This window comes from Acipenser ruthenus, chromosome 12 (genome assembly GCF_902713425.1).
Source record: "Acipenser ruthenus chromosome 12, fAciRut3.2 maternal haplotype, whole genome shotgun sequence".
Lineage (NCBI taxonomy): Eukaryota > Metazoa > Chordata > Actinopteri > Acipenseriformes > Acipenseridae > Acipenser > Acipenser ruthenus.
The window spans coordinates 16,215,953-16,326,866 of record NC_081200.1 but is presented as its reverse complement, the minus strand read 5'-3'; the positions used below and the strand labels follow the sequence as shown (position 1 = coordinate 16,326,866).

The 110,914-nt window shown below is 38.7% G+C and overlaps 1 protein-coding gene and 1 pseudogene across 2 annotated transcripts in view; one reads left to right on the top strand and one right to left on the bottom strand.

The window, feature by feature from the left end:
• Positions 1-36,080, top strand: part of LOC117417429 (microtubule-associated protein 6 homolog) — a 39,740-nt gene extending 3,660 nt beyond the window's left edge. Inside the window, exons 2-3 of one of the 2 annotated variants that reach the window (XM_034029577.3) lie at positions 14,005-14,233; positions 34,706-36,080. In XM_034029577.3, the coding sequence (XP_033885468.2) occupies positions 14,005-14,233; positions 34,706-34,783 (307 nt within the window). In that variant the 3' untranslated portion in view covers positions 34,784-36,080. Of the gene's footprint in view, positions 1-14,004; positions 14,234-31,667; positions 32,187-34,705 lie in introns of those variants that run through there. The other variant, XM_034029576.3, reaches the window with a different exon arrangement.
• Positions 36,081-39,750: 3,670 nt separating this feature from the next.
• LOC117416764 (YEATS domain-containing protein 2-like) lies at positions 39,751-104,320 on the bottom strand (annotated as a pseudogene).
• Between the last annotated feature and the right edge of the window lie 6,594 nt (positions 104,321-110,914).

Sequence of the window (110,914 nt, the reverse complement as noted above, 5' to 3'; positions counted from 1 at the left end):
TTTGCACATTTTGTTTGTTCTCCAAGGACTATCGAATACCTTCAAACTGAAAGTAATATTAGCCGATACAGTTAATCTGCACTCTGTGAATTACTCATCGGTGGCGCAGGGCGTTGTGAAATGTTTAAACGCATTTGAAGTTAATTTTAATAATGTGACTGGATTTGTCTCCGATAATGCCAGTCACATGATCAAGGCATACAATGACATTCTTCGAGGTTTACTGCCAAATTCAGTACATTTGACTTGTAATGCCCACATAATAGCCCTTGCCAGCAATATCTGGGCAAATAATTTTCCGAAAGCAGACAAGCTGGTTGCAACCATTAAAAAAAAAATTGTTTAAACATTGCCCAAGCAGAAAACTACGTTTTAAAGACCACCTGACAGAAGCAATCCAACAGGAAGGCTGTACTTTACCCATAAAGTTGCCACCTAAGCCATGCAGAACACGATGGGGCACTTGGTATTCTGCTGCTGAATATCATTCCAAATACATCCCTTGTTACGCAGGCTTCGTGGAAAAGGAAATTAACATTTCACCAAACACTGTAGTGTTAAAGGACCTCCAGAAATTGCTTAAAGATCTCAACTTAAAATCTCAACTCTCCCTAATTGCGACGCATGCCAAGGGACTGGTGGATCTGATTCAGTGGTTTGAAAGCTGTGAAGTGAGAGTCCATCAAACATATAATAAAGTTGCAGAATTAATAAATGCATACCGACCAATGGCACAAGAGGTACACAGCACAAATGCCGTAAATAAACAAACTATGTGTAAAAACCTTCCATGACGTTTCTGAAAAACTGACTAATTACTACAACCCGGATCGATGCAAAAAGAAACCATGTTTTTTTCAACCAGCTCATAACTTTCTGATGGCAGTGAAGATATTCGACCCACAACAAATGTGTAGTTTGGCTCTGGAAGCCCTCCCATTATATTCTATTCCAGGATTTGATGCTGACTGTAAATCAGAAATGGACAAATACCTCCCATATGCAAAAGAAAATGGCAGTAGAATGACTTTGAATGAATTTTGGATTAAAGCTGAAGAATTGTTTCTTAATTTAACACGAAAGGCTAAAATATATTTGTCAGCTGTTACCAATTCTGTAGACACTGAAAGAAGTGTTTCTTATGGCCAAGTTTTTACAGAACAACGTCAATCTATGAAAGAAGGCAGGGTTAACCAACTGACGATGCTTAAGTTTAATAGCAACATTTAATGCATGGGACATTCTTTCATGAAACTGTAAGTGACACTTAATGTGCTGCTTGCGAACATCCTTGCATTATTATTATTATGTTCTATTTGTAATGTATATGTTACAGCATTGATGTTATGATTTCAGTATTTTATATAAATTGTTCTGGGAATCAGTGCTGTTTTTTTAATATTTTCTTGACAAATTATGTGTTCCTACTAGTAAACTGAAACATTAAAATTATTTATTTACACATTCTAAGAAATAATATTCAATAAGACGTATTAGTAACAAAGGGATGTATGACTAAATAAATGTCCGTAGCTGCTGCTGCTGCCGCCTAATCAATGTGCCGATGCGCATTAATAGAATGACTAATTGAGGTGACTAAAGGAATCAGAAGATTATTAATCAATAAGTGGTTTAATTAAGCACACTACATGACCACCTTGCGGTGGGAGGAATGAAATGCAGCCTAAGAAAGCAGGTCGCGTAAAACGCAGGGCCCTAGTTATGGGCTCTCTTTCAAGGTGCCTCATTGACTGACATTTGTACTGCAGCTAGCTGGGCTACGCTGCGTACATTCACTAGGTTCTACCGACTTAATGCTCTCTCTAAGCCTTCATTAGGCACAAGGGTCCTTGAGGTTGTACGCGCACACTAACGCTAGTTGACGGTCCCTTCATATGCTGTCCACTCACGCTCACCCGCAACGGCTCAGGTATACTTTCCCAAATTGGTTGGTGGTCATCGTCGAATTGAAAGGGAACGTTAGGTTACTTACCGTAACCCTGGTTCCCTGAAAGAGAAGACCACCACCAAACCTTGTGAGGTCGCATCACTCGCATTCGTGGGTTCGATGCAAAAGAGGAAGTGAGCTCCGCAGAATGACTACTTATTCCCTTGGAAGGCGGGACCGAGGACATCATAACACGGAGGGGCCTATCGGCAGCTCTGACATAAAGTGCTCAGCGAATACCTACGTAAGGCAGGCATATCCCAGAAGTATTGGTTGGTGGTCATCTTCTCTATAAGGGAACCAGGGTTACAGTAAGTAACCTAACATTTTATGCTCCGTTCAGTTATTTGCGATGAATTTTGTTCTGGGGGCAGATCTGCTCTGCAGGCAGAATAACACTTCTCCAATCTGATTGGTTTACTATGGAAAGGAGGCAGGGTTTTGTTTCAATGACATTTCTCTAATTGATTGGTTTCCATTTGGAGGCGGGGTTATTTTTGACTTTTGACTGTTGAAAGAAGCCACTGATTTGGAGGGAGTTGTTCATTTATATTATATTAACTTAAAATTTTTTCGATTTTTGAAAGCTTTATAATATGTGTTCCTTAAAAAAAAAAAAAAACTCAAGATAAAATGACTTACATCAGACACTTTGGGGTATTCTGTGCTCATTTGCTTAAACTTGTAAAGCTTTACTTGCTATTTTAACAAAATGTGCATGCATACCTTTACAGTATTAATGAAGTATTCTTATTTTTAAGTTTTATTTTTTAACATCTCCATTTTCAGCGCTTTTCCTTTATTTAATAAAGCTTCCCTCATATTAAGCAACATTTTCCAACATGTAGTCCCAATTGTATTAATAAGGAAGATTTTGTTTTAATGTTTTAATGACATTTTAAATTACTCTACCTCTGAACTTCTTGTGAACACACCTATAAGTGAAAAATAATGCACACATACTGAACAATATCTACAAATAGTAAAAGATAATAAATAGAAAATGTATTTCACTCACATCTTCCCTGAAGGCAGATTCTCTCACTGACAATGACGCATCTTCCCCCATGGCAGATTCTCACACTGTTAATGAAGCATCTTCCCTGAAGGCAGATTGTCACACTGACAATAACACATATTCTCCCAAGGCAGAGGACAACCATGACAATTGTACTAGCCTACAGATGCCTTGACCAGACTGCACCCAGCTACCTCCAGACCATCATCTCTCCCTACACCCCCACTCAACCTCTCTGCTCCTCCTGCACTTGAAGACTGGCTCTACCTCCTCCACGCTCCCCTGCCTCCAGAGCCCACTCCAGTGGTGGAATGACCTTCCTACAGATGTCAGGACTGCCCAGTCCCTGACCACCTTCCGGCGCCTCCTCAAGACTCACCTCTTCAGACAGCACCTGTAGAACTCCTCTTTATTTCCCTCTGGACACTTATCACTCTTCCTTAAATGCGCTTTACTTGCTCTTATCTGCCCCCTATTTTACTGCATTTAATCCTGTACTTTAGAGTACTGTAATCTCTCAAGTGTTATTTAATCTGTAGTATTTTGTATTTAATTATATCCTGATGTAACTATCACTGACACTGTTATCTGCTCTGTTATTGAATTGTATGTTGTCATACTTGTACTTGCTAGAACCAAAGTCACTGTATTTATCTTGCTCTTAATTGTATTATTACTTGTACTGTGATTCTTGAAATGTATTTTTGTTTACGATTGTAAGTCGCCCTGGATAAGGGTGTCTGCTAAGAAATAAATAATAATAATAATAATAATAATAATAATAATAATAATAATAATAATAATAAATCTGTAAACATAAATATTAATTATTATTATTTATTTCATAGCAGACGCCCTTATCCAGGGTGATTTACAATTGTTACAAGATATCACATTATTTCACATTATATAGATATCACATTATTTTTACATACAATTACCCATTTATAGAGTTGGGTTTTTACTGGAGCAATGTAGGTAAAGTACCTTGCTCAAGGGTACAACAGCAGTGTCCCCCACTGGGGATTGAACCCACAACCCTCCGGTCAAGAGTCCAGAGCCCTAACCACTACTCCACACTGCTGCCCTATTATTCCATACCTGTACATAATTATATACGTCCTATATAATATTATTGTTAAAATGATTGACTATGAATGACCGCTTCTGTGAACTTCATTTTTGCAAAACATTATGACATTGTGAACATGTTAGGATGACATTTGAAACATAGCTCTCCAAATAATACTCAAAATAAGAATATTCTGTAGAAAAAACCAGCATACTGTATTACTAGCCTAAATTAAGTAAAACAGTTAAATGATACCTTCCTTATTAATAGCTTAGATAAATGCTTTTAAATAAATTATGTTAAAAAATAAAGCTTAAAAATAAGAATACTTAATTAATACTGTAAAAGTATGCCTGTCCTTTTTGTAAAATAGCAAGTAAAACTTTGCAACTTTAAGCAAATTACCACAGAATACCCCTCCTTTTTTTTTAAGGAACACATAAACCTTTCTAAATCGAAAAGTTTCTAAGTTAATATAATGTAAATGAACAACTCCCTCCAAATCAGTGATTTCAATCAACAGTCAAAAGTAAAAAATAACCCCACCTTCAAAATGTAAACCAATCAAATGGTGAAATATCATTGAAACAAAACCCCGCCTCCTTTCCATAGTAAACCAATCAGATTGGAAATGTATTATTCTTCCTGCAGAACAGATCTGCCCCCAGAACAAAATTCATCACAAATAACTGGACTGAGCTTGTTTTATTCACCGCTCTAAAGAAACTGGTGGTGCTGAAGTATCGGTGACTGGCTGTAACAGACTTGCTGTGTCAGAAAGAAAGACATTTTTAGAATGATAGGTGAAAGGTTTGACAGTCTGTTAAACAGATTGGGAGGGACCATTGTTTCAACGCAAAAATACACAGCGATGCAGCGACACCTGCAGAAAGACCTGCAGTCACACTGCACAGAGCAACTGGCAGTTCCCAGCAAAGTGTGTCCAAGAGCTTCTGACTCCACTCTTTACTTGTTTTCTTGCTCTTCACAAATCTCTGTCACGCAGTTTTCTCCATTGGGCTTTACATTCTCTTCAGTCCTTTTCTATTTTTTTTCTGAATAATACACACCAACGCTGTTTCTATTAATTGGGCATCTCTATATTCTTTAACTAAGTGAGGGGTTATATAAAAGTGTATGTTTACAAACTTATTCTATTAAATAGTTTTTTTTTGTGCAGATAGTAACATGCTAAATTAAATTTAATAGTAAATGCATACAAACATTTTGACATGTTTTTTTTTTTTAAATTAATTTCTTATTATGCTAAGCAGTACTTTTTTATGACTTAATTGCTTTGACATGAAACTCCAATTTTAGATAATAAAAATAGTGTCATCTTTACAAACTCCATCAACTTAAAATCAAATGTCTTTGCTTTTGGATTTGACGACTTCAGTGGAAGGGAAAAGTTCATAAATGAATGGGAATCAGTAGGACTACTGTTATTGACCATTTCTTAAACGATTTACCATCAGAGTCGACTAAAATGTTTAAAGTGGTCTCCCCACACTCCATATTGACAGTCTCCATGGTGGCGTCCATGTTGTTTTTGTGAATCTCACCAGCTTACTAGCCCGGTAAGTCTGGTGGTTCATCAGTGAGTTTAACAACAGTTCATTGAGCGTCACCTGTTTTGACTTTAACAACAGTTTGGTGACCACAGAGTGTCACCAGGTGAGCAAACAGTGAATAAAAGAATGCACCCATTCTTGACCATCTACGATGACTTCGCGTGCAATAAGTCCTCCCGGTAAAAAAAGAAAATAGATATTGATACAAATTTCAAGCTTCTTGGACAACAACATATTCTCACATAATCATAAGCAACGTTGAAAAAGGGCATACTTTCAGTAAACTATGCAGGACTGATTTTAACGGTGGGACATGGGAGCAAGAGTGATGTTTGTGGTAAACATGAGAGATCACAAAAAAAAACAAAAGCCAGTGATGCTGAAAATTATTAACATTTTTCATTGCCAAAGGAAAAACAGAGATCAGGAAAGTTACATTGCAGAGACCTTTACATGTTGTGACTAGTTCAGCAAATCTGTATAGACATGTTCCCAGACTCACACACTGTAAAGTATTCTGCAGGAAAGTCTAAAAGTCAGGGATGCATTTCCATTGGTAATGATTCAGCTAACTGTATTGTATTGTTGCTTGCTTAAAGTGCAAAAGAGATCTGGAATGTTTGAAATTAATCATACCTTTTTAAATTGTAGATTCCCTTCCACTGTTCATAAGCTTATGGGATAAATACAATGCAAACACTTATGGATCACTGAAAGACCAGGTTTCAACTAGACCCTTCCAATATTGTTATTAAACTTATCCATGTTTTAAGTTGCACACACACAGAATGGATAATGCCACAGTTCGTTTCAGATGAGCACAGTTTGTTACCAGATTGATAAGGCCTCCAGGCTACACAGTAGCTCTTCACCAGCATGCCAGAGTTACTTATTTGAAAAAAGTACTAGTGTAATATTGTATATTTCCCTTCAGATTTAAGATGGATTATTCAAAGTGAAATCTGTGATATTATTCTAAAGAGGGAAATCAGACTCTTAATAATCCAAACTTGATAATTACCACAGAGCTTCTTGTTACTAGTTTTCAACATGAACTGTGTTTATTCTTAAACACGGTTTGATTTGCACTGTGGATTTTAATGATCCAGCATAACTTGTCCACACCTCTTTAGTGCCTTGTTTTCTGTCCGTAACCAACCAGCAGACTGACTGTTGAGGTGAAAGGACCTAGGAAGTGCAAGTGTAACATGTTTCCTGTAGGGTAGGCAAGCTAGTAACGTTAACTTTACCTAGTGTAGTACCAGATATCCATGTTTTAAAGTGACAATGCATGTTTGTCTTTCGAAACTGCACATTTCAGACCTGTAAAGTGGGTGGAAGTGGTAAGTCTGCACCTTTTTTGCCACCATCCTCCCCTCCACCACCTCTGCAACTGCATCTTTTCTGGGGGTAGGCGAAGCACGCCACCTCTCAGAGGGACCCCCAGCCAAAACTCAAGCCAAACAATTCCACAAGCACAAACCAGTCTGACCCAGCGCAGTCATTGCACCCGGCCAGTGACTGTCTTATTTATTTTGTATTGTGAAGTTATGGTTGGGGATTATGCTGGATTGAAATGTGCATCTGCACAAGACTAGCAGGAGCCGCGACAATGATATTAAAACTAATGAGGCAGGGAAATGATGGGTACAATTTCAGCATGAGCTATTTTCATTGATGGGCGAAGATAATTATTTTTCTTGCGACTGCTTGTATCCCAAATGTTGTGCACTCTGACACAACTTTATTCAAATATATTCTTTAACAGCAGTACCCCAATGGACTTCATTACCCAACTCAGTTATTCACATATGTTCATTAGTTTCTATTTTAATGAAGCTATATACAGTTTTTATTTATTTATTTATTTATTTATTTATTTATTTATTTATTTATTGTTTTTACTTTTTTGGAGAACTTTGACTATTTCAAATGTAATTGCATATACTTATATATAAGTTTTTTTATTAACAAGTAATAAAAAATTTCTCAAAAAGATAGGTGTCAGAATTATTGGCACCCCTAAAGATTATTATAAATAAAATCAAACAAAATTAAATCTGAATTAACATTCTACTTCTTTAAGTTCATCTCAGTCTTAAGGAACTGTATTGTGGCCTTCCATGGCTTCCTGTTTCACTGGGGTATAAAAATGAGGTAACACGCATATGAAATCCATTTGTCATCCATCACCATGGGGAAAGGCAAAGAACTCACAAATGAAACGAGACAAATGGTTGTTGACCTTCATAAATCAGGCAATGGGTACAAAACAATAGCTAAAAAACTAAATATACCACTTACCACTATTAGGACAATAAACAGTGGTAAACTTGCCTGGTAGAGGACGCAAGTGTATCTTGCCCCCACGCACAGTGAGGCAGATGGTTCGGGAGGCAAAGGGAAATCCAAGGGCCACAGTTGGCGAATTACAGAACTTGGTTGCATCTTGGGGTCACCAAGTCTCCAAATCTACAATGAGACGCCACCTCCATGCCAATAGGCCATTTGGAAGGGTTGCCAGAAAAAAAGCCTTTATTGAGAGCAACCAACAAACGTAAGCGCCTGGAGTTTGCTAAACGGCATTGGCAATTCGATTGAAACCGGTTGCTATGGTCAGATGAGACGAAAATAGAGCTCTTTGGCCAAGCACACCAGCGGTGGGTTTTGCGTCGAAAGACGGATGCGTGTGCAGAAAAGAACCTCATACCTACTGCAAAATATGGTGGTGGATCTTTGATGTTATGGGGCTGTTTTGCTTCCACTGGTCCTGGGGCCCTTGTTAAGGTCAACGGCATTATGAACTCTACCCAGTACCACAAAATCAACAATTTGCAATGGCCATCTCAGTCTCCATACTTGAACCCCATTGAAAACCTGTGGTTTCAATTGAAGAAGGCAGTCCATAAGCGCAGACCGAAGGATATCAAGGATCTGGAAAGATTCTGTATGGAGGAATGGTCTAAGATCCCTCCCAATTTGTTCTCCAATCTCATTAAACATTATAGAAAAAGACTCAGTGCCATTATCCTTGCAAGGGGAGGGTGCACAAAGTACTGAAAACAAGGGTGCCAATAATTGTGAGACTTCATTTTTTTTGGAAATAAATTTATAATTTGAGAAATGTGTAATTTTGGTTGATTCCATTGAATCATTAATAAAGTCAAATATATTCCACATGTTGGAAAATTACAATATAGCTCAGTACTGGTATTATTTATTTTATACTTTTTGCTCATCTTTATCAAGGGTGCTAATAATTTTGGAGGTGACTATATATATATATATATACTATATGTATAGTCATAGTTATTTCGTAAAAGTTTAAAATAGTGTGTTTTTCCTCTTGGTGAGGCAGCCTTTTGTTTTGACTTGTTTGGTTTTGCTTCGTTGTTGCGATTTATTAAACCACTGTGTTGTCGGCTGCCTGAGCCGTGACTAGTAGGTGACCCGCGGGGTTAGCTTGAATACCTACGTGGTTCAGTCACGGTGAATATACTGTTTTTGGTTCATAGCTGCAGGAGCGGCGATCTGTTCAACAAAGAGTATTTTTGTTATACCCAGGACTGGTTTAAACACTGCTTTGTTCCTAGCTGCAGGAGCAGCGGCCTGTTCTACCAAGTGTTTTATTTCTGTAACCAGTATTGTTTAAAGCGCTGTTTGGTTACTAGCTGCAGGAGCAGCGATCTGTTCTACACAGTGTTTTATTTCTATAACCAGGACTGTATAAAACGCTATGTGTTCTTGGCTACATGGGCAGCGAACTGTTCAACCAAGTGCAACGTTTCAATGACCAGGACTGTTTAAACACTGTTTGGTTTCTAGCTGCTGGAGCAGCGATCTGCAAGGTAAAGTGGGAAGTGTTTATTAGTCAAGAAAGTGAAGCACAAGACATGGTATTGGAATATTGTTTATTACTGTTGGAAGGTGGCTTCTTAAGCAGTCACCGCAGTAATAGCACAATTGTGACGTCATTCTGCTTCAAGGAATTCAATATTCATCCGTGTTTGTTCAGGAACCCGGTGGTAGTAAGGAGTACTGAATATCTTGGACTTCCCTTGCTTGTGGTCCGGGCCCACTCCACCCAAGGGCGCCATTGTTCTCTCTTTTGCTGCGTTTCAGGAGATAACCAACAGAGGGAGCCCAACCTCTACTCACCTGTGTTCCTGGCTCACTCCACCAGAGGGAGCCCAACCGCAACTTACCTGTGTTCCTGGCTCACTCCACCAGAGGGAGCCCAACCTCGACTTACCTGTGTTCCTGGCTCGCTCCACCAGGGGGAACCTAACGTCGACTTACCGGTGTTCCGGGCTCACTCCACCAGAGGGAGCCCAACCAGAACCTTCCTGTTGTGCAGAATCAGGACATTCTACAGGCAAAGCCTGTTTCAGTCTGGTCATCTCGCAGTAGTATAGAGAGGGGAGAAGTGAGATAGTTAGTAGCCCGTACAGGGCAAATAAACGCTTGGGATTGATTATAATTTTGTGTAAATATTGTAAATAAAAGTATTCACCTGAAATACGTAACAAGTTCTCTCCAGTCTTTGGGAAGAAAATACCAGAGTCCAGCAGCACCACACCACCAATATTTCACAATATATATATATAAGAAGACATTGAAAAAGGCTTCTTGCCAAATGTCTGCCATTGAATTTCAGTTTATTTTAGTATTTCTTAATTCAGCACTCTTGAGTCTCTAATTAGTTATGGATGATGTAATGTATAAAAGCTGCATCCTCTTGTTGAAAACCAGTATCTTTTATGATAGGCAAGACAGCAAATCTGACAGTCTTTGACTGAGGGCTGATTTAGGTCTTTGGCACTTATGGTACAGTCTTATAAGTGATGGACATGCTGGAGAACAGCTTCATCGCAGATTTGAACTTTAAACTTCCCTGAAAAAATCACAATAATCACTGTATTAAAATCTATTGCTTTTATTGGATGGTAATCAATCTAAATAATATCCTCCCAGAGGTTAGGATGTTAGGTTAGGGTTTATGTTGAAGCCAGGCAGAGCTAGAGTCAGATCAGACAGAGCAGGAATGGACCATCCTCTTGGTGTGGTGTGCCACCATTCTGCAATGGAACCAGGCCAGGCTGTTGGTTCCAATGTCCAGTGATTAAAGTGCTTAGATGCTCTGGTGCTGAACCCAGAAAGACTGCTTGTGGCCAGCACTGGAAATGTTACTCTAATTTGCACCTAAAAGGAATTGTCAGACAATAAATAATATTGATACTAAAAAACTATTAATAATATCACAATAATATCACTCTATTCCCCATACTTGATGGTTGTTTGACACAGTGGGCCATATTTACTGCGTTTGCATCACTGTTTGTGTAAAACTAGTAAGAAACAACTTGAACCATTCATTTAACTGCTTCAGCACAACTAAAGTTGTTTCTAACATTTACATGTGTTTTCTCCTTATTAAAAATATTGAACTTTGCTCTGCTGTAAACAGAATAAAAATCGGACCCATTCTGCCATTGAGGTGTATCTTGAGAAGTAATGATCCAGTTTTGATAAAACCTTGCATAGGTGTGTGTTATGGATACAACTATACCTGGTGTCATGATGACCTAAGAAATTGTTTTTATCCCTGGCAAGGACTATGTATGTTACTTATTACATACCTTATACTTTACCTGCAAATACAATAGCACCATTTCCCACAGCACTTGTATTCTTTGGCTGAACACTACTGTAAGTCTCTGAAATGTGAGTTTTTCTTTTTTTCTTCACAGACAGGGATCATCAGACAGTATGAATACAGATCATAAAATCATTGCTAATATTACAATAATAATGACCCTGTATACCCAGTACTTGATGCCTGATGTTGTGTAATGAGTAAATTGTACAAAGGCATCAAAACAATAAATAAATAAATGAAACATTAACAAAGAAAATTTAGCATAAGCTTCCAGAGGACAGTCCACATCATAAAACAACAGACAGAGGGCTTTATGATCTGCAACCTTGCGAAACCAAGACATTAAAATAATACACTCACTTTGGAGCCTTACGCAAGTCTATAGAACTTTGTATGCCTGTCTGACCAAACGGTCTAGATTCTCAAAGCTACAGTATTAACTTCATTGTTTTTTTGTAAGGAAAAAACACCAATTAAACTATGTCTGCTTTGATGACTGCTGTGTGAGTTCTTGCCTTGCTAATGACAATTTGAAGTAAATAGCTTTGGGAATCTAACCTTACGGGTTAGACGAGTTCTGAATTTGCTCTGATTTTTGTAAATATTTTAACGTAAAGTTGTTTCTTGCTAGTTTTATATCATTTTAAAATTGAGGCAAACTTAGCACTACTGCAAACAGAATAAATAAACAGGCCCAGTAAGTAACATACTATAATGTTGATTACAGAAACCTTCACAATAATTGTAGTAAACAAAATAGTTCTATACACTTTCTCCGCCAGGCACATCTATTCATTATATAGGTCTTAAATGTGCAGTTTTGAAATAAACACATTTTAACATTTATGTATTTTCATTTTAAAACATGATATCTGGTTCTACTGTAGGTTAAACAGATCTGTTTGCAACCAGGCTTATAGTCTTGCACTTCCTGGGTAATTTTAGCTAGAGGGTGAAATTATCTTCACCCCTTCACTTGCTTCTTCCCTTTTAATAGCCTTTCAGCTGCTCCCCGTATTGACTGACATGCTTTCAGCCAGTAACATGCTTTGACTCAGAATACTGAGGTGAAATGACCCAGGAAATACAAGTGCAAAAAGATAACCCAAGAATAAGGCATGCAAACTGAGAGCTTCCTTTAACCTAAAGCAGTACCAGATATAATGTTTTTAAATTAAAGTGCAAGTGTGCTGTAACAGGTGTTTCTTTTAAAACAGCACATTTGAGACCTATTTAGTGAATGGAAGTGCAACATGGATTTATGGAATTGTTTAGTTAGCTACAATTACTTTATTTCTGTAACCTGATTTGATATACCATTTTAGTGTATCTTGGGCAACTCTTCCATGGGGGTTGTTATTATTATTGGTTATATCCCTGGCAAGATATTAAATTAGGTACATACAGGTAGTGAACAAAAAAAGGGAAACGCCAATGTAAAGTCACTTAATAGGGCGTTGGGCCACTATGGTATCCCGCTCTGTGGAGTTCTCGGCGGACTGTTTTTGATGAAACTGGCTGCTTGCACCGCAGGTTGAAATTTGCAGTCAATTGATCTGCAGTTGCTCGCATGTTTTGCCTTGCACTTCGAATTAATGCACGGATATCACGATCCTGGAGTATGCACTTCTGCCCACTGTTGCCCTTTGCTGATGATGTCTTTCCCTCGGAGTTCCATGCCGACATCACCTTAGACACTGTTGCTCGTGAAACATCAACAAGTTGAGCTGTCTTGGTCACTGAAGCTCCTGCCAAATGCGCCCCAACGATCATCCCTCTTTCAAAGTCACTGAGGTCTCCTCTTGCAGCCATGCTAGCCATAATTATAGGCAACCAGGCCTGTCCAGCATTTTTATACATGACCCTAAGCATGCTGGGATGTTATTTGCTTAATTAACGCATGAGCTACACCTGTGTGGAAGCCCATGCTTTCAATATACTTGGTGTCCCTCATACTTGGTGTTTCCATTTTTTGTTCACTACCTTTATGTCTCAAATGTGGAGTTATTAAAACATGTGCAGTATGTTTGTTTTTAGAAATGATATCTGGTACTACACCAAATTATTGCTTTCCTTCCTTGAGTCACTCTACCCCAGTAGTGTATTCCGGGTTCAAGTTTGTTACTGCAATGAAAGTATGTCAGTCAACAGGGGAAGCAGCTAATTGGCCATTGATAGGACAGAAGCCAGTGAAGGGGTGGGGACAATTTCATCCTCCAGGTGAAATGACCCAGGAAGTGAAAGACACTCTGAAAACACGACTTGCAAACTGAGATTTCTTTAACCTAATGTAGTTCCAGATATAATGTTTTAAAATAAATACATGTGTGTTAAAATATATGTTTCTTTCAAAACTGCATATTAGAGAACAATGAATGGATGTGCATGGAAATGAAAATATATGGAACTATTTTGTCAGCTTCAATTACTTTAAGCTTAGCAAGCAAAAATACCAACAGCACCATTTCGACACAGCACTTAAGAACATAAGAACATTCAGCCCATCTTGCTCGTTTGGTTGTTAGTAGCTTATTGATCCCAGAATCTCATCAAGCAGCTTCTTGAAAGATCCCAGGGTGTCAGCTTCAATGACATTATGTCAGCTTCAACAACATTGTCAGCTTCAACAACACTTGTATTCTTTGGATATCCAGAGTTTGCAGGTCTTTTCAACTTTTTCTTTTTACATAAACCTAAGTCTGAGATTAAATTTTTCCTTTTTTTGTTTCACAGAGAGGAGTTCCGTCCGTGGATGGGTGCCAAACCATCCAAACCAGTAAGAAAAAAGCCGTCTTACATGCCTCCGAGCCCTGACGCTGCTCCAGAGACCAGCTACAGAGCAGCCTTCAGGGGAGATGTGTTCAAGCAGATGGAGACACTGCAGGTGGATGGCAATATCCAGCAGAGCACCTTAGTGGAAAAATCGAATCCTACAAACATGAGGACCAAGGGGGAGACCTTGGTAAGAGATCATTATACTTACAAAAGACGACAAGCTAGAAATATAAGTTATTATGTTCAGTTACAGTAGAGTTTTATATCACAAGAGACACAGGCTACTTTTACAATGGAAATTGCCATAGCACACTATGATTGCAGCGCTATGATTCCTGAGAATCCCTTTGCCCTGTCCTTTTTTTATCCTGAAAAGAGTTTACAACAAACTACTAAGTGCCGCGTCAGTGGCTGTCATTTTATGGTAATTAGAGGAGGGGCTATGCTCATATTTCAGATATCATGCTATGCTAATATTTCAGCTATCACGCATCATAGGAACGTAACATTAATTATGTGTATTGCATTAAAATTTGTTTACAATGACTTTGAAAGATATTAGAATGATATTACAGAAATGTTCCAATTTTGCTTACCTAATTGTGGCCATCTGGGTTTGCAGGAGATGCAAGTGAAGCGTTCACATGGTCATCTCCTGTTTGTTTTATATCCCCAAGGATGGTTAAATGTAATTATTTGTTAAATGTTTCTATTAAGATTCCCTCAAAGCACAAAAGAGATTTGAGCTGTGCAAACATGCTACCTGTACTATAACTTCAATTAAAGTTTTTTTTTTTTAAACTGTGTTAGTTAATGTTGGAAAACATGGAACAAGTATTGAATAGCAGTTTGCTACGCATGAGGAATGATGGCTGTATTCATGTTATTTTTCTGAAAAGTGATTTAACATTGGATAGAAAAAACTGTTAGTTCCAAAAATGCAAGCACTGCTGTGATAGATGAAGGCTGCAATATGGTAGAGAAGTTAAGATTATTTTGTGTCAAAGCAAATGGCTGGCCAGCAGCACACGGCTGTACAAACAAGTCCTTTGATCTCCAGCCCTGACATGAAAGAAGTTTGCCCTTCGGGAGTCCACTGGGGTATAAAACTAGTTAAACAGGTTTTTTCTTAGAAAATACAGCTGGTTTATGACGGGGTCATAAAGCTAGTTTTCAAGGGGACCGAAGGAGCCAGACTCTAAGACTTCAGAGAGATCCAAAGAGATAGTGCCACTGGGATCAAAGGGTCTTAGGCAAATCGGAGAGATAGGAACAAGGAAGATGACAAAAACCAGATGTATGGACCTTTGTGGCACCAGGGTCTGAAGACTGCACTGAGTTCAGAGATCTTCACACTAGATCATACACACACACACACACACACACACACACACACACACACACACACACACACACACACTTACACTGAATGAAATATATGGTAATAGGATAATGAGTTGTACCTTTTCTATTGGTTAAGTGTCAGAGAAAGAGGAGGAGAGAGACACCTATGCAGAAGGGTATTTAATGTCATGCAACAATTGTAAGAACGAGTATTCTGTGTCCTGTACCTGGGACCAGACTCCCTGCATATTTCAATAAACCTAACAACTGACTGAAGAAAAGGACTCTGTGCAGTTTCTTGAATCTACTTACTCACCATCCTTTTTTAAGTTACATCAGTTAATATGAGCTTTGTTTTTTGATTACTCAGCATTTCGACCATCAGAATCACTACTCTGTAATATGAACTTCGTAAAACATGTGTCTGGTAAAGATGTACCATTCTTAACTTCAAATCAATTCATTTTCAAAGTAGGCTATAACTACTGTAATTATTATAAGAAGTATTTTGTAGTAAAATATTTTTCAACAGCAGGATACGAATGATCTAAACAAAGAGCTCTGCTTTTTATTAAGATTTCAATAATTTATCAGTCGCAGTCTGGAGGCATGTATATCAGCTTGCATATTGCATATATTGTAATTTATATGTTGTGAAGGGTGGTGGGCAATTCACTGACACACACGGGAGACAGAAGTTTTATTTGAAAACACAGCACTGGTGCCCAGTTTTATAATTTTTTTATGTTTTCTTTTAGCCCGCAGAGGGCGCTGTTGTCCGTGGCCTGAGTACCGGCAACAGTACAAAGGACCACACGAATACCAATACTGGTAAAAGAACTGGCGCACTCACAGGTGCTCAAAATAATAATGAAAACAAAAGGCGAGATGAAAAGGGAAAATAAAACAGTAATAAAACTACAAAATAAAGGTGCTGCTTACGCAGTGCCCCCACTGCCGCTAAGCCGGCCAGCTCAGGATCTCCATCCTAGGCTGATATACACTATACACTGGGGTGGCCAAGGTTCCCCTATCACTACACACGTCCCCTCGGGTACGTAACAAGAGATTTAAATGAAATTGTTTATTTATTGCTGGCTGTCTTCCTCAGCCGTGCTTGCCTGTTTTGGTCGCTCGCTCCAACCCCTGGCCTTCTCAGCCAGCGTCTCTGTGTGTTTCCAAACCCGGCCACGCGAATGCACAACCAAGCGCAGTTCTTATGGGCCGAGCAATCTCCCAAGGCCCGCCTCTCAGCCACTCAGAGAGAGGGAAAGCCAGCACACCCTCTTCCCCACCTCTCCGTGTCATCGCCATGACTGACAGGTGGATCTTACGAGACTGATGCCCTATTCCTGCAGTACCATGCATGTGCCAGATAGTCAGCACAGATCTCCCCCCGTTACATATGTATACAGATGTATACACAGATTCACCTATTTTGGGATTATTCAGAGAAGTCTGTTGAAATTCCTAATAATGCCCTTTTGACAATCATGGAGAAGCAGTGATGTTGTGATGTTCCCTATCACTGCTTGGCGTGGTATTTGTTCTGAAGTTGTGCGATAAGACTTGCAATGAATTACAGGAGACAAGGAAGTGTATTTCTGCCTCAGTAATATGGTGATTCTTCACATTGTCTCTTGAATTTGATGCATTTTGACCTATGGAATGATGTCATACCAAATTGGTACTCGCCATGCTTGGAACAAGCATTTAAAAAATCTAGAAGAGTACAGAGTGATGGTGGAATGATGACATAAACATTCTAGAAAAAGAACATTCCATTCTGGGTGCCATCAGTTGCTCTAAATATAGCCACAGTACATAGTCAATGCCTTTGTCTTCAGATCTTTTGTCAGTGTGTTGTCTGCCATGCACAAAAAGAAACTTTAGCAAAATAAGATGTACAAGAATGTTTTGATTGGCTGAGAATGATTTGGGGTTTATAATTTCTATTTAGGAATTACTTCTCAGAAGATTGCAGATGCATATACCTTTGATTTGTCCACAGGAGATAACATCTACACAATAGAATTTCGCTAACCCGAGATGATTTTAAAACTACAGTATGCTATCTCATTAAAATGCATGCCGACAGCATGTGTAGAAATCAATGTTTTATAAGTATAAAAAAAACATTTGCATACATCTCTGTATTTTTTATTCAAAGGGTTAGTTCAGATCTTCTAAATTTTCTAAAAGTATCTAAAACAAACAAGGATTAAATAAACTATTTTTATGATGGTACAGATTGCGATCAGAACTCTGAATAAATACCTAATCTGAACAAGGTCTGGTCCGATTGGTTTGGATTAGGGACAGCATGCTGTACTTATCAGAGTTTTCAGTTTGCTCCATTTTTTTGTAAGCGTTATGTCCTAAAATTGTTTCTTGCTAATTTTATAACATTTAAAAACTGAGGAAAGCTTAGCACTGCTGCAAACAATAAAAAACGGACCCTTTAAGTTATACATACTACAGGTTTCCCAAGATAAAGTGTATCTTGGGAAACTCTTTTCCATTTTCTGAAGCATGGGGTTTTGTTATATTTATTAGGTATATCCCTGGTAAGATATGTATGTGTGGCGGAGTGTCCCGCCCCTATGTATTATTATTTGTATTTTTGTTTGCTGTGTAGTTAAAAGCGCCGCGTCTTTTTTTAGTTATATTTAAAAACCCGTGAGGATGCATGACTGATCAGCTACTGGTTATTTAACTAGCTGACAGTCATGCATCCTTACCAAACGTGTGCAGACTGTGGCCGAGGGGTAATAAGATAATTAACAACTAGTTAACCCCTCGACCAGAGTATAAGAACCTGCAGCTGTCCGGGTTGGGGTGGAGTGTACAGAGGAGAGTACGGGGAGCGGAGAGAGCGAGCGAAAAAATAACGACAGTTAAAAACGACTGCTAAACAATACTTGTTTATTCGTTTGGCCCTTGTGCCTTTTTGTTTTGTGTTTTGTTGTTTTGTTAAAATCATTTGTTTTGTTTATTAAACACGCTGAGTGCCATTGCATTCAGCTTCACCCGCCCATCCACTGTTTTGGTTTCAGTTACTTCCTGGTCTGTGACGTCATCACACCACACCACTGCGAGCCAGCCTGTCACAGTATGTTACTTATTACATACCGTACCTTGTTAATAATTCCATTAGCTACATAGGTCAGCTACTGTAAGTATCAGTGATGTCAGCGGTGTGAACTTGCTGGTGTTTGTGTATGGCTTGACAGTCTGGAACACTTTGGTCTTTATCATTCATCAGGGGTTACACATTGGAAATGTAGGCAAGATGGATGACAATGGTCCAGAGTGGTCTGACAAACATGTGAGCTGTCAAGCACATCAGCTGGGGTGGCTCTGGGCTCTGGGGTTACCGTTGTGTGACACCTGCATAGGGCCCAGCAGATTTCAGAGCATGGCCAGTGTAGATTGATATTTATGTAATCTGAAATTCAGGTCAGGTTAAACAGAGATCTGGTCTCTCTGAGATGACAAATGGGTGAATTGTGTGCTGGTACTAAAATGAACTTCTGTCTGTCAGTGTTTTCTCTGTACTGTGAAATATGTATAGATGTTGTATCTTTATTACTTTCCATTTTTCCTTGCTCCCTCTCATAGGTCTTTGGACATTTTATCGTAGTCACTGAATGGAGTCTTTGAATTCTCCTCCATGCGAATGTTATAACAAACAGTCATACCATTGTTCTTCTGTGGACAGTATGTTGGCAGTACCATAGTTAAAATACTATTTGAATTCATTTGAGTTCATGCCTACACTGGCACATTTCAGCCTTCACCTTTTTCTTCTCTGTCTAGTTTGAATTTCTAATGGACTGGCATTTAGCCCACTGAATTAAAGGGCAAGAAATAGTCTTACTGTTCAATTAAAGAGCTTGCTCCACAGTCAAGTGGTTAAGTGGACTATTATCATCTGCTGGGGGGGACCCATTTCAAGTTGATACAGTCTAGTGCTCTTTTGCTTTTGGGTAAAGGATTTAGTGCTCTAGTCACCTATGTAGGCAGTACCCACAGGGGAAAGGTACACTTGCTCAATTAATTGTCAAAATGCATTATTAAATGCTAGCAAATGAAAAAAGTATATTTATTGATGAGATCTGTTGAGTTTGTTTTGACTTTGGCATTAACGGAAGTGCTACAAATTGCTTTTTTGTTATAGTTTTAGTTGGTTTCCAAATCAGTAAGTATTGCAGCTTGTGTTTATCTATCAGCCAGCATGGAAGCACGATTGTTGCAACCAGTTTTTTTTTTAATGCGGGTTACAGTCTAATGAACACAGACTATAGATCAATTACTGTATGCACCGTTTGAAGACACAGAAGCAGTCTGTCAGCGATCTTTAATGTGAAAAATAATGTATGTTTTAAACAAAATGCTTTACCTTGTTGACACAAATAAAAAACCTAGACAGTCTGGGGTACATGAAGACCAGGGTTGAATTTCACTATATTATATACCATCATTTATATTACTAAAATCAGGCCTCAGTGTTTGCTAAGGATCCTTGTGGCTGTTATGAACTGCTCAAACAAGAAAGGTGCCATAGAAAGGAACAAAAGAGGGTGAAATCTTCCTGACATCCTAATGATGTACCAGAAGCTTCCCGCGGTGATATACTCGCTGGGTTTGTCTGGAAGCTGATTTATGGACAGCACACAATGATTGTATGCTTTAACGTTTCATTAAAATGCTGTCTAGTTTCTAAGAATGCCTTGAGGCAGCAACAATTACATTCCATACAGCCACTATAACAAAGGCTGCGGTTTATCAAGCGGGATTTAATCCAACTGGAGCTGCAGGTCATACAAAACTGGCTGAGCAGACACTGCATAGTGCAACAAAAGCATACAGCATTCTGCTGTATTGTAACATTCAAACCCTGAGCAAGCATTTCAACCTCAACCTTGGCCACTCTGCCTGAAAGTATTAATTCTCTAAGGTTCCACTGTAATATATTATTCAAAAACTCAATCATAAATCCTGAGGTAAACTTGTCATCTGTGTCTTTATCTTGTAAATCATACCGAGGTCAGCAGCTGAAACGTTTGTAACTGACTTCAAAGCCAAAGATGATGGCAAAATTTGACAGAGAAAGTTTTTCGCGTTTTTTTGGGTGCTATGGGGTGCCATGACAAGTGTGTCGTAGCTACTGTTTTGGCCAACGAAGCTCCATCAATTGAGCTGTCCCTTATAAATGGTTTAGCGCTGTAAAATTGTAATTTTGCTTTTCCCTCGACCTGAAAGCCCCTGTAGAAAAGTCTATAGTGGTTAGGTTGAGACCAACAAACTCATTTTACGTTGACCTGAGCCGAACCCAGCCTTCCAAAGGCAAAAGCCTAGTGAACAAACACCAACCTTCCTATAATATTTTCTTTGACATATATTAGTTGCTTAAACAATTTCTGCTCTCATTGGAAAAATGTACTATTTAGTACTGATCTGTACATTCTACTTTGTCTCCAGCATTTGAATAATTCTGAGGACAACGAACATATCAACGTGATGTAAACAATCCAAATGAGGGGCTGCAGTCACGTGACCACAGCAGGCTACATACTGGCAGTATTTTCAACCACAGAGCATCTTACAGTGCCTTGCTTAAGTATTCACCCCCCTTGGACTTTTTGACATTTTGTGGTGTTACAACCTGGAATTAAAATTGATTTAATTGGGATTTTTACCATTTGATTTGCACAACATACTTAACACTGAAGGTGCAAAATATTTTTTTATTGTGACACAAAAGTTAATTAAACAAAAAAAGAAGACATTTGTTGGTTGCATAAGTATTCACCCCCCTGAGTCAATACTTGGTAGAAGCACCTTTGGCAGCAATTACAGCTGTGAGTCTTTTTGGATAAGCCTCTATCAGCTTTGCACATCTGGATCCTGCAATTTTTGCCCATTCTTCTTGGCAAAATTGCTCAAGCTCTGTCAAGTTGGATGGGGACCGTTGGTGAACAGCAATTTTCAAGTCTTGCCACAGATTCTCAATCGGATTGAGGTCTGGGCTTTGACTGGGCCATTCTAAGACATTCAGGTTCTTGTTTTTAAACCACTCCAGTGTAGCTTTTGCTGTGTGTTTAGGGTCATTGTCCTGCTGGAAGGTGAACCTCCGCCCCAGTCCCTGGTCTATTGCAGACTGAAACAGGTTTTCCTCTAGAATTTCCCTGTGTTTGGCTCCATCCATCCTGCCCTCAATCCTGACCAGTTTCCCAGTCCCTGCCGATGAAAAGCATCCCCATAACATGCTGCTGCCACCACCATGCTTCACCGTGGGGATAGTGTTCTCAGGGTGATGAGCAGTGTTGGCTTTGCGCCACACATAGCGTTTTGCACTAAGGCCAAAAAGTTCAATTTTTGTCTCATCAGACCAGAGAACCTTTTTCCACATGTTTGCTGTGTCTCCCACATGCCTTTTGGCAAAATCCTAACAGGATTTGATATGGTTTTTTTTCAGCAATGGCTTTCTTCTCGCCACTCTTCCATAAAGCCCAGCTTTGTGGAGCGTCCGGGTTATAGTTGTCTCATGGACGGTTTCTCCCATCTCAGCTGTGGATCTCTCCAGCTCCTTCAGAGTTACCATTGGCCTCTTGGTTGCTTCTCTGACTAATGCCCTTCTTACCTGGTCACTGAGTTTTGGTGGACAGCCTTCTCTAGGCAGAGTCGCGGTTGTGCCTTATTCTTTCCATTTTTTAATAATGGATTTAACGGTGCTCCGGGGGATGTTCAAAGTTTGGGATATTTTTTATAACCCAACCCTGATTGGTGCTTCTCCAGAACTTTATCCCGGACTTGTTTTGATAGCTCCTTGGTCTTCATGATGCTGTTTGTTTAGATATGCTCTCTAACAAACTCTGGGGCCTTCCAGAAACAGGTGTATTTAATCTGAGATCATGTGACACTTTAATTGCACACAGGTAGACTCCATTCAACTAATTATGTGACTTCTGAAGGCAATTGGTTGCACCAGAGCTTATTTCGGGGTGTCACATAATTTTGAAAAATATGATGTTTTTTTTTCCCCACTTCGACATTATGGACTATTTTGTGTAGATCAGTGACAACAAATCCTAATTAAATCCATTTTAATTCCAGGTTGTAACACTACAAAATGTGGAAAAGTCCAAGGGGAGTGAATACTTATGCAAGGCACTGTACCTCCAGTCACAGGAATTAGAAAGATATAATTTAGAATGTGCCAGATTTGTGCCCCCTGCTGTGCAGCCCTGGTGAGCGAGCCACTTTGACGGGATTTGAACAAGTTTCTTTTTTTTCCTTTTAAGAAAACGTTCTTACCGGTACATGTTATCAGTTAAGAAAAAATACATTTCCAATACAAAATACAGTACTAATGTGAATTATATACAATATTTCTATCTTGTTCATATATAAACGTTTAACACCTTTCGTGAAATAGACTCACAATTATAACAATGTTTGGTATAAGAGTATCATAACATTGTACGGGGATTAAAAAAAAAAAAACGTTTGTTCTACGAAGCGTCAGTAACTAGAATCTATATATTTCCTGTAAAATCAACTTCAGCGAGTGACAGCTAAATGGTAAATCTAAGAAGACTGCACTAAAAAGACTATGCTGTGCAAAAAGCAGCACAGCATTAACAATATGTAAGGTACGTGCATGACGATCTCTGTTCAGTTTTCAAGTTGCCTAAAATTACAGGTAGATGGATGCTGTTTGCAATTATTGTGCTTTTAAATATGTCATAAATTATGATATTCACATTTTATTTGATTTTATATATTAATTCAGCAAAATAATAAATGTAGCATAATGCATTCTGTTAACCGTAAAGGCATATTTTATGTAAGGACTTGGAATCACCAACCTGCTTAATTGTGTTAAACTGTATTACAGTATACTGCAGTTTTGATAGCAAGGCTGACTGAGAAATATGCCTGAGTACACATTACAATATACTAAAACAGATCAAGCTTATTATAATATTTTGCAAAATCTGATGAAAACTTTCAATACACTCGGGATAATACATAATCATTATTTACAAAATCTTCTCATCTTATGAGAATCATTATTTACAAAAACTCCTTACTTGTTAAAAACTGTAACTTTACTGTTATACTACATCTATAGCAAACACGTCTTAGATGTTGTCACAGCCGAAGAAAAGACGGCAAAGCAAACGTGTGTCTCTATTATTCATACTTTATTCATTAAAACAAGGTAAAAACAGGTACGCTGATGTGTTTTGACATGTTGTCTTCATCAGAGCATATTGAAAGCAGGACTCATTAGATCTATTAAATGCACCCGGTACTCATTGTCATTTACCACCATTATCCGATTACTAGAAATAGCAATCAATGCATTCAATTCACATTGCATATACTTAACAATGTTATTGAACATTATTGTTGATTCAACATCATGCATTTGTCAGATTACACTAATTGAGGTGTCGTGGGCTAGTCGACGAAACACCACTGGGTTGCCAGCCGTTGTGTGTGCTGATGCGCTAGGGAGGCAATAAGCTGATCCCTGGAGCCAGCATTACACTTCAGCCATCAACACCAGACAGAAGGATATCTACATCATCATATGGAAGGAAGCGCAAATGGATGGAGACACATATGGATCACATTAGTTTACTGTAAAGCTACGTCTTAGTTGGTGCTTATCTTGGCGAGAGCCGAGTTCAAATCAGCATGAAGTTTTAACATCTACTCTTGTGTAATGGAAATCATGAAGATCTGGATACGTCCAGTGACTGCTGTGAATAGTGCAGCTGGCAACAAGGGAAAGACCTTGTGACAGCCTGGAGAGACAGATGACAGGAGGAAAGAGACCCCCATTGGGGCTGGCAAGGGTTAGCTACCCTTGGCGGCAGTATCCAGCTCTGTGTTTACAGGATGCTGGAGACACCCGCCCAAGGCTTCTAAGAAATAAAAGAGAAAAATACCCCTAGAGTCTGCGAGAGCGGGTGCGGAAGATGACTCAATGTTGGACAACACGGTTAACAACTTAGGAACAGAAACGGATATGATTATGGAGAGTACTTCACAAAAGACTAGTTAAAGATCTGCAGTTAGCAAAGACATGGAACTCCAGGTTTGTGTCTGCGGCTGGAGCAAGGCGACAACGGTCAGGGGTTTGACGATTCATCAAGGGAGAATGAAATGCTTGAGGGAGAAGGGACAAGGGCCTCGCATTGATCAGTACCTTTTACGAAGTCAGTCAAGTCAGTCGAATGAAATCCAGCAACAGGAAGCAAACCACAGTTCGCAGGATATCAGCACCCCTGTCATAGACGTGAGGAGGACTTGCATGGACACAGTTAGTGATGGATTTAATAATTTTTGTGAACCTGACAAACCAGCATAAGAGAGAAAAGAACCTCAATGGGCACAAGCCTGGAGTTAAATGGCCAAGAGCTTGTGAGAAAAGAAGAAGAAGAAGCTGGATAAATTTGGGGACATCATCTACACATATGGAAGCGAGAGGTTTGGAGTTGAAAAAAGGAAGGAAAAAGTTCAAACTATTCCTGGAAAGTCTACACGGCAGCAGGAGATTGAACGCTTCTTTAGAGAAAGGAGACAGCTGAGGAAGCAATAGAGAAGAGCAGAACAAAGTCAGAAGGAGGGACTCAATCTCTTGCAAAGGGTCATAAAAGATAAGCTTGCAACATTGCGCAGAGCGCCTACGGAAACGCTACAAAAAGAAGGAGCGTGCGAGAACTAACTTTTATAAAGACCCATTCAAATTTGTAAAGAAGTTATTCACCAGTGAGAAGAATGGCACACTAAAAGCATCTAAGTTTGAGCTGGAGAGATATTTGGAGGAAAGACATACAGATTCAAAAAGGCAGGAGCCTATGTCAATTCCTTCAGACATCCCACCTATCAATCCACCAGAATACCAAATGGAGGACTGTGCACCTAAGTGGAAAGAAGCAGAGCAAGCTGTGAAAAAAGCAAGGGCTTCATCATCTCCAGGGTCTAATGGAGTTCCGTACAGAGTGTACAAGAGTGCTTCAGGAGTTCTACGAATCCTGTGGAAATTGATGAAAGTGGCATGGGAAAAACAGGTTGTACCAAGAGCATGGTCCCGAGCAGGTGGAGTCTTTATACCTAAAGAAAAAGATTCTACAAGCATCAGTCAGTTTCGCCCTATTTCCCTATTAAATGTAGAAGGCAAGATTTTCTTCAGCATTATTGCTCAGAGATAGTCAACTTACCTATTAAAGAACTGCTTCATTGACACTTCAATACAAAAAGCGGGCATTCCAGGTTTCCCAGGATTCTTAGAACACATCAACATGATCTGGAAACAAATTCAATCAGCTAAAAAGGAGAGGAAAGAGCTTCATGTGACATTCCTGGATTTGGCTAATGCATATGGTTCAGTGCCACATGAACTTCTTTGGGCAGCATTTGATTTTTTCAGTGTACCGATGACAATAACAAATTTAGTGAAAGCCTACTTTGGAGATTTGCAATTTAGTTTTTCAACTTCAGAATTCAGCACTACATGGCAATGCCTAGAGGTTGGAATAATGGAAGGATGCACCATTTCTCCACTGGCTTTTACCATGGCAATGGAAGTAATCATTAGGGCATCAAAATGGGTAGTGGGAAGAGAGCGCTTGGCTTCTAGAAAGCGACTACCACCAATTCAAGCATACATGGATGACATGACAACCATGACTACAACAGTAGCCTGCACTAATCGGTTATTGGGCAAATTAACCAATAACATTGAATTGGCACGAATACAATTCAAGCCCAATAAATCAAGAAGCATCTCTATAATTAAAGGTAAAGTAGTAGATAAAACGTTCTTCATTAATGGTGAGGCAATACCAACAGTGTCTGAGAAGCCAGTGAAGAGTCTTGGGAGATGGTACGACGGGGATCTAAAGGACACAGTTCGTGTGGGAGAAGTTAGACAACAAGCAGTGGAAGGGTTGAAGAGCATAGACAGCAGCGCTTTACTGGGCAAACTAAAACTCTGGTGCTTTCAGTTTGGTCTACTGCCGAGGTTGCTGTGGCCACTGACTGTGTACGAGGTTTCTTTGACAACAGTAGAGAAGCTGGAAGCTTTAATCAGTTCATATATCAGGAAATGGTTGGGAGTTCCACGCTGCCTCAGCAGAGTGGGACTTTATGGTAAAGGAATACTGCAGCTACCAGTCTCCGCTCTAACCGAGGAGTTTAAGTGCGCCAAGGTCCGACTGGAAATGACATTAGTCGAGTCACGTGACAAATGCATAAGGGAGGCAGCACCTGTGTTGAAAACTGGAAGAAAGTGGGTGGCAAAGAAAGCTGTGGAGGATGCAAAGGCTGCCCTTCGAATTGGTGATATCATGGGCAAGTTCAGCATGGAAGAAGGGGTCTTGGTCTCAGTTCAGCTCCTCCTACATGGTAGTCAACGAGGTGCAAAAGCAGGAGGAGAGGATGAGGTGTATAAAGGCCATTTCCCAGGCCAAGCAGGGAGAATGGATGAGATGGGAGAGTGTGGAACAACGCAAGATTGGCTGGCAAGACCTATGGTCAATGGAACTGAGCAGGATCAGTGTCCTCATCAGGTCAACATATGATGTTCTCCCATCACCACAGAACCTAAACCTCTGGGTGGAGAGGATCCCTCATGTCCTTTGTGTTCATCACCTTCAACATTAAGGCACATTTTGACAGGATGTAAGGTGGCTATTAGCCAAGGACGGTTTACTTGGCGCCATGACTAGGTGCTGCAATGTTTGGCCTTAGCATTGGAAGACAAGTGTAACATGACCAATAAGTTGCCACCTGTTCCATCAAAACATTACGTCTGATTCAGTGGCCAAAAGTTGCGTCACACAGTGAAGAACTTATCTGAAGCAGCAGAGAGGAGCAGCAACTGGCTGTGGTTGAGACGGAAAGATTCTGGCTGGGGATCTCAAGCACAATAGAAAGGAAAGCTGATGTACAGGTAAGTAAGCTGGGCTGAGTTGAGTGGGGGACGGAGGGGGGTGATGCTGGGACGCCAGAATCACCGTCGAGCCCTCTTGAGGTGTCGTGGGCTAGTCGACGAAACACCGAGGATGGAAGGTGCCCACTTGAAGACCCCAGAGATGTACCCTACTTAGCTCAATCCAGACGGTTGTCATGCTGATGCGCTGGGGAGACCGCACTTTGGTTGATCCCCAGAGCCAGCATCGCAGCCGTTGTGTGTGCTGATGCGTTAGGAAGGCAATAAGCTGATCCCTGAAGCCATCATTACACTTCAGCCATCAACATCAGACAGAAGGATATCTACATCATCATATGGAAGGAAGCGCAAATGGATGGAGACACATATGGATCACATTAGTTTACTGTAAAGCTACGTCTTAGTTGGTGCTTATCTTGGAGAGAGCCGAGATCAAATCAGCATGAAGTTTTAACATCTACTCTCGTGTAATGGAAATCATCCTCCTGGAAGACCTATTGTCGCAGGTATAGGTTCAGTTATTGAAACACTATGTCAATATGTAGACTTTTATTTACAACCCTTTGTCCGTAAACTCCCTTCATTTGTTTCCGATACATGTGATGTTCATCCCACATACAGGGGCATTGATGCTGTCACTTTATATTTAAATTCCAGACCCATTGAGGTTATTCCACACTCTCAATTAATTATATTTTATTGATTTACTTGATTTTTGCTTAAATTATTATTATTATTATTATTATTATTATTATTATTATTATTATTATTATTATTATTATTTATTTCTTAGCAGACGCCCTTATCCAGGGCGACTTACAATCGCAAGCAAATACATTCAAGTGTTACAATATAAGTAATACAATAAAAGCAAGAAATACAATAATTTTTGTTCAAGTGTGACAAACCACAATTCAATAATAGAGCAGATAATAGTGATAGTTACATCAGGATATGATTAAGTACAAAATACTACAGGTTAAACACTTGGCAGATTACAATATTCTGAAGTACAGGATTAAATGCAGTAAAATAGGGGGCAGATAAGAGCAAAATAAAGCACATTTAAATGAAGGGTGATAGTGTCCCAGGATACAACAGAGGAGTTCTACAGGTGCTGTTTGAAGAGGTGAGTCTTAAGGAGGCGCCGGAATGTGGTCAGGGACTAGACAGTCCTGACATCTGTAGGAAGGTCATTCCACCACTGCGGAGCAAGGGTGGAGAAGGAGCGGGCTCGGGAAGCAGGGGAGCGTAGCGGAGGTAGAGCCAGTCTTCTAGTGCAGGCGGAGTGGAGAGGTCGAGTGGGGGTGTAGGGAGAGATGAGGGTCTGGAGGTAGCTGGGTGCAATCTGGTCAAGGCATCTGTAGGCTAGTACAAGAGTCTTGAACTGGATGCGAGCGGTGATCGGGAGCCAGTGGAGCGAGCGGAGTAGTGGAGTAGCGTGGGCGAAGCGAGGCAGAGAGAACACCAGGCGGACAGCAGAGTTCTGGATGAGCTGGAGCGGACGGGTGGCGGACGCAGGGAGGCCAGCCAGGAGGGAGTTGCAGTAGTCTAGGCAGGAGAGTACCAGGGCGAATCGGCAAGTGCGTGCCAGAGTGGAGATGTGCTGGGAATAAGAGAGGCAGGGGTCCAGGGTGACTCCGAGGTTCTTAGCGGAGGAAGAGGGAGAGAGTGTGGTAGATTCCAGAGGAACAGAGATAGAGAGATCAGAGGAGGGGGAGGAGGAGGGAAAGAAAAGGAGGTCAGATTTAGAGAGGTTGAGTTTGAGGTGATGCGAGTGCATCCAGGAGGAAATAGCAGACAGACAGGTAGAGATACGGGAGGAGATGGTGGAGTCAGAGGTGGGGAAGGAGAGGAAAATCTGAGCATCATCAGCATAGAAATGGTATGAGAAACCATAGGATGCGATGAGGGGTCCCAGGGAGCGGGTGTAGAGAGAGAACAGGAGAGGACCCAAGACTGACCCTTGGGGGACTCCAGTTAAGAGTGGGTGAGGTGTGGAGGTTGCTCCACACCAGGTTACCTGGTAAGTGCGGTTGGAGAGGTAGGAGGAGAACCAGGCCAGAGCAGTGCCAGAGATCCCCAGGTCAGCAAGAGATGGTAGTAGAATAGAGTGATCAACAGTGTCAAAGGCAGCAGAGAGGTCGAGGAGAATTAGGACAGAGGAGAGAGAGGCAGCTCGGGCACACTTAAGTGAGTTGGTGACAGACAGGAGGGCGGTTTCAGTGGAGTGAGCAGAGCGGAAGCCAGATTGGAGAGGGTCAAGCAGAGAGTGGTTGAACAGGAAAGCAGAGAGCTGGCGGTGTACAGTCCGCTCGAGGGTTTTGGAAAGGAAGGGTAGGAGGGAGACAGGACGGTAGCTCTGGAGGGAGGTGGGGTCGAGGGTAGGTTTTTTGAGGAGGGGAGTGATAGAGGCTTTTTTGAAGGCAGAGGGAAAGATGCCAGAAAGTAGAGATGTGTTGAGGAGTGAGGAGATGAAGGGGAGTAGAGCAGGAGCAGCAGCTCCTATTATTTTGTGTTTGAAGGTCAATATTTTCCCCAGATAAAGGGTACAGCAATGGGTGCAGCATTTGTTCCCAATTATAACAATTTGTACATGGGATTTTGGGAGGAGAAATTTATCTACAATAATGATAACATCCATTTATTTCTCTATGGCTTAGGTACATTGATGATGTCTTATTAATATGGTCGGGGATCAAAGACTCAACTTGATCATTTTGTGGATTATATTAATTATGCAAATAGTCATTTAAAATTTATATATGAATCTGATCTAGATAGAATACATTTTCTAGACTTAGAAATATCTAAAGGTAAGAACAGCACCTTACAAACTGCTGTATTCAATAAACCAACGGATCGGAATTTGTCAGAAATATACCGAAAGGTCAGTTCTTACAGGTAAGAAGGAACTGTAGCACAGAGTCACAATTTGAAATTAAATCTGAAGAAATGCTCTCCAAATGTATTACCTGAGGATATGACAACCGTATTCTTAAAGAAACAATGTACAAAACTAAAGATTGTGATCGAGAGATACTTCTTAAAAAGAAAGTTTAAAAAAAATGAAGTAACTGTGTGTTTTACCTCTGAATTTAATTATTTGTCTAATGATATAAAGGGAATATTTTTCAAACATTGGCAGGTACTAAAAAGTGATCATTCCTTGAATTCGATAACAGATAAACTGCCCTGTATTGCTTTTAAAAGTGCACAAAACATTAAAGACAAATTGGTTCATTCATTTATTCCAAAAGTGGACAAAGCAATTACATGGTTATCTAATCCACTGGATGGTAATTTGAATGTGGGCATTGTGTCCACTGCTCAGATACTGTAAATACTAAAACTATTAATCACCCACGATCAGGTAAAAAGGTAAAAGGTTTCATTAACTGTAATACCATAGGAGTAATTTATATGTTAACTTGTCCATGCAGACTGGTTTACATAGGTCAAACGGAAAGAGCCTTAAAAGTAAGGGTCTATGAACATAAAGCAGCAATTAGGAACCAAAATCAAGAATATGCAATAGCCAAACGCTATAAAAAAGCTGGTCATGGATCCTCTCCACACTGATTACGATGTGTGGGGGGTGGAGAAAGTAACTCTACCAGCTTGAGGTGGGAATTTGATGCTTTTGTGACTATGGAGAGAAGCATACTGGATATTTGCCCTCCAAACATTAGAACCAATTTGTCTTAATGACGTAGTCATTTTGTGTTCTTTTATATAAAATATCTGATTTAAGTCAGATATGTCAATTACATTATGTTGAAGTATTTTCAATGTTGATAGTTTCTATTGTATGTATTTGTGGTATACTTTGATGAAGTAATATGAAATCATGATCGAATTTGGATATGTCAATTGCATTATGATGAATCAGATATTATATTTATAAAAAAAAAATCACTTTAATTTATTTGGCAGATTGCTGCTGAACATATGTAGCACCTGGGAGGGGCACTGGTTCTTTCTGATTGGGGTGGGATCAGCCAGGCAGAATACCAGAAGGAAAATAAACTAGACCACACTACTATGTCTGGAAATGAACATCGTTTTATTAAATACAGGTGGCAAACTATACTTAACAAACAAGTCAGATCTAGAATACACAGTCACGGCAAGTGATTTGCACTGCCCATTAATTAAAACACAGAAACTAAACAACTTTAAAACTAAAGGGCAGTGCGGCATACACGACAGAATGGAGACCAAAAGCGCAGGCAGGGAGATACGCCTTTAATTTTGGTGGCTCTTTCTTTCCTATTTGTCTTCCTACCACCCGTCGATTCAGAGAGCCCTGCACCGGACGAGTGGGAGAGAGCACAGCTGGGGGTGTGGCACCAGGAGAAGCCGCGGCGCTCAGAGAGGGAGTGGGATGAGGTCATCCAGGTGGTCGTCGAGTCGCTGCCGGAGAGACCGCAGCCGCTGCCAGAGTCCCGCGTCGCCGGAGGGAGAGGGGAGAGCACGCTGTGCTGCCAAGGAGGGAGCGTCCTATGCTGCCAGCGCCAGAGCCCCAGAGAGAGAGCCCAGCATCGCCAGAGTGCCCAGCACTACCACCTAAGAAAGAGAACCCTGCGCCGCAGCTGCCACCAGAGAGCTCCGCTCCACAACTGCCGTCTGAGAGAGAGTGTCCTGCGCCACCCGGGAAAGAGTGTCCCGTGCCACCCAAGAGAAAGTGCTCCACACTGCCAGTGAGAGCACACCGCACCGCCGCCAGTGACAGACTGCACATTGACACCAGTGAAAGAATACCTCCCGCTGCCAGGAAGAAATTGTCCTGCGCCACCAGAGACCTTGTGCCGCCATAGCCCCAGAGAGAGAGCCAATAGGGCTCGGGGGGAATCCCTATTTAGGAGCTGCCTGTGTGCAGCTCGGTTTTCATGTAGCTGTGTGTCTTGGAGCTGTCTATCTGAGCTAACCATTTAATAAAAGAGCATCCATTTGCATGCTGTTCCAACGCTTCAATAAAAATAGCAGTTTTCACTGCTTTAAACTACATCCTGTGTCATCTCCATTTCTTGGCTTGTGTTTTTCATGCGTTTGATCCGCTTTTATTGTGCCTGAAAAACACATGCCAATTTAGTAGAACCAATTGGGGCAACTTTGGCCCCCACCACTTTGACAGTTGTACCTGTTTTCTTGGTGCTGGCCAAGGTTGCCCCAATTTTTTCTTCTAACTTAGCTTGTGTTTTTGATATCTTCACTTTAAATGGCTGGGCACTTTTAATAACTTGGCATTTTTTCACATTTCCAATACATATATATACGGTACACAGTTGTAATCAAAAGTTTACATACTCCTATAATGGAAATTTATAATTTCACTATTGTTGAAATGGAAACCCCAGACCCACTTGCGGCCAGTTAACTTTGAATATCTCTGGCAGTCAATCTCGGATTGTTATTAACCTTCCTCACAATTCTTCTACTTGTTCTTGTTGAAAAAACCTTCTTTCTTCCAGACCGAGGGAGCGTTGTAACAGTATTATGAGTCTTGTACTTCTTAATAATATAAACAATAGTTGAAACTGGGATATTCAAATTTTCATATTCCCATATTGACTTATTGGTAATGACATCAATCATCCTATGCCATCCCTTTTATACTCTCTAAGAATGTTCACCTACAATCCATTTTCTAGACTTTTCTAGAATTGTAATATTGAAATTTCTAGCACCTTGTAGACAATACTATCATAGCATCAAAGGGTATTAATACTTTTGAATTAGCATTTTTGGAGTTTTGCAGAAAAAATGCTGAAATAAATCATTGTAGACATCTATTTCTTGTAACTTTTTTTCCTCAACCACAGAAGCAAAACTTGCTACAAAAGATTTTTTGTAAAAATCTTTGTTTTTCGAGAATTTTCTAGAAATTATAAATTTCCATTGGGGTATGTAAACTTTTGACTACAACTGTATATATTACCAATTTAAGAAAAAAAAAACATTTACAGTGGGTTTGAGTGGATGTTGGCCCCTGGTTTGCACATTAAAGTGGCCACTTAGAATCTGCATGAATGTGCTACTTCACTGGCTTCCTTCATTTAAATATGGGTGCTGATCCTTCTTATCCAAGCCAGTTTATGCTTAAAGATGCATTTATAGTACCCAATCCAGTATGACTAAAGATATATTCCTGGAGTGGAAATACAATGTGCTAAAGACAGACTCAGAAAGAAAAATATCTGGGCCAGAGCCCAACCAATGTATATACCAGCTGTAGTGCTAGGGGCTCTGTGCTGGAGGAATTGCTGTCCTTCATAATGAGACGTTAAATCAAGATTGTGTCAACTCTGTGGATATTACTATTGCTATGTACTCTTTTAAAGAAGAGTACATAGTAATAAAATCTCACATTCTGGACTGGCTAAAATCTGCCTAAACTGGGTATTTCTTAAATGCAAGTCTTCCAGGTCCACTGCTATAAACAAGGTCATACCTGCCCATACCAACACAATACAAGGATCATACTTGGTCCAGCTAGACACTGTAGATGCAAGTTTAAAGCAAGAAGAATTCTAGAATGATACAATGATAAGGAAGGAATTCATTTATAACTTGTGCAAAATATGTAAGGGCTATGCTTGGATGAAACAAGGGAGTCATGAATCACACAAGGAATCTGAACTTAGAAAACAATCACTGAAAGAAGTATGCATGTTTTGTGCAAGGTATAGATGAAATCCTTCCTTATCTCTTTATCTCATTGAACAGCTCTCATAAAATTGCATTTGTGGTCTTGCTTGTTCCTAGCTTAATCCATGTGTAACAGGGCTGAGGCTGGGTGCTAACCACACATCGCAAGCAAGCATATTATTCATTATGTATACCAGCTAGGCTTGTCTTCATTCGTTGTTATAGAGTTTTTAATCTCTTCTCAACCCAAGGACAGGGACCAGAATCTGTAATGGCAGTGCATCACACAACACTGCCTGTTACACATGCATTTGGTTTATACCAAAAATACCTAGTTAAACATGTTTCTGAAAGATCAGAAACATGACGTGCTCTAAAACGTCACTGGAATGTGATGGCTGAAACAGGAAATGATATACAATATGAATCTAGAAGACATATCAGGAAGAATGAGTTAGATATTCCAGTCATACCAAGTATTTAACTTTAAAATGTGCAGATTTCTAATTTAACAAAAAATGTAGCACAGTGATAATGTAAGGGGAAGGAAATGCATTTAAAGCCTGGTAATCACTTTTTTTGATTAGACTGTATTGCAACTGATCTCCCCTTTTACATTTGTTATGTGTGAAGGATGTTGAAATATGGTTGTGAATTAAATGGTGTTTTTGTGTCTGTTTTGTTTTTAAGGAGACCATGGTGAAGACAAAGTTATCCCAAAACCCCTCTGCCGTGTTTCAAAGTGGATCTCGCATCTTCAACGTATAGAAAGTTTTTGATTACCTTCTCCGATTGTAAAGAACGACCCAGGATGCTCTATTTTTATTATGTAAAAAGCTAAATCTATGCAACAGGATGAAAGTTTTAAAATGACATTTCAGAAGTGTATACTGTTCAAGTGATTGGAGCTAACACAAGAATTCCATAAATCTTACCTGTTGGGCACCAGTTGGTCTGTTGTGAAAGAAGCACATGGTATAGTAAAGATGAATTTTCATTTTAAAATGGGAAATCTCAAGCCATGCTTTCAGGAAGTGTTGCACTTCATTGGTCATTTAAACTGAAGAGTGAAATTGTCCACACCGCTTCAATAGCTGCTTCCCCTATTGACTAACCTGCTTTCAGCCTGTAACATACTTTGACCCTGAAGACACTGCTGAGGTGAAATGACCCAGGAAGTGAAGCAGTAACTGATGTCCTGAGAGTCACGGAAAATGAGGATTGTGTAGTTCTGATGTAGTATCAGATATGATGTGTTAAAATGAAAATACATGTTTGCTGTAACTTGTGCTTCTTTCACTCATTTAAGACCTATATAATGAATGAAAGTGTACGGCGCGTTAGATTTATTTTGTTAGCTAACTTTAAAGTTTTTTTTTTTTTTAATTGTTTTAACATTAAAAAATATTTTTCCAAGCCACTGAATAATTTGGGGATCAAATATGCATGTATTGAAATGAATTGTTTAGAAAGGCTTTTGCAAGTTTAGAAGCCAACAAAAAATCTGTCCTGTGGTTATTTTTTTGTGTGTTTTGCTGAACTGGAATGAAGATACTACATTTTGTACATAATAATGATTTTATTTAAAGCTACCACATTTTAAAGTATAAAGCAGTTTATGTACACTGAAACCCATTTGATATCCTGTATACCTTTTAAGTTTGCTAGATTTGTATTCATGGGAACAAGTTAGGTAATTGGAATTAAGAGAGAACATTTTAAATGGGAAAGATCATTTTAATTGCAAAAAAAAGAGCTGTTGAAGTCTCTTTAACGAGAATGTATATTTAAATGTGTGTTATTTAAACAACATGAAATACATTGATTGAATGCAAAATACCCCTTTGTCCTTCCGGTGTTTTAGATCCATTAAAACAAATGACATTCTTAAAACATGTGTTGCTTCTATTCAGAGTTCTTGTGCATCTACATTAAAGAGCCAGTATTGTGATTAAAATGTTATAGTGTTATACATGCACTCTTTATATGAACAATTTTCCCTTACCCGAGAAAGTGTTTTTGTTGTGTTCTGGTATTCTATTTCTTTCCCAATTCGAAGTCCCTCTTCCTTCCGTAGACTGTTGTGAAAAGGACTGGAAATAAATATTCTAAAATCAAAGTGCATCTGGGAAGTAGGGCATGCCTGTTTATTTGGATTAAGATGACCCTGCTCATCTCAATAGAGGTAAAGTGTAATTCACCTCGACATATGTCCATCTGAGTGTCACAATTTTTGCACATATCTGGAGAAGCGCTTTTCAAATTGTGATGGGGGTGGTGGAGTATGTTACTGACATACTTGATAGTTTTGTTAATGTATTAATATTAATACAAACAGTAGGTATTTTTGTTTATATACCCCTATTTTGAAGTATATGCCGTTACTTTTGGTTACATCTTCATTCAATTTAAACTCACACACCTGTCTTATTTTCTTGCTGCTTACGGAATCACTTGTATTTTTACTTTTTTATGATCTTTAAAATGGGAGAGGAGCTGTAAAAAAATGGCATGATTATAAAAAAGTACACAGTCAGAGAAAAAAGCAAAAGGCTTTGAGTATTTGCCATCCTCCAGTGGGTTAGCTGACAACTCTAATGCTCACAAGATATGTATCTGCACATTATTCCTGCTGCCTTTTAGAGTGCTTAGCTTCCCCCACAGCTCCCATGCTTGAATCTTTGATGCTTAGATAAAAGGGAAAACAACCTAATATGATCACTGATGCATCTGTGGATCAGCACAGGACTCAATTTGGTGGCCAATGTTGCTAGATCAGCAGCATCATTATACTTTGTCACAGAACACAAGCAGTGGATATGCCGTAAGCAAGGGAGTTACCGTATATTGTACAGATATTTTCACAACTAACAATTACATTAAAATAAGTAAAATCAATTGCCAAACCTGCCAAAAATTGATTGAAAGTTGTTTATTTGTATTCCTCTTTTACTGCATGGTCACAGACACTTTGATTGCAATACTGTTTATGAAGACATACATCGGTGCTTGAGTTGGCAGCAGTGTGGAGTAGTGGTTAGGGCTCTGGACTCTTGACCGGAGGGTCGTGAGTTCAGTCCCCGGTCAGGGACACTGCTGCTGTACCCTTGAGCAAGGTACTTTACCTAGATTGCTCCAGTACAAACCCAACTGTATAAATGGGTAATTGTATGTAAAAAATAATGTGATATCTTGTAACAATTGTAAGTCCCCCTGGATAAGGGCGTCTGCTAAGAAATAATAATTTGGAAAGGTTTTTGGTTTGACGAGGAATGGAGGTGGTCTGTTCAGTCCTCCTTTGTGGTAAGCAGGTTGTAGCTTCATCCTCTGCTTAAACAATTGAGGAAGAATTGGTATTTCCCCTGTTAACCAGTGGCGTGCAGTCAGGACCTTCACTATTATAAAACATTTTCTTTCGGAAAAAAATAAGGTATATAAATGATGGACTTTGACTAAATGTTTTTGGTTTCTTTTTAAAAACTCAATCATTCATCCTTGACCATGACACGCTTGAGTGACTATTACTGAAGCATATACACTTAATCACCTAATTAGTGACACAGTTGATTGGACACTGGATATGGAGTGATTTCAGCTGTTAAGTTTCTTTTGATGCTCAGTATAAATTCCAAAAGAAGGACAGTGCACCCTATAGTTTTTTGCCAGACAACAGAGAGAGAGAGGGAGAGAGGGAGAGGGCTGTCCTGGTGAACCTGCATCCTAATGTTTTTGTATGTCAGCACAGCTTCAGTTCATCTCAAAGATTTCTGCACATCAGTGTAGGCAGAGAAGGCTTGTTCCTTCATCCATTTTGATAGTCTGTGTGTTGTATACATGACTTGCAATTCACTGCAGATTTTCATTACATGAGAGAAGCCGTTATTTACTTCAAATAACAGATACTTTCACATGTATTAAGAATGTGTCATAACCAAGACGTTTAAGAACACATTTATTGCCACTCTCACCACTTTCGGTATCCCTTATGTTACCTTTTGTATTTTTGTTTTGTCTCAGATAATGAACACTTTACTGCTGCTTCCTAGTACCTGTTCAATTCCTGTGATGTTCAAAGCAACAACTCACATAGAAACTAGACCATTGGACAGAAAATGACTTGAAGCACAGGACATGACTAAGTACTAGGAAGCAACAGCAACTTAAAATGCTTTTGTATTTTAAAACATTTCTGTGATGTCACCCTCTGATCTTTTGATTGATTAATTTTATGAATCTTCTAACTAAAAGTGACTGTACACAGGTCCTTACCTTCACAGACACCTTGTGTACCTGCCTCGCTTGTTAAATTATGACCAGGTGTATTAGCTTAACTGATTGCCAGTCAATCGGTGTTCTTGGATAGCTACGGCATTCTGGGAGATGTAGTTGTACACTCCTCATTTAAATAGCAAGAACTACATTTATGTTTTTTCCACCCACATTTTTTTAATGTCCACCTTACATTCCAGGGTAAAGACTGCACAATATTCCTATCTGTCTGCCTTCTACAATGTTACCCCATATTCTACCACAAAATGAATTTCTTCTGGACAGGGTCAGGAACAACAGCAATTTCACCAACACTAAATAAATCTCCATCACTTACATGGAAGTTAGATTTAAACTTAGCTTTTGCATTTCTTTCCTGGATTTGTTCAAACAAGCTTACAGCCCAATTATATTTTGAATGAATATTTCTCGAATACCGATTGCAGATTAAATATTTATGTTTTCATCTGTTTTAGGTTTGGCAAAACAATCAATAACTTTACTCTCCGTTCCCAGTTCACATTCCTTTGTTTTATGTCTAACATAGTTCTCACTACTATCTTCACTTACAACAGACACTTTTGTCTGTGTAAGTGGGATTTTAAACTCAAACTCCAAGGAACATGACAACATTCCCACAATATGAGAGACAAACATTTTAAGTACTTGAACTAAGCATAACGCAAAAACCCAATCCAATTACCAAATTAACAATCAATTAAATATTGTTATCAAACTAGTATCAATTAGGAAGAAATGTTTTAAGTGACATAAACAACTCAAAGTGTTGAAATCAGTAAAAAAATAATCCACACTTTCTCATGCCTAATGACACTCAAAATAGTAAATTATTTTTACTGATTCAACACTTATCATTGTTTATCCCTTACATATCCCAAGAGTTCAGCGCAAGAAAAAAGGTTGACTAATGACAATGCTGATAAAGGTAAAAACATGGATTTAAAAATCTTGGTTTTACACCTTTAAAGCAATAACCACACTTCCAACAAACAGGTTTGAATTCGTATGTGTTATTACAATTGTAGAAGATTATTATTGATATAATCATAAAAAAATTAAAACAGGCCTTACCTCTACAGATCTCTTAAATCTTTTAAAACTACAAACCTGTATACAGAACTGGGAAAGATAACAAAATTGCATATCACTCTAATAATGCAGGAAAGAGAATTCCACTGAAAACAGCACACCAATAAAGTAAACTTCAGTACTTCCATATTAATTCCTGCTCATGTTTATTTCGTTTTCATTTTATGAAACTGGTATTGTACTCAGTGCTGTATCCTCTTAAAACCTGTTTTAAAATACTGTTACAAAAATACTGTTAATAAGATGGATTATGTGAAGTTTAAAGGTAAGCTGTATTTATCTAGGTTTTTACTCCAATGTACAATTTACTCATTTTTTGTATCATAAGAAGAGTTAAAAATGAGAAGGCGGCCATTGGGTCGATTTATTCTTGTCTGTTTCTCAAAGGAGAATATACAAAACACTGTTAATGTTACATACCTAGTAGGGGTGGTACTGAGAAGTCAATGAATAAAAAAGTGACAGACAGCCTCAGAAACTGGTAGTTCACTAATCACACCCTTCAATTTCAGTGCAGCAGCAGCAGCTACAATTATAAGGTTTAAACTAGTAGTGAACCAGCAATGTCAGCATTTTAATTGTAATCAACCGTTTTTAAGTATACTGCACAAACAGTAAAGTGTTACACAATAATAGGGTCACAAAGAGAGCAGCATGATTTACTAATTTATTAAATTTAAAAAAAAAATTGAAGTCCACTATTCGACTTTTTTTGTGTATGTGAATATGCGTGTATTTTTCTTAATAAAAGGATGTAAACTGTATGTCATTCTTTATCTGACTGTCTGTGATTCACATGTGAGGTCCTGGCAGTAAAAATATACAGCAAACAACTGATGCAGATTTTACTTTGCACTTTTAATAGAAGAATAATTATATATCTTTGCTGACAAAATGCATTAACGTACAGGACACATTATGAAACATTAAATATCTGACAAATACAGAACATGACTGTACTTTAAATGTTATTACAGATGACAAATGTAATATCAACAAAAGTGTAATGTGAACAATAAAACATCATAGTAGGGCTTAGACTGAGAAAGTTTACTGCTGTAGGATAGTAACTGCAAGTGTGTGAAATGCCTTTGTATCCAGTAAATCATAGATTTGTAATGTCTATAAGGATTTGAATCTCCTGAAGTAAATCTCAAGACAGTCATTGTTTAAAGCAACCATTTTCAAAGTGAAGCAAAATCCATTAGGCCTCACAGAAGCTCATTCTGTGAAATTCACATCATCGTAAAACAAGACAAGATACATTACAGACCTTTATTTTAACACAATCCATAAACGACTAAAGTTTGAAGATGACATTCAACTTTTTATTTCTATTCTGTTGTTAATAAAACTAGACTTACCAGTGGCGGATCAAAAAACAGTCACTGATTAAACGATTCAAATAGGGGCCTTTGAGAAGTAAGGTTATGAAAAACAAGATATCTAACCATTGCATGAGATCTCCAATGCATATCATTCTCATTAAAAGTATGTAACAGCCTAATTTGAATAGCTGTGGTATTTAGGTCTGTTTATATCAACTAGATCCCTGCAATATGTTTGTCACTTTCATTTCAACCACTTGCACCAATACATTTTCAGCATGTTCTGTTCATAATCTGCATCAAAACAGGAAACCCTTCTTCATGCGCACTACTGGCTGCAGTTCGTTAGTTTTAAGTGTATGTGAGCTCAGTTTCCATTGTTTATGGAACAGTTACTTGTCTGTTTGAACCTTTTGGTCAACAGCCATGTGCTGTGGTAAACCAGAAAGCACATGCAGACAGCCATGGTGCTTTACCAGACTGCTATTGTACTGGGATCTTCTAAGGGATTCATTCAGGGTGGTTGTCTTTCATTAGGATGCCCATGTATTTATTGGTGAGGAAGTCGCAGGTTGGGATGCTGCTCACAGCCTGGTGGATGTTCATCGCTGTTATCTTTCTAGGAATTCTGCATAGGAAAGCAAAAGTTTAAACAAATATCCAATCAATAGGTTGAAACATTTCTTGAAAGGCTTTGGCTGCAGTTGACAAACTCCTAACACCAGCGCTGTAATACGAATACTGGATATTTTTTGCACCAGTACTGCAAAATACCAAACACACTGTACTATTCTGCAATTTAATTACCCAGGGGACTATCACTGTACTGAAAGAGTGATCTCTTTTTAGTTTATTGATGATCCATTGCTTTCGTTGGTTGATTAGTTTGGTATGAAGGCTGCAAAATAGTTTTAAAGACCTATCGACTCCACTCTGATGAAACCCCACATTGTGTATTTCCATGTTAAATTACTTGGGTACAAAGACCACTTTTAGACAACATTGAGCCAAATTGGCATAATAGATAATTGCTGTACTGCACAACTACATTTGATACCAGTACATTGTTTTACTGTTTACTACACAACTGCCACGGTGTATACAGGCCCATGGAATCATTCCTTGTAAAAATCATCAAACTGTGTAATTTTTTAAGTCAATGTCTGGGTGTGTTTAGTGGGTCCACAGAGAAACCATAGCACACAGAATTGCAGATCTCCAGAACCCACAATCTCCAAGTTTTGGCTAAAAATGCAACACTGGACAACAATTAGAAGGTGAGTTGTAAGCAAGCTATAGATTTCATTCTGGGTCCACAATCAGCTCTGTAGCTCAACAAAAGCTATAAATGAAAAGTTGTTCAAGGTTTAGCAAAAACAATGTTACCTCATATCTTAGGAAAGTCCCGGGAGCAAAAAAATGATACGGACCAGTTTAAAAATACCACCAACTATACATTTACACTGCTTTCATGTAATTCGGAAGTGGTGGCATTTTTACTCCATGATCTGAATACCATGATCTGAATACCATTTCCTAATAAACTGAAATGTAGTTAAATATGGTCCCTGGTTTCTGCGTGTAGCTAGAAACTTCAGAATCCCTTGCTTGAAACAGTCCCTATAATGCATAGATTTACGCTGTCACCATTGCATTGATTTCTCTTTATGCAACCAATGCATTAGTATACAAAGGTACTGATTCTACAAGGGTATACCCCCCCCCAAGTTTGTTTCTAAATAATGTTTCAGTCTTGCATGAAGATAAGCAGTTGATGAATGTCATGTACCTGTTCTGGGGGGACCTCGGAAAGGCAACAGCCAACGCTTCTCGTAAAATCTCAGTTGCAAACTGTTCAGTTGCCTACAGAAAAAAAAAAGTATTTTTATTAACAAAGGAACTTTTTGAATATAACATTTGTAACACATAAAATGTACATACATTAATGTTATAATCACTTAGATTATCTATGGTTGTAACATTTGGTCTCATTTGTCAACAGGAGAAATCTGTAAGATCCAGATTTGCTATGGTTTGCACACAAGTAACCAGATATCAAGAGTTTAATTAGATTCACTGCTAGTGATGTGAGCAGGGGTTGAACTGGTTAGCTTGTCTATTGTAATCTCCAGTTGTGTTGCTGTTTTGCAACAAGGCTCTTGCTCTGAAATCTGGACTGTTACATTACACTGTCAGCACTACCAAGAGACACACTCATATTTCAAAATGATGGATTTATTTTAGCAGAGTCACTTAAAACACTCTGATGTCAGTCTGGCCAACTTCTGGGCCATTTTTCACAATAACGGCTGTTCCTCTGGCAGCTTACCTTAAAGATCATATCTTCTACTGCCGGCCCGTAAACCTTCCTCTCCAGTTCTACTGGCTGGAATGAAATCCCAATCTGCAAAAACAACAAGTAGCATCTGAGTAACATGCACCAGTATCAGAAAAAAGCAGGAAAAAGTAGATCACTACAAAAATTTAAATTAAAAACCGAACCTTTGTTTCAGAGGATGCTGGGATTGATTTGGTATTGAAGATCTAATAAATCCATTATATGCTTTTTTTGTTTTGACAATGGCATTTAAAATAGGAGCTTCTGGAGTTTGAGTCCTCAAATTGCTAATCCTTACAATGTCTCATTTATACAGATATCAGGAGAACCTTGTGAAGGAGATACTTCTTTTTTTAACTATTATACTGGTCAACAAACAATTCAATTACTGATAAAAAAAATTATACTAAAAAAATGATCCTGTTTGTCCAGTCTCAGTTTATAATTAAACAATACGTGAGACCTAGTGATACTGAGTAAGTTATGTCTAAAATAAAGATGATCTCATGGGACCACTCGATCTTCTGCTAGGAAGAAGTGACAGTGCCAGCATCAGAAGAAGCCCATTGAAACTGAGAAGAATATTTTACCTGCTGGGCGGCATCTCGCACAAACTCCGTGGCGGGCGAGGGGCCCAGGTAAAACCTGACCTCCTCGTCCTCGTCCTCCTTCTCCTGTTTGATCTGGATCTTGACGGGCTCCTTCACACCGACAATGTCCACCACCTCCTCCTCGCTCTCTGGCTTGGTCTTCAGCAACCCCTGCAGCTCCAGCAGTCTCTGACATAGCTCCTCCGCTTGCAAGTACGTGACAGGGCACTCTGCAGTGGAGACAGGAGGGTCCTGTGCACCTTGCAATAAGATCTACAGCAGGGAGCCACACAGTCAAGACAGGTGGGTCAACTGTGCACCTTGCAATAAGATCTACAGCAGGGAGCCACACAGTGGAGTCTGGAGGGTCAACTGTGCACCTTGAAATGACATCTAGAGCAGGGATCAACATTGCAGAACCCCTTTCTCAGAACTGCTGAACAGTACTGTAAATAGTTTATTAAAAGAGACATGACGTATGATTTTTAAGGGAACCTCTGCAATAGATGTCTTTTTCCAATAAAACATCTACGCATTGTATATACTGAAATTACACCCCAGCTACTGTATGCCCTTCACTATATATTATTGGCATGTAATCTATAAAGAATTGTGAGGGTCTGGAACCAACTCCCCAGTAATGTTGCTGAAGCTGACACCCTGGGATCCTTCAAGAAGCTGCTTGATGAGATTCTGGGATCAATAAGCTACTAACAACCAAACGAGCAAGATGGGACGAATGGCCTCCTCTCGTTTGTAAACTTTCTTATGTTCTTATGTTCTTATAAAAGCCTTACCGTGGTCATACTGTATCAAAAAAAGTTTATAAATTAAGTATTTGAGAACAGTTGAGGTAAAAACAGTCGAATAGGCCAACTAGTCACCATTTAACACTGTTGTTTTTGCACTATATTTTAAAACAAATTGGAATTTTTAAAAACTATTTATTAATGCTCTAAGATGTCATTTAAATGTTAATAAATCGCAACCGCAACTGCACTTCGGTCCATCTGAACCTGCATGCTTCACAATTAAAGATTGGACATTCTAAATTGGGGAGAAAACCTGGGGTAAAAGAATTGTGAACATTAAATAAAAACAAAATAAAAATAACAGAAAGTACAGTATGGAAACACTGTAAGATTACCATTTTCAATGGTGTTGAAACATATTTGCATAGGGAGATAGTAAAATAAAACAACACAAAAAAATATGTAGATATGTATGTTAAAAAACGTTGCATAAAAGCATTAAGAAGACTCTAGGGGTGAAATAATCAATCTCCTGACTCTACTTCATGTCATGCCTCATAACACCTTTACGGGTGTGATTTATCTTATGTCTTCTCTCAACGTTTAAGCGGTGGATTTAAGTATTTTTTTTATATTTAGAAATAGGTCCTGGTAGCTACAGCTAATCATAAAAACTCATTTGTATCATGAATAAAAGTATTAGTTCAAAATACATCAACTTATTTTACACAATAAGCCAGATTCCCCAAGTATTTTCATCAGTGCACCTAGTTTATTTCTATTTTTAATAAAATTGGTATTTTTTAGAAAATAATAGTTCACTAGAGTAAATGCTGAGTGAACTAGGCCCTCTATGTATTATCAGCTACAATACAGTGTCTTTCCACATTTTAAACTACATGGAGTAATGACCTACAAATAGGAACTGCTAGACATTATCCACATCTGAAAAAAAAAGATTCCCCTGTAGAAAGATTCAAAAGTTAGAGAAAACTGATACCATGTCATAGTTGAGTGGATTCAACTTAAAATAAAAAGCAACAGTGCTTACTTAATAAGTTCAATTGATGCCTCTGTGCCTTGTTCTACTTTCACTGCAGTGCTGCTGGTCGCTGAGGGCACTGCGCTGCTGCTCAGCCCCACAACACCAGGTTCAGACTTCACTGCAGAGTAAAAGTAAACAATCCAAAAGGCTACTTCATACTTCTCTCTTCACCTGCAACAGTCCTCCACCTGCATTGCCGTGCTGTTGTTGTATTCTAGCATTTTACATTCCAATACAGTGCACTGAATTAGGGTTAGAACAATGGTTATGATTTTAACTAAGGTTTATTCAAGCTCAAAGAGTCCAAATTCTGGGGAGGTGTTTCTTCCTTGCTAAAGATGTGTAACTAGTGTAACTAGAGCTAAGTCTGAAGCTTGCAAAAATGTTTGTAACTTTAGTATGATTTGAAAGCTTGGTTTCAGTGCTTTTCAGCAACACTGAATTGTTGAGCCATTGATGTTATGGGGTTTAGCAACCCCCTTTGGTCCACTTGAGTTGGAATGACCCTGTAATTGTGCTGTCTTTGTTCAGTCATAAATATTCAACCACATTTCTATACAAATGCCATTCCGTGATGACTTTACACTAAAATGGGGACAAAAGATGTTAAATAAGATTGAAGATAATGATCCTCTACAGAAATTAGGATAATAAATTAAGCAGGCTGCTTCAACATAAATTCACAATGAATTCTAACCTGCTTTAAATTGACAAGCAATTCTGCAGTAAATAAACCTGTAGAAAAGACATATTGCTTTTTAATAATTCCATTTTAAAATTATTTCAGACAGTGGAGCTCATGGCATGGAAGGCATTGTGACCTGTTTTAGAGCCTTCATTGCAATTTTGATGTTAATTCTGAACTTGGTGCAACTCATGTCAAGCTCAATGAAAGTTCAATGCAGATTTAGAGAATAATAATAACTCAATATGGGAGCAACAGATCCCAGATCTCAATGATGGCAAACACCATAAGGGGAATGTAAATTGATATCCCATGCACAGCTGCAGACACTAATGAGGCTAGTTTGTGACATAGGAATCCCCTTCATGATCTGTTTGAAAAGCCACAACTGACCCAGATAAAATAAACAAGTCACAACTGGATGGACAATAAGGGTGCATGAATGGTGTAACTTGGAAACATAAATACATAGAAATCATCATGTAATTTTTTGTTTGTTGCTATTCTTTAATAAATAAAAAACACGTGTTTCAGTGCTGTAGAGACGTTCTATGTCGTTATCCATTAGTGCTTCAGCTTTATTTGGATGATTGCCTTTACCTTGTTTTAATTTCCCGTTCCTCTGAGATACGAATGTACCACCTTTACATCATTTTTTTTTTTTTTTTTACGTATTCTCATTTTGTTTATCATTGATGAACATTTCTGGTAAATAAAGATTGGTAACCTTGCGCAGTGGATGTGGTCGGTGTGGATGGGACAGTGCTGCTGGTGATCAAGCTGGTTGCTGTAGATAGTCCACTTCCTACTGCAGCTGGTGTGAATTTACTGGTCGATTGGGACTGGACCACTATTGAAAACACCAGGAGCAAAGACCTGAACATTTCAAACATAGCATTTATTTAACAAGGGGATATCTAAGATGCTGTTATATTAGGTGAAAGAGGCATATATTTTTAGTTGCCACCAAAGATATGATTTGTTTGCACAAAAAAGGGTAAACAATTAACACATAACAAAAATCTATGCCTACTTTTGTTTTGTTTTTTTACAAATGTGACCTAATGTGACCTTCTTTAATTGTTTCAGTAGTATCCACTTTAAAGTAGTCTTAGCTATAACTAAAACATATTTGTAACTGTATACTTGTAGTAGCATGATGTTTTTTAAATGCTAGATTGTGTTGATGAATATTGCTGGCCAGGCAAATGCCAATGCAGAATATCATAATGCATTATTATTATTATTTATTCCTTATCCAGGACGACTTACAATTGTTACAAGATATCACATTATTTTTACATACAATTACATTATTTTTTGCACATTATTTTTACATACAATTACCCATTTATACAGTTGGGTTTTTACTGGAGCAATCTAGGTAAAGCATCTTGCTCAAGGGTACAGCAGCAGTGTCCCCACCGGGGGATTGAACCCATGACCCTCCGGTCAAGAGTCCAGAGCCCTAACCACTATTCCACACTGCTGCCCTTGTGCATAGCAAATCAAGCCATCCAAGGCTTGTCTATGTAGTTTATTTCATCCACAACACATCCATATTAAATACAAAATAGTGCTGAATTTAGAAATACTTAAATAAATTCAATGCCAAACATTTGGACTGGAAGCCTTATTCAATGTCTTCAAAACCTGAGTTTTAATAGACATAGGGCTCTATGTGTCATTGATTTTTCTTTCATATCTTGACTTTTCATAGGTTTCTGTGACTTCGTAGACCTACCCGCGATGTATTAAAGTCATTTTCACTCCCGTAACTTAGTTTCATCCCTGCTATGGTAGTTCAGTTATGACTGTTCGTTTCAAACTACTTTTGTATGCAAATATATGAATCTCATTATAATATCGAAGTTTTGCGCTTACCCTTGATGTATTTTAATTTTTTCCTTCGGTTTGTGCTTGTTATATTACATATACCTCTCACAGGCGTAGATTCAACTAGCTGTTCGTATGTGAAACTTCCTGTTTAAACGTTTACAGGCTTTTAGTTACTAAAATAAACCACTTTTTTCAATTTATTAATAGTCTATATTAAATAACAATGGCAATAAATACATTTTGTTTTGGTTTCTTTTATTTTTGAAGATGCTTTATTTTAAACTTCACATAAATAATGGAATGGAAACACGGAAACAAATCATTGCACAGTTCTTTAATAAAACACAAACTGAAATCTTTTCTTCTCAGTAATTAATTATGCAGTACATAGACAACTGAAATACAACGAAAAGTATTGAGTTGCGTCACCTACTGTGTGTACTGTACTTTTTTCCTTTACACAACTAAAATATACATAGACTGAAACAAAAGTTTTCTGTGATATTCTTAAATTAAAGCACTGAAAGCATAGGGAAACATGGTCAGGGTACAGACGAGTACACACATGGTAAACTGCAGAATTACCGTACAAATTTACCATGGTAAACTTCCATATATAGAAACAAGTTTAGTTTTATTTATGCTTCCCATTTTTGTGGACCCTTTCTTTTAGATCTACGTTTGGGTTTGTTTTCGCTGTGCCCAGGGTCTGCGCTACGTTTAACACATCACATTCAGTTTATCCTGTTTGGTTTTGTATTTTCTGCTGCTTTCTTTTTTGTAATCCTCCTAAGGTCATGTCATTTTTTTAATGGCACGTGTCTGTCGCTTAAAGTGTCCCAGTGAATTTATGTTGTTAGTTATTTCTTTCCATGTTTCTTTACTTGATGTTTTTGGCCCTGCAAACTGTTAAATAATATTTATTGATTCTTTTCCATTTAACTAACTAACAGGTCAATTTGTTTTCCTTTTCTTTTTGGTCAGTGCCATAGCATCAAGGTCGGAGTCTGCAGTAGTCATAGCTCGATCCTATTATATTTGCCTACTGCTTCTTTCTGTTCACTATTCCGCTCATTTATGTTTGCCCAAAGTTCTTGTGTTGCGAATCTATTTATAATGAGATGCAAATTCCGATCTCTCCTGTAGAAGGTAATTTATGCTGTTCATAAACTTGCAGTGATATTACGGTAGTTGTTCACAAAAAATTCTACGAAGGACGGAGGCTACGAATTCGCAGTATTTATGAACATGTAAGTAATATTAGTACATAGAGCCCATAATCTTTGGAGCAGACATTTAAAGCCTTGATGCCCTTGGACAGTGGCTCTCAACCCTGGTCCTAGGAACCCACTGTGTCCGCTGGTTTTCATTCCAACTGAGCTCTCAATAACTAGACCCTTTTAATTGTCTTCAGCTCTTAAACAGTTGCAGAGTTTAAGTTACTTATAACATGTTATAGCTAACCTGGAATCTGCAACTGGTTAAAACAATTAAAAAGGTTTAATAAAACACATTATCAGTTCAATTAAGGGTCTAATTAAGTAATTGAGAGCTCAGTTGGATTGAAAACCAGCAGACACCGGGGGTCCCCAGGACCAGGGTTGAGAACCACTGCCCTAAGAGACTAAAATCTGCAGGATTTACTCACAAGCATTTGCAATAAACCTGAAACACTAATATGTGACATGATACTGACAAGGTAAAACTGCTTCCAGCCCCCACCCTGCACAGTACCTTTGCTGACAGGCATAAGGACGGTCTGAACCCCTCCTGCTGCTGAACTCACACCCAGCTGTTTGAGCTGGCTAGCAGGGATAGTCAGCACAGCCTGTTGAGCGTTGGACTGACCTGAATGAATATTCAACATGCCTGTAGAAATGGAGAAAAGAGACATTACTTGCATTAGATGTATGAGCATATTCCACACAATACATTTAGCGTAAGGTGGGCTTCAGTTGTCTGTTTTTAGTTTAACGCAACAGTGAAATAGAACAGGGATGTAAAGCCAAATGAACCAAAATAGTTTAATAATAGAAAAAGTCAAAATCCAACTATTATTTCCAGCCAGTTTCAGTCGTTATCTTTGAATTTTAAGATTAATAGAAGCCTTCATTAAAACTAGTAAATTACATAGCTGCTTAATGAAGTTTTGATACCTAGGTTCAGAAGGAATGGTTGCCCCCTACACCCATTTCCTGTGTTTCTACCGCTTTGTAAAATGTATTATGGGGGTCTACTGCCTAGTCAGGTTGGTAGATTAACAAAGCAAGTGGGTTTCACACTGCATAATTATAAATAACTTTCATTCGATTCAATTTGAATTAAAATTAAAGCAGATACATTCCCTTTAACCAGTTGTGTAGAAAATGATGCTAACCTGACAAAGTAGCTGCAGTCTTCCCACTCGCTGTGCTTGAGCTGGAAACCAAGGACGCTGCTGTGACTATTGAAGGGCTGCTGCTCTTGGCCACAGTGACCAGTGAAGGATTGATGCTCTTGGTGACAGTCACCACTGAAGTGCTCACACTCTTGGCAACACTGACAGCTGAAGGGACGACACTCTTGGCAGCCCCAATGACCCCTGCCTGGCTCTGCGCTACTAGAATGGGCTGCTGAACAGCAGGTTTTACCCCTTGGGCAGATGCAGCCACAAAGCTAAGGCTCCCTCCATCAGATTTCTGGGAAGGATGACGGCAGATTACATATTACCACCACAATTACATTTCCTACACAAACGAGCACAGTCTACAGGCAAGCCCTGAGACAAAACACAATACATAAAATCATTAAAATATATATATATTTTTTAAACCCAATGGGTTTGGTCCTACAGCTGAATTGTTCTGGCCAATGTACAGTACCTATGATCAAAAGCAGAATCTGGAAAGCTTAACACGACTACTCAACAGTATAAGATAGAATCATGTAGATTCAAATGAGAAGAATCACAGACAAGAATCAAAGACAAGTTGGAGAAAACAAGAAAAATGAGCAAGTCTCGATACTGGAACAACAGAACGGTTGTAAACAGAATTAAAAGAGAAGAGTAAACCAATTAGCTGCAAAGCATGTATCGTTTTCAGTGCCTACAGAGAGCCCTTCCAATGAATACTGGTTTAAATTGCATATTGCACATGTTTGCTTTGAGTAACCAGATTCCTTCCACAACTGATGTATTTTAAAAGATAATTACAATGTAGTAATCTATATATTCATGCTCAATATGTCCATCACTTAATATCAAAAATACAATACACCCAGGTTGCATGTTTCATACATAAAAGCTACTGACTATCTTGTTGCGTGGGTTTCATGGTGCTCATTTAATGACCTCATGTTCGAGGACAACAGCAGCTTTCTTTGAATTCACGTCACATTTACAGCATTTCTGTAAGCCAATGTTCATATTGAAATGCCTTAAAATCGCTCCTTTAGCCTGTGATCACCAGTTCTTTTAGTACCAGTAATATAACATACGGTTCAGAAAGTAAAATGGTATTGGCATTTTAAAAACTCAAATGGTATTGGCATTTTAAAAACTCAAATGGTATTGGCATTTTAAAAACTCAAGAACATAAATAATAATAATATATATCCACTGCTGGATGAAGGCCTTCCCAAGATTCTTCCACAACAGCCTGTCTGCTGCGTCTCTCATCCATGTTGCTCTGGCGTGTTTTCTAATTTCATCTTGGATATATATATATATATATATATATATATATATATATATATATATATATATATATATATATATATATATATATATGGTTAAATTATGTTTGAAATGCACTATCACAGTGTGGATAGATGTTATGTATTGTCCACCCCTTACCAATCTTGAGAAAAAAGTCTAGCAAAATAATCCTGTAACATTTGTCTTTCCTAGTAAGTTTGTCCATGGTTAGGCAGCCTATTTTATTAAATGTTTTTTTTTGTCTGGGAATAATTAAATGCTGTTCACATTTATGCAACTTCTATTCAAGGCATCTTACAAGATCTATTGCCTTTGAATCTGCTCTGACAAACATATTTGTTAAGGATATCTATATTTACAGGGGTGCCGGTTATGGTAAAAAAATAAATAAATAACATTCCTCTTCTATCACATTTAAAATAAACAAAATAAAACCCATTAAAAAACAAAAAAACAACTATTACTTTTGTATGTCTACCAGTACTGCACATTAAACAGTTTTAAAAAGCTAAAAATTACATGTGGATGAGTGGTTAAGCTGACAATTTCATTCCCTGCTGGAGTCCTCATCACAAAACAACACACAATATATCACAATTGTCAGTCACTGTTAGTGAAATGTTAGGGGGTATTCAGGTCACAGCGGATGTGGGCTTGGACAGGGGAAGCTCTCCTGTAGCTTCAAAAATAAATTAAAATCAAATCTCTTCTGCTCAAACCATTTGGGTTCTCCCCGAACAAGGCGAGTTCTTGTTTTGACTGACCTGTGGTGCGGCCCCTGCAGCGCTGCTGGCAGCCGCGGTGGCTCTGATGGAGCTGGCAGCGGTAATCACTCCCCCTGTCATTCGCAGGGTGGTGATCCCAGGCTTCGAGAGGTGGGGTGCAGAAGCAACTGCCTTCACTGAGCCGTCTGATAATTTCACTGTAGATGTCTGGCCAGCGACCTTTTAAAAAATATAAAAAAAGCAAAAGACAAGCCTTACATCACAAATAATTTAGTGATAGGAAAAACAAACTGATAATGTTGGAAGAACTAGAAGGAAACACTAAGGTTATTTACTGAAACAGCATTTTTTTTTTAAAGAAAAAACTGTTGTAAACTTAGTACTGTTTATTTTAGGAAATCGGTACAAGAATACATCAGTTCAGAGAACTTTGTGGCCCATGGTGGCTGAATCGTGCTGCCTTTCAGTTGGTGCCTCACAACTAACAAGTTTAAAACATCTATACTGAATGACTTTTCCACTGCAATATTGCAAAGTGGCCTACTGAGTGTTCATTTATTTAGCAGACACCTTTATCCAAGGCAAGTTATAGAGACTAGGGTGTGTGAACTATGCATCAGCTGCAGAGTCACTTAAAACTACGTCTCACCGCCTGGTTACAAGCCCTTTTCTTTAACCACTGGACCACACTGACGTAATTACCAGCACATAACTACTCTAAATCCCTATTACTCTTTGTGGGTTGTGTAACACTGATTGTTAACCTGCAGTCAATCTTCAGTTAGAAAAACATGCATGAACAAGCATGTGAAAAAACAACACAAAGGAGGCTTGAAGCGACCTTCAGGTGAAGCGCTAGTCAGCAACACTTGTCAACAATGCCGAGTCTGCAAGTACCTTACATTTTTCAGATTCTGTCAGCATTGTTTTTCCAACATGGTTAGTCAGTGTAGGGGAAGGGCCATACAGGCATGCACAGCAACAACTAATGAGGTTAGTTTGTGACGCAGGAACCCCCTTCATGAGCGCTGTTTGAAAAGCCACGATTCAGCCAGATAAAATAAACAAGTCATAACTGGCTAGAAAACATTATTTACATTTTACAGTGAAGCCAAACTGATTGGGAGTTGTCACAAAGACGGCCAGAGTGGGTGGCGTCAGACCGGAAGCAGGAAGGAATTCAAACACAGACAGACGGTGATGGTGATGAGCTGAGTGCAATGGCTGCACTCAGCGTTTATTAACAAATAAAAGGGTTGAAACAGCACAAAAACAGGACACGGCACTTGCGCCAAAATAAACAGACATACAAAACGGACTAACACTAAACAAACGGTGCACGGACAGACAAACAGACACGGTGAGAACAAACACTTTACGTTTACGATCGTTCACTATTTAGTTTCTCCTCTCTCTCTCACCCGTTCTCCTCTTCCGAACACCCAACCCCGACTGCAAGAAATGTGCGTCTATATATACTATTGTGCTGGGATTCAATTACTAATTAATTATTCACTTGAATCCCAGCACGTGAATTAATTCTGTGCAACCCCGTGCTCACATATTACATTTAACCAGCACGTGAAGTGATTTGTGCCCTCCTCGTGCCTACATACAAATCTACACTTTTTAAATATACGTGAAACACAGACCCGTTTATATCCCGTGTACCAATCTATACACCAACATTAACACACGCACGCAACATACATACACAGAACACACAAATGCACACAGGGGCGGGGCACTTTGCCACATATACCCCCCCCTTGTGCGCAGCACACATGGCCTCAACGGCCACCTCCCCCCTTAAATACCCAGCAGTCCAGGCCAAAGTCTCGGGCTGGGAAGGGAGGCTTCAGTGGGCCCATGGCTGGAAATGCTGTCAGCTCCCCTGCCGGTAGTGGCACGGCTGACAGCATGCTGGTCCCGTCATGCAGCGAAAAAGCTGCGGGGGCAGGTGGTCCCCCGACCTCCCCCTTCTTCATAGCCGGCAGCTCCCTCCTGTGGGGCTCCGGCCACAAGAACTCCTGCAGCGAAACTGCTGCTGGGGAAAGTGGTCTCCAGACCTCCTCCCCCTTCTTCGTGGCCGGCAGCTCCCCTTTCTGGGGCTCCGGCCACCGTACTCCCTGCGGAGGTACGGGTAGCAGAGGCAGCTCCTGCTCCTCTGCTCCGGGCGGTGGCGGAGGCAGAGGCAGCTCCAGCTCCTCTGCTCCTGGCGGTGGTGGAGGCAGAGGCAGCTCCAGCTCCTCTGCTCCTGGCGGTGGTGGAGGCAGAGGCAGCTCCAGCTCCTCTGCTCCTGGCGGTGGTGGTGGCGGAGGCAGAGGCAGCTCCTGCTCCTCTGCTCCTTGCGGTGGTGGTGGCGGAGGCAGAGGCAGCTCCTGCTCCTCTGCTCCTTGCGGTGGTGGTGGCGGAGGCAGAGGCAGCTCCTGCTCCTCGCGGTGGTGGTGGCGGAGGCAGAGGCAGCTCCTGCTCCTCTGCTCCTTGCGGTGGTGGTGGCGGAGGCAGAGGCAGCTCCTGCTCCTCTGCTCCTGGAGGTGGTGGAGGCAGAGGCAGCTCCAGCTCCTCTGCTCCTGGCGGTGCTGGCTCCCTCTGCTGTGGCGGCTGGGCATGTGCGCGCCGTGCTGCCTTCAGCAGCATAGCGAGAGGCTGCTGGGGGACACCAGCATCCTGCCCTTCTCCCCCCAAAAAATTTTCAGGGGGTTGAGCCTGTAACCCCTCCCCTTCCGGCTCTTGGGGCTGAACCAGCAGGCATTTTCCCTCTGCTGGTGGCTTGGGTCCCAGGGCTGTGGAAGCCCCGACTTGCCTCCCTTTGGGCTGTGGACGCACCGACTCCTCCCTTTTGGGCTGTGGACGCACCGACTCCTCCCTTTTGGGCTGTGGACGCACCGACTCCTCCCTTTTGGGCTGTGGACGCACCGACTCCTCCCTTTTGGGCTGTGGATGCACCGACTCCTCCCTCTTGGGCTGTGGACGTTCGGGCTCCCCCCACTCAGGCGTAGGACGTTCGGGCTCCTCCCACTCAGGCGTAGGACGTTCGGGCTCCTCCCACTCAGGCGTAGGATGTTCGGGCTCCTCCCACTCAGGCGTAGGATGTTCGGGCTCCTTCCACTCAGGCGTAGGACGTTCGGGCTCCTCCCATTTGGGCTGTGAAGGCAAAACCAGCAGGCATTCACCCTCTGCTGGTGGAGATGGGGACAGCAGGTACTCACCCTCTGCTGGTGGAGATGGGGACAGGAGGTACTCCTCTGCTGGTGGTCCTGCTACCTGGGCTGCTGTTCCATTTATGGTTGCCTCCAGGTAGCTAAGGACAAACTCCACACCTTCCTCCAAGGTGTTTGGGGTGTGTTCCTCCTGATAGGCCTCCCATCTCTCACTGTCCATCATCCACAGGGCCCGGACGACTATGGGCAGAGACTGGGCCTCCAGCCCAGCATTCTCTAGGAACCAGCCCCGCAGTTTGATGGCGTCTTCTGCCATTGACTTTTTTTTTTTTTTTTTTTTAATCCAGACCCCTCCTGGTCTGACGCTTGGAGGCGCGGCTATCCCCCGATGACACCACGTGTCACAAAGACGGCCAGAGTGGGTGGCGTCAGACCGGAAGCAGGAAGGAATTCAAACACAGACAGACGGTGATGGTGATGAGCTGAGTGCAATGGCTGCACTCAGCGTTTATTAACAAATAAAAGGGTTGAAACAGCACAAAAACAGGACACGGCACTTGCGCCAAAATAAACAGACATACAAAACGGACTAACACTAAACAAACGGTGCACGGACAGACAAACAGACACGGTGAGAACAAACACTTTACGTTTACGATCGTTCACTATTTAGTTTCTCCTCTCTCTCTCACCCGTTCTCCTCTTCCGAACACCCAACCCCGACTGCAAGAAATGTGCGTCTATATATACTATTGTGCTGGGATTCAATTACTAATTAATTATTCACTTGAATCCCAGCACGTGAATTAATTCTGTGCAACCCCGTGCTCACATATTACATTTAACCAGCACGTGAAGTGATTTGTGCCCTCCTCGTGCCTACATACAAATCTACACTTTTTAAATATACGTGAAACACAGACCCGTTTATATCCCGTGTACCAATCTATACACCAACATTAACACACACACGCAACATACATACACAGAACACACAAATGCACACAGGGGCGGGGCACTTTGCCACAGGAGTGTTCACAAAAATGATCATTTTAGGTCATGTAGATAACTGTAAACAGAATAGACAGAGGGTTGAAGGTGGTTAGTGCATTTTCTGATTAGACAATGGGTCAGAAGAGTACTGCACACAACATAACAGAGGTATTTGTAAAATCAAAGTTCGGTGTAATTTAATGTACAAACCTCAAAACAACTCTTTTGATACTGAGGATTAAATATGTATTTCTGGGCAACTTTGCCTACAGATTGCTTGTCAAAGACTTTCTTAGGATATCAAAACTGTACCTGCGCAAGGATGGCCGCCTTTTGGCCAGCAGTTACCCTGATTGTCTGCTGCTGACCAGAAGAAGAGGGCACACTGTGACTAGCGGATCCTGCCGCCACCTGCTTCCCAGAGCCCTGAGGTGCTGGCTGGCCAACCAAAAATGTTCCCTGGAAAAATCAATGTTTCGGGTCAATACGAATCAAAAGAACAGTATTCTGCAATCATTAACTGTCCATTACTAGTAGGGCAAAGAAGGTTGCTGCCAAGTTATTTTAATGTAACACTCCCTCCTCTGGCAAGGACAAATGATTTTTAAAAAAGTTAAAAACAGCATGACATTTCTAAAACAGTAATTAGTTACCGGTAGGCCTGAAAGCTTGTGTATATGGAACTGGCTAACACTGTGGATCTAATAGCTGTCCCGAATAGCCTTTAGAAACAGCTCACTTCTTTATTCACAGCTTTCCTCAAAACCAATTGCCATGTGTTAATTTAGCATTGCTACTTCCTCATCCTATACCTTCTTTGTACGATTACCAATGTGTGCTGCAATGCACTACATCACTCCAGTTGATAACTGCCATCAACTTATTTCTATTCAGTTGCAGTTGTTGGGATGTTGTCTATCTGTTTTGTCCATTTAGGGTTTTCTCTGAGCTTAATTACAGTACCCCTGAGCTTAAAGACAAACCACGTTCAGAAGCTAATCAAGCTTATAGCAAATACTGGCTCCAACAGCTATGCAATGAAAGCCTTGCTTCCCTGTGTTTGAGTTCTTGATTTCATTTACATTGTGCAGGTTTTGTATTGACACACAGATGTTTGGCTCTTGTGTCCGGCAGTCATGCTTTTATAATCACCCCACAAGCAAGACACTTTAATACCAACTCCATGCATTTTATGTGTCTGCTGTTGCTGCTTGTACTGACCTGTGGAGTTTGCTTGAGAATGTAAGAGGTGTAGGACAGGTTCGGTGGTAGACTGCTGCTGGTAGTCTGAGAGCCTCCTCCTGCACTGCTAGCATTTTGCTGACCTGCAAAAAGCAATCTGCATTATTAGATTTGTATTATGTTCTTACCACTTTACTAGGTTTGGAAAAAATAGCAAGATCCTTCCTGCATACCTTGGTAGCACTGCATGAATTACTCTGGCAGTTAAGGTGGTTTTTGTACAGATATGAACATTTGCTTTCATTAATAACCATGTTTTCCAGCTTTCTACTGAAAGACACTATTTCTCTTTTATTCATTATTAAAATATCTATCTGTGTAAAAATTAAAAATTCTGTGCAAAACTTTTCGTAGGTGGTCATTTTAACATTAATATTAAAACAACAATATCCAGTAGAGCAAAGTAAGATCTGTACCTGTATTAAAAAGGGACACATTTTTAGGGGTGCAAAAACACTACTGGAGGTGTCTCAGGAGTGCAAAATTGCACCTGTCTGTCTATTTTAAATACAGAGGAGTATCTATTTGAAATGAGGAAAAACCTTGTATACTACCATCCTTCCATTCTTTTTACATACAGGGCTTTAAGTTGATTTTAAAAACAGGTCAAATTGATTACAGAACCGGTTCCATAACCAGTCATCTTTGTCTGTGTTATAATGTATGGTAATCCAATTTGTGACATAAAGGGGAGCAAACCTCTGACTGGCGGAAAGGACTGTTGACTGGTATTACCTGAAGGGTTTGAAGCCCGCAGTATGGCTCCCTGGGGTATCAGCAGCAGTTTCCCTTTGCCTGATGGATTCTTGCTGTTGGTTGTCAGATACAGCTTGGTGCCTGGAGGTAAATTGGCCAGGTTGGCAAGATTATTAGCTGGCAGCTGCAGTGTAGCCATAACTAGAGAGGGGGAAAGACAAGAGAAAAGGAATTTAAAAACATTCTGTTTCTAATCATTCATTTAAAAAAAAAAAACAAACAGTTTAACAGAATTCTGTAGAAACACAACTTTTCCTTTCTAACAGAATAGCATTTATCAATTTAATTTCAAATCAACAAGCAGAGATATTGGGCCAGCTATCCAACCACACACCAAACTCCCATTCTCGTACTGAGAACCCTTTATTTAATAGAGGAATAGTTTTTGTTTAATCTGCGATGGATTTTAAATTGTAAGACTATTACATTTGTCCAATGACTGGATACAGCACAGGCAGCAGCTTTGAAAAGTCCACTGAACAATAACAGAACATAACTTCTGACAGCTTGAGTGCTACATTTTAAATTATATTCCAATGGAAATATTTCCTGTATCTCCGATAGGCTGGGAAACCAGTCCTTATGCTCTGGTATATTCTAAAAGAATATTAAAACCATATCTCTAAAAATAAACACACATCAAAATGCTACCTTATCAAAAAAGAAATGATGTTTCTATTGTAAAAACTATTTTGCAAAATCAAATATAATCCGTGCCCAGATCTCTAACATTTTTACATTGCCTCACTAATACACCAAATATCTTACATATTGTTTTGCATTTATAAAATGTGTGCAATTATGTCAGTAGAAAAAATATATAATTTGAAAATGAAGCCACACTAGCCCTCCCCTCACCAATGTTTTTATTAATAAAGGTTTATTTTAAATCAAATTCTATTTCACTAGTTTGTCTTAATCCAAGATTCAGAAGCAGTGTTTGTCTTGAACCATCGATAAAGCCAGGATTTACACAAAACATTAGAAGTGATGAGGATGATGCCTCTATCCAGTAAAACCAGTGAGCCTGATTTTTAACATCCCTGTATTAAGCTGTGCTGAAAATTCCCACTGAATAAGTAGTCTGCAGGTCCACATGCGGGCCAAAATAATAAAATGAAGACTTCATAGCATTGCCTAGGAGCACAAATGTGGACCATGAAGCTGCAGTCATGATATCCCATAACAACTCTGGGGCACTACTGTACCTAGAAACATTCCATGATTGCCTAGCAACAGAACACAGAATGGCTTTTGCACTTGTTAGGCAAGGAACAGGCAGAAAGTGTTTAGAAATGAGAATTGAGAGAGCCATGTTTTAAATTTTAAATATATCACCATTAGAAAAAAGGCAACTTGTTATTGGTTTATCATTTTCAATCATATGCTCTTATCACACCCCTTGTGAAACGCTACTGTTCAGCAAATATTTTGAGTGAAAAACTCTGTATAAGCTTTGCCAACACTGGTGCAAAAAATAATAATAAAAAAAACATAGCCACATTAGCATTGAAGCAGTTTATTGGAAGTATGATACTTTTCAAACACATACTATATTGTTTACTTGATGTTATTGGTTCTACCTTTCATGTTTGGTTTGTGTACAATTATGCAAACTGTTTTTTTTTTTTTTATAATAACTTTAACTTAAACAGATCCCTACTACTCATGTAGTTCTGTTAAACATGGTTATTCTATCTTGTTGTCATATTGATCTCAATGCAGACAAAAACAATTCTGACATATACAGATTATAAATTAAACACATCATGCCCAAAAATGAGGCCCAATAATCCATAACGCAATTATTTACATTTTTTCAACATCCTTTTCTGTGATTTATTTAATTTGAAAGAATGATTTACATTTCTTTTTTTAACCAAACATTCAGAAATTTGTAAATCCCAACATTGAGAAGCACACACATCTCCAGTTTATCTTCCAACACGACCACGACCCAAAGCATATGGCTAAGTCAATGGCCTTCGAAATTGTCAGATATCAATCCAACAGAACTGCTTTGGACTGATCAGAAAAAAGCCGTAGCCAAGCATTGTGTATCCAGTCTGTCTGAGTTGAAGGAAATATGCAAGACAGAATAAAAGCAAAAGGACACACAACATGCTAAAGCAGGGGTGCCAGCACTTTTAAATTAAATAAGTTTGTTAGTTTTTTTTTTTTAAAGATTATTTATTAAATTACTAAATTGTGTATTTTGCTTTTTGTTTTATTAAAAAGTGCTTGAAGTTTTCTAAATGCTTGTCCTTAATCTGTTACCTTGAATTATGGTATAAACAGCGTAGGGTGCCAATTGTCTCTGACTGTATTTTACAAAGATGCATCCCCTTCCATTGTAACTTTTATCAGTATAATTATGAAAAAGTAGATCACAATCATTCACATTCGGGGATAATACAGAAATACATTTAGATGTGCTTCAGTACCATCTGTACCTGCCAGAGACACATCTGTTCAAGGGTATTGAGAAACAACTTCAGTTCACAGCAGAGTGCATAGAAACACAACCACTGCACTGGGATACTGATCAGCTTTGGCAAGCAGGGTTCTGTGAGAGACCCTTTTCAAAGTCTATGAAGTATGTAGTATATGAAGGCCCTCATCTTCCAGGTTTCTTGTTGGATTCAAGCCATAACATCACTTCCACCAGATGTTTGTGAAATGAGTTCTGGGGGTCTCCACCCTGTTACTAAGAAGCTCTGGATTATCACAGTGCTGCTAGACTGCTATTAATGCTATTTGCTTTCTGCCTGAAAACAAGACAAGGACCAGATGGACTTAAGTACCCTTATAAAAGTTTACTAAAGTTAAAGTTAAACAAGAACAAATTGAGAGAGAGAGAGAGAGAGAGAGAGAGAGAGAGAGAGAGAGAGAGAGAGAGAGAGAGAGATCACTGAAATGGGGTTCTTATTTGAAGGGAAACTGGCATCCAAATTACTGCGTGCACCTTTAGAGACAATATCCATAACAATATCCATAACTTCATGCTTTGAAACCAGTGTCTCTTTAAACATATCACCATTTGACTAAAAAATAAATAAATAAGGATTTAATCTGCTCTAGGGCACTGCCATAGTTATATCACTGTACTGGCATGAAAAAGGCAATCAGGAGTCTGTCTATTGGAGAGAGCACTCATTAGTGAGGAAACTGGTCTGATTTTCTCACTGTTGTTACATACCATGGCTACTAGCCAAGACCTCAAAAAGTCCTTTCATCCTCAAGGGCTGCAAACCAAAACTAAACTGTGACTGGATGACCTCCATTAGCACCCACTTATCAAGCCTGGCAAAATGGTAAACTTGATAATGCTCATCCGGTACCAATCTTTCTGTGTCATAATCTCTAACAGCAATAATTTGGAATCAGAGGCAAGTTAATTACCTGAACAGCAGCAACCTTATTACTGTACAGAACTATACGTTTGGTATGTTTGTAACACATACCACCCCAGTACGGATATAAATACGAAATTTAAGCCATCAGTATCATGCAATCCACCATAAAGTAACTCATTAAATCTAACACTTTACTTTAATCCGATTACATTTTCAGTAACTTATAATTGTAATGGTTCCTTTTTCAGATAGGCCACTAAAACTTGGTAATGCATTACATTTTAAATGGAAAAATAACATAGTACGTTTTTTAAAAAAAAAGGACTACGGCTAATTCATAACATGGAATTTTTATCATCTTACTAGAAATAGCATCAGAGGAGGAAGCAAGTGGGTTCAATAGCTGGATCTTCAAAGAGTATTTCCAGCTTCAGTCTGACCAAACCTGTAAAATGTTAACTGTGCCTGAAAAGTAACTATTTGTAACTGTAACCAGTTACATTTTTTTCAAAGTAATAAAATACTCTAACTAGGTACAAATGTATTCCAGTAACTTGTAACTTTTTTAAAGAAACTAGCCATTTCAACAGCCCCAAAACCAGGTATATCACATACGAAATTGAGCACACTGTCAATTTCTTCCATCAGCAACACCATGTACAGAGCTGTTAGAAAAAAGCAAGTAGAGATTTCTGACTTGGAGCGCAGGGAAAACCCTGACAATAATTTCAAAGTCTAGGCAGATGTACTATTATTATTTGTAATATTTTATAAAAACAAACTTTGTCACAAAGAAATCACAATCTCCTCATCTTATATCAAATCGCAATACAATAGAAGACTGTCAAAACTATACGGATAAAAGACCTTTCAGTCACTCCAGATTAACACTACATGATGTAATTTCATGTGACATCAACTGTGCTTTTTATTACCAACAAGCCTGCTTTTATGAATTAGAAGCACAACAAACAATGCTAATTAAAATGGGTAATTGTATGTAAAAAAATAATGTGTTATCTTGTAACAATAGTAAGTCGCACTGGATAAGGGCATCTGCTAAGAAATAAATAATAATAATAATAATAATAATAATAATAATAATAATGCTGTATTGAACCAGCAGAATTATCCCAGCTTTTCCATATTGTCTGTGTTTAAAAACAAAACATTAATCATTTGATTTAATATAAGCACTCCATGAAGTTCAATACGGATATAAATTGCAGATGTATTACCCCTTGAAAATGAGAGGTGGTATATACTGTGCAGGCTTCCCAGATGTTATGTGGTTGAATGGTTCCATGGTTGCCAAAATCAGATTAGGGCAGGGGGGCAGAAGATAGAGAAGAGAGGGCACTTCAGGGCGGAAGGGGGCTAGGGGTGTTCCTCCCCCTACTTTAGTGGTCAGTACAATACCATAACATAACATATAAACAACCAATATTCATTTGGGGGACCTATTCGCTTAGGTGTTCAAGGAAATCAGCAAACTAGATGTGTTCTCAAATGAGGCTGCGATCTCAATTGATTCAATCGCTGGTTTAACAACAAAACAAACAAACAATTACTAAACAATATATAGGTATATAAATTGTAATGATATGTTACCTGAGCCTTGCGCTCCAGTCTTGGGGGCCCCTGAGGAGGACATCTGGGCCTTGGTGACAGTGTGCACTGACTGGACCATCACTGTTGCGCTCGCTGCACTCACTATAGCCTTGGCCACTCCCTGTGTGATCACCTATTTCTGCCCGATCACCTTGTTGGCCGCAGTGCTGGGTTTGGCTACAAGGATCTGACCACCACTGATAGGTACAGCCTGTTTGATGGCTGACTGCAAGGTAGAGCCCATAGAAATCCCCACAACCTGCGAACACAGCAAGTGGTCCACTGAACTGTAATGTACAAGGGCCACTTTGTACAGCATTTTTGTGACTGGTTCAATTACCGGAGTTGAGCAAATGTTTAAGATCAGCTTTCTTTATAAATGAAATTTACTTGCTGCTAAAACAGAGAAAAAATCTTCAGGTTTTTTTCTTTAATGCAAGCTGGTCTTAATCATTATCTAGTTGGAAACAGGTTGGAAGCATTTTGGTAGAAAGTGTAGAAAGTGACAGGGTGAAGGATTGTGGTAGCTCATTGTCTGACTGAATTTCAGCATAATTATTTTTTATAAATTCATGTATGAGAGGATGAAATTACACCCATGGTCAAAAGTGTTGCATCACCTAGAATTTTAGGACTGAGACGTAATTAAGTAATAAATAAATAAATGTATATATATATATATATATATATATATATATATATATATATATATATATATATATATATATATAAACATAATTTAGATATTAGCAAAGAAAGTACAAAAGGATATTGCAAAAATGTACCGGAAGCCACAACAGTAGTACAATATTTCATGTTAGATTTCAAAATGTCACATTTTTCAATTGTAGTCAATTTTACGTTAATTATATGGAAAACTACAAAGCGGTATGTAATTCAATATGTTAACATAACAGTATTCCGCAGGTTTAATTCGACTTTAGGAAGCAAAATGAGTTAATTCTATTGGGTGATGCAAATCTTTTGGCCATAGCTGTATATCTGCTTTTGCATTGTTCTAAAAAAAAAAAAAAGTAAGTAATTAAACTACAGTGCACCACCTTTAAAAAAGGGCCCTTAATACTGCAGAACCAGTTTAGTCGGCATGGTATTTGCTCTCATTTGCCCCATAATTCCATTCCAACTAACAAACTGATTCTCATGATGAGGCAGAAGGTAAATAACACAGATCTCATAACTATGGTTCCCAACTATGGCATTAAGGGCGAGCAGTGTAGTGTAGTGTAGCGTAGTGTGTGTATTGGTGTGTCCATACCTTGCTCTGTGTGGTCCCGGTTCCTACAGCACTGGTTTGTTTCTGGGGCGACAGAGCAATCATGTGGCCGCCTTTCACTGTGACAAACTGCTGGGCAGTCTGTTGCGAGGTTGCCGTGGAAACCATCATCTGGTGCTGCTGCTGTTGAGGTGCCTCTCCAGGTTCTTGCTTTATAATAACCTGGTTTAGGAAGAGAGTACATGCTACAGTGACACACCCACAACCATTTATATTACTGTACAGAAACACTGTTTCTTGGTCCCCTTATTAAATGTATACAAATTTAAAAAAGCAGCACTGGCTCGCCCCACAAAAGTGTTACACGTGAACATATGAAAATGTACAAAACAAATGGAGGCCGTTCGGCCAACCTACACCTGTCCAGTTCCTAGTAGCTGATTGATCTCATGACGTTGTCAGCTTGGGTCGTAAAGAATCCCAGGGATTCAGCATCAACAACATGACTACTGTATGTAACTCATTCTGCAGTCATAGCTTAAACCTGGGATTGGTTCGTCAGACTCTCTCTGATAATAGTGACTCTTCAACTGATTCAATCACAAACTGGGACAATTCAATATTTAATGTAATGATTTATAAGTTTTTGTCCCAGCTCATTTTGCTTGTGCTAAGCATCCCCATCTGTTAGGTTAAAATGACTAGATGTTTGAGCTGATCAGACATGTGTACTGTAAACATAGAGTATTTTATGCTGCATATTAAACTACATTACACTGCTTACAGCACTGTAGTGCTGTGCTTAAAAGGGGAATTCTTATGAATAGCTATGGCCAAAAGTTTTGTATCACCCTATAGAATGAACTAATTTTGCTTCATAAAGTCGAATGAAACCTGCTGAATAATGTTACATTAACTTATTGAATTACATACCGCTTTGTAGTTTTTATGTGACATTTCAAAATCTAACATAAAATACTGTACTACTATTATGGTTTCTGGTAGACTTTTGCGATATAATTTTGTAGTTTCATTGATTACATGATGTGATGCAAAACCTTTGGCCATATTATTCCTATATTGGTATGCGTTTTCAGTTTGTTTATACAAATACAGCCACTACTGAGTGCTGCCACGAGTCTTCTCCTTCCCAGAATCATACTGAAAAATGACACTGCAATGTAGTCCAGATTTTACTATGTGTATAATACAATCTGCACCCCACCAGGAGGATTCGAGAGGATGTTAAACTAGGCAAAATTAGTTGGTTTGACCTCCGATTCAGTGCCCCTATAGTTGTAAGAGGTGAAAACAGTGGTTTGCCCCATAGGGTATAAGTGTCTATAATTAAATTATTGGACCCTGTGCAGCGAAAACATTTTAAAAAATATGACTTGGCTTGGACTTTTCTATAGATCCTTCTTGGTTCCTATTGCACAGCAACATCTCTTTGCTTGCAGCATGAGAGCACAATGGCATAACATACCATTACGCATTTAATGGTATTAAACAATAGCTATTACGTATTTAAGATATATAATTTGCAATTGCAAACAGATACGATTTATATTTATAATTATTCTTAATCTAAATTACAATGGATCTTTAATAAAACTGTACAAAATGCCCCCAAATGAAAATTGATCATGCTGTATCCTTTAATAATCAATTGATCAATAATATGGGGAGATTTCTCTTTCACAGGAAAAATCAGAGCTAAAACGGCATCAGTTTTGGAATTCTTGAAGTATTATTCACAGAGTACATCACGTCAGTTGTCCTGCTTAAACACCTTGCAGACAGGCAACTCATGCAGCTACTCATGCAATGCTTTATGAGTAACTGCATGAGTTGCCTGTAATTGTATGTAAAAATAATGTGATATCTGTATAATGTGAAATAATGTATAATTATACATTATAATGTGATATCTTGTAACAATTGTAAGTCGCCCTGGATAAGGGCGTCTACTAAGAAATAAATAATAATAATTTAAAAAAATGTGCAGTGTGGTTTAGAGGAAAAATGTGTTGAACTAAAAATGCATGTACAAATTACAAGATAAAAATGGAGGAACTAGCATACTATACTGTTGTTGTGAAAGGTGTGCCAAACAAGGCTTTCAAATCTGTTTCTTACCTCTAATTACACAGCATCATCAACACTTGCTTCTGCCTAGTACTCATTCACTTCCTGAGCAATATGGTCCCATTGTATTACATGTAATAACCTTCTGCCGTTAATCAACCTCAACTGAAATAGAAAAACTAGGCCAGAACTGTAAATGCAAACCCTGAAGCTACTATGCTTATTGTAGGCAAATTCCTTGAAGAACACCGTGTGCATCAACACCTGACAGCAACAAAAGAGTGGGGGAAATTGTTCATACTGATGCTGCAAAAGACCTTGGAAAAGAAACCGTCAAACAAGTTTGTAAGACTGATGGAATGAAGCTGCATTGGGTAATTGTTTTTTTTTTCAATGGGCCTAATTGCGAGAAGTGAAGCTTTAAAAAGAAAGACAAAACATGTCTTGTGTACTTTAAATCCATTTGTGTCATAATATATTTACAAACATTTTTTTAAAATTACCCTGTTACATACTATATAAAGTGTCTTTACACTTATTATTTATATAAGAAAAAATTCCAATCCAATATTCTTTATCCTTCAAGAACAATTCCAGCAGTTATCTAATAATCTTACTGACATGTCGAATTAGTATACAGTGCCTTGCATAAGTATTCCCCCCCCCCCCCCCCCCCCTGGACTTTTCCACATTTTGTAGTGTTACAACCTGGAATTAAAATGGGTTTAATTGGGATTTTTACCATTTGATTTAAACAACATACTTAACACTTTGAAGGTGCAAAATCTTTTTTATTGTGACACAAAAGTTAATTAAACAAAAAAAGAAGACATTTGTTGGTTGCATAAGTATTCACCCCCCTGAGTCAATACTTGGTAGAAGCACCTTTGGCAGCAATTACAGCTGTGAGCCTTTTTGGGTAAGTCTCTATCAGCTTTGCACATCTGGATCCTGCAATTTTTGCCCATTCTTCTTGGCAAAATTGCTCAAGCTCTGTCAAGTTGGATGGGGACCGTTGGTGAACAGCAATTTTCAAGTCTTGCCACAGATTCTCAATCGGATTGAGGTCTGGGCTTTGACTGGGCCATTCTAAGACATTCAGGTTCTTGTTTTTAAACCACTCCAGTGTAGCTTTGGCTGTGTGTTTAGGGTCATTGTCCTGCTGGAAGGTGAACCTCCGCCCCAGTCCCAGGTCTCTTGCAGACTGAAACAGGTTTTCCTCTAGAATTTCCCTGTGTTTTCCATCCTGCCCTCAATCCTGACCAGTTTACCAGTCCCTGCCGATGAAAAGCATCCCCATAACATGCTGCTGCCACCACCATGCTTCACCGTGGGGATAGTGTTCTCAGGGTGATGAGCAGTGTTGGCTTTGCGCCACACATAGCGTTTTGCACTAAGGCCAAAAAGTTCAATTTTTGTCTCATCAGACCAGAGAACCTTTTTCCACATGTTTGCTGTGTCTCCCACATGCCTTTTGGCAAAATCCTAACAGGATTTGATATGGTTTTTTTTCAGCAATGGCTTTCTTCTCGCCACTCTTCCATAAAGCCCAGCTTTGTGGAGTGTCCGGGTTATAGTTGTCCCATGGACGGTTTCTCCCATCTCAGCTGTGGATCTCTCCAGCTCCTTCAGAGTTACCATTAGCCTCTTGGTTGCTTCTCTGACTAATGCCCTCCTTACCTGGTCACTGAGTTTTGGTGGACGGCCTTCTCTAGGCAGAGTCGCGGTTGCGCCATATTCTTTCCATTTTTTAACCCTTTGCGGTCCATTGTCGGACCTGGTCCGACATTGCAATTATTCCTATCAGGTCCATTGTCGGACCCTGTCCGACATCATTATAAAAACGCAAAAAACGGGTTTCTAGTCGTTTTTTCAGCAGAAAAAGCCAAAAAAACCATTCAATGGCCGAGTGGGAGCGACAGGAGCCGAGACAAGCCGATAAAAAAAAAAGAAATAGGGGCGGTCATAAGGAAACAAGCTATCTAATACTGCACCAGCGCACAGCGATTATCACAGACATTTGCAGAGCTTTTTTGAGATGTTATAGTAATAAAATAATGACTTGGATTGCATTATTGAGGAGTTTGGTGATAAAACGAGTGATCAGGAGATGATCGATCGGTATATACGACTATTATTATTATTATTATTATTATTTATTTATTAGCATATGTGAAACCTATAGCAAACGAAAGGGTGGGGCTGGGCTGGAGATGCCTAGTGAGTGCTTTGTTGATATGCAGGGCCTTTTAAACCCGTTTGACTGTGAGAAAAAATACTTTTAAACAGCGTGTCTAAAATTAACTGCGCGTGTGAAAATAAATTAGACCTGGCGTGCCTGACGCGCATTTAATAAATGGACCGCAAAGGGTTAATAATGGATTTAACGGTGCTCTGGGGGATGTTCAAAGTTTGGGATATTTTATTATAACCCAACCCTGATTGGTGCTTCTCCAGAACTTTAGCCCGGACTTGTTTTGATAGCTCCTTGGTCTTCATGATGCTGTTTGTTTAGATATGCTCTCTAACAAATTCTGGGGCCTTCCAGAAACAGGTGTATTTAATCTGAGATCATGTGACACTTTAATTGCACACAGGTGGACTCCATTCAGCTAATTATGTGACTTCTGAAGGCAATTGGTTGCACCACAGCTTATTTAGGGGTGTCACAGCAAAGGGGGTGAATACTTATGTAATCAAGACTTTTCAGTTTTTTATTTGTAAATAATTTTGAAAAATATGTAGATTTTTTTCCCCACTTCGACATTATGGACTATTTTGTGTAGATCAGTAACAAAAAAATCCTAATTAAATCCATTTTAATTCCAGGTTGTAACACTACAAAATGTGGAAAAGTCCAAGGGGGGTGAATACTTATGCAAGGCACTGTAAGTATGGAACTTTCCAGGAATTATTAATTAAATAATATATATTTAAGAACATTCGGTTAGTTTGAGTCTCATAGTTCATTTTAGTTACAGGTTCAACTAGTATTATTTAAAATGATAAATCCTTAGGATCACTCTGTCAATCAAAATGCCTAAGCGGCCTTGGACCCCCTGCCTAATTTATGTACTATAGGTTTTGACTTAATTTTGGTTTGGCTAAGTCTTTCTTGACCAAATTTCAAACATTTTATAAAGCTCTGGTTTAAATAATAGTGACAATATGAAGTCACTAACAAGGTGTCTGATACCTCAAAGCTTCTGGTCTTTATCATCTAGAAAAAAGTCACCTTTATGGCACCCATCTAAGATAAAAGGTCAAACTGAAGGATGCAGCTAGATTCTGCCCAAGTAGTTTTCATTGCACTGATAATATGAAGTCAGCATATGAAATAGTTTATGAGTAGAAACAGTGGCATCCTACAGGGATGCTTAATAATAACAAAATAAAAATAAAGCAAGGAGTGCTGCATTTCACTGGTAAAATATATGGCATCGGATCTTCATGTTTTTACATTTTGCCACAAGCTCCATCATTTCTGGTTTCAAGCACTGTGTTCGGCTGACCGATCAATTTGTAATTTTGAGGTTCTATTGTAATCTTTTAAAAATGTACCTGATACAAAGACATCTCATGAAACAAAAATAACCTACCCAATCTATTTCTGTAGTTGAGCTGACAAGCACTCCACACAAAACCCAGAGGTCTGATATAGTTGGGCTTACCTTTGTGAAGGTACCAAGACCACCAGAGACAGACTTGGGGCTCTGCACCTTGCCCTGGCTCCCAAAAGGGCAGAGAGGGGGCATGGCTGCAAACAGAGATTCTTCCTGCCAAGAAAGACAAACATTACTGTCCAGCTTTACACTTTTAAATTATTTACACACAAAATATATTCGGAAGAACACATCACTAATCAGTACAGTACACTTGAGAGTATTTTTTAAATGTGGTGATTAAAAAAAAAAAAAAGACTATAAAACTATGCAACAAGAGGGAGAGTGTACTCAATTTTACACAGACATGTATATAAATTTAACAGAAAAAGGAATTATGCCCAATAATTCGAGCCATGTTGCAATTATTAGCAATGTATTAGCTCTCCTTTTATTATCCAAGCCTTTAGAAAAGAGGGGAAGATTTAAAATTAGAAGACAGCTTTATCAGAACAAATAAAGAATGTCAGTCTGAAATTCAGCTCCAGTCTAAGCTCAGGCCCCCCACCCGCTCCCTTGTCATCTTTTACTGATATCAACTTCTTTGGCAATGATTGAAATACAATAAGTCTGGTTTTAAGCCTGCCCAGGATCTTGGCTTTTTTGTTGGTAATAGAAATACAAAATATGACCTTTGCTGCCCGAATGTCAGATGCATGTCCTATGCAAAGTTTAATCAAATGTGCTGAACAATTTAACTTTCTGCATAATTTCTCCTTATGCACTATTAATGTTTGTGGCAAATGGTTTTGTAAAACATTGCACGGAACATTTCCAACACAATGCTTGAGAAGATGCAAGGCTTTGCATAACTATGAAACATAAACATGTTGTTGTCTCTAGTGGTGTCCCAATATGATGCAACAGCTGCCAACACAAAACTAATCACAGAATAATGGTGGTACAAACCCTGGCCATCTACTGAAAGAAGTCCCTTGTGGTTGGGAAGGGAGACCTACCTTCACAGCAGATGATATAAAATTGCTTCCGTGGATCTTTGGTGCTGGTGATTTGGCTCCTTGGAAGGCTTGAGAAATACTTATCTGTTTGCCAGTTGGACTTCCTGGTTCAAAAAAACATTCAAACAAACCGTGAATTAATTTTGTCAGAAGACAGTTAAGCTCGTCAACTGTTTTAAAACTGTAAGTCAATGTGTAATGCGTGACTTTTAGTTAATTAACTGGTTACATGGTTTTTCAAAATCTTACCATGAGGTTGTCTTTTTGCAAAGTACTGGAACAGCAACCTTTGTACAGAACAACTGGGCGTGGGGTTTTTGTTGCTCTTTTACCTCACCCCCTTTCTTACAAAATATCTTGGCATCACAGAATAACTATCTCTTCTTGAAAAAATATGGAAAAATTATTTAATGAGAAGACCATCTCACAAATGGTGGTGTTCCCCAAAATATTATCCATTTACTACCAAAGCAGGACAACTGGTGATAGTTTTTCTTAATTTTCCCAGAAATTATAACTGCCAAGACTGGTACAGCATTCAGTGTGATGAAGAACAAATATCTCCTAAGTTATTCTGCCAAGGTAGTAATTTAATAACATTTTGCTTACATTTAAAGAGCAGAGGATGATCTATCAGTGATACCAAGATATTTAGTAAGGGGTCTGAGTGGTGTACACGGAGCAATGAAAGTGCCACCCCCAGTTTTTCTGTTTCAAACTGGTGTTCCAATTGTTTGGGAGGGCAGTGTATATTACAGTCGTTGCTAACACAGATCAATCCTGATGATGAGGTGTAGTTTTATAAGATTTCAGTATTAAACAAACGTTCAGTCTAATCTGTTACTCTCAAAAGTCAACTACATACTACCAGTGGTTTCTCTTTTAATAAATAACTATCATAGCCTTAGTATTCCCAAATAGAAAATTGGGATTTATTGATACTGGACGATCTGATCAAAGTAGAATATATAACTTATTTATACCTATGGGAAGTCCTTCTACAGTGAATGTAGTAACAGTGTCAACAGAGATAAAAGGCTGTGAGAATACCACTTAAGGTTTAGGATTTATTCTGCTTATGCTATAATTGTGTGAAACTGAAGGGGTCGCTATTTAACTGCTGTTATTATTATTATTTATTTCTTAGCAGACGCCCTTATCCAGGGCGACTTACAATTGTTACAACATATCACATTATACATTATTTCACATTATACAGATATCACATTATTTTTACATACAATTACCCATTTATACAGTTGGGTTTTTAGTGGAGCAATCTAGGTAAAGTACCTTGCTCAAGGGTACAACAGCAGTGTCCCCCACTGGGGATTAAACCCACAACCCTCTGGTCAAGAGTCCAGAGCCCTAACCACTACTCCACACTGCTGCCCTGTTGAAGTTGCCATACCAATCATCTGTCCGGGCTTGTCCACAATGTTATAGGGGTGTGGCAGGATGACAGAGGTTTGAGGCTCAGAGACAGTGGAAGGGGCAAAATAATGATCTTTATTAAACAAAAATAATCAAATAAATAGGCACAAGGGCCCAAACAAAATGTTTAAACAAAATACAGAAATGTAGGCTGGGCATTAGCCTTCACTACAGTTTCTTTACCAAAAAAACTAAACCGCACACCAACAAACAAAACTCACCCAAAAACTCCTCTCTCTAACAAAGGGTTTCAGCTGTCTTTTATAGTCTGTGGCTGGAGCCCAATTAACTAATAATTAACAATTAAACACTTAAGGCTCCAGCCACATACTCACATGCACTTTACAGGGAGGAATTTAACCCCCTCCCTGCCAATCCAAAACAAACCAAGAATCACAAAAACATAATGAAAACAGTAAAAATAACAACAATAACAAAACACAAATTTATAGGGGCAAGCTAGCACCCCATCACAAGGGGTTATTGATCACAGAGGAGCTGTGTTTCACGTGCACTGGAGTTGAGGTAGAGGTGCGGGGCAGGGGGGAATGGCTAGGAGTTGAGATCGGAGAGCCTGTAAAAATAAAGAAATAAATAGCAGTGTTAAATATCTGCAAGCTGTATGCTGGCTGCTGTCGCAGGTGACACTGAACTAGTTATTCTGTGTAGTAAAACATTGGACTCCTTTGCATGGAGGATCTCAGTAAGCTACAGTGCACGGTTCATCAACTGATTCAGATTCAGTTATGTTAAGTTTGCTACTGATGATGTGAGGCAGAACAGTAACTGAGTGCCGAAAATATGAATAACAGTGAGTTTTGGCCTCCTTCAGTATTCTGGATGGAAGGCATACCTCGCAAAGTAACCTTGTGTGAGCAGAAGGAAATGTATAGTAACAATGTGTACAGATCCAGAACTATTGTACAAGGTGCAGAAGTAACCCTGACACATAAATTGAAACATAATCGTCTTGTTATGTGTGCATGTAATATGTGCCAAAGCAAGTCATCAGTGACTGGGCCCAAACTTTGTCTGGCCTGCAGTTATTTGGCTAAACACTGTAGAATCATGTTTGAATGCAATGATTCTACAGGAATTTCTTTCTCTCATTTAAATGTAGACCCAAAAGATATTTACCTGTCAAAACCCCAGCCCCTCACAGACAATTTCCGCCTGGGGGGCTGTGCCCTTAAATAAATCACAATATCTTCTAAAGTATAGACAGCACAGGCATGGTTCAGGGCTTGAATTCAAGGTAACCCCTTGGGCATCAAGACTAAAACCTCAGGTGTGATAAAAGTCTTACTCAGTACCACACTGGAAGGAGATATCCAGAAAAAATACATAAAAAAACAACAAACGCTTTTCATTTTTTTATGTTCTATAGTAATTTTTTCAACTTGTAGCATATGAAAAGAGCCAGATTTTTTCCAGTGCTTCACCAACATGTCTACTATACTGGGTAAAAATTTGGAACTGTTTGAACAAAGGGATCAAATTCTACAGGAGTTTTTACAAAGCTAAGCCCAAGGGTCCCCAAACCTCTCCAAAAATAAACATTGTATAAATCTTTATGTCCAGTGATACACTAAGTTCTAAAAGGGATGTTAACTTCTGGCACCTCACATGCTATCCATTGCCACATGCATTAGCCTTTGTAAGGCTTTTTTTTCCCCTTATCTCATTCAAGAGGTGGGCGTGTTTGTTTGCACATCGATTACTCTGTAATGGATTGGGCTACAAACAAAGTAAAGGTATGAATGGAAAGCTTGTGACCTCCCCTACAACGTGATCAGGGAGACTTCACCGTCATCAAGGTTGTAAGACCAGAGCAGCAAAACGCAAGCTAGTCGATCGCCTTTGTTTTGGAAGCATGGGGGTACTAGACACATTGCGAATGGGATATCTCAGCGGTGAAATGACGGATTCAAAAAATCCCTTCGCTGTTTGACGGTAGGAAAACAACGATTTTGATATTGAGTCAGCTTTTTTTCTGTCTTGCTTTTGTAATAATATTACAAATGAGTTATGAAATATAATGTTTACGTGCAGTTCCGTGTTCCGCCCGCGGGACTAGAGGGCGTAAGAGGTTTTAAGAGGATTGAATGCATGAATTGTGAAGGAGGTCACTTAGTGAAATGGGCACATCTAGGTAAATTGGAATGTGTAGAAGGTGTCCCAGCTAAACGTGTCCAAGTATCTTGTAGATACGAAGTGAGGAAGATGGCGTCTCACACCTGTGATGCTAAACTTTGGATAAAGGGACCTGTGATGGTATTTTCGGAACCAACCAGAGCTGAACCAGGCACAGAAGTTGAATCCTGCTGGGAACGTGGGGATATGCTGGACATGGACTAAGCAATTTCAAATATGGAATGAACTTTGAATAAAATTGAAGTATTAGAGGTTCTAGGAGGGATAAAGAGAGAGTATCATTGTACCACCAGTAGATGGCTCTCTTGATCCATGAAATGGGTCAGTCTACACATGTTTTTAATAAGTACTTGAGAATTTTTAAAGAATATATGATGAACGATTTACCACTTGTATATCTTCAGAAAGCATGACGCTTGATAAAAAGTACCATTCCGGCTAAAAAGTGAACATTAATCATACCTACTAAATTATGTTCCAACAAAACAAGATAAGAAAGATTTTTTACAACATATACATTAATCCTTAAACAGCCAAAGTCTTAAGAAAAAACCTGTCTCGGCTGGATTTTGTACGAACAGAAAACAGGGTCAAGCTTAGTTCAGTCATTATAAAAATATAAGAGTCAAATGCAATTATACTGGCCTGTATTTGGATTTAAATCTTAGAGGGAATCACCAAATAAATAAAGTGATATTATAAATTCTTGGAGCAACTGTTAAACTGAAGTAAATTAATTGAAAGATTATCTTATAATGAAATAGGTTCAGTGCTAATTGATACTGTTTATAGTTCATAATAGTTAAAGAATAGTAATTAGACACAAAGGTATTGTAAATTAATAAAATAAATGATCAACCCCTTTTTTAGACAGCATGATATTTGAAACTAAAAATAATTATTTGATTTCATAAGATTAATAGTATGTTTTAAGTATTTGCTATAATGAGAAAACATATTATTTAAAACTGACAAGTATTATTGCTTGTTCATGACTTTAGTGATAAGAAGATTAAAAGCTGGAGCAGTATTCGATTGAATTAACTGAGAAAGAGGTAGATTATTTTTCCTTCTATTGGACAACAAGACCTCTAGACATTATGATATCCATTGAATTATAGAATTTAAAAGGTGTTGTGTTATGTTTTTGTGTTAAGTTTGTAATAATATACTATAATGTACCTTGTTATTAATCCACTATACTATTGTCTAATGATTGTAGATGAAATCCTTATAATGTGATTCTCTGAAACTGTTGCAGTGAAAATGGTGCCTCTCTCCTTATCTAAAAAGAAAGAATGTCCTTGGGTTCCACTTCAGCAAAGCTGCAAGTCTCATAGAGTTGGAATTTAAGGTTTATGGAATTAGTGGTTTAGCACAGATAAGAATATACGGTATCTTTAAATAATATGCAGAAATTATGGCTTAACAGACATTTTTAGGTCATAAATCTAAAAAGTGTTTGCACAGACTCTGGCTTTTGAAAAAGCAAGAGACTGTGGGAAACTGCTTGGAAAAGCACATTCAAAAGTCAGGTACAGGTCAGAGCCTGGTTAGTATAATTTGTAAGGAATAAATAATTCTAATGAAAACTATTTACCACTTAAACCTAGTGAAACTAATTGACTTAAATACTGCATGAGACAATCTTTTGTCAAATACTCTGTTAGACAATGGTATATGGAATTAAAACTGACTCATTAACAAAATGATGAAACAACATGTTAAAAGAAACACATACCTTTAATTTAGTAAAACATAATCAATTAGAAGATGATGTCACATATTAAGAACATCTCTCATATATAACACATATAAAAATAGTGTTTTGCATGCACATATAACAGTAGTGTTTTTATATTATATTATAAACCAGGATCCTGTGAACTTTGGTTCACTTGACTTTTCGGATGGAGGAGGGGCTCGGAGGAAAGCAAGGAATGAGATCATAGGTTTTGAGTTGGACAAATATGAAGTCTTGAATTTATTGAGTACATGACACCTATTAATTCTGAAAAGTTAGTCCGGATCTTTTGAAAACTATTATTTGTAGAATCTGTCTCGCCAGATTAATGATTGGATTTAATTGAGGCGTCCCATGTATTCCAATGAGACGAAAAACCTATAAAACTGCACAGTAATTACAATGAAGTTACCACACTCATCCCAGACAGGGTAAGGTGGTCCATCTTCTGCAAACCAAAACACAATTGAGCTGAATGAACTCAGTTTAATTTTCCTGGTGAAGACAGTCGTATCCTTTTACGATTTATATTAAAGGGTAAGCATTAATCAATTGCTATTTTATCTCACATGTATTACATGTATTGCTATAAGAGACTCACGCTATGTTTTAGAAATAAGAGAGTGATTTGTTGAACGTGCTGAAATAGACCATTGGGTACTTTAAGTGACGTGTTCTTGGCCTGCTTGTCGGCCTTGAATACATGCATATAAATTATATATATATATATATATATATATATATATATATATATATATATATATATATGTGTATTAAAGTGTTAACGTTGATATCTGTTAAGACACTGGACTGCCCAGTGAGTCTGTCAGCTGGGGATACGAAGTAGCCTGTAACTACTCTATCCAATATTTAACCGTTAATAAACCGAACGAGTGCTAATCATACTCCGATTCGAAAAAAACTTTAAATACATGAGTCTGTCAATTTCTTGGGTGCTATATTAGTCATCTGGATATATTGCGGGTCCAGTGCAGGAACAATACCCCACTAGGAGTAATAACATCTCTGTCCTCCTAACGTCTCCCCTGAGATAAGAGTGTGTACTGAGCTATATGGAAAGAGTACGTAAAGAAATCTGAACCTGCGGATTTCGTGACACTGCTCAGAGATCAGGACAAGGAATTACAAGTACATTACACATGTGGTTAAATAAACATGGAGATTTGTATTCCAGGTAGTGCAGCTGTGCAAGAGAAAAAAATAAGAGCAACACAGTTTAGAGGGAAATACAAATTGAGCAAATGTACACAGAAACAAATAATTGAAATGGGGTTCAAATCTGAGATTTCTCATCCCTTTCTTACTGCTCCAAGCACAGTTGCTGCAGGTGTGTATGTGTCACTGGATATTCCCTTTGTTTTTCATTTCAGGTATTACCATTACCATGTAGCCTTCTGGTCTCCCTGCTTCGGTTATCTGCTCCCTTCACTTCATTCAAAATTCTGCTGCTCGTCTTGTTTTCTCCCAGTCTTGCGACTCTCATGCTACATCTCTGCACTCTCCTCTGGCTACACTCTCATCTCTGCTCTCATTCAAGACCCTTGTTTTTGCTTACCGCTCTCTTCACCGCTCTGCCCCTTCTACCTCCAATCCCTCGTGTCTCCCTACACCCCCTCTCGCCCTCTCCACTCCTCCTCTGGCCGAATGGTCATGCCTTCCCTCCACTGTCCATCCTCCTGTGCCTGCTCCTCTTCCCCGGCCCCTCTGTGGTGGAACCAACTACCGGAGAACTTCAGGACTGCTCCGTCTCTCACTGCCTTCCGCTGCCTCCTCCAGACACACCTGTTTAGACTGTACTTCTAAATCTCTTAATCTATCCTTCCTACTATGCACTGGACTTGCCTGACCTAAGCACCATGTTACTGGATTCTCAGCTGATGCACTACCCTTTCACTATTACACTACTATTATGTCATTGTTTTAATCCTAACTTGTTACTTCTTATCTCATATTGTATTCCAGTAGTATTTGCACTTGGTGTAAAATATCGCGTATTTATATATTGTTTTTGCACTGTGACTTTGTATTGCCCTGTAACACCTGCAAGTCACCTTGGATAAAGGTGTCAAATAAACTAATAATTTTTTTCATGCTTAAAATAGCAAAAGAAATGTCTGTTATGAACAGACAGCTTTTGAAAGAAAATAAACTATAAATCAAATATTTAAGTGTGTTTATCGTATCGCCTGGCTCTCTATCAGAAGATAGGAAATAAGCCCCTTATAAAAACTGCAGTTTGACTAATATATTAGTAGGGGTCTACCTAAATCATGATTTCACGGAAATCGGGTAATTGAGTGGTCACTGTGAAATTCACCTCTTTTAGGGGCCAATGCATACCTGATAAGTACGGAGAGAGAAAGAAAGAAACCTTGTTTAAATGAACTACTGCACAACGCAAGCGACGCAAACTAACGTACACCCTCGCTATAACAAACCTGTGGGGGTCCAAACCATTTGTTCGTTATATCGAGGGGTTTGTTATAGCGAAAGAACAATCAAAATGAAGGATAAACTGTTGGAGTAAGTTAATGAGTTGATATTGTGAATAAAAGTAGAATTACATGTACCTGTTTGTTTCATGTATGCAGTATTCTGCCTTTGCTTTATCCAATTCATTAAAGAATTAAAACGCAGTATAGAAAGCAAAACTCCAGAATTGTTACACAGTGCATGCTTTTTATGAAGATAAAAGAGTTGACTTCACTGCGAAGGTGGCATCCCATGTGTACAGACAGGGATGTTGACAGTGTGTTTATATTATATATTTTTTGTTTTTTTTATTTGGAGTCCAGGGGCCAGGTTCGTTATAGCTGAAGGTTTATTATAATGAAGGGCATTATAGCGAAGGTGTATTGTACATATCTTCCTTTTGTAGATAGGCTTTTTTTTTATTCCTTCGCCGTCCTGTGTATATTGCACTTAGGCAAAAAAAAAAAAAAAAAAAACACATCCTTAGACAAATAACATTTACAAAAAAATACTCCAAACCCAAAACGTTCTTGTTTACTGTTCAAATGACAACAATGTTTTATTCAGCCTATCAGTGCGTCTGTACTGGCTTTTCTGTGACCTCTACTGTACAGTAGGGGGTGGGACAAAGTCAGTGCTGCATTGTTTTGGTTCAGGTTGCTAAAACCTTGTTTTCAGCATTGGAGGTAAAATACCAGAAATGGAAGACAATGCAAAAAAAGCAAAAAAAAGTATATTTTGGCTAATGATCGTGTCAAGATATTTCCCAAAGAAACTGTACATGCAGATGGAGGTAACTGTTTTGCACATCTTGGAATGTGACTTAAAGAAAATACAATCGATCGCTATTTAGCTTCAGAATCACACATTAAACGAAAGGCTACTACAGAGGCTGCTGAACAGAACATCAAATAAACAGCTTTCAGAAAACAAAGTGGAAAGTCAGTGCAGACAAAAAGTATTCCTGTCGGTTGTAGCCAAGTTAAATCAGTACTACAGGTATGACCTAGCACAGCCACCGCAGTTTGAATTTTAGACCCGAATAGGCACGTTTTCTTTGTTTTGACTTGGTACTAATAAAATACATTTTTGCATGGGACAAATAACATGACAACGAACGTGCTGCATATATGGCCTTTATTAAAGTATGCCAGATGCCCTTGGGTAACCGAGTTTTGGGACTGTTTCTAATCGATTTCCACATCTGTATAACTTGGCAAAGCTTTGCCTTACACTTCCAACCAATTCAGTGGACGCATAACGTGCAAGCTCAATGTGTGGGCAAGCCCACACCAGACACAGAATGTTGGCAGCAACTGCCAGGAGATGTTGCATGGTTGCCTTTAACAAATGACAGCACTCTGTTTTAGTAGATCTCTAGAATTGTTGAAATTGAAGCTACAGCAGAAAAAAACCTGCAAAACTAAAAAAGCCTATAGTCCTGTAATCTGATCCTGCATACTATATGCACAGCAATAATCACAGGGATAAGCTACATTGCATTTGCTTGTAATGCTTTATTTAATATCTATAGATGGTCTCCCTCCCAATTAGATCATTTATTAACGAATAACCTTAAACACAATAATGTTTTAAGTTGTCAAAAGAAAACCTTTATTGGGTTATGGTGGTGAACAGGTATGTAGAACAGAGGTATATATCGTGATACAAGACCAAATGCAAAACATAGCTCATTGTAGTTCACTAAATGCTTCTAGCATGAAGAACAAGTGTGTTTTATAGTTGGTATGAATGCATCATCTTCCCTATTTCATTCTTGTCTTTCAACAAAATGGTCCTTCATTAAATGAGCATTTATATTACAGAAAAGAATATAGCCCATCAAAAACTGGCAACGGAATACAATCATATTTTACATACAATAAAAATACAAATAAATTAATAAAAATCAGTGGCCTTGGGGTTAGAAAGAGATATCTGCCTTCTCACCTTTCTGAGAGGCCCCCAGGGTCTCCTGAGTGAGTTTGACAGGGGAGGTCTGGGCTGCTGCAGCGAACCCAGAAGACAGCTGAGAGGAGGAGGAGGAGGAGGAGGAGGAGGAGGAGGCAGCAGGAGGCTGATGAGAGGGTGACTGCGCTGAAGAGCAGGGGAAGGAAACATAGTCCTCCCCCAAAGAGTGCCGATGCAGTTCCACATCCACTACGTTACATCAAAAACAAAACGTACTTCAGTACTTTATGTCACTTCTGTTGGTTTTGCCATGAAGTTTTAAAATAAAAACGTGATAAATGATTGAAGACAGAGCCCACTTCTGTGAATTCTTTGTTTGAACTCCTTTAAAAGGGATCAAGACAGTAAGTTTCAGTTCTTCCTGAAGTTTATTCCAAGACCATGGAGCTAGAAAAATAAATGCCTTCTTTTCCAAATTCCATACACACCTTATTAAAATTCACTGACAATGTTTTGTCTATCAATCAAATGTTGAATACGTTTCAGATTCACTCTATATGCTACTTTTGGACTCCACCCGACTGATGAAGCGTGAATGGTCACATTAAGAGAAGTGTGTTGATGATCCACATACCTATTTGAATGTACCAGTAACCGTTTTGTCTGTAGTCCATCTCAGATGGGTCCCCCGTTCATTACATGGTTAGATTTGTATTCTGTGGCCCTAATCCATGTAAACATTATTTGGAATTTTCATTTTAAACCATTGAGCTTTTTTGATGCGACGAATGCAGTGCTAAGTTAGAAGCACTTGACACAATGCCAAAAGTCTGCCCTTGTTATAGACAATAGTACTACCCACTTCCACTGAACACCAATCTGAAGAACTGAGACTAGACTATTCTGCCTACATACTTGAATCAGTATTTAAATAAATCTTACCGTTTCTGCTCCGAGTGTCTGCAAACCAGTGTAAGTTCTATCCAGCTGTACAAAAAAAACAAAAAAAAAAACATAATTAGTTCAAAGAAAATCACAGCCTTTCACAATGGGAAGCCAATTAAAATTGCAATTAAAAAAGCTGTATACTCTGATAGCATCATAAACCTAAAATTAAAATTAAAACTAAAAATATCATTAGGAGCATATCTTCTGTTATCAAGTGAATACCACACAAACACACACACTGTATTTTTAGGTTTTTTTCTATATTGTAAATTGTAAATTCTATGAAGATAATCATTTGTGTAGCCAAAACTGGCGTGATTTGTACACTGGGAAAATCCAAGGTTGTGTATTGTACTAAAAGTACCCTGCAAAATCAGAAAAGCAAAACAAAACAAAACAAAACAAAAAAAAAAAATACTGGTAATTACATAAACCTACTGGTAATTTATCATTAAATGTGAAAGTTTTTTATTTTATTTATTTATTTATTTAAAATAAAAGCTGTGACAGTATATTCAAAGCTATCAATGATGCACCTTTAGATGGTGAATGATATCAATCCTTTTGTTTCTGGGATCCTTAAAATGTATCTGAAATCGGACAGGAAACTCCCCCCACCCTCGTCTTGTCAGGTGAAAAGGTGGCTCACTGTAAACAAAGAAAAAAGCCTTTTTTTTTAAATTACACATTTTGATTTAAGCCAGCAGGTTAACAATCGACATTCATAAAAATAACCTAGAGCTTTCCAAAAACCAAACAATTTCCTAGACGTGGATTTGTTTTCATTAAGGAAAGCACTTTTGTGCATGATTTGTAAACAATGAGTTTTACCTTATTTTCCAAAGGCTAGAATAACCATTTAGCCCTTTGAGTGATATGTATTTCCATACATATCTTCAAATATGTTCAAAGCATTTTTTTTTTTTATTTAGTCGTCGCCAATTATTTTTACCCCGGTTTTCACCCCAATTTAGCATGCCCAATTATTATCTGTATCCCCGGCTCACCGCTCGCAACAAAGCATTCATTTTTTAAGTTGGCAATTATGTGTTGTATTTTTGCCTGTCCCATTTGGTTATGCCCAATCGTAGCGTTTTACTGAACTGGAGAATCTCTGGACAGACAAGTGGTCCCCATGATATACAGAACTAAAAAAAGGTCCTAGTGAGCTACATTCAAAGTGAGTGGGATAACTACTTGTTACAACTGTCCATGTAAAGACTCATCGAATTCAGGAGAGCAGTGGCTCCCAACTGTAAAGCCTTCCTAGCTCAGCCTATCACGTGCCAATATCATTAAAAAGTATGAACAATGTTTGAATGAAGTTTCTGTTATGTCTAATAACATTAATATTATTATTTAGTTATACATATATCTATATATATATACGGACACGGTGCTCTGGTTCAACAAAAGTTTCTTTATTGTTCCCGCATCACATACACGGAAGACTGCGCCTGCTCAGTGAGCTAAGCTAATACTACCAGTAGGTGGCAGCAAATAACTAACACTCTTAAATCCAATACATAACATTTCCTTCCTGTTAAATGTTGTTGTCACAAATTGAATCATCTACATAACTAGAGGTAGAGGGTGGACTGCCTCATGCCTCAAGTTAGCCAGGGGATTATTCTGCCCCCTTCTTCTGGCTTGCTCTCTATACACTACTGAACTATTTTAACATGCAAGCCTTTGTTGTTTTACTATTTATTTATTTACGCTGTACCGATAATTAAAAAGTCAAACAGTTGGGAGCTTTCCTACTCCGAACAGGATAGCGTCTCTCGACAGCATTTGGTGACGGTTCTGCCATGTGTACATCTTGGTTCGTTGAAGGTGGAAACAAAGGTTCTTTAGCATTGGTTTCAGCCTCAATGACCCCCTTGGAAGTTGTGTTTGCAGTTGGTGAACATGCTGTGTAAACCTCAATAGGCTCTGTCAGGGTTGGTAATATTTCTGCTGCAGGATCTTCATTCAGATGGGTGCCAACACAATCCAGTAGCTGGTCAGCATGACGTCTCCAAGACATTCCAGGTCCAACATCCACAGTGTATGAGACAGGTCCAGTTTTGGCAGTAACAACTCCTGGAATCCATTTATCTCCCTTACGATATTCCCGTGCCAGCACTGCCTGACCGACTTGAAATTGTCTGTCCTTCGCACTGTTTTGTCGTTGTGCTATTTGCAACCCCTGATTCTTTTCAACATGTAAAGACATGTCTGGTTTTAGCAGATCCAATCGTGTGCGCAGCTTGCGTTTCAAAAACAACATTGCTGGAGATTCATCTGTTGTTGCATGAGGAGTATTTCTATACACAAGTAAAAAATTATCTAGTTTTTTACTAGTAGTTGCACTTTCCTTCGCTGACTTGAGTGCATGCTTCATGGTTTGAACAAAGCGTTCAGCCAAACCATTCGTTGCTGGATGGTATGGGGTAGACCTGATATGTTTTACGCCATTCGTTTTCAAGAAAAGTTCAAATTCGCTAGAGATGAACTGTGGGCCATTGTCACTTACAAGCTGCTCTGGAATACCGTAGTGACTGAATAGTCCTCTCAGAACCTGAATAGTCTTCGCCGCAGTGGTGGATTCCAGTATGAAAACTTCAGGCCACTTCGAGTGAGCATCCACCACGATGAGAAACATTTGTCCGTTAAAAGGACCTGCAAAATCAATGTGAATACGTTGCCATGGTCTACCTGGCCATACCCATGGGTGGAGTGGTGCACGACTTGGCATATTCTGGACACGTTGACATGATGTACAAGATTTTGCCTTCTCCTCAATTTGTGTGTCTATTCCAGGCCACCAGATGTAACTCCTTGCTATGGCCTTCATTCTGACTACTCCAGAATGTCCTTCATGTAGCATATCCAATACTCTGCTTCTTAACTTTGCAGGTATGACAACACGGATACCCCACATTAAGCACCCTTGGTACACAGACAGTTCATGGCGCCTTGCGTAGAATGGCGTCTTTACAGCAGGGTTGGCTTCTAGCCCGCCTTTTAAGACTTGCTCTAGAATCTGAGACAGTGTAGGGTCAGTTCTAGTTTCTTTTCTCACTTCAGCACATTTCACTGGTAGCTGTTCCATTTGGTTGCAATAAAACACGTCGACTGTGTCAGGTTTGTCTTTATGTGTCACCTTCAATGGTAATCTTGACAGTCCATCAGCATTCCCAATATCGGAGCCTTTCCTGTATTCAATGTCGTATGTATGGGCAGATAACAGTAAAGCCCAACGTTGCAGTCTGGCTGCTGCTAATGATGGAATTCCCTTCTTTGGACCAAAAATGGTTGTGAGGGGTCGGTGGTCTGTGAATAATGTGAACTTCCTGCCATATAAGTATTGGTGGAATTTCCGTACACCGAATACTATTCCAAGAGCCTCCTTCTCGATTTGTGCATACTTCTGCTCAGCCTTACTGAGAGTCCTGGATGCAAACGCAATTGGTCTTTCTTCTCCACCAGGAAGGACATGAGAAATAACCGCCCCCACTCCATATGGTGAAGCATCGCAAGCAAGGGTAATTGGAAGGTTTCCATCAAAGTGAGTTAAAACCTCTGATGACACTAACTGTTCCTTAGCCATCTTAAATGACTTTTCACAGTCCTTAGTCCACTGCCATTGCTTTCCTTGACACAATAACGCATTTAGTGGACTCAGAATGGTTGCTAGGTTAGGTATAAACCTACTGTAATAGTTTAACAGTCCTAGAAATGATCGCAACTGGCTTACATTTTCTGGTGCAGGCGCATCCACGATAGCTTTAACCTTTCCAGGTGACTTGTGTAAGCCCGTAGCATCAATGATGTGTCCCAGATACTCCAATGATTGTTTAAAAAAACTCACACTTGTCCTTCTGAACACGCAGGCCATACTCTTCCAGGTGTTGCAAAACAGCATCCAGATTGTTAAGATGTTCAATCTCATTTCTACCTGTGACCAGTATATCATCAAGGTAGCAATGAACACCAGACAGTCCCTGTAATATTTGGTCCATGGCCCTCTGGAACAATGCAGGAGCTGAAGCAATACCAAAAGGTAAGCGGTTGTAACAGTACAGACCTTTCTGTGTTGTAATAGTCAGGTACTTTCTAGATTGCTCTTCCACCGTCATTTGCAAGTAGGCGTTGGACAAATCCAACTTACTGAAGCACTGACCTCCCGCTAGAGAAGCAAACAAATCTTCGATGCGTGGGATTGGGTACTGTTCAATACACAGAGCAGGGTTTACCGTAACCTTGAAGTCACCACATAGCCTCACGGTGCCATCCTTCTTGATAACAGGTACAATCGGTGTTGCCCAATCACTGAATTGCACTGGTGACACTACTCCATTTTCTAGCAATCGGGTCAATTCAGCATCCACTTTGGGTTTGATTGCATATGGTACCGTGCGTTTTTGGCAAAACTTTGGTTTGCAGTCAGGTTTCACAATTATCTTTGCCTCAATTCCCTTCATTGTGCCAAGTTCCTTTCTGAATACAGAGCTATGCTTAATCAGAACTGCTTCCAAATTGCTTGGCTGAGTTAAGGATTTTATTTCCTGCCAGTTAAGATTCATTTTCTTAATCCATTCCCTACCAAACAAAGGTGGGTAATCACCCTCAACAACATATAGCTGCAGTAGCTCCATCTGACCATTGAGTTTCACCTGTACATTAATTTTTCCACTGGGCAAAACTGCTTCTCCAGTATAAGTTTTCAACACTAGGTTCGTATGTTGCAAGGGAAAATTACTTAACTTGTCTTCATACATTTTCTTTGATATCAAGGACACTGCAGCACCAGTATCCAGTTCCATTTTCAAAGGGTTTCCCTCAATTTCTGGTGTGACCCAAATATTGGCCGTTTCACCTTTAAGAGTAAGCACATTCAAAGCCAATTCGGTATCTGTATCAGCATCATCACTTGACTCATTTACTTCCACGTACTGCACACTTTACTTCCTCAGCTTGCTACTATGCGCGTTCCCCTTTTCATGCTTTTTCATTCTACAAACGCGTTCTATGTGACCCTTCTTGCCACAACAACGACAATCCTTTTCTTTAAACCAGCACTCCATTTCGCTGTGGGTATCCTTCCCGCAACGCCAGCAATTATTAACCGACTTGCTTCTCCGTGTCAACGTGAGCTTATTTATATTAGGCGGAGCGTTTAGTTGTTGAGATTCTCTAGCAGCCGTCTCCATTGATACAGCAATCTCTGCTGCTTTTTTGAACGTCAATTCAGCTTCAGATAAAAGACGTTTCTGGATCGCTTCCTTTCTCAAGCCACATACCAATCTATCTCTTAATGTATCATTAAGATGTGTGCCAAACTCACAGTGCTCTGTTAATTTTTTTTAGCACTGCTATATACTGCACCACAGACTCACCCTCTTCTTGATTACGTCTGTGAAAACGAAACCTTTCGGCTATTACCAGAGGTTTAGGGGAAAAATGTTCCTGCAGTGTTTGTACTATTTCATTATAGCTTTTAGCACCAGGCTTTTCGGGCGCTATTAAACTCCTTAACAGGCTGTATGTCTTACCCCCAATCACACTTAATAAAGCCGCTACTCGCCTTTCTGCTGGTATGTCGTTTGCTGTGAGGAAGTGTTCAAAACGTTCGATGTAAGTGTTCCAGTCTTCTGTATTTTCATCGAAGCAGTCGAGTCGTCCTATGATTGCCGCCATTTCTTCCTTCTGTATGTAGCCGTCGTCACTCGTCTGGGTATTGAAAGTTATTTAGACAAACTGTAGCGAATCAATTATTGCCGGCAGCTGTCCAGTAACTTAAAACGAATCCTCGTCGCCACTTTATGTTATGTCTAATAACATTAATATTATTATTTAGTTATACATATATCTATATATATATACGGACACGGTGCTCTGGTTCAACAAAAGTTTCTTTATTGTTCCCCATCACATACACGGAAGACTGCGCCTGCTCAGTGAGCTAAGCTAATACTACCAGTAGGTGGCAGCAAATAACTAACACTCTTAAATCCAATACATAACAGTTTCAACTCTAAACCAGCAAATGGTGCTGTTGTCTGGTGCTTGAACAGAACGCACCAAGCCTTTTTAAAATAATATCTTGACATGCATGTTTTCACATACAGTATACCAGAGAGGTAAGAAGAATTTCAATTTTATTTTTCAATCAATCCGTTTTTGTCCTGCCTGTGCTCAAAGCATAAAGCTTACACAATTACTGTTAAAAGCAAATTATTTTAATGTTACAAACTGACACAGAAAACACTTTCAGCATTCCTGCTCTACAGTAACTCTTCACAAACAGTTAAACTGCTTTCTTCCAATGGCGACAAGATGACACATGAACTGTGTCCTCTTGTCGCCAGAACCTTTAGTTAAGATGTCAGTAGAAAAAGAAAACATAGTGTGTTACAGTTATGGGCAAAAGGAACAGCAGGGATGGAAATAAGACTCCCAGTGCATAGCAGTTTGCTCCACTCCTGGTTTTTCCTATGAGCTTAATAGACACACCTGGGCTTGTTACCTACACAATGTGGCTAATCAAGCTTGTATTAAAACCTGGAATGGGTGTATCTGCTATGCAATAGGAGTCTTTTTCCATCCTTGGGCTATATACAAAACCCTAAAATGTATCGTTCCATTAAGTGTTAAACGGGACAGTGAGTCAGTATTGTCAACCAGGATCCAACAGCTCCTACACCCTCAGGTTACTCTGCCTTATATATCATAATTTACCATCTTTTATGATGACCATTTTAAAAAGCATTAACTGTGTCTTTATCTGAAATGTAACTGATAATGCCAATCAAAAAACAGGTTTGCTATTGTTTTAATGATACTTGTTTTACTGTGGCACATGGATAACTTTGTTTTTTACTAAGAAATTACCTAATTTAAAGAAACCTAACCTGTACACAGAATCTATTCTCTTTAAAACATACCTGACTTCAACCAGATCATTAGGTTTGTAGCTGGGGTGAAGGAAAAACCAGACTTTCTTGACAAAATGGTCAATGCTTGGTTCCCTTCTCGAGCCCCGTACATACACCATCCACTTGTGGGTTGACTGGTCGTTCTCTTCTCTCATATCAGGGGGAATGTACCTTGAAGAAAAAATAGAAAAATACATTGTATGACAACAGAAAATGTCAATTTTCTAATAAATCGCATCACAGTCAATGGGTTTGCTCAAGAAAACACATCCCCAGTAGTACAGGTAATGCAGTCTCTTTCAAAGCACTAAATAACTCTCAAAGCAAACTGGATGGTTAGCACGGCGGTCTCACTGAACTGAAAAGGGGTCTGGAATTTCACAAGGCTAGCTGACAGATATTCAGGACCAGGACCACTGCTGATCCAGGATCAGGTACTGGCATCGTAAGGAGCTGTAGCAGATTTAGTTTTGTTAGTGGACCAATAAAAAACACAACTCTATCTATAGTAATCACTAGTGTATTGGTATGTTCAGAGTTATAGGATCTGTTACAGCAATCAACACCATCAGGCTTTTCTAGTAGTTACATTTGAAAGGGGAGCAAAATCTATGGCCACAATATAGATGTATTGCAGTATATTGAGGTGGGAATTACAAAGGTCAGGGTGTATGTGATCTCAGTCCATTGTTTTGTTTTTTCCACTCCTTTTCAAAATATTTTTTTAAATTGTATTTTTTTGTGCATTTATATGAATCACAGATAAATACAATGATTGTACTGTATTAGACAAAGCAAGTCTTAGACATTTCAACATGAAGGAAATATAAAAATAAATAAATAAATGCTGTGCTGTGTTGCAGCTTGAAAGTAAAACTTCCAAATCATGCTCAGCAGGTAAAGCAAGGGTGTTTCCCAATTATGTTACAGTTTGCATCATCTTCATTAAAAGTTCCTGTTGCCTTAAAACTACTTCAAGAAATGAGTAGAATTATTTTTTTCTGTTCATGTTTCTTAATACAATTATATACTATACTGGAAAGATGCATGCAGAATAGAATAGCAGATTTTAAAATAGTTTGTGTTTATAATATAAATCTGCATTTGAGTAAAACTACTATACAAGAGCAAGTTTTTAAAATGACACTTGTATCACCATTTATATGTATTATTTTAGCTTTCAATTCTGAGCTATAAAATAACTTGCCGGTGACATGTGTAATTTGTTTCTTAAGCAGTAGCGGAAACGTCGCCATTTGTAAGTAGCAAGCATGTTTGAATAGGCAAATGAGTTGTGTTAGGCACTAACTGTACTGGGTAATATAAACCAACTGGATGGTAAACCGGGTCTTCTGGTGAGGTTGATAGAACAGAAGGCTAAGCAATGGAAAATGGTTTTATAACAGAAACAGCGATAACCGAATGTAAACTATGATACAAAAACTCAAACAAATAGCTCACAGTGGGCAGACTTTACACAACACAACAGCATTTCTAATCAATACAATAAAATCAATATTTTCCTCTAAGCCTCACCAAAGAAAACAGCTTGAAACACCACAGTATAATCTCTTCCACGTCAAGTGTAAAATGATCAAAACAGCTCTCTCAATATGGTAAAAGCAATCCATGATTGTTTAGATAAGAACATGTGTTTACACCTATAATAGCACATCACGCTGTTTTTACTTTGAGCACAAACTGTACTGAGTAAGTGCTGAACAATGCATGCAGTACATTGCACAATACATAGCAATAACAACAAGAATAATACAAAATAAAAAAAAACAAGAACCTATTGCAACACAGTTAAAATATGAAATCCTAATATACACTGACCAGCATTACACACCAGGTGTAGGGTATAAATTGGTCACGTTAATGTAGACATTCAATTAATGCTATTGTCAAGGTGGCATTGAATATACTTGTTTGGATAAATCAGATTGAGTGTGCGTTGTATTCTGTCTTTATGAATCTTTTCATTCAATGATGTGACTTTGTTAAACAGGTTCTCTTAAATACATGTAGTTCATGGATCCAAGTCCACAACGATATACTGCCAAACATCTTCAACTCAGTATTTTGTCACTTTTGGCAACTGTATGACGCCTGTGCCTCCCTGCACTGCTCGTAAAATCTTCCTACAGTACAGAAAACATCAGTCTGCTCTGATCTGTTTTCGCCCAATTTAAACCCCACTGAGAATGACAAGGATGATCAGGATGGAGACATATTGTACCCAAAGGCAAAGTAGGACATCCCACAAATGTTTTTACAAAAAGATGGTATGCAATCAGTGATAGACAAGGCAGACCTGCAGTTTATGATTGTGTGTTCATGGAATTTGAGGGGGCTGGCTACAGTAACATTTTTGTTCAGATGTTTTCTGCCAGACTGGTTGATACTCTCTGATAATTAAATAAAACAATTCGGCCTAATAATTTAACCATAACACATGCACACAATCCACAGGAAAGAACTTTTCAGTTGACTGTACAATATTCTAACGAAGCACCAGGGAATATGAATGCTAAATGGGTCAGTCCATGTCAGGTCAATCCCCCTTGAAACTGCAGGTTCATGGATTTTGATGCTGTTTGGCAGGGATGTTGGTGCCATAGAGATATAAGATTTCCTCATGTTTCAAGTCTCTAGGTCAAATGGTTTTTATGTGAGAGGTCACAAAATATTTCACGCGAAATGGCTCCCAGATCATGCCAATGACATAAAAGTACCAATAACTTTTTTATTGTTAATGTGCCAGTAAAAAGTAAACTATTGCTGGAAATCTCTCTTTGTGCTCTATCCAAAATATGCCATTTTTTACATCTAATGTCAAACAAAATTTTGACCTTTGAACTTGAATTGTTGAACTTTGACCTTGGACTGTCAGCCCCAACATGGATGCCCAAAATCAAGGTTGGATACTGAAGTTCACACCATCCTCTAAGTTTGTACCAAAAATTTGCCTGTGATCTTGATTGGATCAGGAGGCTCATTACATTGTGTCATTGTAGTTTCATGGGTGATACATTTATTAATGACTGGAAAAGAAAAACTTGCTCAACTTGCTTTTAATAATGTAATAACATTGGCACAGCACAGGACGTGAATGGTTATGATTCATACACACAGTGGAAAGGCTGATGGCAAAACTTGCAACATTATTACAGTCTATATCGACTCAGTTGATGAACTTCTTGAGCACTGTTGTTGCCTCCTGCAATTCTTTCCCTGGCAAGTGGTAGGTTCTTCCTGTTGCCGTGGTAGGGGTCACCAACAGGAGGATTTGGTCTCGTCCCACAACCAAGATGTCTGGATGCCGTGGGAATAAAAAACTTTGTGCTGGTCCAGAAAAACAAGACAACATAGTTCACAATATCTTCCATCAGGAAAGCTCTCTCAGGTTGCTAACTTTCAGTTGTTCCCACATCTTGGGCAGAGTAATCCCTCGCAGTGAATTTTGAGAGGGAGCCAGCAACTGGACAAAAGGAATGGAACTGGTGTGTTCCTGTTATCGTCACTGCCGAGCTTGCAAGATGTTCTCCTCAGTGTCGACTTCATCTGTTGTGATGTATTCAAATTGAATGCCAGGGAGAGCATCCCTAGCCCATTTGAAAAGGGCTCTTGGGGTGAGGATTGGAACTTTCAGCTTTTGAAGGCTTGCTTTTGCTGCAAACCGCTTAAAACAGTTCCACCAATGCCATCACAGGGCCCTGCCCCATGGCTCATTGCAAAGAAGTTGCTGTGTGGTCCAGTGGTTAAAGAAAAGGGCTTGTAACCACAAGGTCCCTGGTTCAAATCCCACCTCAGCCACTGACTCCTTGTGTGACCCTGAGCAAGTCCTTCACCTCCTTCCGCTCCGGCTTTCGAGTGAGACGTAGCTGTAAGTGACTCTGCAGCTGATGCATAGCTCACACACCCTAGTCTCTGTAAGTCGCCTTGGATAAAGGCGTCTGCTAAATAAACAAATAATAATAATAATTCTGCTGCCATTCCGAAGTCTTGCTTGTGACATGCAAGGTTGATGACATTTTTTTTCTGTTCTTCTACTGCGAAGCAGCACCATCCAAGAAGTAAAACAGATATTTCACCTCAATCTTTGTTTTCAGATATGCAAGGAGACTCTTCACAAATAAATAGACAGCCAGTCACTTTCCAGTTATTTCCTAAATTTATCACCCATGAAACTACAATAACCTCCTGATCCCATCAAACTTAGAGGTTGGTGTGAACTTTAGTATCCAACCTTGATTTTGGTCATCCATGTTGGGGCTGACAGGCCAATTGAGGTATGTCACAGTGTGATCTGAGATTCACATCATCACTATGATTTTTACCCCTGTCTTAAAATATAAAATATAAAAGACAATGTGACAAAAACATTCTCTTTGTTATTGTTTGTTTCAAATAAATAATGTAAACATATAAAAGAATAACAGATACTGTGAAAATGGAAAGACAAATGTATAATTTACTTAGAAGCCGAAACTGCTCTTTGTCATTGTCGTTCTCCTTTGTAAAAACAAAACAGGAAAAAGTTAAACTTTGTTTGAGTTGAATGCGGCTACAGTTAATACTTTGTATTGAATAGGTGAACATTTTCATTGCAATGTTATTGTGGGTTGCTAGGTGGAGGATGAAGTTTGGCATTCTGAATGTTTTGTGAATATTTCATTATTATTATTATTATTATTATTATTATTATTATTATTATTATTATTATTATTATTTATTTCTTAGCAGACGCCCTTATCCAGGGCGACTTACAATCGTAAGCAAATACATTTCAAGTATCACAGTGCAAGTAATAATACAATTAAGAGCAAGATAAATACAATGACTTTGGTTCAAGCAAGTACAAGTGTGACAAAATACAATTCAATAATACAGCAGATAACAGTGTCAGTGATAGTTACATCAGGATATGATTAAATACAAAATACTACAGGTTAAACACTTGGCAGATTACAGTACTCTGAAGTACAGGATTAAATGCAGTAAAATAGGGGGCAGATAAGAGCAAGTAAAGCGCATTTAAGGAAGGGTGATAAGTGTCCCAGGGGAAAAACAGAGGAGTTCTACAGGTGCAAGTTCTAGAGGTGAGTCTTAAGGAGGCGCCGGACTGTGGTCAGGGACTGGGCAGTCCTGGCATCTGTAGGAAGGTCTTTCCACCACTGTGGAGCGAGGGTGGAGAAGGAGCGGGCTCTGGAGGCAGGGCAGTGTAGAGGAGGTAGAGCCAGTCTTGAAGTGCAGGTGGAGCAGAGAGGTCGAGTGGGGGTGTAGGGAGAGATGAGGGTCTGGAGGTAGCTGGGTGCAGTCTGGTCAAGGCATCTGTAGGCTAGTACAAGAGTCTTGAACTGGATGCGAGCGGTGATCGGGAGCCAGTGGAGTGAGCGGAGTAGTGGAGTTGCGTGGGAGAAGCGAGGCAGAGAGAACACCAGGTGGGCAGCGGAGTTCTGGATGAGCTGGAGCGGATGGGTGGCGGACGCAGGGAGGCCAGCCAGGAGGGAGTTGCAGTAGTCTAGGCGGGAGAGTACCAAGGCCTGGACCAGGAGCTGGGTGGCGTAGTTTTTAAAACATGTTTTGGTTTGTAATCTTACCGGCAAGTTGGGGTGACTTTGGGCGCCGCCACCTTGGGGAGCGCCCGCGAGCGAGCACGTAATGCTGGTTATAGACCAGAGCGCGCTCATTGACAGGCAATGTGGGGGAAGTAGTCCATTTGGAAGGGATCTTAACTGTGATATCGCATTGATGTGAGGGTGGATTCATGTATAGTTAAATACCAAACTTATATCTCTATGGCACCAACATCCCTGGCAAACAGCATAAAAATTGGAAGAGGTGAGAAACCTTCCTGAAGCGATTGATTTGACATGGACTGACAATGTGTAAACTACCAGCAGTAAACTAAAGGGCACCATTTAAACAATTGGTGGGGTCTTTAAGGAAGAAAAAAAAAAAACATAATAAAATAATACACCGTATTCCTTCGAATTTAAGACACAGCCCAAATTTAGAACATCATATAAATATGTATTTACAAAGATACAACCTCAATTATGCTGTTGTATCGTACAAAACTGATCTTAAGCACACGTCAACTGATGGTTCCACTTGTATCAAACATTCAGCAAATCTACAGGTATCTTAAGATTTAAAATAATATTTTGTAAATAAAACTGCTTTAGATTTACATAAATTGGCTTACTTAAAAGTGTGTGTGTATATATATATATATATATATATATATATATATATATATATATATATATATATATACACACAGAGGTGCTCAAATTTGTTGGTACCCTTACAGGTCATTGAAATAATGCTTCATTCCTCCTGAAAAGTGATGAAATTAAAAGCTATTTTATCATGTATACTTGCATGCCTTTGGTAAGTCATAGAATAAAGCAAAGAAGCTGTGAAAAGAGATGAATTATTGCTTATTCTACAAAGATATTCTAAAATGGCCTGGACACATTTGTTGGTACCACTTAGAAAAGATAATAAATAATTGGATTATAGTGATATTTCAAACTAATTAGTTTCTTTAATTAGTATCACACATGTCTCCAATCTTGTAATCAGTCATTCAGCCTATTTAAATGGAGAAAAGTAGTCACTGTGCTGTTTGGTATCATTGTGTGCACCACACTGAACATGGACCAGAGAAAGCAAAGGAGAGTTGTCTGAGGAGATCAGAAAGAAAATAATAGACAAGCATGGTAAAGGTAAAGGCTACAAGACCATCTCCAAGCAGCTTGATGTTCCTGTGACAACAGTTGCAAATATTAATAAGAATCTTAAGGTCCATGGAACTGTAGCCAACCTCCCTGGGCGCGGCCGCAAGAGGAAAATCGACCCCAGAGTGAACAGAAGGATAGTGCGAATGGTAGAAAAAGAACCAAGGATAACTGCCAAAGAGATACAAGCTGAACTCCAAGGTGAAGGTACGTCAGTTTCTGATCGCACCATCCGTCACTTTTTGAGCGAAAGTAGGCTCCATGGAAGAAGACCCAGGAGGACTCCACTTTTGAAAGAAAAACATAAAAAAGCCAGACTGGAATTTGCTAAAATGCATATTGACAAGCCACAATCCTTCTGGGAGAATGTCCTTTGGACAGATGAGTCAAAACTGGAGCTTTTTGGCAAGTCACATCAGCTCTATGTTCACAGACGAAAAAATGAAGCTTTCAAAGAAAAGAACACCATACCTACAATGAAACATGGAGGAGGCTCGGTTATGTTTTGGGGCTGCTTTGCTGCGCCTGGCACAGGGTGCCTTGAATCTGTGCAGGGCACAATGAAATCTCAAGACTATCAAGGCATTCTGGAGCGAAACGTACTGCCCAGTGTCAGAAAGCTCTGTCTCAGTCGCAGGTCATGGGTCCTCCAACAGGATAATGACCCAAAACACACAGCTAAAAGCACCCAAGAATGGATAAGAACAAAACATTGGACTATTCTGAAGTGGCCTTCTATGAGTCCTGATCTGAATCCTATCAAACATCTGTGGAAAGAGCTGAAACTTGCAGTCTGGAGAAGGCACCCATCAAACCTGAGACAGTTGGAGCAGTTTGCTCAGGAAGAGTGGGCCAAACTACCTGTTAACAGGTGCAGAAGTCTCACTGAGAGCTACAGAAACGTTTGATTGCAGTGATTACCTCTAAAGGTTGTGCAACAAAATATTAGGTTAGCGGTCCCATCATTTTTGTCCATGCCATTTTCATTTGTTTTCTTATTTACAATATTATGTTGAATAAAAAATCAAAAGCAAAGTCTGATTTCTATTAAATATGGAATAAACAATGGTGGATGCCAATTACTTTTGTCAGTTTCAAGTTATTTCAGAGAAAATTGTGCATTCTTTGTTTTTTGTGGAGGGGTACCAACAAATTTGAGCACGTCTGTATATATAATATATATATATATATATATATATATATATATATATATATATATATATATATATATATATATATATATATATATATTACACATATTACACACACACAGTTGTAGTCAAAAGTTTACATACCCAAATGGAAATGCATAATTTCTAGAAATTTCTTGAAATCAAAGAATTTTAGGAAAAATCTTTTGTAGCAAAAAAAAGAAATAGATGTCTACAATTATTTATTTCTGCAATTTTTTTTTGCAATAATTCAAAAGTATTCATACCCTTTGATGCTATGATAGTATTGTCTACAAGGTGCAAATTTCAATATGATAATGCAGAACCTAATTCTAGAAAAGTCTAGAAAATGTGGGATTGTAGGTGAACATTCTTAGAGAGTATAAAAGGGTTAGGTATAGGATGATTGCTGTCATTACCAATAAGTCAATATGGGAAAAAGTAATTAGCTATCTGAAAACCTTAGGCATACAATTATTTATTGTCATCAAGCTGGAGAAGGATACAAGAAGATTTCCAAGCATTTGAATCTCCCAATTTCAACTATTGTTTCTATTATCAAGAAGTACAAGACTCATGGTACTGTAACAACGCTCCCTCGGTCTGGAAGAAAGAAGGTTCTTTCACCAAGAACAAGAAGAAGAATTGTAAGGAAGGTTAATAACAATCCGAGACTAACTACCAAAGACATCCAAAGTGAATTGGCTGCAAGTGGGACTGGGGTTTCCATTTGTACCATAGGTGGAGTACAGTGGCGTACCACAAAATGCCGCCCCCCCCCCCCCCCCGGCCAAATATGGTGGGAGGGCCCTAAGCGCATCAGCACAGCTGAGGAGCCTCCTCTCATGCAGCACACACGCACACACACATAAATAAATAAATAAATGCTTTTAACTTTTAACCAACATGAACAACAGAACAAAATCATGTAATTCCTGTAAATCTTAATTCCTTTAAAACTTCCCCTCCCTATGAAATCAAACGCTTTCCGCTCAAAATATATAAAACCATTGTCCGACCTTTTGCTTGGAACTATTCTCAGTGAAGTAGCCCTCGTCCTTCCAGTCTGACCAATGAAGAGCAAGAGAATCAGTGCCTGCTTGCTGTGTTATTACTGCTAAAGGTGCCTCAAATAGCTTTTGTCAAGGTAGGAATACTTTTGAATTAACATTTTTTGCAAAAAAAATGCTAAAATAAATAACTGTAGGCATTATTTCTTGTAACTTTTTTTCCTCATCCACAAAAGCAAAACTTTTGCTATTAAAAAGATTTTTCCTATAATTATTTGTTTTCGATAAATTTCTAGAAATTATAAATTTCCATTGGCGTATGTAAACTTTTGACTAAAGCTGTATGTATGTGTGTATGTATGTATATATATATATATATATATATATATATATATATATATATATATATATATATATGCTTGCTACTATTCAATATTTTTCTTTTTGCCAAATTAATTTAAAAATATTTTACCATTTTCTTCTATCTGTATTTTTCAATCAAGTAGAGAATGTGTGAAATCGACCTTTATGCCATTGAGAAACGTCTCCTTTAGTGAAACCTGTTTATCATATTCGACATGCAACAAAACCATGGTTACCAACATTCTAATTGAAATAACGTTTGGTCACAGTGGAGCACAAAGTTTAAATATTCTCAAATAAACTGTAGAAAATGCAGCATATAAAAGTGTACTACTCAGCCTTTTATAGCATAAATTTACGAGTAAAAATAATATGCACAGAACAAAAACATTAGATAGATGAACAGAACTAACTTGCACTTATTATTCGAAGTCTGAGCTCCCCCCTCACCTGCTTCAGCACAGCTGGACTCAGAGTCACTGGAAGGCAAGGCAGACTGGCCCGCTTCGTCCTGCCGCGGAGACTTCAGCTGTCTGTCAGGGTATTGTGCACAATACTAATTAAGTGTTTTCCTCTTGCGCCCCATTTTCAAATCAAACTAGTAACTGTCACCGTATACTCATGACAACAGCTTACTAGGGCTGGAACAATAATCGATAATATCGATAATCAAGATACATTTTTTGCAGCGATAATTTTATCGCGTAAAAAAATTATTATCGATAATCATAATTATCGCCAGTGACCCAATGAAGCAGGAAGCAGCACTGAACAGTCTGCATGAGGTGTAAAACATGATCTGTGTGAACATTGCGTACATTGGGAAGTTACAGTAAGTATTGATTTTAAACAATAACTTATATCATGGTTTCATTTTGATAATAAGTTGTACACTGGCAAAGCATGACTCGTTTTCTAACATAAAAACACAGATATAGTTGTTTGTAAAATAAATAAAATGCTAGCTCACTAAAATTACTGTAGAAAAGTGGAACTTTTGACAAACATTTTGACACAGGATTATTATTATTTATTTTTTTACGTAAATTGAATTTAATTGCAAAAAGAAAACAATAAAAAAAACACAACCATATGGCAAACGTTAAATATAGCTTCAACAACTTTTGTTGCTTCTTTATTTTAAACTACAGTAAAGACATGAGTACTACACTGCAGCCTATGCACTGCATGGGGAACAATAAGCGGGTGCTCAGCACCCTCGTGTGTATATATATCGTCCCATGGTGTAAAAAATGGTAGTTGCATGAATAGAAGAGAGTTAACTTTTAATGGAAGGATAGGCGTTTATTTTATTAAACTGTCTGCATTAAAGCAGCGATATGCAAAACTCAGTATGTTCCAGTATGCAAATCTATATACAGTGACATGCGTTATATTAATACATTTGGTGGCACTTATTTTTATGAAAGTAAACATTCTCAAATTAACATAAATGTTTAAATAAAAAAAATATATATGTATTATTTTATAGGAAAACTACATAATTTATTTATATACAAATTACAATAGGTGTATTTCTATACCCATGTTTGTTCTGGGAACCCACCCGTAAAAACTTGCATATATTGTCTATTTTTTTTTTTCTTCTAAACTCAGTGACTTAGACTGGTGGTTGTCATATAAATTTGATAAATTGCAAGAATTTTAAATATTTTATTTATTCGGCCGATAATCGCGATTATCGTGATAATTTACAGATGATAATCAATAGCTGAAAATGTCATTATCATCCAACCCTACAGCTTACCTATACCGTAACCCACTAATTTCAAAGTAGGCGCTTTGAATGACAGGCGCTATAGCTGGCAAATGAAAGTGCACAGTTGGTGCAGGTCTTGATGACTGACAGTCATTTAAACAAATTAGAGCATTCTAGCACTGCTTCAGTTAACGAGAGCTGTCAGAACAGGATGAAATGACTGACAGCGAAACTACAGTAGCCTACTAAGGGACCCCTGAGATGACTGACAGCGACATCTAGCCATTCACAGCGGAACAGAGACGGGACAGACAGCAAGTATAAAAACTACACAAACTAGACAGGATTTCTAAATTATTATTTTTGGTAGGAAAATAAAAAATAGCGAGTGGTTTTACTGACATTTATCCTATGTGAATTTATTTCAGTCAAATTCATATTTTGGGGGAATTCGATGTTTAATGAGCATTACCGATTAAAATTGAAAAGTAGCGAGCCTATAGCTGACCTTTGGCTTGGGACACTTCATTTTCCCTTCAGTCAATTATCAAACAGGTCGATTACCTACCATCTAGCATCACTGAGTTGGCGATTAATGCTTTATTAACAAAGCTATCTAGAGGTGAAAAATCTTGATGTCCAAGACAGCAAATGAGCAAGAAAGCACTGAGTGCTTAATGGACAACTGGTAATCTGTTTCAGCCTGGGCACCTGGAATGCCTCTGTAACAAAACGTGCAGTTATTTTATGTGAGTGTCTGGGACAGGGGCTACATTGAGCCCACCAAACTAATTTCTCCTTTTACCTACCCAGTACATTAACCCACTATATCAGTTAGGCACGGCTTCAATGCCAAACTTTCAGCCCACTTAGACTCCCATTCCCAGACTGCTCTGGAGTTCAACAAAGCACCTACTTGGACACATTTCCAACAACAATGGTTTTCTTCACATAGAGATGTGAAGAGTCCTCTCCGGTCGTGTGGTATGTGACTCGCTGACCTGTATCCTGAACAGAAGACACTCCAAATGTATCCTGTTGAAAAGAAGCCAGTTAATGCACAGAAATCCTTTATTTGTAGTTTTTGGATTGGTTCCCTGGAGCTAAAACTATCCATTAGTAATGCAAACTGGTCAGCAGGGTTTTCTTTCAGAACAACTGTCTTAAAAATACAGAAGAATAATCAACAGACATCAATGAATTATATTTTACTGCAACACTAAACTGCATGCAGTATAGATTATTGATCAATATAGTGGTTTATTTGTTTTTCTTAATCGTTTCCTCTATGATTGTAAGGGATTTACCATGGAAAGAATGGGTCCCCTTTTGGTCTGGATTGTGGATTTATGGATGTTAAATCTCTTGTACATCAGTAACTTTGTCCTACATATTGCAGCCCATCTAGTATTTGTTTGTGTATTTGACAAGTAAGTGAAAAGAAAGAAATCTTCACAGAGAGTGTTAAAGACATGGAATGGGTTACCTAACCATGTTGAAATCATTGGGAACCAACTTGACAAAGCTTTGAGACCTGCTACAAAGAACCCGACAAACACAGATTGGCCAAATGGCCTCCTCTCATTCGTAAATGTTCTTATGTTCTTATAGGGCAGCAGTGTGGAGTAGTGGTTAGGGCTCTGGACTCTTGACTGGAGGATTGTGGGTTCAATGCCCGGTGGGGACACTGCTGCTGTACCCTTGAGTAAGGTACTTTACCTAGATTGCTCCAGTAAAAACCCAACTGTTTAAATGGGTAATTGTATGTAAAAATAATGTGATATCTTGTAACAATTGTAAGTCGCCCTGGATAAGGGCGTCAGCTAAGAAATAAATAATAATATATAATAATAACCTGGGCGCTACACTTTTTTTGTGAGGTCAAGGCAACAATTGTAACCGAATCAAAATACCAGGTATCCAGTGGCAACAGTCAGGGGTTCATGCAAAACTCATTGTAATCTCATAGAAATTAAGTTAATGTCGGATGAAAGGTAATTATAAAAGGTGCCCCATGAGCAATCACAGATGATGGATGGTTTACTGTTATCTCCCTTGGTATGGGTACTTCCTGGGATATTTGTTATGAACTGTATTTTAAATTTAAATTGAACATTGATAAGGTAAAGTACAGGGATTACAACTTCAGGATAGTCTAATTTGCAAAAGCAGGTCTTTGTGTTAAACCTCAAATATTCAGCGGACATGCACTAGCGTTATTCATGACCGTGTCTACAACGGAGGCTATGGACAGTGCCTTGTTACCTTCCCTATGTTTCTGCCTGGTCTTCGTTCCTGTCTGCCTGGCTCTTCTTTATAAAGATGCTCGCCTTCTTTGTCCAGCTTATATTCGCTGAGATGAGTGAGAGATTCTGTTTCGGAGTGGATCAGGGACGGCGTCTCGGACCACTGGTTGAGTGGAGAGGACAATCTAGAAGCAGACTAAAGGAACCTCTTAATTGCTGGGTGGTTGAAAACTGAAGGATCACATTTTGCCCCCTAAAGTAGACAAAAATATAATGGAGGACTGGCAACTCATTTATCTTTGTATTAATAAACTCCCACTTCATGTCTGATAAATATTAGAGAAAAAAAACATCAACACAAGTTCACGTTTTTAGATGAGGTTGCTTACTATCGATAAGTTAAAAGAAAGTGGGTATATGCCCTGGGGGCTATAACTTAGAAAAGTACATTTTTGTATTATTATTATTTGTAATTCATAAAAGAGTTAAATAAGAATCAGTGCAAGCTTTCTAAACTACAGTAAATATGCTTAGCCACTGTGATTGTTGTGCTGGCTTTAACAAGCTCCCAGTTTGATAAACCACTGGAGCGAGTTAGCCATCTCTTGAATCTTCTTACCTTTGAAACTTTAGGCTGCCCTGCATTTGAATAGTAATTTGCCACGATGCAGGCTCGAAGCTTATCCATCATCCTTCTTGCTTCGCTGAGACGCTGAGAAAATGAAACAAGCGTTTGTACAAAAAAAAGGTATATGGAACAAAGTATTGCATCTTTCATCTGATGCAAAAATAAATGAATTCCTCAATAAACAAAAAAGCCATTTCCCCCCAATATGCATGCTTTGGTAGAAAACACACCTGGAAACCAACTGGGCATGTTTCAGCATTTTATTTGTCAAAAGCATTGCTAATGTTATGCACTACCTGACAGAAACTGCCCTGTAATCTGTGCTCTGACTTGCATTAAGGTTGGACACTAGCATTAGTCCTGCACCCAACCCTGGGTTTCAGAACCCTCTTTTGTTTCAGTGAATTGAAATGACCATGACCAAGTGAATGGGTAGCATGAATAGGTCTTACATGAGTCTGCTGGTTTACTAGAAAAGCCATTTTATGTAAAAGGGGTCTGACTGCAGGACCCAGGACATGTACATAATGCTGGCACAGGGTGGCTTCAGAAGTTCATCTCACTGAAGCAAAGCAAAGCCTCTGTAAAGTCAGTTCTATCTGTGCTTTTTTCTACTCAGTTTTCACATTTAATACAGATTTTTTTCCAGCACATGACAACTGAACTGTTGGACAACCTAATCTAAAAAGGGAGGTGTGAGAAGGGGAAACCATCACGATTTACAAATCTTGATTATCTATCGATATTAAATACATTAGTTGCACGCTACCTGCACAATAACTTCGATCTTGTGTTCTTTATTTTTCATCTCAATTGAAAATTGATCCTCAATGATAGCTTCAATCTTCAGTATGGCGGCATCTCTGGCTGTGTAAGCAAACAAGACGTAGTTAATAAAGCTTGACAGCATAGGCCAAAGAAAGAGTGATGATATAAGACAGAGTAATGATATGTAGGTTTATGATAAATAATTTGCCATTCAGTGTTTGTGTATGTTTATATGGGGTATACAAAAATGACAACTGCATAATCTTTTACATAATCTTTTTTAAGTCTACAGGTTTTATTTAATTGTCGTAGACATAGCAGAGTTTTCATATACTGGCCTATGTGAACTACAATTGATAACTGAAGATAATATTATCATCCATTCCCATCCATAAAACGGTAAACTAAAAACTATGGTACATGCCTTTCTCAAACTGACATTGTTGTTCTAGCTGCTTTATCAATAGATCACACATAGTTCATAAATGTAACGTACCATTCTGTTCAACCACTTTGTGCCTTTTGTTCTGATGCACAACAGAAATGTCTTCATAATCAGGGTCTTTGTCTTCAATTCTTCTTTTGATGCCTGACATCCTCTAGAATTTATATGCTTTCTGTAACAAATAAAAGTTGAATATGAATATTCCAGCTGTAATTTATTTTAGGATTTTGCTTCTATTGCTTTTGCTTCTATGGTTTACTTAAAGGATTGTTGTCCCATAAAGTTTTAGCAGAGCTTTAACTTCTTTGAAGCAACATGTAGTTTCTTGCAGTATGTCCATTTGGCTCAGGGATTGTCGTGTATGTCAAGTGGCAGGAGGTTTAAGTTCCAACAGCTAAAACTACATTTTGAGGGGGTGTAAACAATCTAGACTGTAAACAAACTAGAGTTCTGATAATCCTTAATTTCCTAATTTCTGTAAATTATAAATGTCATGTTTTGTGTGTTCTCAATTCCTTATTATTGTTGCTTATATCCCCATTTGAAAGGCTTAAAAAATTTTTCTCAAAGACTCCTCAAGCCTGACTGTGAGGAAGGAGGTGGGGGAAACATATTAGTGTTGCACTGTGCAAACCTTGTGCACCACTGACATGCTTCCCCACCAATAGTGCTCACTGAATAAATAGTTCACAGAGAATCATACACAACACACATGATATTTAACAGAATTTAAATATTAGGAAAATTAAGGTGATAAAAGTATCCCTTATGTATGATGAATCAGAATCATATAAATAGATATTTTACTTATACTAGGCTACATCAGCTTCCGTCACCCCTTCCCAGATACACCAGTGCACACACTCTGCAGGCTTTTGCTCTTGAGTTTGGAATGCACCTGTTGTTACAGTGTTTATTTTTCGTTTTGGTAACTTTTGGGAAACAAACGTGACGACTTTTTGTTCATAGCAGAATTCAGATTTTTTATTTAAGTCGGTGTCCTATTCATTAATAAATAACAACAATTATCGGTACTGTTAAGTGGTTACGTAATGCGTATGAGCTACTAAGCGAGCTAAGTATTAATTTAGGTAAACGACTGTGTTATTAATTCAATAATACTTTCAATTAAAGTTCGTGTTACGACAGACGTTTTAACCTTTTAATTTATTTGCAATTAAACAAGTTACCCAGCACTCTAAACATGTAAAGTTAATAATCCAGCAATTCAAACCTGATTTTATATCTAACCACACCCTCTTGTTTTGCAGCACTAACTCGGGTACCCTCATCAATCGAGCACCCTGAAAGTCTGCGGCCTGGGGTTTGGAGCCTCCCTGATCTCGATGCAGTTTGTTTATGTTTTACCCATAAGATAAACGTTGCAGTGGAACATGTGGCCACTAACTCTGCGCCACTTGATGTTTTTTGTTTATAAAAGTACATATCGGTGCCCCACAAAGCGAGGCTCTCCTACCTGCTGGACCGGGGTTCTGCGCCAAGTAGTTGTAAAGCAAAACTGGAATATATAAGGTCCTTAGTTGACAGGGGGTGAAAGTCGATTTTGTAATGTGGTTGCACGATATACAGCCTTGGATAGGGAAATTTGCAGTGGATTTGGGATAAAGACAATGCTTTCTTCATAATGCTTCCAGCACCATGTAATGGTAAAAGAGCTAGGCCACGCAGTATTCATATTTGACCAACAGAGGGTGCCACACAGCAGTAACAAGCTCGAACTGGCACTGCAAATAACTTACCAAACCATGTGACAGTCTAACAGATTGTTATGATAACAAAAGACCATTCAAATAGTGATTCTTTTAAATGAATAGTTCTTTACATTATGTTTGTGGCTAAACGTGACACATCCGTTTTTTTATTTATTTATTTTTTATTTAAAATAGTTGCATATATTTTAGCGAACATGTTCTATATTAATAATTACTATTAATGTAACTAAAAAGAAGCTGGATCATGTATTGCATGTTTGATAATATTGTTTTGAATTGTTTTAATAATGATAGTAATATATATATTTTTTTTTTTTCAAATTCAAATATTCCCCAAACTCCCCATACAGTTTTATTTTTGTTTTACATTTTTGCTTTGCTTGCTGTACTAAAACAGAGCTTACATTATAGCATTTATACCCCCTGCTGCTGCACTTAGTAACAGGTGGATATCTCTTTACTTTACAGTGACAGAGAGGCCAGAGAGCACAAGCTGGGAGGAAGCTCGTGTTTTTGCAGACACAATTGCCCAATGTCTGTCTGTCTGGGTCCTCATAAGTGCACTGCAGGCTAAACTACAGAAGAATACGTTACCCAAAAATCATGTTTTTGAAACAATATCAGATGATATTGAACCAGTTCAAAGGCAGCTTTTCAGCACACTACCACCAGGAGGCAGGCTTTAATGGGCAACTTCTGCAACTGCTATGCAGTATTACAGAGACCCCTGAAACTCAGTCTCTGCTCTGCTAATGAATCCATGTTAGGATCTTCATCACTGAGTTGCCCAAATTGTTGCCCTCCCAGAAATCTCCATCCAAAACTGTTTGGTGGGTTGCAGCCCTGCAAACAAGGATTTACAATCCCGAACCCCATACCTTCTAACTCGTGAAAGGCCCGTCCGCATAACCTCAGTCCATAGGCTTAACAAAGGATGTTCAGTATCGGCACCTATTGGTATCCTGCAAATAGTGGAATAACCTGGAATTGTTGTTTTTGTTAGTAATTTGAATTGAACGTTTCCACTGATACCTATTGTCTGGTTTCATTTTCATAGGTAGACAGATTGACATGTAAAGTTCCATCAATGTAGCCCTACAGGCAGGGACTTAAACCATTACATGGGTGGTATCCTCTGTGCTTGGATCAAGGTATCAGTGTAGGGCATATTCTGTTGATTTGTGTCATATTGTAGGAGATGAAGTGAACATGTCTTGTGAGAATGTTCATCTATTTTTAAAGCCCTTTATGAAAGTGATATTCATAATTACTAGATTTTCTGAAGCCATATTTAATCTACTAAAGCTCTTGCCCCTTTCAATGTCCTATTACAGTCTTTGTGTTCTCTGGCATTCTCTGTTGTTGTTTCATAGATCAATATTTACCACGGTTAATAACTACTGTATACTAACGGAAAAATATATTTTTAAACCACTGTGATTCTGAAAAGACTCCAGAAGCTGTGCAGTGGTTATTTTAGGGCTGTGATTTTAAACTGAATCACATTTTTCAAATCCATCTTCCAGTTCCCTGTCCTTCATTTGCGAGTTGCGACAGTACTATTTTCACAGCTCCTCTCATTATTGAGGAGTTGAGCTTTCAGTTCTGTTTTGGGATCAATTAGCAAAAAAGGCTTTCACAGCTCGTTAAGGGTATGACAGGGGATATGAGTCAACCATGATTCGCATTGTTTCTACAAAAATGCAAAATATAACTGTACAGGAATGTTGCTCCAACCAAGTGGATGCTGGCAGATGGATGCATTGTTATTCCTGGGCATGAAGATCCCATGTATCTCCTATTTCAATATGACTAAATTTAAACAAGATAAAAAAAATTGCAGATTACACACATGGTCCATGGACCTGAGCTGATGGTCTAAATGGTAGGCACATACAGACAGCAATCAGAAAATTAAAACCAGTGGTTATCGTGAACTGGATCCCCTGGAATGTTTTTTGTCAGCTGTCTAAGGGATGGAATGGATCCAGATTCATATCAAAGCTTATTACAGTTTCCTGTAATAAAGCACTGTAATGCCTAGAGAGGTATGGCAAACCATGGTAACTATGGTCAATGCACAAGTGTAACCACTGGACTCCAGTTTATAGAAATGGGTAGTTTTAGTTATTTTTAAAGCATAAACATCACTAAGGTTTTTACTGATTACTCAATAAAGAAAAGTATATATTTAATTGAGAGTTTAGTTTTGAGAAAAGGACCGGGGGTTGTGACAGGCAATGGGGACAAAAGTGGTAAACAGCTAAATAAACCAGGGTGGTGCAAAAATGTTCCTTAGAGAGGGGAGAATTTTTTAAACCCCTTTCAAAAAGCTGTAGTAAAAAATAAGCTGTGCAGAATTAAATACATTTTCTTAAGAAGCACTTGAGTTATCAGTTTAACATATACATAGTATGCACTGTATAGAAGTTTCTACTGTTCATTTGTTGTTTTTAAATCTATTTTCATTCCTTTATTCATCAATTCTGCTGCTGCAGTTGGACTGTTGATCCCTTTCATTTTGACACAATTTTATTTTAGCAACACTTCTTGACAAACATTTCAAATGAAAGAGAAACAGGATAGACAGCATTGGGGGAATCTAATACTATACCTGTGAACAAACATGGAGAAATGGGTTATTCTGGCATGACTCTTATAAAAGTTTTCTCATAGTAAAAGCATAGTAAAGTGTAATAAAGCACAGTGAAAGCATAGTAAGCATTGTAAGGCCCAAGAGAGGTATGCTAAAGCATATTACAAAGCATGGGAAGACATGATTAATTATGGTAAACGCATAGTATGATGGGAAAATGTGGCAAAGTGGGTAAGTGTGTGCAGGTGAAGGCAATGCAGCAGTGCAGAAGAAACAGACGGACAATGATATTCAGATGCAACAGTGTTTAGTGATCTTGTTTTCCAAAGCCTGACGGTAAAACAAACAGTAAACAATATTGATGGAAAGTAATACAGCGGCGTGTATTACTTTATTTATAATCCTCAGGTTTGACCCGTAACCAAAAGTCCTGTTCTTTATATACCCACATGTAACACAAAACACATACTAGTCCTTTAGTGAGCTGTTTTCTTTAACTAAATGTAGTACCATATATGTTTAAAATAAAAATACATGGTTACTATAACATGCTTCTTTCAAAATTGTACATTTAAGACCTATATAATACATGCAGGTGCAGAACAGGTCATATCTATAGAGTTATTTTGTTAGCTACAATCATTTCAAATGGTTCACAGTTACATTACAATTTTTTTCTGTAACTGGCTGCTACCATAAAAAGATGAGTAAAAAATGAAATGTAATTTTTAGCTATTACTTACTCTAAAAGGGATGCCTGTCATTCGGTGGTAGGACTGAGGCCCCCTTTTAAACACATTTAATGGACAGGTGTGTGTGAGAGGGGATGAAATCAGAGGGCCTGTCTTCATGTAACTGAGAAACCAGAGAAACCCTGATGATGTTACCAAGGAAGAGTTGTGCTTAGCAAAATTATTAGGAATCTGGCTGTAAGTGATATTCATTTACACGACTGGGAAGAATATAGTGCATAGTTTGTCATCACAGTTATTTTGTTATTTAGTTTCTATTTATATTTTGTATGTTTTAGAAGAGATTTTACCTGATTACTCTTTTAGAGATGCACCACTTAATCGATTAACCGATTATTTCACACAATGGTTTTTACAAGCATCATGTAAATACGAATTATTCGATTTCTCACCCTGGTGACCTACAGTATTTGGGACCTCATGTAACTAGCTACCCAGAAACTCTTGCTTTTCTTGCAGGTTGCTAAAGCTCTTCCGTTTGAATTTGTTTTATTACGAGATGTGAGAATCAAATGATTTCAGTTGTAACGTCAGTTATATCTTGTGAATTATGATCTTCCTGTGACTTTGCCTCTGTTGACATCATTGCCTGTTACTGCTCATTTACATGTTCTGTTTGCCTGCTTTGTAACTTGTCAGTTTGGTATTTTGTGTGCTAAATGCAGTCTCTGAACCTTATTTTATATTCGTGAACAGCTTTGGGCAACAATGAGCTGTGCTAGGGGTTGTTGCTCTTTTAACTTTTGCTCTTGGATTAATTGTGTGGGGTAAAGCATTGACACCATTGCTTGTTGTCTGAAACTGTGATGAGACAGTCATTGAAGGTGAGGTCACCCTACTGTGTTTGTGCTGTGTGCACTTGATAGAAAGTATTTGATTTACTGGCCTTTTAATCCTATTCACATGAGGTCTGAAAATCAGCCTCCTGATTTTCAGAGATCAGATATCGCAACAGCTGTTTGGTATTGTTTGTGTCGTTACCAGCACATGTCAGATAAAGGGTAAAGGTTATGTAATTAATAGAATACTGTATTCAATTACAAAAAATACATTGTGGCTTAGGAGAGAGTCCAGCGAAAACCTATTAGATTAATCCCAAGTTTGAACTGTTTTTGCCTTGAACAAAGAAGTGTTAGGGAATCTTTAAAATCCTAATCGGAGTCAACAACGTTAATCATAGTCACCATGTCATGCAGAGCACAGAGACCAGGACTAGAGGGCGCAGTTGGTTATTGAGTTGACAGAGGGTAGGAGACACTTCTTTACACAGTGAGTGGTGAGGGTATGGAATGGGTTACTCCAGCCATGTTGTTGATGATGAATCATTTGGATCCTTTAAGCGCTGATTAAACAAAGTTCTGGAATTAATCACGTACTGGGGACTGATCAAGCTACTGTTAGTAACTTTTCTTATGTTCTTATTTCTTATATAATAATAACATGCTACAAATAGAATTCAGCCTAAAGAACTACTTTGAAGATATAGTGTATTCAGTACACCAAGTACTGACCTGCACCTTTTGAAAAACCCCATTGTGATACCATTACAATCTTATTACATGAGGAAAATAACACAACCAATAGCAGACATACAGTGTAGCAGTACCAGTAATGGCAACGCAATAGACTTTGAAAAACAATTGCACAGCAGTCCTGTGACGGTG